At 36.2% G+C, this 136,318-nt stretch overlaps 6 protein-coding genes across 7 annotated transcripts; 3 read left to right on the top strand and 3 right to left on the bottom strand.

Annotated features, from left to right (window-relative positions):
• Window positions 1-19,152: 19,152 nt before the first annotated feature.
• LOC129261802 (pregnancy zone protein-like) lies at window positions 19,153-71,234 on the bottom strand. Of its 2 annotated transcripts, XM_064099800.1 has the most exons (35): window positions 71,184-71,234; window positions 66,370-66,556; window positions 65,818-65,902; window positions 59,948-60,053; window positions 59,307-59,433; window positions 58,190-58,299; window positions 57,380-57,550; window positions 56,099-56,329; window positions 55,385-55,619; window positions 51,385-51,608; window positions 50,802-50,951; window positions 48,710-48,889; window positions 47,881-47,962; window positions 46,891-47,071; window positions 45,876-46,107; window positions 45,571-45,715; window positions 44,681-44,784; window positions 42,520-42,574; window positions 36,889-36,978; window positions 36,041-36,200; window positions 35,065-35,323; window positions 33,708-33,782; window positions 32,850-33,009; window positions 32,016-32,236; window positions 31,005-31,235; window positions 30,048-30,181; window positions 29,163-29,325; window positions 28,524-28,626; window positions 27,368-27,700; window positions 26,325-26,381; window positions 25,222-25,344; window positions 22,456-22,527; window positions 21,455-21,583; window positions 20,554-20,673; window positions 19,153-19,857 (listed from the first exon to the last, which is right to left on the bottom strand). In XM_064099800.1, exons 2-35 carry the CDS (start codon window positions 66,515-66,517, stop codon window positions 19,688-19,690), a joined length of 5,166 nt encoding a protein of 1,721 aa, XP_063955870.1. In that variant the 5' UTR covers window positions 66,518-66,556; window positions 71,184-71,234; the 3' UTR covers window positions 19,153-19,687. The 2 variants fall into 2 exon arrangements, with proteins under 2 accessions (XP_063955870.1, XP_063955871.1); XM_064099801.1 differs by lacking the exons at window positions 57,380-57,550; window positions 58,190-58,299; window positions 59,307-59,433; ... (2 more) ...; window positions 66,370-66,556; window positions 71,184-71,234 and adding an exon at window positions 56,981-57,013.
• Window positions 71,235-81,982: 10,748 nt separating this feature from the next.
• On the bottom strand, window positions 81,983-84,385 carry LOC129260523 (uncharacterized). Its single transcript, XM_054898490.2, has 2 exons — window positions 84,201-84,385; window positions 81,983-83,735 (listed from the first exon to the last, which is right to left on the bottom strand). The coding sequence occupies exons 1-2, from the start codon at window positions 84,306-84,308 to the stop codon at window positions 83,499-83,501; spliced, it is 345 nt and encodes a 114-aa protein (XP_054754465.1). The 5' UTR covers window positions 84,309-84,385; the 3' UTR covers window positions 81,983-83,498.
• Window positions 84,386-112,824: 28,439 nt separating this feature from the next.
• Window positions 112,825-116,006, top strand: LOC129260524 (uncharacterized). The gene is made up of 2 exons (XM_054898491.2): window positions 112,825-113,140; window positions 114,097-116,006. The coding sequence occupies exons 1-2, from the start codon at window positions 113,098-113,100 to the stop codon at window positions 114,621-114,623; spliced, it is 570 nt and encodes a 189-aa protein (XP_054754466.2). The 5' UTR covers window positions 112,825-113,097; the 3' UTR covers window positions 114,624-116,006.
• Window positions 116,007-116,581: 575 nt separating this feature from the next.
• LOC129261807 (uncharacterized) lies at window positions 116,582-119,114 on the top strand. The gene is made up of 2 exons (XM_054899843.2): window positions 116,582-116,726; window positions 117,441-119,114. The coding sequence occupies exons 1-2, from the start codon at window positions 116,681-116,683 to the stop codon at window positions 117,911-117,913; spliced, it is 519 nt and encodes a 172-aa protein (XP_054755818.2). The 5' UTR covers window positions 116,582-116,680; the 3' UTR covers window positions 117,914-119,114.
• Window positions 119,115-120,083: 969 nt separating this feature from the next.
• On the bottom strand, window positions 120,084-121,642 carry LOC129261808 (uncharacterized). The gene is made up of 2 exons (XM_054899844.2): window positions 121,538-121,642; window positions 120,084-120,719 (listed from the first exon to the last, which is right to left on the bottom strand). The coding sequence occupies exons 1-2, from the start codon at window positions 121,581-121,583 to the stop codon at window positions 120,271-120,273; spliced, it is 495 nt and encodes a 164-aa protein (XP_054755819.1). The 5' UTR covers window positions 121,584-121,642; the 3' UTR covers window positions 120,084-120,270.
• Window positions 121,643-126,470: 4,828 nt separating this feature from the next.
• On the top strand, window positions 126,471-127,902 carry LOC129260525 (autotransporter adhesin BpaC-like). Its single transcript, XM_054898492.2, has 2 exons — window positions 126,471-126,598; window positions 127,003-127,902. Exons 1-2 carry the CDS (start codon window positions 126,553-126,555, stop codon window positions 127,476-127,478), a joined length of 522 nt encoding a protein of 173 aa, XP_054754467.1. The 5' UTR covers window positions 126,471-126,552; the 3' UTR covers window positions 127,479-127,902.
• The last annotated feature ends 8,416 nt before the right edge of the window (window positions 127,903-136,318 follow it).

Raw genomic sequence — 136,318 nt, 5'->3', positions numbered from 1 at the left:
CTTCACACCGTGAAAATGCACTAATAACCAATCCACACCTCAATCAAATGAACATATAAACCAACAATAAATTACCAATATGAACTATCAGCCTTGAACATGTACAGCACCACCTCAATTTCACAACTAACTATTTGAGACCGTTCCTAACCCACATAACATTCTGAGCAGTGTAGTCTCGTCATATACAGGCCAACTTAAATGATAACACACTACCTCACTTCTTAATACATTCTCAACGCAATAATTACTGTACAAAGAAGTACTTAGCAAAATGAGTACTTTCCCCCTGAAAACATTTCTGTTTCTCCAGAAGTATAAAAACATGGATAAATTTATTCTCTGTAATATCATATTGTTTATTACACACAGCCACAGAGAGACAACATAGGGGCTCAGTGGTATTGCGCCTGCCTCATGAACAAAAGGTCGTAGGTTCAATTCCAAGCAGAGTCATACAGAAGACTTTAGAAACGTAACCTTCTGCCTTTTTGTCAGGTGCTCAACGTATTTGAATGAAAGTGTAAAACTAACATTATGTTATGCAAGCTATAATGGGAGAACATTCAAATAAAGAATGAAACACTAACTTTAAAACATACATGTAAGGATGACAAGCAATCTCTTGCAAGTATCAAATATATAAAACAGGTGCGTTAAATGGGTCAATGATACTGTGTAATTACTTCATGTGATAAATGTTCCTAGTATGGATGACCCCAAGTGAGAGTGAGAGTGTCCTAATCTTATTTATCAACTCAAAACGAAAGTGATTTGTCACTTGCCCCCATATCGAATATCATGAACATCTGGTATTAAAGACTGCAACACCAGGGGAGTGATTCATGAAAGGTTCTTTCGGAAGGTTCTATCAGAAGTTTTATCTGACATGTACTGTTTACTGTCACATGAAAAATGTTGATGAAATGCTCCTCGATTTTACAAGCATGGAAACTCTGCTCAGTCTGACTTGTTGTGTTGATCTTAGATTTTACCATCAGAGAAAAGGGCCATATCTAATAATCCACAAGGACCAAACAAAGTAATTCAATGACTATACCAAGTAATCCACAAGGACCATACCAAGTAATTAACAAGTACCATACCAAGTAATCAACAAGGACCATACCAAGTAATCTACATGGACCATACCAAGTAATCTACAAGGACCACCTGTACCAAGAAGTCTACAAGTACCATACCAAGTATTCTTCAAGTAAGGACCATACCAAGTAATCTATAAGGACCATACCAAGTAATCAACAAGTAAGGACCATACCAAGTAATCTACAACTAAGGACCATACCAAGTAATCTACAACTAAGGACCATACCAAGTAATCTATAAGGACCATACCAAGTAATCAACAAGTAGGCCTACCATACCAAGTAATCTACAAGCACCGTACCAAGTAATCAACAAGGACCATACCAAGTAATCAACAAGGACCATACCAAGTAATCTACAAGGACCATACCAAGTAATCAACAAGTAGGCCTACAATACCAAGTAATCTACAAGCACCATACCAAGTAATCAACAAGGACCATACCAAGTAATCAATAAGGACCATACCAAGTAATCTACAAGCACCGTACCAAGTAATCAACAAGGACCATACCAAGTAATCTACAAGCACCGTACCAAGTAATCAACAAGGACAATAACAAGTAATCAACAAGGACCCTACCAAGTAATCTACAAGGACCATACCAAGTAATCAACAAGGACCATACCAAGTAATCTACAAGCACCGTACCAAGTAATCAACAAGGACCATACCAAGTAATCTACAAGCACCGTACCAAGTAATCAACAAGGACAATAACAAGTAATCAACAAGGACCCTACCAAGTAATCTACAAGGACCATACCAAGTAATCAACAAGGACCATACCAAGTAATCAACAAGTAGTCCTACCATACCAAGTAATCAACAAGGACCATACCAAGTAATTAACAAGTACCATTGCAAGTAATCAACAAGGGCCATACCAAGGAATTAACAAGGACCATACCAAGTATTAATCCACAAGGACCATACCAAGTAATCCACAAGGACTGTACCAAGGAATTAACAAGTACCATACCAAGTAATCAGCAAGGACTATACCAAGTAATAACAAATACCATACCAAGTAATCAACAATAAGGACCATACTAAGTAATCAACAAGGACCATACCAAGTAATCAACAAGGACCATACCACGGAATTAACAAGTACCTTAATTGGCAAGTAATCTACAAGGGCTATACCAAGTAATTAACAAGTACCACGCCAAGTAATTAACAAGTACCATAAAGTAATCCATAGTGTAATCAACAAGGACCATAGGCCTACCAAGTAATCAACAAGGACCATACCAAGTAATCCACAAGGATCATACCGAGTACATGTATTCAACAAGGACCATACCAAGTAATCAACAAGGACCATACTAAGTAATCAACAAGGACTATACAGTGCGTATCAAAAAAAAGTTTACACTTAGAAAAAGTCATGTAAAATTATACATTTGTAATATCCTGAAGATTTTTCGACATTTTAACATTGGTACAGATCCATTTAAGCAAATGACGATATAACTGTTGAAAAATATTTCGGCTTGAGTGAGCACTACTTACTTTTGAAAAGTTAGAGAAAAATGATTTGCGCAGAACTTTGAAATAGTCATGCGAATAAAAGTAGAACTTAATCATGAGGAACACATGGAATTTAGCTAGTGAAATTGATTTGAATATATCTTTTACCTTTTTTAACTTGTTTCCTTGACTGTAACATTTCGAAGAGTGTCATTGCGCCCCACCCCACTCCCCCACACATCGAGGCCATCGTGACGATATTTGCTTTACACTGAGCTGTGATTTTCATGAAATGGTTTAGGCATGATTTTCATTTTGTTAATCATTGTCAAGCTTGGGAAAAGTGTGGAGAAACAAGTATTAAATGAACAATGAAACGTAAACCCACTTTAAATGATAAAAACTTAGTGAAAAATGTTGGAGATGTCTGATATAAGCTTTTGTTTTGGATTTAGTTATGTCCTCAGATCCAGCTGGCACAAAAAGGGTAAAGGTTGTGCTTACTAAGTGTTAACATTTTTATTTTGGTGGCAAAATGCTAGCATGTATCCGTTTTACTTAAATTGACTCAAAGTGCAAGAAAAATGTATGAGAAATGTTTCGCAGGGTAAGTTTAATTTCGCCTTTTCCCCTTGACACAGCGTGAAAACAAGCATTTCTGCGCAAACAGATTTCTGATGGACAGTGCTTGTTCAAGTGTAACATTCTGTCAACATTTTTACTTTCATTGGATAGATGAGACCCAAACCCAAGATTACATGTGAAAAAATTACCCACATGTTGTCTATATTTTTTAATTCCCAGGGCTTTTTCAAAGTGTAATTTTTTTTTTGATATGCACTGTAGATACCATGGGTGTAAATACATGACATTATATTGTTCAAGTATTTCATGTGTGTAAAGGGGATGATCTACACTTCATCCACACATGTACAATATGTTCACTGCTTGAATTTAAGCCAGTGGACCATACCATCAAGTAATTAACAAGGACCATACCAAGCAATCAACAAGTACCAATAACACTCTCAAATCCCTTACAAGTATCAATTAAGTTTTTTTCAAGAATAGGTTCATCGAACATCATCCCCACTTGAACAATTGAATTTACGGCAGCGGACCATACCAAGTAATTAACAAGGATCATACCAAGTATTACATTGACAAATACATGGACCAATATTCTCAAATCCCTAACAAGTATCAATTAAAGTTGTTTTTTGTTCATGAATAGGTATGGACAAGACAAGAGGTCAAAACATCTTCTACATGTAGGTAAATGATGCTTTGTATGCAAATTCTTCTCCCATAACAGTCACTTTGTAGCGTGTTACAAACATCAAATGGCTGAACACATAATTCCTGGTCTTTCAATGTCTGACCAGATAAATCCTTGGGCTGATCAAACACCAAAGCAACTGATCAAATACCAAAATGACTGATCAAACATCAAACCACCAAATCCCATAATCAAACAGGAAATAAAGATAAAACATGGTCTATAAAATTTGGGATTCTTTCAGAAGATGATGTATGGGGCCCAAATACCCAACATGTCAGCCTATCTATAGAGTATTCACTTGGCATCATGTGAGTGCTAATCCTCAAATACAATGCATGGTTGAACCTTGTTGAATTACCTTTGACTGTCTTGTTCCTTTATTGCAATGAACCTTCTGTTACACATATTAGTCACAGTTGTTATCAAGGCATGTGTAGAATACAAAAACAAAAAGTGTAAAACAAGCTAAACAAATCGGTAATCACATTTTACAATGAATATAATACATCGACTGACATGAGTCATTACTAAATGCTGCAGAGGTGACTCTTTCGGTGCAAGGTGACAAAAAACCTCAGACCAATCGTATCGAATTAAATAAAATTTTAGTCACAGTTGTTATCCAGGCATGAGTTGAATACAAAAACAAAAAATGTTAAACAAGCTCAACAAATCGGTAACCACATTTTACAATGAATGAATACAATACATCGACTAACATGAGTCATTACTAAATGCTGCAGAGGTGCTCTTTTGGTGCAAGGAGATAAAAAACCTCAGACCAATCGTATTGAATTAAAGTATTGGCGCATAATAATCAGTCAAGAGATACATAAACGAACTTATGACATTTTTTCAACACTGAAGTAATGAACATTCATTGAACAATGAATACTGAATTTGATGAATAACTAACTAAATACATGATAAATTCTACAGAAGATAAAACTATAAGGAAAACCACATGATTAATGGCAAAAGTATGAAGCTCAATAGAGCAAAGTTCAACATCACCACGTCAAAATATAGGCCTGTATTGTAAATAAATAGGCCTACTTGTAGCCTGAATGTGATAAAGTTACACTTGCTATCTGGCTTTTTTTCAAAGATGTATGTGTTCGTGGGTTGTTTACTTTACATTGAAACATAATTTCAGTGAACTGAATAATATCCAATGCTCAAATGTACATGTATTTATATCATGGGATAGGAATACAATTGTTTTCATTGTGATATTCCAAGGAACTGACCCTCTCTAAAAACAACTTAGTACCTGTACATGTAAGCCTTGTAACTTCAATAGAACAAAGACATAATTACTTTACACAGAAATGAAACCTTATATGTCAAGGGGAATTAATGAATACTTTACAGAGAAGTGGTGAAAAGAATTAAGGTGAGTAAAGGAAAGATAAATATCACCAAAAAGAAATCACAATAAACTGAGAAAATTCAATTAGTGAGGGGGGGACTGTTATGCCACAGAGGAGGGATAAAACAGAAACATTGGAACAACCAAACCCCTCATTCCTCCTCTTAATACATGTATGCATGTCGGTTTTGACCTTCTGATGGGCTGAAGAGCCCTCAATATTAGAAGATTACAACAAAACAAGAAAAAAATCCAAGTAAATAAATAACAATTTTCCCATTTAAAGGGATTAATGAGCATTAATAAATGCTCAAGTTCAGTTTTCTAAATGACATTGCAAAGGAACAAAAGTTGGTAATTGGGGTTCCATGGAGGTTTGATTGTGCTAAAATATATATATAAAAAACCTTTGTACAGTTTTCAGATGAAACAGGTAGATGAAAAATAATGAAGATAGGAGTAGAAAGGGTCATAAAAAATTCATATTTTTAACTTGAAGAGAGGAAGGGGACATGAAAGTGGGAAAAAATTTATTCAAAAAACTAATTGATTACAAATACAATGGTTCGTAAATTTGGAATTCACTATCGAGAAAATCAAGAGGAATCATAAATACAAAATCATCACTACTTCAAACATTTTCAATTATTTTGATATTTGTATGGCTTCTTAGATTTTTTTTCTTTCTGCAGTAAAGTTTGTTAAATACTATCTCTATTTCATTTGGGTCGGCCATAGATTAAAGGTTGACTCCTTTTTTGCTGCTACCCTCTCAGTAGGCCTATATAGTTTTATTTCTGTTATTGCATTGCTATGGGTCATGTTTTTTATGCTGAGAAAAAGAAATTGAATTGAAAATTGAATGTATTTTTTGCTCACCAGTCCCCATCCCTTGAAAGCCAGGCGGACCAGGTGGACCGTGGTGGCCATGATGGTCGCCAGAGACGATAACCACCAATCCAAACAGCGCAATGGCTGCCCTCATCATCGACATCCCGACTCCTCTCCCAGTTCCAATGTCAGTTTAAAACAATCGAGCAAGCTACACTGAACACTTGAACTTTGAAGATAGAAGCTTGTTAGTACTAAGAATCACTCCTTATGGTTTCGGTTCACAGACGCATGACACCAAGGACAGACAATGAATAAAGCAGGTAAACGTGCCAGGTATTTATACCAGCCTCCACAGTATTGGCTCCGCCCACTTTTCTGGGTAACCCCAAAACAACGATTTCGATCTTTTGTTAATCAACAACAGCCCACCAGAGGAAGGTCGATGGAGAGGGGTGAAGACTGATGGCTTGTGGAGCGAGGGGTGCATGAATGGGGGCTAATTGGAAGGATGTGGTACAAACATTTCTTTATTGTTCCCTATATACCCTTCCAACTACAATGTCAAGTGGAGTGGATGATAGGTCCATTGTTAACTGGAACCAGGCAAGCTCCCCATGAGCTGGCCATGTGTACTGGATGAATACAGAAACACAACAGACAATAGCTAACTAACAACAAACCTGTTAAGGTTTCTGGGTGTATTTTGGTTTCCTGGGTAGTCTGCAGGCACAGGCCTTTGCTTTTCACAATTTGCATAAGGCCTTTGATTTTCACAATTTGCATAATGCAATTGCAGTGCTGTAAGTGCTCAATGCAGAGTCTGAAGTAGTGAGACTAGACTCATCATGTACTGTGGCTGGCTCAGTCAGAGACTTTGGGATCTAGTCTAGTCTCTAGATAAGGTGTAATTTGTTAAAGTGTCAAATATGAGTCTGTGCTTGCAGACTATTTCCTGGGGGTCACATATTAGGACAGTCAGTCTTTCTCTCAGACAGTCATTAACGTGAAGTGTGCTGCATAACAGGCGTCTTTGGTTATAATTTGAATCTCCATTGGAATATAAAGCCCTTTTTATTACATGACTCTTAATTCTGCTTCAAAAGAATGCACTGTACTAGACATAATTTACTTAAACCTCTGAGTAGAAGTCCTTTATCACAAAACTATATGTAAACCAACTGAAAATTAATTCGCTTTCATTTCCCATCCAAAATGATATCATCTGACAAGCGCTATTAAGAACACAGGATATTCTAATAGGGATGAAACCATGATGGAAACAATCAGTCGCTAAAAATCATGACCACTGATGTTGCATCATTTGGACACCAACTTCTTTCAAAAGAATTCATGTTAAATTAAGTTTTTTTAAAGGTCTGTAGTGTATAAAGACTAGTAACACCTACGCTGACAGATAGCCAACATGATTGGACAATAGAGAGGCCGATTGTCTCCAATCCCAACTATATTGACAGCAAACTTCCTATGACCCTTGTGTTCTGACACAGTTTTCAGTGCCCCTGCTATGGAAGGCGATGTGTTCCAAAATACCACAAAACCCCTCATTTTTTGTTTATAAATTCCTGATCAGGATTTTTTTTTACTCTGCATGAGCATCATAAGTGCCAACGATCAGGGGTTTTACTTTCCGCGTGGAGTAGTTCTTCACTGCAAGAACTGCAAGAAATCACTGATCACAGGTTAAAATTTACTATTGCACGGACAGTATTTTTCGGGGGGGGGGGGGGCACTTACATTGACGAGTGGATACCATGCGCGACCAAAAAAAAACATAAAAAGGATGTCTTTTTCAAGATAGGGTACGTTACATATGTAACGTAAAAAGGGTGTAAAAAACACTAAAATAATGAAAAAAGGGTATCTATTTCGCTAGGAAATTTCAGCTACGTGTTTAGGGTCAAATTTATGAGGGTACATGTATAAAAAAAGACTAAAATGTTTTATTAAGGATGAAGTTTTTGCCCAAACAGTCAACACTACGTGTTTAGAGTCCGATTTGCGCGAGGTACTTGCCAAGGGTATCGTTTTGTTTCCAATACTTGTTAAAGGTAGGTTTTCACGCGCCTATACTTGTTAAGGGGTGCATTTTCAGAATATGGAAAGTACTTGTTTAGGGTGCTTTTCGAGACCCCATGGTCCCCCATGGTATCCACTCGTAAATGGAAGTGCCTTTCGGGAGTATTTTCTCACTGTGTGAGCAACGAGAAATGACCAACTGATACGGGGTTTTACTATTGCGCGTGAGGAAGTTTGAGGGTATTTTGGAACACATCGCCTGCCATACCCAGCTGGTGGGGTGATCCAACTGATGACGTCAAGATCTTGTTCCAAGGAATCTCAACTTTCAAGGCTTCCTCATTTCTCGGAACAGAACCATCCCAGTACAAGGAGATGGGATGAGAGAAACTGGTGAAGTATTCTGAGGAAAGATGTGGTGTCACACAATGATGCTTTTCAACAAGCCATTTTGAATGACCCCTTTGGTTTTATCGTTTACAATTTCACAATACAAAATCTATTGCATTTAAAGATAAATTCCAGTTGTGGGGACGATCTCAAAATGACTTTTTACAGAATTTAATATAATGATCACCAAAGTGTCTGTTTGTATGAATAAAAAATATGTGCCAAAGGATTCTGGAAGAAATTCTGTAATTGCTGAGAAATAAGCAAAATAAGCACGGATTCTGTCACTTCCGTCGGGTCTTTATTCCAGCAATAATAATACACTGTCCCACGTGTGCCTATCTGTGTTGGCGATCTTCAGTGTGGTCGTTTTTTAGCTTAGATATTATGATTTCACAAAGTTCAGTTTATGTAACTGTACCAAATCTAGATCCACGATGATATAGTAATACTTAACCTTGGTTTTACAGACTTTCTCACGAAATCAGTATTTTACTGCAACTACTGTCATTTAGCTTCAAAATCTATGAAATGAAAAATGCCAATGAAACAGAATTCTGTGTCTAGATTAATGCCTATTGGAAATGTTATTTCACTAAAAGGAATAATAAAAATTCTGAGAATTTCCCCCCTTTATTCACAAACCCCTATCCTTTTTTTTTGGGGGGGGAGGTCAAAAGAGAAGTTCACCCTGACAATAATTTGGTTTTAATAAATAGAAAAGTCAAAAAATATTGGTAAAGGTTTGATGAATATCCATTCAGGAATAAAAGAGTTATGAACATTATAGTTTTTACAGTGTGATGCCATATGTAAGCAGCTCCCTCATATATCATGTAAATTCCATAAATTTCAACTTTTTGATGGAAAATGATGAATAAAACTATTTTTTCTAATGAAAGGGGGTAGGAATTGCTATTTCTGATGAAACATGTACATCTATAACACAAATAAAACTACTCTAATTTTTCTTTCAATTTATATCACCCAACAAATGGGGGAGCTACTCATCTATGATGTCACAAATAAAACACTTAAAGGGGAATGAAACCTTTGGAACAAGTAGGCTTGTGTCGAAACAGAAAAATCAAAGAATAAGAACAAAGAAAGTTTGAGAAAAATCAGTCAAATAATGAGAAAGTTATGAGCATATAAATATTGCAATCACTAATGCTATAAAGATCCTCCTATTGGCAATACGACAAGGATGTGTGATGTCACATGTAAACAACTTTCCCTTTGATGGACCATAAAATACCCCCAAAATGTCTCTTTTTGCTTTTTCTTATGGTGATACAAACTCTTTATCCATGATGTATTCTTTAAAGATCTGTATTACATGCCGTCCTATAGGAAGAACACATGATCTACTGATAGATGTGATAAAAGAGGCAGTTTAAGTGAAATATATACTAAAGTAATGAGGAAAGTTGTTCACAAGTGACATCGCACATCTTTGTCGCATTGCCATTGTGAGGATCTCCACAGCATTAGTGATTGCAATATTCAAATGCTCATAACTTTCTCATTTTTTGTCTGATATTTGTTAAACTTTTGTTGATTTGTTTCTTTGATTTTTCTTTTTTCACACAAGCTATCTTGTTCCAAAGGTTCCATTCTCCTTTAAAATTAAAACCCCCTATAACTCACTTATTCTTTGATGTCTTTTCATCAATCATTCACAAATGTTATTTCTCTATTATTTATGATTTTACTAAATCCAACTTATCATTAGGGTGAACTTCTTGTTTAAGACTTCCTCTTTTCTACGAACAAAACCATCCCAGAGCAAGGAGATGGGTTGAAAGAACAACAAATTTGTATTCAGAGGAAAGTTGCAGTATCACACAGTGATATCTTTTTCAACAGGCCATTTGAAATGACCCATAAGTCATAAATCATTACACACAGCAAATTTCCTTGCATATAAAATCAATGAAATATAGTCCGCCCAATAAAACAGGAGACTATAGTCTGACTTTGGGGGTATTGGAAATTTTGTTGTCTCACCAAGAGGAATAATGAAAAATGTTAGAATATTTCCCCCCTAATTTATTTTTTATTTAAATTGTATTGTTTTATTTTTTGGGGGGGGTTATAAAAAAAAAAAAGAATTATGGATGCTTGATATCTACTTTAAAATCAACCCTATTCTGAAAGACTGGAACTTGAATCTGTTACACATACACTGTAAAAACGCTATTTAAAGTTTTAAGCACGGTGTTTAAGTCCATCACTAAACAACTATTGTTTAAACTTTTAAACACCTGTTTGCACTTTTCTAAACAATTAGTTTAAAAAGTCTAAACAATTACAAAAAAGTTTAAACAACTTTTCATCAGAGTGACAGGCTTAAACAATGTGCTAATTTGTTTTTTACTGTGTACCGATTTTTATTCGTCTAAAATTGGCTCGGGAGTTGGGTTCACTTCCCTCTGGATCTAGACCATAGTTTAATTCACTTCAGTCCCTTCAAAATTAAATTCTTGATACAAGATTTGATTGAGGAAGAGATAGGGCCTATAAATGTATAATGGATAAAAAAGTCATACTAAGATTGTAATGAGTGCATATTACTATATTCAGCGCATACAATGAATATCTAGAATGTTTCATTTGAATTTGAAAAATATCATAGTCCTTTTAATTCAATATAAACACGGAAGATTGGTTTTATGACTAAATGTAAGGAAGAGATAATTTTGTATCAAAACAAAACAAAGAAAATTATACCGAAAGCGTTTCATGGAAGCTGATAATGAAACACAAGTCATCACAGTAAACTTCCGGTTGTGTTTTCTTCAGAATGTTGTTTGGAAATACAAATAGCAATTTGAATCACCTCATAAATTCATTGGCCTTATCAAAGTAAACCAATTATTCATATTGCTATTTGGGTGACAGTGATTTAGCATTGTACTGTTTACCTCATAACCTTTGGAACCACCTTGATTCATAAATAGATAATATTCAGAGTGGATACTGATAAATAAACGTTTTGGCACTTGAGCTCTCCACATCCGACTACGTGCCACATTGTAGAAGTTTCAGGAAAGAAGTAAGGTGGGGGCCATTGGAGGGGGAGGGGGGGTGGGGAAGGGGGGAGGGGGGACTTGAAAACAGATTCAGCCATCATGTTTGATTAGTGCATTGGTGGACATTAAAACGTTGTAACTTTGTATTTCTTTATCTGAATATGTACATGACCAATGATATATTAAAGGTCAAAACCATCCCAGGAAAAAGTTGATTTGAAAAATAGAGAAAAATCAAACAAGAATAATTCTGAAACCTTCATCAAAATCAGATGGAAAATAATAAAGTGATGACATTTTAAAGTGTACATGTAGCTTATTTTTCACAAAATAGGTCTATGCTCAACTCAGTGATGTGCAAATGAGAGTCAATGATGTCCCTCACTCACTATTTCTTTTGTTTTTTATTGTTTTAATTACACAATATTTTTACGGATTTGGCAATTTATGACCATCTTGTTTGAACCTCAGAATGTTAAAACAATTGAATTCCACTTGTTAAGGGAGGAATGAAACTTTGTTCAAATGACAATGAGAAAATTCAAATATTTCATACAATAAAATACAAAAGAAATAGTGAGTGGGTGATGTAATCTGTCCCCTCATTTGCATACTGACCAGGATGTGTATATAACACTTTTGTGAAATGAAGCAAAACTTCCAAATGTAATTTAACTTTCTTATTTCAGATCCGATTTTGATGAAATTTTCAGTGTTACTTTTGTTTGATTTTTCTTTTTCTATTCAAATCATCTTTTTGTTGGGGTGGACTTGTCCTTTAATAAGATATGAAATTTGGAATGCCTGAAAATTCAAACAGACACAATGGTTATTCATCCACAATATACTAATAAAGTCAGTGAAATGTCCCTTAAAGGGGACGTTCACCCTGACAATTGGTTGGTTTTTATCATAGCAGAAAAATCAAAAGATCAGTGAAGGGTTTGTTGAAAATCCATCAGAAAATAAGACAGTTTTGTGATTTTTTAAAGTTTTTAATTTGTGACATTCTATGCAGGCACATCCTCCATTAGGCATGTGCAATACAAATTCCAAAAATTTCATTTTTTTTAATGGAATACGATTTCAAATGTTTTGAATGTGTTCCTAGGATTGTTCTATGCATATATTGTTTGTATGTGCAGGGCCTGGTAGAGACATATATTTCAATCACTAAACAGGCTACCCTGGGGAAAGAAGACAAATAAAGATGATTAACAATATCTATGCCATAGAAACTAGTTTGAAATGGAGAGTCATGTCTGAAAATATATCCCCCCCCCCCATAAATAATATAAATTTCCTTTTTTTTTTCAGAAAATGACAATTTGAAGAATTTATATCACTCGACATACGGAGGAGCTGTTCGTCTGTGACGTCATCAAACTCTAGAGGCTAAAGGACAAGTCCACCCCAACAAAAAAAATGATTTTTGCTAAAAAGAGAAAAATCCAACTATCATGACACTGAAAATTTCACTAAAATCAGATGTAAAATGAAAAACTTATGACTTTTCAAAGTTTTGTTTAACTTAACAAAACAGTTATATGCACATTCGGTCGGTATGACAATGAGGGGACTGATGACGTCACCCACTCGATATTTCTTTTGTATTTTATCATATGAAATATGAAAAATTCTCATTTTGTCCTTTTTATCATATGAAAAAATTTTTTATTCCTCCCTGAACATGTGGAATTACCATTGTTTTAACATTTTATGGTTCGGTCAAGTCGGTCTTAAATGTCAAATCTGTAAAAATTGAAATTTTCTATAATTAATTCAAATGATAAAAACAAAAGAAAAAGTGAGTAAAGAAAGAACATATTCGACTCTCTCATTTGCATGTCAGAGTTGTGCATATAACTTATAATTTATAAGTGAAACTCTGAAACATAACTTTGTGATTTTGCATCTGATTTGATGAAATTTTCAGCATTACGATCATTTGATTTTTCTCTATTAAATTCAAATCAACAACTTTCTGGGGTGGACTTGATTTTAAAAATTCATAATTGTTATTCTTTGAAAGAATTTCATTAAACCTTCACCATCATTTTCTCTAAGTTTTCTAATTTTCCTAAAACCAACTTCCTGTCAGGGTAATGTTTCCCTTCAAATGCAATTGAAATGGCCAAACTCCAAAACTCTGTAAAAAAATGTCATGATTGATAGATATTGCGCTCAAAGGGAAAGTTCATCCTGACAAAAATTTTGTTATAAAAATACCAGAAATAATAATTAAAATAATAAGATGTGAAGAAAATCCATCAAAGATTATTAAGAAAACTTGTTAGAGTTTTAAGTTTATTTATATGAGCAGCTACCCCATGTGTTATGTAATATACAATGCACAAATCTCGAGGCTCAACAGAGCTTTATACACTCTCCATTTTCAAATTAACAAAATGACCTTTTTTCCATCACATGGGTGATACAATGAAGTAAAATTTGTTTTCCAAGATCTTGTTCAAATCAAGTTTTCAATTACAGTACAAAAGAGCATTTGTGAGCTTTCATGTCATTGTTATGTAACATGTCGCTATCATGTGTCTACTTACATAACAACACAGATAAAGCAGTAGGTCTAAGGATAAAGTAACTGATTTCAGGCAAGAACTATCATGAATACCCAGAAACAGCAAATAGATAAATCTAGTCAAAGGATTTTATGAAGCAAAGATCAAGGTCACCTCACTATCAAGACTTTTGAAAAGTTAGAGAGTCCAGAAACCATTAATACAATAGATAATTCCTAAGAATTTCAGCTTGCAATCACCTACAAGGAAAAACTATACACTTCTCTACAAAAACAACCCTACAGTGTATATAAAATAGAAGTATTTTTCACAGCCCTGATGGGATTATTAGCTTAAGCATTCAGCCCATGACTCAAAAAGCTTACACACCAACTCAATTACAAAAACTTTGTTTAGACCATCATGATAACCATTTATTTAATATTCCTACCCACCCAAATCTAGCCTACAATCTACATGTAGGTAGAAGGCTGCAGCTTTTGCAGGGTTCCCACAGAAATTTGAAGAAAACAAAATTCCATGACTTTTCTATGACTAAATTGCTGCTTTCCATGACCCTGTGACATCCCAGGAGTAACGTAGAATTGGGATGTCACAAAACTGGGAAAAATGAAGATCATGAACACCAATTATAATAACAGAGTATGATCACAGAGTATGAGAGCTGCGAGACACGACAAACTGGAAAGCTGCCATAGCCATAAGGCAAATGAATTCCATGACTTTCCCATGACTTTTCACAAATTTTCCATGACCACAAATTTTTCAAGGATTTTCCATGACTGTTGGCGAACCCTGTTTTGCCTTTGCCTTTACGAGTCTGATGCTGTCACGCGATAACGTTGGCAATACAAACCGTGGCAAAGCAGCCACTGCCCATACACTCCGTTCTTCTGATGTTTGTTGTTCTCTTTTCATCGAAGAATGTCCAGTGGCAGTTTCTTAGATTGAAACCCATACCGAATCTTGGTTGATAAAAAGAAAACAACAAACACGAGACCTACATGTAAGTGTACTATAGGAGGTGGCTGCCCCCTTTCAGACATACTGCTAAAAACGTACAGCATAAAAAACTAAATGACACAGAGCTCCCCCATGTATTTTCACCTGCTTATTAGCAGGTTTTTTTTTTGAGACATTGCAAAAAGATATTTGTTTTTACATTTAACCCATACATTGCCGGAGACAGGTCGAAAGGCCAAGATCGTGGATATTGAGAAACTTGCCTTTTGCCCCTTTTTTGCTTACTCTGCTATCATGCATTTGTGATGCAAATGATAAAGCTTCTATTTGTATCAATCACAGAGCTGAAAACAGACTAAATATCATAGTAGAAGCAATTAACCCGCCTCTGATTGGCTGAAGAACATCCAAAAGTGTCTGAAGTTACTTTCCTTCAGATGGCATGTTAAAATTTTTACTTCCGGTTTTTAAATTTATGTTAACATAGTTTGGCCTCATAAGTCAGATCAAATCATCTTCATATCTTCAGGTTCAATTCCAATAATAGTGGCAGAACAATATATTTCATGAAATATACATGTAGATAAAGAAATTAGCATATATAACAATCAGTTTATGACTATCAACATACATGACAAGATAAATTCTTCCATGTCTTGCCTTTCAGGATATTAATTTTGTCTTTAGAAGTTTCAATTTCATACCTAGTTATACATGACAAAGATAAATTCTTCTATTTCTTGTCTTTCAAAAAATTAATTTTGTTGAGGTCTCAATTTCATATTCATACCTTGCTAAAACAACCTATACGCCATCCAAGACATTCATGACCTTTCACTCATGAAATATATCATTTATGGTAAGTTTGCAATCCAATAGTATACTCTCAGCGGAATCCGTGCTATTGTACAACGCCTACTTAGCTTGTTGTACGCGAGTAAATGGGTGGTTGAATGTTGCACATGCGATGTACCATCCAAAATGTACCATTGCACGGCTTTAGGAGGTGACGTCACAATACGATTGAATTCATTGCGCTCAGTAAAAATAAAGGTGCAATACGTGTATAGCCTGCTGGCTAAATGCGCAATGCTGCCCAAGGTCATGTGCGCTTGTGGGATTTTGCTTTTCGCTTTCAATATTTTTGCTCCCTTTTCATAGATTACTGCAGGGAAAAACTCTTGTTTTGTTCATATTTTCGCTAGATTCCGAGGCGTTGAACAACACAAATAGCGAATATTCTTATTCGTGCAATGGTGCAAGATTTCGCATTCTGGGAAAGAAAGAGACGCACTATTCAACTCGGCTAACACCTCGTTGAATAGAGCTTCTTTCTTTCACCTCAAGCGAAATCTCGCACTATCGCACTCATGCCTATTTGCTATTTGTATATTGTTTGGCTGTTCAGCACTGTTACCATGGTAACAACTAGTGGATGGCAAACCTACTATAACACTGACTTTTATGCAACTAGGCCCGGCCTTGTTATGCCACTCCAGACATAAACACAATGACCGGAATCCAAGTCTGGAAATCCTGTCACAATTGACATCACATCCTGGGAATGGTGTAACATTAAACCAATGCTCATACTTACAGGACATAATTCAGTTGCGTAGATATATGGGCATTTCCTGTTCCCAAATTTTAGATTTCATTTTCAACTTGGACTAATTATATACTAATGACTGGCCTTAAGGGGAACATCTAATATACTGCCTGCAACAGAATAATATCATTTGAGAACCATATCAATATTTATATTGATGTTTCTCCAAACAAGAGCCAGTCAATATTTTTTACTATGATCCAAATCAGATATCTAGAGCAAAAACAATGGAGATTTCTAAATAGTTTCACTGTGTCATGTTCAGATCAGGGGACATTACCTTTACCATTGTGACATAATTACAAGGTTGTTTCCCTCCGAAAGCTCATCAAGCATTGTTTTATCTTGATTAACAATTATAAAGTGGCTGCGTGGATCAATATAATGTGTATCACCTTCTACGCAACCTCAGATGACCGAATGTGAGACCGTTTAAATTATAAAGGTATATTTTGCATCGTCTCTGCATACAAATCATTGTGTGTAGAAAGACAGAGAAAATACAAATAATATACCCATTCCTTCCTGATATTCATGATATCTATGACAATATAGTTTAGTAAATGACCAGCTCAGATGTCTGATATGGGTAATAATCATATTATTGATTTGGGGGGGGGGGGTGGGCTAAGCTGTGCACTTCGTTTTTTGGTGACCACAGATGAGACAATTTGAATATATGGACAACTTGTTTAACTTTAAAATTAGTGGTAAAGATAGTAAAGATTATTATATAGATATGAAAAAAATGTATCTTTCTCTTTTCTTTGAAAAATGGAAAGTCCACCCCAGCACGGAGCAAGGGGGGGGGGAGGATGCACTCTGTTTTAGAATAATCAAAGAATGACAATTTGAATACATGGTAAACTTGTTAAACTTATATTCGAAGATCAAGAAATTTTCTTTTTTGCACTTAGAGACACTTTAAAAGAGATCTATATATAAATATTGTGAATTATCAGCACTATAATCACTCAAAAGAAGAAGACGATATCTTGGGAAACCATTTTACTGCTACACAAGAATTCACCTGAAATATGGATTGATGTTATTGTCACATTTCCTTGTGGTCTCTTCAGTTTCTATGACGACCATCTCCAAAGCAGGTCGCAGTAACCTCACAGAGGGGGCCCTCTATCAGACAAATACACCTGTTCTCATATAACTTCTTGAACTGATTACCATAAAACCAGCTTAGTAAACTAGTTTAGAAGATTACTTCCCTAGCGTTCTCATCACCATCTCATGCAATGTTTTTTAAGAACCACTTCACGCAAACTGGTCTTGTTGCTATGGGAACGCTCTCAGTGAGGTTACATGTTTCGTACAAAACTTGAAACCACAGCATCGGCATAATCATCAGTATTGTGCAGAGTAGCACACCCAACCGGGTGACGATTGCTTCTCGAAAACAGGTACCATCCTCATCTCTGCTTAAACTAATTTAACAAGGCAAAGTGGTCTAGAAAACCAAATCACCAAGTGGTTTACCTGGTTTGAAAGACTACTAAAGATTGCTTCCAAGATCGCTTTGAGTAATCCCATTCAATTCACTTTTAACTGGTTTCCACTAATTAACCACTTGACTGCTGCATGCATGGTGCAAATTGAACAGTACGGGTAAGACCAGAAGTTGTGCAAGACTTGAACGTAAAAAAGTAAGCGAGCGGCCCCGTAAAAAATTTTGCGCTGTGAATATATTGCGCGAATCGTTGAGGGGGGCCTCCGAGGCCCCCCGGCCTTGATAGGGTTAACACATGAGTAAATGAGGTACTAGCATACAGAGAGTAACCCCTGGTTTGTTCAGTTGTCTGAATTATCAGACTACCAATGCATTGAAAAAGTATCAATTTTGACCCAACTTATTCCCTAGATATGTAATTTGATAGGGCAGACTGACAAAAATGTAAACATGTATTAACACTGATTCTACTTAGGTCAGTTATTGTGCTTCCTATGCACAAGTGGGGAAGAAGTATCTCTCTAACTAAGCTTGGAAAAGATTGGGGTCATTTCACCATTTCAGGTGATGAATGCTGGAATCTTGTCACAAGATGGCGCCATACATGTTGATTTATTTCTGAAAGGAGCCAGTTAGCTAGCACAGCCCCTTTGAAAACCGGAAATGAAAAGTATTTCCTGTCTACTGCCAATGAATGAGTCCCCCCTAATTCAATCCTTATATATGATTTTTATATGAATCTTTGCTTACTACTTTGTTAACACGCAGGTGTATGGGGGAAATAGTGAGACCTACCAATTAGCAAAACAACACTACAAATCAGTACTGTAATCAATGCCATAATATATCATTATCATCATCATCATAGATGTCTTCCTCCTTCTTGTACAGGTCCTCCTCCACATTATCATTATCAATTCAATTATCATGACGACGATCATCATCATCATCATCATCACGATCCTCATCATCATCACCATTATCATCATCATCAGCTGCCGCACCAGCAATATCTCCATCATCATCACCACCATTATCACCATTATCATCATCAGCTGCATCATCATTATCATCATCATCATCATCATCATCATCACCACCACCACCATCATCATCACTATCATCATCATCATAAATGTCTTCCTCCCCCTCCTCCCTATCAAACGCATCAACTTGACTACCAGAAATAAAACCATCAACCACACAGAGTATCACCATCCATCTTGATTGCAGAACATTCGCATACATGTATATATATCATCATGAAAGCATGAAGATGGTGCATAAAATTTTTCTTTTAGGAAAGCCCAGGTACAAGAGTATTCACAATCACAATTGCAAATAGTCAAAACAAAAATAAAAAAACTTAAACAAATATGAAAACGAATTAAAATTTTTTCACACAAAAAATAGTTTTGATTAAGCTATTGTTCTACAAGTAATCATCATCACCACCCATCATCACCTTCATTCACCGTCATCATCGTCATCATCATCATCATCATCTCATCATCATCACCTTCATTCACCATCATCGTCATCCTCCTCCTCCTCATCATCACCATCATCACCATCATATTCATGAAGATAAATTCATTAAATTAAATTCAGTCTTACCTTCAACACAGTAGCCCTCCTGGTCCATAACATACCCTTCAACACAGAAGCACTGATAAGAGCCTTTATCATTCATGCAGATATACTCTGGTCCACCGCAAGGCTCGATCTCTCTTTCGCATTCATTGATATCTAGGATCAAATGAGATATATTATACATCTATGTTAACCACTGATAATTCTTAACACCATTCATGCATTAATACTCTCAGGCTAAAGGCATGAAAGGGTCTTTGCAAGTGTTATGTGATGATTAGACATTTTAATAATATATCAATATTTATAAATACTAATAAATAACACGAAGAATAACAAGAAACTACAATATGTTTGCAAACCCCAACTTTCTTCAGAAAGTATTACTCATTCTTCTTCTGGCTAAACTTCTGACAAACAATCATTTTATTGATTTCTTATTTATACATATCGTCTTCTCGCTAGAAGGCCCACTCCCCCAATTGAGATGAAATTATGGCATACAGATTGTTTTGGTCAAGTACTCAAGGTCTAAATAAGGTCTTGACCGACCATTATAAAAAGGGTTCACTTCTGAACCACAATCAGATTGGTATTTGAGTATAGTCACCCGATGCAATCTAGTACTTAAAAATATTAAGCCATTGTTAACAATTATTACAGTTTTATTTATTTATTTATTACAATTATGATCAAGATAGATTCAGTTTCATTTTGTTTTTCTGGGATGCATTGTAAACTAAAGCAATATAAAACAGAATTTCTAAGAAAAATGTATCCATTTTTTCCCAGTATTTTTACAGAACAGTATTATGGAGAACATACATTTCCATGTGAAAAGATAGCACTTACCAACACAAGTGTTATTACTGTTCCTTTCATATCCCTCAGCACAGATACAGTCATAGCCCAAGATTCTATTGATGCACACCTCACCAACGTCACAAGGATCTTGAAGACATTCATCAATATCTGCATATGAAAAACACAAGTAGAATAAAATGATTATCGTTTTTGTGGCATCACCTGTGCCAAGGAGGCGAAAAGGTAACTGAATCATTGTGATCTGCAGTTCTCTCTCTCTCCCCAATACAGTAACTGCTAATATAACATTAGGGGTGAGCAGATGGACCACTACACCATGGTATCACCCTATAGTGCTGTGGGTTCTTAATGTGCAAAGGTGGTAAACCTCCTCTAACGGATGCTTCCATTGAACACCCTATCCAAGGGATGGAATGATTTCTATCGTAACATACATGTATTCAATGCCCTTATGAAACAGGGGCAGGGCACATTAGAACACAACGCAGGATTCTTTGGGTTCAAAAGTAATCAACCTACCAACACACTGGAGATCATCAGTCAGCCTTCTTCCTGGAGGGCATATCACAGGTTCGCAGGTGTGGCCAAAGACAGTACTCCTGCGCCAGGCTCCGATAAGACAGGGTTTATGCAGTGGTCAATGGTAAATAATCCAGCCCCTCCCCATTCCCAACCACATCATGAAAATCCCATTAGTGGGAAGATTCAAGTTATCAACCTACCGACACACTAGAGATCATCAGTCAGTCTCCTTCCTGGAGGGCAGATCACAGGTTCGCAGGTGTGGCCAAAGGCAGTACTCCTGCACCTTGCATCCATAGGACGGGGGTTATCAGCACACTGATCAATGGTAAATGATCCAGGCCTCCCCCTCCCCACTCCCTTCATAAGAATCCCATTAGTGGGAAGATTCAAGTTATCCACCTACCAACACACTGGAGATCCTCAGTCAGTCTTCTTCCTGGAGGGCAGATCACAGGTTCGCAGGTGTGGCCAAAGACAGTGCTCCTGCACCTTGCATCAAAAGGACAGGGGTTATCAACACATTGGTCAATCGCTGCATGAATAAAAAGAAACAGACAACATTTCTGAGACAATTCTCCTCACAATGTATATTTTTTTAGCATTAAAAGATTGAAATCCTGCACATAGGGGCCAATATATAAAGATCTGTTACTTTAAACATGAAAGTATCAAATTTTCTGTCGAAAACAACTTTTACACAGGAGCCAAGATACAACTAGGTATTTTTCTTCGAACATCATCCCATCAGAGACAGAGATTTTGCGACATGTTTTCCATTGTCTACAGAACGCATTTATGCAGACTCGGTCTCAACGAAAAACCTGAAATTTAAAATGTGAATACAAAAATACTTTTTTTTTTCTTGCTGCATGATGGCAAAAGGTATGACTGATAACTTTCTTTTACCATTTTCCAGTTACCATTTTCAATCAAAAGAAAATTTATACATTGTATATTATCCATCATTTAAAAATGCGATTGAGCATAAAAAATTGAGTACATGTATGGCCCTGACAATTTTAACTGGATTGAGGGAATATATTGCCAGTATTTTGATATTATATCATTATTATTTACATGACCATCATACAATCATACATAATACAAATATTAAATGCCTTCAATATTGCATAGACAAACAAAAATAAAAATGAGCATTGCTAAATATTGTTCGAGTGTGGTAAATAACTGGAAGCACATCACCCCTACATAATTATATCAAACCAAAATGCTCATCAAAATTATATAAATATTATCTGATGCAAAACATTTGGTGGTGCAGAGTTGTTGAATATTCAATCCATGATAAATAAATAAGTGAAAAAGGGAAGATGAACAATTTAATTCTGATTTGTCTCTGTAAAAAGAAAGTGAAAGATAGGATCAAGCTGTGAATGTACTCACTGATGCAACCTCCGTTGACATATTCCTGTCCAGGTCCGCAGAGGATTTGATTTAAACCTGGATCAGGTATACCTGCATGTAGGCAAAGACAAAAAGAGCAAAATAGAACAAGTGGAATGAATGCCTCTGGTAGTCTCACCTGCATTACGCGATTCAATATCGCATCAGTGCTGTCTTTGAAAACAACTATGAAGAATAATTATTCACAAAAATAACATTCATATGATAATTAAAAAACTACGTTTATAGACCATAAATGACTTTTGACCTTGATCATGTGACCATTCCCATGTAATATTGGGTTAAGACCAAGGTGATAACTTATCAGGTGTGGCTGTTACTTGTAGGCTTTTTTCAGAATTCCTTGTATCATTCACTTTGTTCTTAAATGATAGCCTGTCCTTTTGTCCACAAGCCGTTTAGAAGTTACAATTTTGTATGCAACTATTGAAAAAATATCATAGATTCCTTTCTTGAATTCTCAAATAGAATATCACATTCATACATTCCATAAATAATTATCAATATTAAAGACAATTATCTGGTGCAATGTGATGTAATAATATCATGCAAATCACACCATCTACTTACCGTAAGTAACGGTGTATTAACCGCACCCCCAACTTTGGACTAAAAAAAAAAAAAAAAAAAAAAATCCTTCTCACATTTACATGCATATTTGAGGTACGAAGAAACAAAAACTAAGTTAAAGATTTCAAAGTATTCAAAGAGATTACCGGTATGCGGAAATCTGCTGTTCTTGATCAATTCATCTACAAAATAAAGAAATTGGCATTTTTTTCCAGTTGTTTTACGGCTTCGTGCCGTCTCTCTCATACGTGGTGCACGATGTACATGGTATCTTATGAAAAGCAAACAGGAAAGAAAAAATAATCTGGCGCGAAACGGGACTTTGAGGGGTTAAAATGAATAGTGCCAGCTTAAGTCGCACTAAAACCACAATACAACGCAAGCTAGCTCTCGGCTCTTGCTCAGCTGTGACAAATTATTACCGAGAATGCTTGGCGTCTCTTTGAACTTAGCCAGGGAACTTCGCTGCTTTGAATCGAGAATAAAGTCGAAATTAGTGTCATGAAGGTGGGTGCATTTATTATGGACACTATTTGATTAAGATCGTAATAATCGCTTCCCATTACCCGCGGCTCATACCCCTCTAAACGACATTGCCCTGGGCGGCTACGCCCGGCCACTCGATGTGTTGTGAACTGGCAGACTTCTTACATGTTCGGGAGGGTTTACGCGGGTGGGCTCAGACCCGTCACCGTGGATAAACAGCACCCCCGACTTTTGCTTATATCCCGCCGAGAAAAAGGTGCGGTTAATACACCGTTACTTACGGTATTCTTTCATTAGAATTCAAGAATACAATAAATTCCTCACCAAATGAAAATAGGAATTGATACAGAGGTCAAATGTCACAAGCCTACTCAAATCCAGCAATTGCTTAGGTGCCAATACACAGAGCGTATCAATAAAAAGTTTACACTTTGAAAAAGTTCTGGGAATTGAAAAATATACGACATGGGGATAATTTTTTTACATATATTATTGGATTTAGGTCTCATCTATCAAATTAAAGTAAACATTTTGACAGAATGTTACACTTGAGTGAGCACTGTCCATTTTTGTAAAGCTCGCAGAAATCGGTTTGCGCAGAAATGTTCATTTCACGCTGTGTCAAGGAAAAAAGGCGAAAACAAACCGACAGTGTGGTACATTTCTCATACATTTCTTTTGCATTTTAAGTGAGTTGAAATAAGACAGATACATTAAAACATTTTGTAACAACTTTGGCACCCAAATTAACATTTTAACCCCAGGTAAACACAACCTTTAACCTTTTTTGTGCCATCTGGATCTGAGAACATAACCTATTGTATCAGAAATCTTCAGCATTCTTTCACTTAAGTTTGTAACATTAAAAGTGCGACCATATTTCATGTAATATGTTTCTCCACACTTTTCCCAAGTTTGACAATGATTAACAAAACGAAAATCAAGCCAAAGTCATTTCATGTGAATCACAGCTCCGTGTTAAGCAGATATCATCACGATGGCCTCAGTGTGTGGGGAGGGTGCAATGGCGCAATAGGAAGTTTTTGGGGCATAGAAATAAGTTACAAATTTAAAAGGTATCTTCAAACCAATCTTCCTAGCTAAAGTCCATGTGTTCTTCATAATTTACGCCTACTTTTATTCATATAACTATTTTTAAGTTCTGCACAAATAACTTTTCACGAACGTTTCAAAAGTAAGTGGTGCTCACTCAAGCGGAAAGATTTTTCGACAGTTATATCATTATTTGCTTAAAAAGACCTGTACCAATGTTTAAATGTGGAAAAAATTTCAAGATATGACAAATATATAATTTTACAGGATTGTTTCTTAGTGTAAACTTTTTTTTGATACACACTGTATTGTGATAGATTGGTCTACACCCACTACATGTATGTTTATTTCGTTGGTCTCATCCCACATAGTCTAATCCTCGTTCATCTAAAACCAGTTCATCAACGAATCATTTGGTGTGACTTCCATTTCACTCATTTCCCAATTTGTCTGATCAGGGTCGCCGTGCTAGAGCCTTGATAGTATGCAGCACTCTATTCTATTTAGTACTATACAAATGTTGTATATTATTATTGTTAATATCCTCCCCCCTCCTCCTCCTCCTCTTCCTCCCCCCTCCTCCTCATCCTGATATCATCATCATCATTACTATTTTGGCTGGTTCTATCAACTTACGGACACACTGATTTGCCGATCCCTTCCTAAAGCCTGGTTTGCAGCCCACACAGAGGTAACCTGCATCAGTATCTATACAGTTCTGGCCTTCTAAACAAGGGCTACTTTCACAGCCATTGATTGCTGAAATAGATATAGATAATAAAAAATATAATGATTATTGATTAGTACCATCCATGAAAGGTCAATATCAGTACGATTGAGTTAACTATTGATTAACGATTGAGTTAACAGCCATGGCGTAATTTCCTTCGGCAAGAAATTTATCCACATTGTGCTGCACTCAACCCAGGTGAGGTGAATGGGTACCTGGCAGGAATTTATTCCTTGAAATGCATGTGCGCTGTAATCTTAGTAATTACGGCTGCCAAGCTACAGCTGGGTTAATAATATCCAAGTCCTTTGGAAGCGCATAGAGGCATTATTCATAATTGTGATATGCGCTATACAAGAACTGTTTATTATTATCATTATTAACTAAAATACAAATATTATACCTCATGTACTGTAAGGAAAAACTATAGGAAATGAGCATGATAACTAAATATTTTTTGTGGCTTTTTAAAATCTTATAACAGTACACCTTACTCAATCATCAATCTTGTATGTTGAAAAGAAAGCAAGTGGAACGGCCTTTGCAGTCTCGCTTGCATCATATGATAATAGCGGCAGAGCTGACTTTGAAAACAATTATTAAAGATGAATAAATATTTATTAAAAAAACAATTTCATATGATAATAAAATACTTAGTTCCTTGACCCTAAATGACCTTTGATCTTGATCATGTGACCTGAAACTCTTGCAAAATGATCAGTGATACCTGACTATCCTTATGTCCAATTTTCAGGAACTATGTCCATATACTATATACATGTAAGTTATGATGACATTTCAAACACTTAACCTTGATTAAGATCTATCGTCTCACTCTGCTATGCAGGCATGAAAACATTGGTACTAAATACATACATTTCTATCTATCTTTCTACATTTCCATTTCCTCCCTCTCTCCCTCTTTCTTTCCCTCCTCCCTCCTTCCTTTCTTTCTTTCCATACATGTACCTCCACTTAACCAAAATATTGAAAGATTCTATCAACTTACGAATGCATCTCATCAGTCCGTCTACAAACTTTTGACCGGAAGGGCACAGGATAAACACTGAAAATAAAGGAAAGAATAAGCAACTAAAGATTTATTCACTACAGACACCAATAACTCAAAAAGCATTCTGAATATCACTCAAAAATATAAAGATAGTCAAGAGAAATTTCATACTGCTTCTTCGTTAAAAAAAATGTTTCACTTTTTTTGGCCATTATCTAATTATAATAAATTGTTATCATCATTGCAATTTAGCAACATCATCACATAAACTTATTTTCAGCATCTACCTTCAAATAATTGTAATCTAGACTTGTGATTTATTGAAATTAAGCTAGAGATACTAGGTGGTGACTAACTGGAGTACAGAAAGAAGACATCATAGCTGAAATCGCCTGACTCTTCAATTCTTTCATTATTAACCAAAATTCCAATCACTTAGGAATTACTGAGACTTAGAAATGAGTAATCTTTGAATGAATAATTTGTGATTTCTTTTTTTAATTTCAGAGTTTTCTATACATTTCAAAAGAGCATTAAAAAAATCTACAATTTAGCTATGAGGGCCCTGGATGTAGCATACGATTATCTACTTAGCCCCAATGATGTCAGAGAAATTGGCCTGGTTCCAAACAAGCAAACACCAGGTTTTTTCGATTGATTTTATTGATGCCTATCACAAATATTAATTTGGCCATCCATACCTTGGGCCACAATGAACCGCTTCATATCAAATTTGCTGTGTGCAAGTTTTTCATCATTTCATCTCTACTAAAATATGGCTTTGAAAATGCTGAAATGAACAAAAAGAAATTTAGATGATGCTTGAAGATTTGCATGGCAGTATGGACAATCGCAGAGGTGGATAAAGGTACACCATGTTCTGCAGTGAGCACTAGAAGGACTAAGAAAGGTAGACAGAAATAGATGTAAAATGGAGAGGCGAGAAAGTGGAAGGTAAGAAAGTAGAATATCTTTCGGAAATGAGTTGTCCTAGAAAGGAAAATTTCGTTACTCTATAAAATGAAAGGGCATGTATTTACCATCAGGAGGTCCCAGCTCACGAGCCACATCCATGGGATCAATCACGTTATCAGGCTCATTGACCACTCCAGGATCGACATCACTACCATCACTACCACCAGCACCACCGCCCCCACCTATGCCCTCTGACACCACCTCTGGCTCCTCAACGAACACCAGTCCATCCATCCTCCTCAGGGCCGCCAGGACAAAGGGTAAGGGTCGCATGTCACCGTCGTTTCCGTTGGACTCGCCATCGGACGGCTTGACGGGGATGGTGTAGAGGAGAGACGGGTCCCAAGAAGGTGGAGCTTCCTCGCAGGTGATGTCATAGAGCTGCTTGACATTGATCTCTGTGTAAAGGTGTGATCAATCAGAAATACAGCTTAATTTTCCAGTAAATGTACATCTAGCACTTTTATCCTTCTTCATTATATTCTCATTTCTTGCTTTCAGCCTTTTCCTCATCATGCATACTAACAATTACAAATGCTCATATCATCATTATTATTAGCTGGTGTGTTTCATATACGATATACATGTACTACCTATTAATTTTGTCAAACTTTTCTTTATTTTTCCTTATTTACATGTACAGTATAAAACCAAATTTTGGTATACAGTATCCTCAAATCAGCAATGTTCATTTCATGAAATTTCATGCAATGTGCAATGTCTATTATAGACATATGTCATGCAAAATTTTTCGAGGTCATCAAGTCATGATGAACGTTATCCGGGAGCTATTTTGTAAAATGCTATCATCGATCATATCATTGTAACTGATCATCAAATATTTATATTTACATCAAATTAATTTCTAGTTATAATGATAACAATAATTATACTTGCTTATACATCGCTTAACACTTACTTTGTCATAAGTAAAGCACTATACCATAATGCAGCATAATTACCCTGGCATTACCATAATTGCGTTTCAAAAAATAAATTCCAACCCATTCACTTCTCCTGGGTTGAGTGCAGCACAATGAAGGGTAAATTTCTTGCTGAAAGAAAACATGCCATGGCTTGGAATCGAACCCACGTCCCTCAGATTGAAAGACGAGAGTCATAACCACTAGACCATGATGCCCTCATCATTATGGTATGAGTAAGACTTTTTTTCCATCGAGGGGGGGGGGTGTCGCTTGCCCAAGGCTGTCATTAACTCACCCTTGTCGTAGTAATCAAAGACTTGTACTACCCCTGGTTTGGCATCTTCAACATCTATCTCCTTGATGATGGAGAATACTAAACACGTATCCTCATTAGTCAGCTATTGACAGTAAATATAGAAGAATGGCGATTAATGAACGTAAGAATCGAATTTAATAATCATTTTGTTCTTTTATAGTAAATGTAATGCTATGTAAATATTTTTTAGAAGAATCCATGAAATTTTACACATCAAGCAAAAAGAAAAAAGCCAGAAACTAATTTTATTTGCTTTGTAGAGCTGGCATGTTTAAAACATGGATGACAAATGTTATTTCAAAATTCATTTGTGAAAAGGCCTTGACATTAAAATGATAACATACAGAAATACATGTACATGTAATATGAATGATGGAAAACAGATTGGAAATATATTACATAATTAAGAACAAAATCTCTTTAAAAAAATAAAACATAAATTTAACAGCCTTTTGCAAATACCCCAATCTCATTCATCTCTTCCATGTGCGCATCCTGAGCAAGAAAGTGAGACAAAGTATGTGTGACTTAGAGACACAGAGAGAAGACAAAGAGAGAGAAAGACAGACAGACAAACAGAAAGACAGAACAAACAAAGTAGAAAGAGTTGATTCTCACCTCATTGAAGTAGAAATAAATATTTTTGTTATCGATATCATATCGTTGAAGAGGCTTGTGCTGCTTTTGGAGCAATCTCAGTGAATCTTTGTCAGGATAAAATCCAGAAATCATTTTGACTTCAATAATGGCCATGTTAGATTCCTCATCACTGCCTGTATACCTGTGAAGAAGTGAAGAAAAATGATAATAATACTGGATTTAAATAGTGCCACAAAGCATTTTTAACAACATATAAAATGAGTTAAGGTTTATAATTTGTATACAGGTGTGTTTTAAGATGCTTTTTGAATAGGTCAACTGATACTTGAGTTCGAGGGCTTTTGTTCCAAAGACGTGGGGCAAGAGATTGAAAAGAAGTGAAGCCAGCTCGTTTTCTGGATTTAGAAATGACATACGAAGATAAACCAGATGTAGCGCAAAGAGAGTATGAAGTTCTTTGTTGCTGAAACAAAGGAAACATATGAGAGGGAGGTTTGGTTGACAGATTAAAACATTACAGGTCTGGAAAGCTTTTTTGCAAAAATGCAAGCAATAATTTCGTGACACTTTTCAGTTTAAATAAAGGACAAATTTTAATCTTCAATGAAGTTTTATACACAAAATTATTACCTGATTCAACAAAAAAAGACCACAATTTTATTCTGGATTATACACACAAAGAATGGAAAACAATCGTTTTCACATGTAAATGCATTAACAGTGATTATTTTTTCAGTTCTAGACCGATGCCATCTTAAAAGAAATGTGATTGATTATATTTACCTGCATAAATGAGAAATAAATTGACATCAAGTTTTAAATAAAACATATTTTCATTGACTGAAAATCTGTAAAAGCGATGACTCATATATTAATTAATAGAATTGAAAAATTAATGTTTACCTTGCACAAACTTTCATGTAGTAGTCAGTACATCTTTTGTTCTTGGTGGATTCATACGATTCCAGTAGCAGAACATCTAACTCAAAGCCAGCATCTTCAGGACTTTCTGGTATCTCATTGTGAGTTGTGGAAATCTGAGAACAAGGTAAGAAGATCATTATGAGAGATTTCATTCAGTATAGGGCCTACTACAGAAAATAAATTCCGTATAATATAAATACTAAGAGAAAATTTAGAATATACCTGCAAGAGCTACTGAACATATGAACAAATGAAAATACATGTACATACAAGTCAAAAGCTTTGTCATATATCCAAGACCAATGCAAAGCATATACATCAAACTCTTTGCAAAGTATTTGTAAATTCCTAGTTAAATTTGAAAATGTTTCATGAATGTCTCTGATATGTTGCAAAATTGCACATCAAATATTTAGCATGTGTTATTTGAAATATTTACATTATTCGCAAGTTTTATGTGTATGCTGCCTGGCTGTAGTTTCCCAATGGCACACGCAATATTCCCAAACTCTTCAAAAGAACTTCACATGAACTATGCAGGAATATGTTAGAATATAAGAGTTACGAACGATAATGAGAAATACTCCATATTTAGACCTTGCTATTTTTTTGACATCCTCACATCCTTCGCAAAATTTTCACATCTTACATGAAAAGTTCACTTTTTTATGAAAATAACTATTTCTAAAAGCTTATGAACATACTTGCATAGGAGCTTATAAACATATTGATGAGGGCTTCTGAAAATACCTCCATAAGAGCTTATGGATACTTATGGATATACTTCCATAAGAGCTTAATATATGAACATAGTTGTATCTGCATAAATCTTTATGAATTTATCTGCACAGAGCTTATGAACATATCTCAGAGCTTACACATATACCTCTATAAAAGCTGATGAACCTACATGTAAATAAGAGCTTATGAACATACCTGCATAAGTGCACAGCCAGCACCTGAAGCAAACAGCGTAAGCTGGGCAGGGAGAACTGGAAGTACCTCTTCTTCTAGAACCAGCCTGTTGAAGGTTGTAATGGTGAAGGGGAACACCTCTCCGGCTTCCCCATCTAATGGCATGATTTCTACAAAGGCTTTGATACTGGTGCCTTCGCTGTAGGCAACCTTGGCAAACTCTGATAAGGCCTGGAGGGCTACAACTGTATCCTGTGGACATTCAACAGTGACATGGACAAAAAAAGTATGTTAGATGGAGAGCCATGGTGACATGGATTAAGCTTAACTTTAGTTAATAATAGTAATACACAGTTATCGTATTGCGCATAACACATTTTGATAAAATGTCCCTTTGCTCTCCCAAGCACTTGGATATTATCACCAATGCTTTAGTCCGCCTTTGACAGCGCAAAAATATTTAAAGGAATGAATCCTGCCAGGTCTCCATTTATCTCATGTGTGCAAAGTGCAGTGCAGCACAGGGCGGAAAAACCCCATGCTTAAAAAATCAATGCAAATGCATTTAAAGCATTTAAAAATTATTCTTTTGGCATTTTTGTGAAACCCCTCCCTAGAAGCTAAATGTAAATCTCAAGGGACAATGGGACCATATTACCAGAGTTGAAGAGAAACCTCCATTGCTGTTCCTTTGGAGGATAATCCACCTTGCGATGGGGTTCCCCCCGCTGAGATCCTTGGTGACATCGACAGTCCAAATTGAAGATACAATGTCTACTTATCTTGTGAAACCCCTCCCGAGCAACTCAATCTCAAACTCAAGAGATAGGAATAGACCAACTCTCCTGAGTTGAGGAGAAACCGCCGTTGCTGTTCCTTTGGAGGATAATCCACCTTGCGATGGGGTTCCCCTTGCTGAGATCCTGGGTGACATCGACGGTCCAAATTGAAGATACAATGTCTACTTATCTTGTGAAACCCCTCCCTAGCAGCATAATTTCAGTCTCAAGGGATATGAATAGACCAACTTACCTGAGTTGAGGAGAAACCGCCGTTACTGTTCCTCTGGAGGATAATCCACCTTGCGATAGGGTTTCCCTCCCTAAGAGCCTGGGTGATGTCAACAGTCCTACCAATCAGAGCAAGGAGAATATACGATGTCATCTCAATATCTGTACTAGGAGCTTGGTAAGCGTAGGGGTCGAGGGTCCTGTTGGGCTTGGCACGGTTCGTCTGCCAGTACTTTAGACCATCTGATAATGAAAGATTTTAAAGAAAGTATAAATGAGCATGTAAGTTGTCATCACAATACTTATCTGTACTTTGTTTGGCAGTATTCGAAACTATCTCTTAAGGGCAGATTTTATGAGAAAAATAAATTTATATGGATAAGAATATCGAAATGATGACCTGTGTGGTGTTTGAACTTTGACTTTGTGACCCCAAAATGCAATAAGATTAACCTCACTCACAAATGCATACATAGGCAATGTTTGCAATTAATCTCTCAAGCGGTTCCTCCATAACAATGAGTCCGAATGAGAAAGACTGACAATCCCAATCCTTACACCTCCATTACATACCTAAGATCAGTACTTCGTAAGATTGGCGTCAGAATATGCTGGTGGTGGTGATTTTTTACCTGATTGCTAAGAAAGCATGGATGCTTGTAAACAAGCAACCAGAAAGCCGGAAGCTTAAGGTCCTCTCCAGGAAATGAGGATAAATGCCAAACATGAACTAAAGGACACTAGCGCACTGGACCCAGGTTACCAGATTGGGAGGCGACTGCTCTATCAACTGATCTATCACGCCTTCTCTAAATGAATATTTAGCAGATGAAAAGATGTTCCATTCTTCACTCACCTTCATCAACTGCTTTAGTTTCCAGTTTATCCATTACATCTTGAGCCAGAGGATTTTCTGCTAGTGTCAAGGCATAGGCGAGCTGAGCTAAGGTGTAGGTGTCCTCAACCTCTGCTAGATCCTTGGTCACACACTTCAGAGCAGCACTTATAACCTGACTCTGGAATTGTCAGAAAAACAAAGGAAATTAAAACAACTGAAGTGAAACCTGTCTAGATATATAAAGACAGCCTCAACCTCAAGATCCTTCTACTCTTACTCAGTAGTATCATCATCATCATCATCTTCATGATCATGATCATGATCACATCATCATCATCATCTCAATCACCATCCCTATTACAATTACCATCACTATCCTCCTCGTCCTTCTTCTTATCATCATCAATATTGACATCACCATACACAAGATCATCTCCACCATCATAAAGCACAAAATCAGATCCACCATAACCATTTCATCTGCATGTTCGACCTCAACAACCACCAGCAACATTATCCTCCCCACCACAATCATCATCATGTCGGTTATTCTCTCACTCTTCATCATTTAAAGAAAATAAAGATACCATCTCGTTCTTCAACCTCCTCCTCTTCCAAGTCAGTATCATCATCATCACCATCATCATCACCACCATCTCTATCACCATCTCTATCACCATCACTATTACAATTATCATCAATGTCCTCCTCATCATCAATATTGACATCACCATACACAAGATCATCTCCACCATCATAAAGCACAACATCAGATCCACCACAACCACTCCATCTGCATATTCAACCTCCTCAACCACCACCACCTCCTCCACCACTACAACCATCGGAAGTGCAGAATGACGTAACTATGTGTACCTGTATGTTGAGACCAGCCTCTAGGAGAGTGATGAGGACATAGGAAGTCAGGGTTCTCTCAGTGTTTACACCACCCTGTCAACAAGAAAGGAAAAAAAAATCATCACATAGATATTATTGTCTTGTCCAGAGTAAAATGCTTTTAAAGGTGAAGTCCACTCTGATGAAAAGTTTGTTTTAAAAATACCAAAATAAAATGATAAAATATATTGGTGAAAGTTTGAGGGAAATTCATCAAAGATTAAAAAAGATTAAAATTTTTGAGTTTTTGACTTATTGACATTATATACGAGCAGCTGCCCTCTAATGTTATGTAATATAAAATGCGGAACTTTCAAATTTTTGATGGTTTATAATGATTCACACTTTTTCTTTCAGGAGCTGGTGCAAAATAACTTTTTTCAGAACCTTCACCAATGATTTTCAAACTTTTTTTCTATTATTTTACAATAAAGTTTTTGTCAGGGTGAACTTTCTCTTTAAAGTCACAATCATGATGGAAAACAAGAAGCATGAATCAAAGGATTTCATGACACTGCCCATTTTTCAACTCACTGCCATTTTTGTACATGATTCACAGAACTCTCTCTCTCTAATGGGGGTGCCCTTGATACCTGATTTTCAACGACAATTGATATAAGCTACTGAAATCCTTGGCTCGAACAAATTAGTCAGTGAAAATCACTTTTCGCTTTATGACACACTCATCGGATGTCTGTAACACAATGTCCATCAAAGTTGAGAACCTTCAGTGATACATGTGGGTCAAGGTATTTTTTTAAGAACTTGTAAAGTGGGATAGCTACCCCAGATGAAAAGTCCCCTAGAGCGGGGGGGGGGGGGGGGCCTTTCATAAAGCTGTTTGTATACAGTGTTAAGAGTGACTTTAAGAACGACTGGTGATCCATTCTTGTGGTAAATGATATTCACTCTTAAATGTTCATTGGTGATTATTTAGCGCTTAAGAAAGGTTCGCCAGTCTTTCCTACCTTACGAACAGCTTTATGAAACACCCACCAGAGCTCCCCACAAGAAAGACTTTTGAGATAGTAATCTCCCCAAAAGACACATTAACCACAGGATAATACTCTAAGGATACCTAACCAGTCAAAGGGGGGGTTGTCCTTGCCTTGGAAAACTTCTAGGATACAGAAGATGGAAGAGATTACCTACTTGAGATGATTCCTGAGTGTGTCATCAAGCAGCTTGTTAGTGGTTTTCACCGACAAATTTGCTCTATATCAATCTGATCAAGGATTTCACTTGTTTATAACAATATTCGGTGAAAATCACTGACTACATATTTTAAAGAAATGCTCCCTGGCATATGTTCATACTATATAGAATCATGTCTAACCTTCATGTCTTTATGGCACAGTTTCCCGAGTGACTCAAAGCACCCCGTCTCACGGTTCTGTAAACTCTTCAACCAGGAGATGCTGACTTTCAGATCGTCGTTATCAATGAAGATATAGTCAGAGGCCTGGGCAAAGGAACGAACGACAAACGCAGTCAGCCACGTGCTTCCTTCAGGGTCATTTTCACCGAACGCTGAATACGAGCCATCGCGATGGCGGTAGTTCAGCTCACGTTGATATCCACGCTTCATATTAAATCTAGAGAAATGTACATGTGGATAAGTTTGAGATTATCGGACAGGGATGAGAACATCCTGCACATAATATCATTTCATTTAATTTGATTTGAATATCTTACATACCGAATATAATAACAGCTAGGGTAACAATTTGTATCATAAGTACACATTTGAACCAACTATTAGTGTAGGTCAGTCTAAGTTATAACAAAGGATGATGGTCAAATAGGAAAGAACTAAAATATCTCCTAAGATTTTAAAGAGTTGTATCTTAATTTGCTTATTTTCTGCAGAATGCATCTGCTGGCCTGTCATTGCCAGTTGACTCAAGGCAAAAATTTGTTGTGTCGGTGCAATTGCCCTAAACGCCACACTATCATGCATCGCATGTGTGCAAAAATGCCCATAAAAGCGTGCATAAGGGCATTGCATGAGGGCATTTACACACCAATGGGGTGCGCGGAAATGTTTTGCAAAGGGCGTTCTTGCACCGACATGATGAATTGCATGTTGTGTGTAATTCATGTATTCCACGTTTCAAGTTTTTCGTACATGGATGAGATCACCTCTTATATCTGGGGGGAGCATTTAATGAAAAGTTTTGTCGGTGGTTTTCAACGACGGATGTTATAAGCTACTGAAAATCCTAGCATCTGATTGGCTGAGAGCAAATTGGTCATGGAAAATCAGTGACAAAAACTTTCCATGAATTGCTCCCCTGATGTTTGTTCCTTACTTTGCTTTATTTTCGACAGAGGGCGTCAGTTGATCCGTTGTTGTGAGGTAGCTTAAGGCAACGATGTTCGGTACAAATCCCAGCATGTTCTGTTCTCCGCAGCCAGTAGGAAGACGAATCAGATGGTCAAGGTTTGAAAGACTCGGACCCATCAGATCACCTCATAAGAGAGATAAAAATTTATAATAATAATAACTCTTCAAACTATAAAGTCACCAACACTGCATACTTTTTTATCTAAAAACAAGAACAGATTTAAAGAATGAACTCATAGCCTTATCACATTAAATGATTGGATTTTTGAAGAAAAGCTCAAGTCAGCTGTATACATGTACATAGACAATATTTTTTTTAATGAAATAAATAAAATAAAACGCTCCCCATAAAAAAGAAAAGAAAAGACAACACACAAAAAAATCCAAATCATGTCATGAAATAATGAATATACCAATATATAAATACAAAAAGGGTTTAATAGCTGCAGTAAATAATGACTAACTGTATTAAATATTGACTAATGACTGTAAAATAATTGCTAATGAAAGTCGTTAAATTGAAAGAAAAAAATAGTTTAAAAAATTAGTGAATACAATAAGGACTAGGGACTAGTGTTAATAATTACTAATAACTGTAGTTGATAATGAATGAATGGCTCATCAACAATGACTAATGACTGTATTCAATGATAATTCCTGAATGTATTCAATAATAACTGTAATGGCTAGTCAATAATGACTGATAAAAGTAGTCAGTAATGATAAATAGCCATGGTCAATAACTGACTAAATGACTGTAGTCAACAATGACTAATGAATGTAGTCAATAATGTCTAGCTGACCCAAACTCACCTGTGATGGAGACCTTGCCACGTGCTGATCCTTCTACAATGCTTTCAGGTAGGGTTACATTAAACACCTTCTCATATTCCCCTTCAGATACTACGAGAGGAAAATACACAAAATTGAGCAAAAATCATATGTCCTTGAATCGATCCCTACAATTTCGCAAATGTTTCTCATGCTTTTAATGTGTTATGAAATTGAATACCGATTCAATATATCATGCATGTCCATTGCAGTAAACTGTATATTACAAAAAATTGTCAGTATGTTATATACATACATGTACATAATATAGGTAAATAAAGGATGGTATATGAGAATAGTCATATCTTCTGTATGCCTCATGAAATTACCAAACTTTGGAACACCTGCGTTGTACTGTCTCGGTAAGCATTTCTTACTCTCTTTCTCTCTCATTCTCTCTCTATAATAAATCAAAATTCTATGTGGGGGCAACTTACATTTCATCTATTAAAAGGGAGCCCACCGTGAAAAAATTAAATTACTAATTTCTATTGCCTTAACACAGAAACTATATATATATGTAAATGTATACACTCTTAAAATGTTGGGCAACATACTGACCACACAACAGTTGGTTAAAAAATTTATCCAACTCTGGGTAGTTCTCAACCAATACTGTGTAGTTTTCACCCAATGCACACATTATTGGTTTAAAACTACCCAGAATTGGATAAAGTTTTAACCAATTGTTGTGTGGACAGTATGTTGCCAAACATTTTTAAGAGTGTAGGTATTTACTGATAAAAGGGCTAATCATATGGCGAGGGCTTATTTAACTTTTTTCCATGAAAATAATAAGAAAATACAAGTAATGATCTGCAACAAATTTAAATGAATCACAATTCTCTATCAATCAAACTTCAGACAAGAAAAGAAATAATAACACATGTAATTGCCCTCCATTTGGTGTTTACATCAAGAAATAATTAAGATCTACATGTATATAACAAAACATAACTGTAATAAGAGATAAGTAATTTGCCTGACTTTATTGTCCATAAATTCATCCCGAAACATAAAGCTACGCCTGTATGTACCCGTCTTGTCAGTTAATCTGCAATAGAAAAAGAAAAAAAGAGGGAACTTTAAAGAGTGGAGATCGTTTGTAATAATTCCAATATCATGAAAAAAATGTTCTTCATGTAACACTCACTAGTACTGTGCTCGGAATAATACTTTTTAAATAATAAAATGTGATTAATCTAGAGCAGCTCTCCTTCATAAGACCCCGCCCCCCCCCCCCTTGAGACGACCATTTATCAACAATATTTCCCAGGGAGCATTTCATGAAACAAATAGTAAGTGATTTTCAATGACTATTTGTTATAAGCTATTGAAATCCATTAATCTGATTGGCTCAGAGCTTAATTGATAGTAAAATATTTGTTTCATGAAACGTTCCCAGTTGACAATCCAATATGGACATTTTTAGGGGATCAGCCAAGTTACAAATTTGAAATGAATGTATGGATTTTATTCTAACTAATATTTATCATATTTATCAAACAGACATCTTAATCTGATAAAAATAATATTTTCAAATAAATATTTCAGGGTCAATTTCAAACTTTCAAGTGACGTTATATTCTTACACTTCATATTACTTGTAGACATTGAATGAACATCATGATATTCAAATACACAGGTAAAATAAAAGGTAATATATATTTTCTATTCCAGAATGAAATGATATTAGTCAGTACACGATGATGGGCATGCTACATCTATCAATGTTCGAGTCTGAATGTAGATGCATCGATTTGTGTAAAACTGCAGAGTGGCACTCCCGGTGCTTGGATATATACAAATACAGCAGTCATGTACCTTGTGTCAAATAAATAATAGAGTGAGCACTGAATGCTTTATTGTTTTACACCATAGCAAATACATGTATGAAATTATCAAACGCATCATTTACCATTTAATGGAATAATCTTAAAGTCTAAACAAGGAATAACTGGCCAATTAGATTGTAACAGGTTTCATAATAACTAATTTTCAACGCCAAAAAAAAAAAAATCAACTTACTTTTATTTTATTATACATGTATTCCTCAGATATGCTCCAAAATTCTGAGGGGATTGTTTTCTTTCAGTAAGAAATTTCCATTTGAAAATCAAATTGGTGTCATCTACACAATGTTAATAACTTTACACTTAACAATCAATGCATCTACATCTCAGCCTCATCTGGTTAAGGTACATACAGCCTGTGTCATCTCTTGCAATGGGGTAAACAAACCACATCTAGATGCATGGATTTTTCATCTTCACAGTTAACAAAAATAATAAGAACAGGTTAATTGATGACAATACCAATCCACATTCCCGTAAATACAGCTACAAGTGAGAGAAGAAGTTCATAGGGTGATAGGTCAGGAAATAGAAGACATATCCATGCAACATTTCAAAATGCATACATACAAAATGCATGCATACATGTACATACAAGACACGTCCATCCCACTAATACACATAATTTGCCATGAATGTGTATATGCAAAGAAGAATTGTTGTACACACTATTAAGGATAAAGCAGACATTTCATTCAAATAAAAATATACTCCTCGAAACTGGTAGTACATTTATTGGGTAGACTGCATTTCTGAGAGAAAGAATTTTCAATCATTTCCAACGATATTTTGCCCCAGACTGTTATTGAAATCAAGTCTTATAATATCAAATCAGGAGCAAGTCTTGCAATAAGTGATTGATATTTTTTTAATCATCAAATCAATGAAAATTCCCAAATTAGAAAGAATAAAACAAAAAGATAAAATAAATAGGTTACACCACATAATTCCATTTGGAATTTGAAATTTGTTTTAAATTTCATATTAGTCATCCATACCCTTCCCTGCTGTTAATACCAATCATCTCACTATACATGTTGATCATGCTAATGTCATTCAAATGAAATGGAAAAAAGAAAAGAAAATGACATGTAAGATACAAAAATAACTTTCATGTTCACATTCAAGCCAAGTACTGAAATCCAAAGGGGAGAAACTTATATTCAAACAAAAGTACACAATCATTGTCAAGGTCTTTTGCTTTTTAACTCAATTTCTGTAAATCCATAATATTTTCTCTTTCTGTTTTACTGCACAAACAGAATTTCATTTGCTTTTCATTTTATCCTCTGAATTATTCAATATATCTTCAAAGTTTATACCATATTTGGAATTATATTTTTCTTTGACTCTAATGCAATAAATCAATTCAATAGTTTTAAAAGAACCAATTAATAATTGAAAGATTTTTTTAAGGTACAAAAGGTTTACTTTTTCATGAGAAACATGATTAGAAAGAAAACTTTTTTGTATATTACTCAATCTACTTCAGTAAATGTCACAAAGTTTCTTCAGCATATTGGATAACAGTACAATGGTGGGTAAGCCTTGCTTCCAGGAGATATCAATTAATTTCCTCTCAATGATAGAGAGTTAACAGTGACTGAAATTGTAGACTATCACTCATAACCCACCTATCTGATGCATCAGAAGTTAGCTGAAAGGTAAGAATCTGTTTAACAATTCTTTTCCTGGAAAGAACGATCTCTATCTGCCTGGAATCAAGGCTACATGTATCACTCAGATGAATTACACAAAAATATATATGGAAAACATGACTCACCTAAAATGTATAATTTATCCATGGTCTAGCAAGCGAGGGCTCCCCTCCTATTCTAGTGAGTAAAATGACCTACCAAACTAACTTATTAGTCAAATCCTATGATATGCAGTGGTAAGCTACCATGATTATCCCTGTATATAAATTTGTACTTTAGATAGCAGATAGACTAGACTAGTTTACATATACATGTATCTTTCTCCTGAAAGATAAGTCTACTCTAGGAATAACATATTCATATCTACTGCAGATATATGTGTAGATTATGACATAAACTAATTAATAAAAGCTAATTGGTAATATTCAAAAGTGTTTCTCATTGGTTATTATTAGAACCATAACAAGGTAGCCGGGTATATAACTACATGTAAGAAACCTAATACCTCTGGTAACTAGCTATGGTGGGTGTAGCAATAAAAATTAATGTACTATGATTATGATAAATTCAAAGTAATGAAAAGGATAAATGATAAGGAAACTTAAGAAAACAAGACCTGCTACGGAATAAAGGGGCCATATGAAGGGCTAACTGGACATATAGGGGAATAAAAGGGACAAAATGAGGAATGAAGAGAACATATTGATCAATAAAAGGAACATGTTGAGGAATAAAGGACTACACTGATGAATAAAGGAATATAATAATGGAATAAAAGAGCATATCGAGGAATAAATTAACATATTGAGGAATAGAGGGAACATATTGAAAGATAATGGGAAATATTTGGGAATAAACGGTGCAAGTTTAGGAATAAAGGGAACATGATGAGGGATAAAAGGATATTGAGGAAAGGAACATCTTGAGGAATACAGGAAACATATTGATGAATAAAGGAATATAATTACGGAATAAAGGAACATATTGAGGATAAGGAATAAAGGACTACATACATATATTGAGTAATAAAGGAAAATTTGAGGAATAGAGAGAACATATCGAGGAATAAAGGAACATATAGACGAATAGAGGAAACGTATTGAGGAATAAAGGGGATATATTGAGGAAAAAAGGGAATACATTGAGGAATAAAGGGAACATATTGAAAAAGAAAGGAACAGGTTACAACTTGAGTTTTAATAGGGTTCATATTGAGTAATAGAGAGGACTAATTGGGATTTATTTTGGGCATGCGACGAATAGCAGGAAAATCAGGAAGACAAGGAGATGGATACATCAATCAGTCTCCCATGGTTGTCATCATCACCATCATCATCATCATCATCATCTTCATCACCATCATCATCACCATCATCACCATCATCATCATCATCATCATCATCTTCATCACCATCATCATCATCATCATCGTCATCATCTTCATCACAGTCATCATCACCATCATCATCACCATCATCATCATCATCATCTTCATCACCATCATCACCATCATCATCACCATCATCATCATCACCCTTATAATCATCACCATCATCATCATCATCATCATCCTCCTCCTCCTCATCATCTTATACCACACAGGCACAGATGTGAGCATTTTCTACTCCTGATCAAGTATCTTAAGACAAACATCCATTCATCACAACTCAGTTTAATCCATCTTAACCGGACACCATACCACAGGCATTCCATACGCACAAAATGGTAAAACAAATCAATTTCAATGCAAATATCAATAATCAAAATACTTCTAATATACATATATTCATATACACATGTGAAATATAAAATCATAACATTACACAAAATTTATTAAAATAGTAACTTTCATAGAAGACCTTATTGTCATAAGGCTCTTAGAGATTCAATATTCATATGCAATTTTCCTTTTAAAAAGGTATGATAGTATCACTACAAACTTCTCATAAAGTTTAGATAATTGGCAACAATATTCATATGCATCAATTGTCAAAGAAATAATATAAAATGAAATAAACACTGAATTGATTTATCAAATGAAATTTGTAATGCAGCTGTCATTTCTCTTTCAATTGAAACTATAATAATAATAAAAATCTTACCTTCTTCTGGGCAAAAGTAACAGTTCTGAGTAGTATCTACCTCTGTCCCTTCTGCCTGGTTTCAATGAAATAATATACATATATATGTTATCAAACTATCAGTATTGAGTTAATAATATTGCTGTATATATTCTTTGTAGAATGCCAACAATTGTTCCTTATTAAAAAGAATTGGTATCTCTTAACCATTCTGGTTTTTCAGCTGAAGTTGACAACGCTGCTGAGGGCCCAATTGCAGTTCCACTGCTGAACAAAGACAATGCTGTCTTTGATGATGGTGATACCTTGGAAACACCAGAGTTACCTAATGATGTCCTTGAGACAGCTCCAAGGATCAGGTCATACTTTCCAGAAACATGGTTGTGGGACCTTAGGAGAACCGAGTAAGTAATATATGTGGGCAAAATTTCTTATGTATTCAATTATTTTTTTTTTCTTTTAATTACTACATATTTCTTTGAATGTTGACCTTTTGCTCATCTCTTTTTGTTTTGCCAAATTTGTTGTAAACCTTTTTGAAGCAAATTGTAATGAACTAGATTAATTTCAGTCAATGAAGGTGAAAATAATCACATCTTTAAGAATAATTTGTGAAATTGACTTTGTGCACAAAACCACATTTTGAGCAGTTTTCTTTTTATGTCTAAATACATGTATGTTTCCCTTATCATTTCAAAGCTACTGCTGCAGTATCAAGGCTTGGGATGTTTTTTTAATTTATGATATGAGCTTGATTGAGCATACCCATACCATCCTGAAACATTGTAAAGCACCATCTATAGTCCTCAACTGCTCAAATCTGACCTCGCTCCTAACCATAATGCAACATTCTGAACAGGGTAAGTCTTGTAGTACATGCCTACTTGAATAATAACATAATAAATCACCACTAAATATATTCATAATGCAATAATTCTATTACGAAGTAGCAAAAAACATTTTTTTCTCTCAAAAATTTTTAATTTTCCTACAGAAAATATAATTGGCTATTTCTTCTCTGTATTGTAGAGGGTTATCTCAAAATGTATATTTCAAGACAAAGGGTGGTATTCTGTTTGCCATGATTTAGTTAAACGTGTTTTAACTTTTATGGAATGCCAGTTGTCAACTCATTTACTAATTAAATATTATTCTCATCCTGCTCAAAAAGTTGTCAATAAATTAATTGAGTCGTGAAATGGAAAGAATACAAAATACAACATATAAATATAGAGTGAATTTTAAATAATTGATAAATTATAGTTGTCACACATATGGAACAACTATTAACAAGCCCATAGAAGAATTTGTAAGAAGTGCGGTTTAAGATTCTAATTTAGAATAGGGTTAACCCTTATTAAACTAGGTGGCCTCGATAAATTTCGCCGCTACGCGAAGTTTTTTTGACCGCGCCGCTCACTGACTTTTAACTTTCAAGTCTTGCGCATCTTTTGAGACCAAATTTGCAACGCCTGGGTATGCGGTTCCGAAATTACGCAATATTTTGTCGGTCCCAAATTTGTCAAAAACGTGATTACATGTACAAAGTCAATGCAAATTGTGTTTTTCAACCCAAAATCATAAATGTTTGATTATTTTTACTTTTGTTGGTTTAGATGGATTTATTTTATGTTATTTATGATCGCCAAAGTTCATCGAAAAAAAAAAAAAAGTTTGAAAAAAAAAACAAAATAATTCATAAGAATTAAAAAAACAATAAGATACAGAGGAAATTAATTATTTTTCAGCAATTATTTTGTAGATTTTTGTTAGAAATGTAAAAATCTATAGGTTCACCAAACATTAGCATTCTACTAGCTATATAAATTGAGTTAAAGGCAAAAACAAACACAAAAAAAAAAAAATTAGGGAAAATTTCATACGATTATATAAGCAATTAATTTTTTGAAAATTTTACTATACAGTCTTGGAGTTTACACATGGCTCTACGCACGAGAAAATATTTGCGGCGATTGCACAATCAAAGGCCGAGATCTGGGGGTGGGTCAAATTGACCCCCCCCCCCCTGTATATGTTGGTCTGAAATAGCCCAGTTAAGATAGGGTTAAACCTAGGTTTAATTATCCAAATACCACCCTAGGTCTTTATAACGCAAAGTCAACAAGAGACCGAACACAGTGTTTGTCTGTTCACTCTCGCATTGAGAAGGGTGTTGAGTTACCTCCACAAGAAGTTCTTTGTAGATGCTGTCTCTGGCTCCTACACTGCTGCTGACCAGCTCGTTACCACATAGTGCATCCTGGTCATTGATTGAGAGTCCAAGAGCTGCAAAAATAATCAAGAAATGTTATGATTTGAGGAGTGATCAAGAAAGGAGACATCTCGCCAGCGCGTCCAAGAGATTGCATGATCTGTGGTGTCAACGACGGAATAGTGCATTATTCTATCATAGACGTCACGGAATAGCTTTTTCTTAAGTGGGCGTTGTGTTTTTCAACAGCATAGCTGGAATAAATTTAGTCATGTGATGCTATTTGAACCAATCACTATGAAGGATTTATTTTTTGTAGGATATAAGCCCAGGTCATTATTATCAATATAGGGAAGTAATATAAATGCACAGTACTAATGGAAGTGACAGGTACGTGACATATACATAAAACACTTATAAAGTAGTAAGTGATATGATAAAACAAGCCATTAGCCCTTTCAGGTTTTTTTTCCACGTTACAATCAATTCTAATTGTAATCCATGAAAAGCAATATACAAGTTACAATCAATTGAAAATATTGATTGTAACCCATTCGCCCGTATTCTGAAGTTGGGTTTCAATTAGACCATGGTCTAACTCTGTGCTAAAATCATGGGAAGCCAAATGTCAAAATTTTGTTTAAATTTCATGTTTCTCATGTGCTGTGCTCTTTCCTGATTATCTAATGCTATAAGGACAACTGTCTTATCCTTCCCAGGCAATTAAGAATGATTAGAGAGTCAAATAAGCTGTTACACTGAATCTCTACTGATAAGAGATTGGCTATCAATAGTTAAACCAAAATTTTAAACCATTCAACTCGACTTCAGAATAAATGCCATTGTGCCTCAGGTCTTACCTTGTAGAGCAATGTTTCCTAGTTTCCTTGGTTGAATACGGAACTCAACCGACTGGGATTGCGAACCACCAACACACACCTTCTTTCTTGGGCGACTCTTCCTTGCCATCCGGAACCCTTCGTTCAGTTCTAAGGAAACCTCAACCTGTTTGTATACACACATACACATGGATCAAAAGATTAATTGATAGTACATGGCTGCCAATTCTCACACAATCTGTATGACATTCAAGTTGGTACTGTCTACCCAGCCGCAAATTTCTCAAAAGATTGATTAACAGATTTGATTAAAACCAAAATCTTACCACAAGACTCTCTGTAAGGTAGTTGAAGACAGTGACCGTGACAGGAACAACCTCTCCCCTCACAACAGAGTAAGGTAGGGTATAGGAGAGGAAGAAAGGCTGGAATGCTCGAAGCTTGGTGGGGGGCGACACGCCCACTCCGTACTCCACAGAGGTGCAGAAGCCGCTACCGATCCACTCAGTGACGGTATCTGGTACCTCCATAGATATTGAAGTTTCACCAGTGACAGTGCTGTATTTGAGGGAAAATAAACAAATAAGATTTTTGGGCAACAGACCTCCAATTACAGGTTTGTTTTCTGGCTGTTAAAAAACAAAAAATATCAGGACCCTCCATCAATGAGTAAGTGGGCACATAATTCACCATTTACTTGGATGCCTGAGGGAATAAACAGGTAAATTCTGACCATGGTGGGAGCAGTGGGATATCAAGAATATTTAGCCTGTAACATATTGCTTATTCGGTTCCTCCCAAGTCTTTCACCCATGTTTCTGGAAACTGTTCCTTAGAGCTTTCTAATGACTCTGTTCTTCCCATCTTCGGGTGGCAGCTGTGGGATATCAAGGATATTTAGCCTGTACATTTGGCTTGTTTGACTGTTCTAACATCCCTAAACACATTTCTGGAAACTGTTCCTTAGAGCTCTCTAATGACTCAGTTCTTCCAGTCTTCGACTGATGGCAGCTGTGGGATATAAAGGATATTTAGCCTGTACATATCGCTTATTCGGTTCCTCTCAAGTCTTTCAACCATGTTTCTGGAGAGAATGCCCAGGGTCCCGTAACATAAAGCCTAGCGATTGATTGCAAAGCTGATTTTTTACGATTGATCATTCACAATGCTCAATTAAATAAATCATAGTTATTAGGTCACAATCATTCTCTAAGCTTTATCTTTAAAGCCTCTGAACCTTGGAGCTGTCCCAATGACCTAGTCTGTGACTTGGTTCTTTATGTCCTGGCCTGGTGACAGCAATGGGGTATTAAGGCTATTTTGCCCACATATATTACTTACTCGGTTCTCCTAAGGTCCCACAACCATGTTTCTGGAAAGTATGACCTGATCCTTGGAGCTGTCTCAAGGACATCATTAGGTAACTCTGGTGTTTCCAAGGTATCACCATCATCAAAGACAGCATTGTCTTTGTTCAGCAGTGGAACTGCAATTGGGCCCTCAGCAGCGTTGTCAACTTCAGCTGAAAAACCAGAATGGTTAAGAGAATTACTCATATTAAAAGGAATTGGTATGAAAGGTACAAGCTGGCCACAATCCATATAACTGATCAGGGGGTCTGAAATCACCTAGAATAAACTGCTTGTACCTTGCAAAAAAAATCCTGGCCTCAAAACTATATTCCTACAGCAAAATTTCTAAGAACCGGTAATCTATGGTCTCAGATTCAACTGTAGAATTTGTGTGTGCTTCCACATATGGTAATCTTATGTCTACTCTAATCGGGGTCAGATATAAGTAAACCACTTTGAAGTGAATTACAGCTTGCATTTGGTATACATGTATATTGCATAATAATGGTGAGACGAGACATTTTTGTCTGGGATTTCATCAACAATTTGCTCTCAGCTACAGTCAGATGCAAGGATTTTCAGAACTTCATAATAAATTTGCTGGTGAAATTCAATGACTAAACTCTTCACGAAATGTCCCCCTGGTGAAATATAAAAAATTGTTAAACAGACATTACTCAATTTTTAATGATTTTAGGAATTTGGTATCAAAATAAAAAGAAAAAATACAGATAACAAAAGAATTAACACACGCTGGCTGAAACTCGGCCCCTTTACATAAGTGGGGCCTGTTTTAGGGGGCTATAAAGAGTTGCAATGATAACTATGGTATTTTTGCCATAATGGCAACAACCATGGTAACAGGGCTCAGCAGCCAATCACAAGCAAGGTTTCAATGGTAGTTACCATGTGTTACATTGTGCTGTAAGGTTTTGGTAGAAGTGACTAGATGATCCGAGAATAAAGACAATATTCTTACCTGACCCTCTGGCGACTGAACCTACACCGACGCAAGGACTGGTCTCCACATCCATATTGGTGATGAACAATAATCCCATGTCCTAAAAAGAACATGACGACAGTGAATAATAATAATTGTGATATAAAGCGCTGCTATTATTACCCCGCCTTTAGCTCGAGCTACCAGTCCTTAAACGGTGCTCGGTGCATTCAAGGGATTCATGCTGCAAGATACCCATTCATCACTCCTAGGTTGAGTGCAGAAGAGTTTGGATAATTTTCATGCTGAAGATAACCACACTATGCCTAGGATCGAACCCACGACCTCCTGTTTGAAAGGCGAGAGTCAGAACCACTAGACCATGACAACTGACAAGCACCATCCTTTATTATATGGCAATTCCATAAAACATTTTTGTCTGATCCCTTGCATGATATTCTTGAAATGATTCATCTGATTTTGTGTTCATATAAAAGGTTGTAACACTCTTAAATCATCATGAATTGAGCAGTTCATAGAGTGAATTAGGAATGTAACATACAAAAGGTTGTATATTTTGTGCAATTGCCCTACTCAAAACAACTCACAAAAAAATCAGTACACCATATCACATTAACTGGAAATTTTGTATGAAGGGCAAGTGAGGGGTTGTCCGTAAGGTTGGCCATTTTGTGGCATTTGCCAAATTGAGGATCCCCACAGAAATTACAACAAAACTTTTCAAAGTTTAATAACTCAATCATTTCATAACCAATTAAAAAAAACATTTATTGATCCTCTCAATCTTTTTTATCATTAATAATTGAAAAAAAAAATTTAGTGACTGTTTAAAATATGACAAGCTTACCTTGAATGCCCTTGAGGAGTCCTGATACTTGGAGCCGTATCCTGGTAGGAAGATGCCACGTTTCTTCCGACCCAGAGGGAAGAACTGAGGGTACTCGTCTTCCTCTGGCACACAGTGGGTGCTGGCATCGATGTAACCACCAGAAGAAGTGAGCTGGTACTTATTCAGTGATGCAAAGATCTATATCAGTAGAGATCAGAGGGGTTAATAATCACTTGGTCTACAATAAGTTGTTCTACTTCTCAAAAAGTCTAAAACCCCATGAGCTGAACCCCATTATTTAGTCTTATGCCAAGAGGGTCTAAGGGTTGTTTTTCAATCAGGGTATACTTTAAACACAAATGCCTTTTGTGCATTATAAAATGAAATGTGTATACTGTAATCTGGCAATCAAAAATCATGATAGCAAGTTATTGGGCACTGTTAGAGCAAACTGCAAGAGAAAAACAAGATTACTGAAATAAATGTTACTTTTCAAAGTTGACCACATCTGGTATTTTAGGGCCAAAATTACTAACTCATTTGTTTTGTTGGGATTTTTTTCAAAAAATGGGCTAAATAACAAGGCAAATAATTATAACATGTACGAGTAGTAGACAAACCAGGTGTAGACCAGTTAAAAATTTACCATGAGAGAATTTCAGGAAAGTATTCTATCAATAATCAATTTATCATGCAACTGAAATCTATTGTCATTTTCTTTGGCAGAATTGAGGTAAAGGTATTCACAATATGACAGTTCACTTCAGTTCTCTTTTAAAGTGGAAGTTGGTATCATGTACAAAAAGTAAAAAAACATAGGGAACTCTTCTATCTCTCTATTTTCTGGCGAATCTAATGGACAGGATATTTCAGGGCTTCAGAACGTTATAGTGAATCGATCTTTTCCCCTTTGTCTGCCTTGAGCTGATTATCACCACCCAGAATATGGACAAACCAACCACTTTCCCCTTCTATGGCCAATCTAATGATCAGGATATACAAGGTCCTCAGATCATCATAGTGACTGGACTTCTTTGCCTTGAACTGTTATCCCCACCCAGAATATGAACAAACCAACCACTTTCCCCTTCTCCGGCCAATCTAATGATCAGGATATATCAGGGCTTCAGATCATCATAGTGACTGGACTTCTTTACCTTGAGCTGTTATCACCACCCAGAATATGGACAAACCAACCACTTTCTCCTTCTCCGGCCAATCTAATGATCAGGATATATCAGGGCTCCAGATCATCATAGTTACTGGAATTTTTTACCTTGAGCTGTTATCACCACCCAGAATATGAACAAACCAACCACTTTCTCCTTCTCCGGCCAATCTAATGATCAGGATATATCAGGGCTTCAGATCATCATAGTGACTGGACTTCTTTACCTTGAACTGTTATCCCCACCCAGAATATGGACAAACCAACCACTTTCTCCTTCTCCGGCCAATCTAATGATCAGGATATATCAGGGCTTCAGATCATCATAGTGACTGGACTTCTTTACCTTGAACTGTTATCCCCACCCAGAATATAAACAAACCAACCACTTTTCCCTTCTCCCGCCAATCTAATGATCAGGATATATCAGGGCTTCAGATCATCATAGTGACTGGAATTTTTTACCGTGAGCTGTTATCACCACCCAGAATATGAACAAACCAACCACTTTCCCCTTCTCTGGCCAATCTAATGATCAGGATATATCAGGGCTTCAGATCATCATAGTGACTGGACTTCTTTACCTTGAACTGTTATCCCCACCCAGAATATGAACAAACCAACCACTTTCCCCTTCTCTGGCCAATCTAATGATCAGGATATACAAGGGCCTCAGATCATCATAGTGACTGGACTTCTTTACCTTGAACTGTTATCCCCACCCAGAATATGAACAAACCAACCACTTTTCCCTTCTCCGGCCAATCTAATGATCAGGATATATCAGGGCTCCAGATCATCATAGTTACTGGAATTTTTTACCTTGAGCTGTTATCACCACCCAGAATATGAACAAACCAACCACTTTCCCCTTCTCCGGCCAATCTAATGATCAGGATATATCAGGGCTTCAGAACGTTATAGTGAATGGGTCTTTTTTACCTTGTCTGCCTTGAGCTGATTATCACCACCCAGAATATGGACACTCCTATCGACCACACCCACTGCACAGAGCGAGCCTGGTTTGGCGTGGATCATAATCTGCGTCTCGGCCCCGGGCATCATTTCTTCGTCACTGAATGCTATATCCACCTACAGGCAGGGAGTAAGAAAAAAAAACAAGTAGAAATAATATTACCACTCATGATACCAATTTGAAGAAGAAAATAAACAGTAAAGCAAAAGTAAAAACTGGATGATGGCAGCATTGTGAGTATAGAATATATATAGGATAATTCCTGGGATTTAATACAGTAAATTAAACAAAGTGCAAATACAAATGAACCCCAAATTCATTATATCTATCTAAACAACGATATGATTTAAAAAAAAACATTGAAGATGAACTATGAACTTATGGTGGCAGCGGTGGGATACATAATTTTTTTCAAAGAATAAAAAATATATTACTTTCAGCTGATAAACGCTTCATTTTAACCATAACAAATGGAAGAATCCTGATTGTATGATTTACTTCAATTCAATCTTAATGGTCATGTTATTATTGACCAAAAGGATATCTTACCTCATTTTCAAATTTCTTCTGTACTCTAAACGCAACGCTGTCGGCCACCACCTCGCCATCGGTTCGGATGTAGTAGGCCAGGATCCTGGTCTCTGGGACCATGTCAGTGGTCACCCTGAAGAAGAGTTCCCTGGAGTAGACCTCCCCTGGTTGTACAATGATGACTGGAGCATCCGTTGGAGGCACGAAGCTGAAGTCCGATGAGAAGGATGATCCTCCAAGTACTGAGTGACAAAGATAAAAAGGAAAATTATTTCAAGAGGTGTCCTTGATGTGTTGAGAGTACGATTGAATTAAATTGAATTAATCATAATAAATCAACATCAAAGCATTTTATACAAGAAGTCACAAAAATGTACAAAATGAGCCAGGACCTAAAAAAACACAACCTACGCTTGTGGGTTGGGCTCTTCAGCAACCTACTAAAATGTAATATTACAGATTACAGGTGAATTGTCCCCTAAGGAGTTTCACAGGCCCCTGTGCTGGAGAATTCATCTTGATATACAGACCTTTTGATAGGACAACAGAAAATAAAGAGTGCGTTTTGATAGGATGATGATCATAGCCTACTGATATACTGGAAAACAGGAATGTTTAGAAATGAATGCCATAGACCTCTTGTTCCAAGGCAAGATTTTTTAAAGATGTGAATATAGTAAAGAGGATCCTATATATACGTTATCATTTTCATGGGCATACATTACAAGAATACATGTACATTTCAGTGGTGCATTCTGGGAAGTGAGGAATACCCGATGACTTGATTGGAACAGGTTAGAGCTGATGCTAAGAAATGTGGCTACTGCAGATTACTCTTAAATATCAATGAGATGGGAGTCGACCCCAAAACTCCTCATCTATTTTATCTCAGTAACGCCATTTTATAATAACCATTTATAAAATATGTGATTTGATGATGGCCTTTCTTTCCTCTTTGGGGTTCTCACAGGATATTCTGACAGAACCATCCAAATGGATGCTAAGAAAACTACCGGGTACTTTATCTTTTTTTATATAGATTTATGACACACATTATTGAAATGTATAAGCAAGATTGAACTAAAACTGCTTTGTACAACATGTTAAATACATTCACACATTTGATAAGCTTTGTAAGAAATACAGATGATATGTAGTGCTTCGAAACACATTTCAAACTAATTTCACAGGAACACATAACAACTTAAACCTTTCACACATGTACACGTCTAAAATAGTTGTGGGAAGTATATATATTAATGATATAAGAATTATTTGCATGTCTAGCTACTTTGAAAAAATTAATACTCGGATAATTATTTTTTTTGTTAATGTAAAACAAAAATCAATGCAAATATATACTTATGTAAAGTAAGATTGCTAATAAATCATATGTTTATTCACCCACTTCTATTGTAAATCTATCCATTTATTTTACCATATCGGTGTTGTGTTTATTAATGATGCATCAATGTATAAAATAAAAAAAAGAAAGAAAAAATTTACATAATGTACAAAACTTTTTACTAGTTTTGCTTGTTACAAAGCAGTAAATGGTTGAGCTCTTACAAATTTTCTCAACTTATCTTTCAAATTTTCTTAACTTTTCCTTTCAACTTTCAATAATGATTTTTAAATACAAAATTATTTTATAGATCCCTCATTTAAAAAAACTCTCAAAATTACAGGTTGGCCACTAACAAATTAAGTGCGTTCTACATGTATATCTTTCTGTTTTCAAAGTGTTGTTGGAGATGTACTTGTTTGTGTATTATGTTTGGTCTATAATTTGCACTGCTTTGTTTCTAGAAAAATACAGTAGAAAATAAATCTAGTAGATGTCATATAGTACTATAAAAATTTTTTTAGCTGATACAAATTATACACATAGATCGATATTTAGCTGCATATATGATCTAATGATTAAAAAAAAAATAACATAAACAAAGAACAAGACAAGAATACAAATATGTGACCTACCACCTCCAAACCAACAATTTTTCATTTTTTTTCTTCATTTTTTGAGATTTTCATTGAGCTTTTAAAAACACACTCTAAGTCTTAAAACGATATGTAACTTGTCAAAATTGATCTCAACAAGTACTTGCTTGAATATACATGAAATTCGATGAGAGCTTCAGAGAATACGGAGAAAACAAGGTTCGAAATTTGTAGTTTACTGAAGCATGAGATTTGCACACTGTACAGTATCAATGTGAAATCTACAAGCAGTCCAGAAAACCGGGTGTCAGACTCTTCTCACTCATCATTTATTTAACGTTACAACTCACCATTTTGACAGTACGAAAAAGAAGAATAACTCTTTCAGATTTATAAGCTTATTTTCCCATTTTACATTTTAAAGGCCAAATTAATATTTTGGTCATTTACAGAGAACCTTCCCGGTGGCAGGTCACATATTAAAGGAACAATACAAAATGGCAATGATACATTTGCAATCATACAACCTAATAATAGGAATAAATAAAGTCAATATATTAATGACATTTTCTATTAATCATTTGATACAAAACATATTCAACAAATATTTGAAGGGAAAATAATATTTCTAATACGTTCATATCTTTAACTCCTTTTGGACACATGTTCCAGTTTGAAAGTTCTTCAACAATGTTTGCACAGACAATCAGGGAATATTCTGTCCGGTTATTTGCCCCCCTCAAAAAAAAAAAGTTAAAAAGGCAAGCATACTGCTATTACATATTATCACACACAGTTACATGTATAATATGCAGCATTTTTCATGGTTTTGAGCTAAGCTGAGAAAACATAAAATTATCATAACATATTCAATTTGGAAGCAGCATACTGATGAACAGAATTAAAGCAAAATATATGTGAGTAAATAAACACAAAGCTTACTGATTGCATCATACCAAGTATCTAGAACTATCTCATGAGCTTGAGATTAAGCGCAATCTAAATTTACATATTTATGTCAATTTTTATCAGTTTTATTTAATCAGGGTAGTCATATATAAGTTTTACAAAACTGATTTTGAGGGCCTTGTGATTGTAAACAATGTTTACAAACAAAACATTGATTAAAGCGGTAAACAGGTATTTAAAAAAACAGATTGTTATAATAGATATAAAAATGCACCCAAATAAGCAGATAATTGTTTGCAGTGGTATATATTTCATAGTGATCCTTTGGGCAATAATATTACATATGCTCTCAAGCTGGATATGTATGAGAAGCACACATCTAGAATGTTCTCATCAATTTACCAAGACTCAAGGGAACGGAAATAAATAGCAGACTTTCAAGGCTTGTATCAGGAGCAAATTCAGAACCTAGGTAATGAAATATGATTATGATGAATAAAAAAAGGCTGAGAAATGGGTGAAACAAAGGAATACATAATAGATACACAACAACTGTGATAAAATATTAATTATGACGACAGAAATGGATAAGAAAGTGAACAGAAAAATAATGAAAATATTAGAAAAAGAAAGAAACTAGTTGATGAAAAGGTTGAGACAATGAAATGGTGAAAAAGAGATGAGTGAACGGATAAACAACAATGTGGCAAAGATATGAGTGGAAAAAAAATGACAAAATGAAATAAGAAAGATTTTTAGTGAATAGGGAATCGACATCTATGTAATTAGACCCATTGAAGACAATTTATATATTATTGGCCTGCTTCTTAAGTTTTTCATTATGCTTCTCTAACATATGGAAAAAATGATGATATGCAGAAGATATTGTGAAATCATCACATTGGTAGTCTACTGCCCCTGAGGAAAACAATGATGATGATAATGATATTAGTACTGTACTATTACTATTACTGCTACTGCTACTGCTACTACTACTACTACTTCTACTATTACTACTACTACTTCTACTACTACTACTACTACTACTAATAATAATAATAATATTAATAACAATGATAATCTCAATAATTACGAGAACGATATAATCAATATCTTAAAATCAATAATGTTCATAGGATGTTGATAAGAGATGCACTATAAAACATACCTGATGGAATGAAGGATGGTATATCCAGAGAGCCCACATCAGAAGGCATTTCACCCACTGACGGCATGACAGAGGGGATACCGTCAACGGAACCATCTTCGGAACCATCGACGGAACCATCCGGTACACTCATAGACGGTACATCGGAGCCGGCGCTACCCCCCTCCGCCTGACGCTTGGGTCTCTTGTGGGCCCGATAGAACCTGGTGGCGATGATGTTACCTCTAGACATTACCTAACAAACCAAAGATACATAAAAATAATAATGTCATATTTACACGGGGTAATCACTTCAGTTCCGAAATCTGTTCCCAGTGGATCGTGCTTAACTCGATAGTGTTATTATTACTCCTGCTTTAGCTGGGCTGCCTACACGTAGGTACTCAAGCATTCATTTACTGTAGCTGTGTGGAAGGCGTTTCGTGAAAGTTGTTCACACTGACGAGTTGCCATTATCCGACTGGTACCATAGTGACAGTCAGGACACCTGGCTATCCATAGTTAAACCACAACTTTAAACCAGAATTTAATTTAAACCCGACTTCAGAATACGGGCCTAAAGGTCTACTCCGTAAATCTTTGATGGATTTTCGCCAAATTTTCACGAATCTGTTTCTTTGTTTTTTTTGCTTTTAAATCAAAACCAATTTAACACCAAGTGAGCCTCCCTTTGATAATACTTTGAAAGAATGTAAGAGGATCAAGCGTACTTACCACAAACTTGAAGCGTGGGTTTTCCTCTGGATCGTTGGCAGTGAAGTCGATCCTGAGGGTCTGTTCCGACCCGACAGCAGCCACGCCCCTGATGGGGGCTATCTGGAGGAAGCTACCACTGGGGGAGAACTGTGGCCGAGCATAGTGGGAGGTGGCCGGGTCGTGTAGGGTGTAGACGTGCTGCCTGCCGTAGGTCTCCGGAGGAGGGATGTTGAAGCCCGGAGCATGGGCCTGATAAAAAGAAACAAAGCAAACTACATTAATGCAACAGTTACACTTGCGAGATTGACTCCAGACAGACTTAAAAGTTATTATGATATTAGCAATGATAGACCATCTGTCGATTTAAAATCGGCTTTGTTGATGTGACAGTTATGAGATGAATAGTCAGATTTCATGAAATTGGCCAGTTTGTGTTGCCTACCCAAGACGGTCTGCACTCGTTAATTCTCAACAGCATTTCCATTACTGAAAATATATATCTTCGTGTTAGGGGAAAGGGGTGTCAAGTATTTCATAACCATAGTTTATTTTCAACCATGACACTAAAATGCATTTCAAAATAGTACTTTATACTGAAGCAAGCATCTCAAACATGTACACGTAGCACGGATGCCTCTTGGAATGGCCAGTGATCATAGTGCAGTACAAACTCAAAAGTTAAAAGTAGTGGGAATATGTGCTAAAATAACATAACAATGACAATGTCCACATGTCTTATCAGAGTAAAAAAAAGGTGATATAACAAAGCTGAGAAATTCAAAGGACATTTGCATCAAAGTTATTAAAAATGCAATGGTTGCATGTTAGTTGATACCTATTAGAATTGATTCTGTGGCTTTATTCTCAATTGATGTCAGAAACTTCTTTAGATGTACTTACATAAAGATTGAGACTGGTTGATGTGATGTTGATATCTGTGAGAATGAACTCTCCCATTGAGGGATTTACATAAAGATTGAGGCTGGTTGATGTGATGTTGATATCTGTGAGAGTGAACTCTTACATTGAGGTACTTACATAAAGATTGAGACTGGTTGATGTGATGTTGATATCTGTGACAGTGAACTCTACCATTGAGGGACTTACCAGGGGTGTGAGTGGTCACAAATAAAAAGATCTGAAAAAAGCTGAAGAGTGTTGAAAAAGTCTGAAATAGAAAGAGCTCCCATACTTTTTGTACAGAGGAAGGCCAAAAATAAGCTGAAATTAATCTGAAAATCAAAACAAAAAAATCTGAAATCAGATAAAAATCTGAACTCTCACACCCCTGGGACTTACATAAAGATTGAGACTGGTTGATGTGATGTTGATATCAGTAACAGTGAACTCTATGGCTCCATTCTCTGGTGATGTTAGATTCTTATCAAAGATCTGCCCTTGGTCCGTGTTACAGCTCAGACTGATCAGCTTCCCAGCAGCAGGGCTTCCATCAGGGTGTGTTACAAATATCTTTGAAAACAAGAGAAAACAATCATTACAGAATGGGTGTCGACATTCGTGCAATATGATTGTTCAATCCTTGTGCATTTAAGTTTACTGGGGAGACTATCAGTATCATATCTGTTTATGATAGTCATTGTAAACAAGCTATTGTGCAAGTAGGACATTGTGATGTCATGGCACACGTTAAAATGATGCACAAGATTTTCAATGAACTCTGTGGAACCTCAAATTTGTCAGAACCCACAGTTTGTAGAACCTTGTAAAAACATATTTTTTCTTACTACCGCTGTCCTTTTTATGAGTAAGCACTTTTATATTAATGTATTGTAAGCATTTATACAGGCTTTGCATTCATATGATATAGCTAGCCAGCCAAGTTCCCACTTCCTTCACTTATTATTTCACTCTTTGAAATGAAAACTTGGTTTAAAAAATTTCATCTAATCATCTAATTATATAGACTAAGTAGTGTTAGACCCAGCGATAACACAAAATGGTCATAGCTAATAGCCAGACATTCAACAAATTGATAAATGGCATAAATAGCAATTAGAACAAACGATTAATAGACAAAGTGGTTGGACCGTGTTGGGTAAAACCAAATGGTAAATAGACAAAGTGGCAATTTATTTTCTTAATAACTACCTTTCCATAGTAAGGCACACCAGGCTTGAAGATGTTTGGCGAGTCAAACTGGAGCTTGAGGGCGTCTCTGGTGATCTGAGCGCTCTCGCTGTTTGCTTGAAGCACCACACCTTGTCATGAGAAAGATCAAACCAAGAGTGAATTATACTGGCTTTAACTTTAATAACTTTGACCACAAAGTAAAGATTACTCTACCTTTCACTTACATGACATTTTGCTTGTATTCCGTCCTTAGGTTGTGGACAGCCCACAGGTTCATTTCAAGAACTGAGACTGGCAGTAGTCCTATTGTGAAATCTTGCCGGACAATATGTCTTTCAGATTACACTACTTATGCAATTGCTACTATTGGGAGGATTTCATGAAAGGTATTGTCTGAGGTTTTCTCAGCCAAAGACTCTTTTATCCTACGGTTTCCATAGCTACACTCATATCCCTGTGCCAGACCTGCCAACCTCTAGGAATGAAAAACTGTATTCTGTGATTAAAAAAACTGTATTTTTCCCCCAAAAAGTGTATTTCATAATAAAATGCTTGGCGCACTCGCTCATCGCGGCGCTCAAGCTGCATGCAAGCTAAAATGCGCACTGCTCTTGCAGATGAAAAAAAAAAAAACATTAAAATATGTGTATATCTTCACACTGGTTTTAACAAAATGATTGAAAAAAAAAGTTACCTGAAATTACATTGATTAACTATATTTGTGTACGTTTTATGAAATAGAGACATATAGAGATTATTTTTCTCAATAAATTACGATTTAGTAAAAAAAAAACAATAAAAAAAAACGTACTGCCGTATTTTGGTTGCAAAAACGTACTACATGTAAATACGGCTAAAACGTACTGGTTGACAGGTCTGCTGTGCCTCTCAGCCAATGAAAACCAAGGAAAGATATCAGATCTGACAACTTGTTTGATGACAAATGTTGATAAAACACTCCCCTGGTTAACTGGTACAACACCCCCCCCCCCACCAGAAAACCATAGCATAAATGTTTCTTTTAAGGACACTGCCCTATCCAATGGTAACTTGTTTTTACCATGGTAGTTACCATTGGACGGCAAAAGTTACAATATAGCAACTTTTATGCAACAGAGTAATGGTACCTATTTACCTGTTGATGTTTCTGTGTAGTCCACATCCACACTGAGCCTCGCATTCCACAGTGAGAAGTCGGTTGAGTTGAGTTCCAGTCTTCCTAAATCTATTGGGAATTCGCTGCATCCAGAAGGCCCGGTGTCCTGGAAAGATTTAAAACATACAAATTAATGATTTTCAATGACAAATGTTAAAAATTACCTTGCATCTGATTGGCTCAGAGCAAAGTAGTCCATGAAAATCACTGACAAGTCCTGATGACCTTGAAAGACGAGTGATTATCAACAATTCTTTGCCTCATATCTGAACGTGAATGTAAATACTGTAATACGATCACAGTGGCCAATGATAGTTCGACAATAAAATTTTAATCACTGTTCTTAATCTTATAGTAAAGACTTCATCTTTCTTGATTTTCATGCTTTGCAACAAATCCGAGTGATAATAATTGCAGTATGTAATAGTATATTTAGCATCACGAAGGGATATGACAGTGTAATATTAATGGTATTCAGGGCCCGGTATAATAAAACTCTACTGATTATGGGGTTAATTCCTCTAATTGACTGTACTGATTATTGTGTATGATTGATTGTAAAAATCAACCCTATGACCAAACGCTATTAAGCTGTATATTACTGGGGCCTTATGTCTTACATCTTCTCGCCTTGTGATGGTCCTCCTTTCTCTAAAGTTCCATCCAGTGCTCTTGACGGTAATCCTTGCTTCAAATGATCCTCTCACAGGCTGACCATATGTGTATCTAATAGTAATAATAATAATAATAATAGGCAACATTAAGATATCGTTAAATTCAATGTTTCTTAGCGCTATCTCCTATGACCCCAGCCGTAGCATGGCACCCCCTATCAGGCGCTAGAACAGTCAAGGAATTTCCCCATCTCCCAGCTACTAGTACTACTACTAATACTAATAATAATAACTAATAGGCATTTTAATATCAGTTATTATTTTCTAAGAATTATTTTAAGCTGGCTCCCCCAAGATTTATTAATTAATATCTGTAGACTTTGGGGTAGTGGAATGTTAGCCTGGTGTGGAGAGGGGGGGGGTGTTTGGGTCTGGAAGTCAACACCTGCTCCTGTTAAGCCCTGAGATTACACAGATTCTGACCAGGTATGACTATCCAGCAAACCAACACTGTGAATCACCACGTTGCCCAACTCACACAGTCCACCTGTTAAGTTTGGACAGAGTGCTGTCAAACTCCAGCCCCTAGATTGGGATCGCGAAATTGCAGAATGACAATTAATTAGAAGAAACCCCCAAACAAAATCAGGTCGGTCTTCAAAGACCACAGCTGAAGCGGATCTGTCATTTCCTAATCATGATGATGACTCTATGAAGACAATTCAGAAGGGGTTGAATGTTTAAAGGATTGATCTCGAAAGGAAACTGCTCCAGACAATACCTAACTAGAGATATACCAGGCCCAAAACAAGTGTGCCGGGCATTTGGTCTGACCTCCAGCTGACCCGTGACCAAACGTCTGCTCAGAAAACTGAACGACAGGAAACCGCAAATATATATCATCTCACTGTGGCCTGCAGCACCAAAACACCATCATCCCATCATCACGGTAATCTAAAGCATTAAAATCACCTAAAAAAAATTAAAATAGCAGGTAGCTAGACTGATTCAATTAGCCATACAAGTGGTTTTTACTCCATATTCATAAAGCTTTTAAATTATACTGGAAAATTGATTACAGATCGAGGGAGAATTTCATGAAACCAATAGCCAATGATTTTCATTGTAAATCTAACACATTCTTGCATCTGATTGGCTCAGAGCAAATTTGTCAGTGAAAATCACTCAAGGCGGTGCTGCACCAGCCTGAGTTTGCTCAATCTCGAGATTCAACAAACCCGTCTCTACCATCGCAAGAGCGATTCCTGCTCGAGCAAGACATCGATGCATTATGGTGTAACGCCGTGAATAAATAATCCCGAATGCGTCTGCACCTGCGAATTAGTGGAATAATTTGTTAAATAGGAAATAGCAAATAATCCCAAGTTGACTTGGGATTGCAATCTCGAGATTAATCCTACGAACTAGCGCAATAATTGCACCTCCATTACAAATAATCTCGAGATTGTTCAGATCGGGATAATTTGCCGGATCAGAAATAGCATGCTAATTTGAAAACTCGGGCAGGTGCAGACGGCCCGATTGTAAATCTAACTAATTCTTGCATCTGATTGGCTCAGAGGAAATTTGTCAGTGAAAATCACTAAGCCTGTTTTTTTTTCATGAAACACTCCCAAGCTATATCCCTTTTTAACTTTAGGTAACCCCCTTGGAATGCAATACCAAATCCATTATTTAGCATGGGTACTACAAAGCAGGGGGCCCAATTCATAAAGAGTTACAACTATTGTAGCTTTGCCCATTATGGCAACTAACATGGAAACAAGATGGCATTACTTCATCACAGATTGATACAGGATGAGGGGGTGTCGTGGTCTAGTGGCTACGACTCTCATCTCTCAATCAGAGCGACATGGGTTCGAATCCAAGCCCTTGCGTGCTTTCCTTCAGCAAGAAATTTACCCACATTTTGCTGCACTCAACCCAGGTGAGGTGAATGGGTACCCAGCAGGGTTAATTCCTTTATATGCTCTGAGTGCTGGAAGGCTGCTTAAGTTAAAGCTGGGGTAATATTAATAATAACACAAAGTGCCAGGGAAAAGATTATTTTTAGATAGATGGCACCATATGAATGCCTATTAATATTATTATCATTATTATGATCTTCAGCTATTATTATTTTCAGCTACAGATCTGCTACGTATCTGAAACAGAGCAGGAACTGCAAAAGCTTTAAAGTGAATTAATCCTTACTCAAGCCACACATATGTACATCTCTAAAAGTCATTAAGAGCTTTCTATGAATAGATGACGTTAGGCTTGCTGAAGTCAAATCACTTGGATGGGCTATGAGAGGCATTGTGGCAAACCACAGGAAGCTGTGGTCAACACCATTAAGGCTCTCCCTATGGGCGCAAGGTATTCAGGGAAATGTGGTTGGCATCATTAATTCACAAGTTGGTCTTCCTGTATCTCTATCACAGAGTTGGGGTCTAATTATCAGGACATTCTCCTTATCACCGCACCGATAGTATGATACCAGATATATTAGGGGAATAGTCTGCTCAAGTAATTACTCTATAACACAGGATGATGTCATCAAAAATAAGAATAATTCCACAGGGATTTCAAATAATGCCTCTATTCAGAATGTTCGAAGAGATTGGTTGGCTAACAAGAACAGCCATGTCTTTGTAACAGATGACTTTTAATTTGAATTAATTTGATTAATTTGAAGTTATCAGAGAATGCACCAAAAAAGATGGCCTGGGAAATCCCACTTTCCTTTATTCTGGGACGCACTGTTTAATGTCAAGAGAGAAAGTCTTGATGTTCACTGGGTCCATTGTCAGCCGGTCTATTTCTCAGAGTGTCTACTACCACATGGACTAAACCCACGCGATAGTCTATTAATTTGGGCTGATTGTCATTTGGTATATTTATCACTTGGTCTAATAATCACCTGTTCTATCTATCATTATGTCTAATGCCCAAATGGTTCAGGTTCCATTTCATCTACTTACTTTTATGCACTTTTTCAAATGAAATTTTAGCTCCCGATCTATTCCTCTGATCCTATAGAATAGGTGGTGTTACATAATGGGTTTTGACGAAATGGGTATAGCTTAAATAGGGATTAGACCAAAGGATAAAAGGGCTAAACTGCAATTAGACCAAACGGTTAGTAGCCCAAGTGGTTGTACACCAAATCGGATGAGGCCATGTAGGATTAGACCAAATGGATATTAGACAAAGTGGGTGTAGACCAAGTGGCAATTAACGGGAACAAGTGGAATGCCTCTGGCCGTCTCACCTGCATCACGCGATTCAATATAGCAGCAGTGCTGATTTTGAAAACTACTATAACTCGCACAAGATGTTCAGTGATACTTGGTTACTCTTATTTCCACGTTTTATAAACTAGACCAATACACTTATAGAGATATGATGGCAATTCAACAAATACCCCCAACGTGGCCACAGTTCTTTGACCTTACATGACCTTTGACCTTGATCATGTGACCTGAAACTCGCACAGGATGTTCAGTGATACTTGATTACTATTATGTCCAAGTTTTATGAACTAGACCAACACACTTTCAAATTTATGGCTGTAATTCAACAAATACCCCAATTTGGCCAAAGTTCATTGACCCTAAATGACCTTTGACCTTGATCATGTGACCTGAAACTTGCACAGGATGTTCAGTAATACTTGATTACTATTATGTCCAAGTTTCATGAATCAGATCCATAAACTTTCAAAGTTATGATGGTAATTCAACAGATACCCCCAATTCGGCCAAAGTTCATTGACCCTAAATGACCTTTGACCTTGGTCATGTGACGTGAAACTCATGCAGGATGTTCAGTGATACTTGATTAACCTTATGTATAAGTTTCATGAACTAGGTCCATATATTTTCTAAGTTATGATGACATTTCAAAAACTTAACCTTAGGTTAAGATTTTGATGTTGATTCCCCCAACATGGTCTAAGTTCATTGACCCTAAATGACCTTTGACCTTGGTCATGTGACATGAAACTCAGGCAGGATGTTCAGTAATACTTTATTAACCTTATGGCCAAGTTTCATGAACTAGGTCCATATACTTTCTAAGTTATGCTGTCATTTCAAAAACTTAACCTCAGGTTAAGATTTGGTGTTGACGCCGCCGTCGCCGTCGGAAAAGCGGCGCCTATAGTCTCACTCTGCTATGCAGGTGAGACAAAAAACTGACCCAAACAGCATCAGAAACCATAAGGTGTAACCACTAACCCCTCTCACCCATATTAACGGTAGGGAACCAGGTTATAAATAAGGTATCTCTGCAGGATTTTTGCTTCCTAATTACTATGTAACTCTGGGTGTGTAGGGATGTGATTGGTAGGTTTCTAAGGGAACTAGTTTACCATTTTCCTGGGATGTTTTCCTTAATGAATAGGGCACGTCTCATTTCTTTGTAAGTAGAGATGTAAACAATGTTTTTTATAAACTTAATCACACAGGCCTAGAACAAGTAGTTACAATTACAGTTAGATAATCACGTTAAGGCATAGGCGGCGGAAGCGGGGGGACGTGCCCCCCCCAAAAAAATTTTTGTTGATAACCTTTTTTTTTGGCTTGTCAACAATTTTTGGTGGTCCCCCTAAAATTGTTGGCTTCCGCCGCCAATGCGTTAAGGCCCACTGGGAAAACAGTTTTTGGAACTGAAGTGGCTTTCCTGGGTAAAAAATGACAATGTTGTTATTTTCATTGTCGCCGTCGTCGTCATCATCATCATTACAATTTGTGCATTTCATACCACATTTCTACAAGTTGTGACATCGCTGATGCGTTAATCGCGGGGGATACAGGTTGACCAAAGTGTGCACAGCACAATGTATTAATCACAGCGTTTCTCTTTCAAAGTGATTACAAATCTCAAATTAAACATGACAGTTTTCATAGGATCTCACTTATAGTATTACTGATAAATCATATATTCTTCCCTGTCCATGGGATTCATCAATCAGTTAAAAAAATTTTCTAATTTTGTTTTAATTCTTTCTTGTTATCCATGATATATATCTCCATGTCTTAGGAAAAAGTGGTCAACCCACAGGCCTCCCATGATAACGGACATTGGTGGTGCAAGCATTATGAAACAAATGAAACATTTATTCTCCAACTTTTTTCTTGACTCAAGCAATATCTTCACCTACTAAGTCTAACTTCAACAGAGGTCAGGAGAAGTCTTCATCACCAGTGCAGCTAATCTCAGCTGAATGTCTTTACATATATCGAATCAAAGCCCATCAAGATCTTCTTACACAAGTGTTGTATTGTACTTTATTGTCCAGTTCTGTTGCAAGACATCATCCAACATACTTCAGTGCCCAAGAAGTGTAAGGCTAGTCTTTCTGGGAGTCTTATTTAATACAATCACAACTCTACCCAAGAGGGAGGGGGGCATAATTTTGATGGCTTATCTTACTTTTATTTGCTTGTCAGAAATGTTTTGATGGAAGGGGCAGGGTGCATCTGCAATGTGATGGCCTTCTTCATATTAATATTTGGAAGGCGGAAATTTGTTTACATCTCCTCAAGAGGTTTGCCATGTATGCTACTGTATATAATCACCAATGAAATTTTTCAAGTGTAACAATTACCGACAGTAGTTAAATCTGTTATTCGATAACAATAGTAATATTTTCACTGGAAGGGGATGTTCACTGCTGAGATTTTTAGTTAGCCATGCAAAAAAGAGCCACATGTATATGGAGGATGTCTGTTCAACCATATCAAGTTTGTTTTTAATGACATTATGATTTCAAAAGTTTTATCCGAGCCCTCCCCTCCCCGGCCCAAAACTGAACATTATTGCGGTTTATTCTGAAGACTGATAATGTAATAACAAAAATTCAATCTTACCTTCCACAAACCTTGACCCTCGTGGATGTAGCATTGATCATCACATAGGTGGGAGGAGTAATTATCACCTCAAACTTGGGAAGCACTACAAGGTATTAGATAAACAGAAAAAAAAATGTTATTCCGCTTTTAGCACTTGATACATCACAATAACGTGTCTAACACCTTCCGATTGCTATATGTAGTTATGTATCGTATTTTTGCATGTGGTCTAATTGCCATTTAGTTCACACTCCCTCAATCTAATACCAAAGCAAAGGCATAATCATTAGTATTCTATATACCATGTGTACTGGGTAGCGAACCCTACATGCACACATTATTGGACTTTCGGACGAAGATCGCTTCCAAAAGAACCGATGTGTACCAGTTTAACAAAGCAAAGCCATCTCGAATACCACATTGCAAAATGGATTTCAATACTGGTTTGGAAGGCCACTAAGATCGCTTCCAATACCACTTTGAGCATTCCTATAACAATTTTAATTGGTTTCCACTGAACTGGTTTGACAAAGTAGATGAAAACGGGGTCTACCATAGCCTGGTCATTACCATATTCATCAACTTCAAAGGTCCTTGTTGTCTTCCTTCCCTTGTGTATAGCGACGATAGACCAGGTACCAGGTACAGGGTCGGTCGTCATTGGCATCTCAAGGTCAATCAGACCATCGGTACTCTCCTGTTTCCGCCATTGCTGCATCCGGACGCCACTAGGAGACTCAATCCAAATCTTACTCACCTGAAACAGAAATAGATCAATACATTGAAATAAAATTAATTTTAATTTCAATTGTCCTGGGCACATTAAAACTTATGTGTTCATGCCATACTGCAAATCACCAGTCACTTCTTCTCTTCATACAGTAGCTGTACACATGTATTAAAAATCAATGTTACAGTGTATCTTTTGCAATTAAAGGTAAATTCCAGTTCTAGTAACGATCTCAAAATGACTTTTTACAGAATCTAATATAATGACCATCCAAGTGTCTGTTTGTATGAATAAAAAATATGTGCCAAAGGATTCTGGAAGAAATTGTGTAAATGTTGAGAAATAATCAAAATAAGCACGGATTCGGTCACTTCCGTCGGGTCTTTATTCCAGCAATAATAATACACTGTTCCACATGTGCCTATCTGTGTTGGCCATCTTCAGTGTGATCGTATTTCAGCTTAGATTTTATGATTTCACAAAGTTCAGTTTATGTAACTGTACCAGATCTAGATCCACGATGATATAGTCATACTTAACCTTGGTTTTACAGACTTTCTCACGAAATTAGTGTTTTACTGCAACTACTGTCATTTAGCTTTAAACCCATGTCAGTTTGACCTATAATTCCTCGGTCAAACTGGGCACTTGGATGTGAGGTGAGGGAGAAACGATGTTGGAGAGAGGGTCGATTAACCTCTGGTTCTGCAGTTACCATGATATATATGTTTTTGTTTTGAAACATGGTTCATGTTTGATTCTCGCTTGTGAGGTCAGGTAAACACAGCCTTGGTGTGTGCAATATTCACATCAAACCATAAAGCAAGAAGACCTTTGCAGCCACTGCTGGCAGCCAGGACGACTAGCACTTCTGTTCTAGATGCTCTCTGATGCTATCTCAGTCAGGCTTTTATTTCAAAATATGATAGCACTAAATAATAAATAATTCAATTAATAAATTATAAATTTTGACTTAAAAATAGATTTCACAGGGAACCAGCCGCCCTTAAACCACAAAATGAATTTTAAGACTGTTACTGAGCTTATGACAAAGCACATCTTGAGCTTTGATATGATACCTGGTATATAACTTGTCACAATTGATCAACAATAACCCAAAACAAGTACTAATTGAATTTGCAGAAGAAATTCAGCAAGAGCCTCAAAATAAGAATAAAAAGGTTTGAAGTTTAGGGTTTACTCGAGCTTGCATTAGATGTGAACACTCTGCTATCTCAATCGAACTTCCAAGCAGTCTGGAAAATATGTGACATAAAAACTCTTGTATATTTTCTTTCAATTTCAACTTCAAATTTTAACAGTATGAAGGAGAATTACTCTTTCAGATAGGCTTATTTTTATTTTTATGATTTTTAAATACGAAATTACTATTTTGGCTACTTACAAATTACCCTCCCTGGTGACTTATTGTTGGTTATGTGATGCTTATATTCATGAATACATATAAAATTGATTGGCGTCTGAAAATCATACATATTTTCCTGATGCCTTTGTTTTGTATTAACCAGGTAAACACATAAAATGCTACATGTACATCACCCACAATATGATCTTCAACTCATAGTCAAAGAAAATGCTTCAGACAGGAAATATATTGACAAAAAGTTCGATCATTTTTTTCAAAGATAGGTATTTATGACATCCTGTCCTCTTCTTGCTTGGGTAGAGTCAGGTCTTAAAGGTACCATGCCATCACATAAAAAAGTTTGGAAATAAATCATTTTGTTACTTTAAACAGTCGTAAAAACAAAAGACAACCATTTCAAGCCAAGTGAAATTTGTATAGCTCTAGAGATGATGTGCCACTCAAGTACTTCAAAAGGGTCAAATCCAGATGCATGATTTATTTTTCTTTCCCTTTCATCAATATTTAATGGCAGTGACCTTTGGCCTTGTGTAATGTGACATTTGACATTGTATGGTGTACCAAAACAAGCAAAACTCCAGTCCAAAAGAGATTCCTTTTCCATCTCCTGCCCATATATCATATCTGACATTATGAATGACTCACTCACTCCATCACACTACTCGTTGACCCCTACTAACCCCACACAATTTATGATATGCAGGTCAGTGACTAAGGTCATGCCAAGTTCATTCTTCGGCCCTTGGGGGGGGGGGGGAAGTCGGGTGGTGTCGGTGGCAAAGAGGAAATGGACAAGTGGAAGAAATTGAACTAATTGTCCCCTAGAGCTGCTTTCAACAGTGTCTGTGATACAGGAAGAAATCCAAGGGCAGTTTTGGTTTGGAGTTTTTGGAGGAGGGTTTAATGGTTTCCAGAAAGCTAGGACTGGGTGATCATGTACCAAAAATGTTTAGTTCTCCACATGTTTCCCTCAAATTGCAATGGCCAATACAATCTGTGTTATGGTACAACCAAACTGATGAAAATGGAAAATAGTGCACTTTAACATGGTTTTTAAATGAAAAATGAATGTAAGAAACAATACTTTGTACATCAATTTTATGTCCTTCTTTCATAAATGTGATTGTGCTTAAAGGACAAGTCCACACAAACAAAAAGTTGATTTGAATAAAAAGATAAAAATCTAACAAGCATAACACTGAAAATATCATCAAAATCGGATGAAAAATAAGTTATGACAGTTTAAAGTTTCGCCTAATTTCACAAAACAGTTATATACACATCCTGGTCAGTATGCAAATGAGGAGACTGATAATATCGTCTACTCACTATTTCTTTTGTATTTTATCATCTAAAATATGAAATATTCTAATATTCCCCTCATTGTCAAGTGATACAAGGATTAATTCCTCCCTGAGCATGTGGAATTAGTATTGTTTAATACTATATGGTTCAGCCAAGTTGGTCCTTATTGTCAAATCTGTAAAAAGTGAAATATTATATAATTCAAACAATTGAAAATTAAAGAAATAGTGAGTGATGGACACCATCGACTGTCCATTTGCATGTCACTGAGTTGTGCATATCACTGTTTTGTGAAAAATATTAAGTGAAACTTTAAAATGTCATAACTTTCTTATTTTACATCCGATTTTGATGAAATTTACAGTGTTATGCTAATTTGATTTTCCTCAATTTACTCAAATCAACATTTTTCTAGGGTGGACTTCACCTTTAATAAGTCTCTTTGTCAGGAGTTTTTTTATTTTTTATTTATACCCCAAAACCGGGGTGGATAAAGAAACTTTTTAATAATAAGTATTTATTTAAAACTAATAGAAACCATGAACACCGAGAAAAGTACAGGTTGCGAGACATTTCACAAAATGTTTAATCATGGTTATAATTCAAGTATTTTTATGAATTTCGAACTTTACATTACTAAATTAAAGCATTTATCTTTAGCCTTTAGCAGGCCTATTCCTCTGAATTTTCTTCCGCAGCATTGGTTATTTGTCATGTTTAGCGTTTTATTTTGCCTGGTCGCTAAGCCACCAAGAATACAATATGAAGAAAAATAAGAATAGCTTGAATTCAAATGATATATAACAAATGGAAAGTGTGTAATAAAATTCACCTTAGAAAGATACATGGCCTAAAGTCACTCTTATTCTATTCATCATCGCATTCCTTAAAGGTCAAGTCCAGCCAAAAAAAATGTTGATTAGAATAAATAGGGAACAATCAAATTAGCACAACACTGAAAATTTCATCAAAATTTGATGTAAAATAAGAAAGTAGTGACATTTTAAAGTTTCGCTTATTTTTTTACAAACAGTGATATGCACAACTCAGTGACATGCAAATGAGACAAACGATGATGTCCCTCACTCACTATTTCTTTTGTTTTTATTGTTTGAAAACAATATTTAATTTTTTGCAGATTTTACAATAAGGACCAACTTGACTGAACCATATAGTATTAAGCAATGCTTATTCCACATGTTCGGGGATGAATTAATTGTTTTTTCACTTGACAATGAGAAGAGAATTAGAATATTTCATATTTCACATAATAAAATACAAAAGAAATAGTGAGTGGATGATGTCATCAGTCTCCTCATTTGCATACTGATCAGGATGTGCCTATAACTGTTTTGCGAAATGAAGCGAAACTTTAAAATGTGATAGTTTTCTCATTTTACATCCAATTTTGATGAATTTTCAGTGCTATACTTGTTAGATTTTTCTCTTTTTATTAAAAACGATGTTTTCTTGGGGTGGACTTGCCCTTGATGATGATGATGCACAGCATTTGTATAGCGCCATATATCTGTCAAAGACTTTCAAAGGCGCATTTGGGAGAAGCCAGCCAATCTGGGTCGCCTAGAAGGGCGCGCACACAGAACTGTGACCCGTTGGTCTCTCCTCCTGATATAACTGATTGGGGGAATGCAGGTGGACCACTACACCGGGGTTTCCCCCTACTCTTATTCGAATAGTGCAGTGGGTTCTTAACGTGCAAAGGTGGTAACTCTCCTCTACACTGGCCTCCATTTAACATCCTATCCGAGGGACTGAGTGTTTTCCACTGCAACATAGCTTGCATCTATGAAACAGGGGAGAGACAATTACACACAACGCACTGGCTTCAGTCATCCGCCCGGGGTAGACTCAAACCCACGATCTTTGGTTCGACAGGCAGACACTTTACCGACTGAGCCAACTTCGCTCTCTCCTTTAAATAATAATGAATGAAATACTTACCGGAGTAATGTCTGGTTTCAGATCTTGGTTGATATTAAGAATCCTGAATTTCACTGAAGAGGTAAAGCAAGAAAAATATATATTTAACAAAACAGAAGTGTAGGGTACATGGTTTAATTCATCTTATTTCATAGCAATGTCAAATCCTCATTCAACATTTAACCATTTGGAAACTTATCATGAGAGTAACTGAAAAACAAAATCATAACCCTAAACTTTGGTTAATGTTCATTCAAGAAGTTTCCACCAATACTAAGCTTCAAGAAATGCAGATCAATTGTTTGGCTGGTAATACACATGGACAAAGGACGGCTCAGAGGCAGCTATCCTTATGTGTAACACCCCTCTTATTTTAAAGATGGACTGACACCGGCTCGGACCGAGTCCAAGCCGGCATCACGGCGGCTTCAGTCCTGCAATTGCTATGTGTATCCCTCCCAAGTGGACTCAGGCCGGCTTGACCACTGAACTCGAAATAGCGAACAATATTTATAGCTATTAATGAACTGTGCAAGAACAATAAAAATGTTTACAGAAAAAGTCAGGCGACTAGTTTCACGTAAATAGGCAATGTGAAGCCAGCTTAAGTGCAGGAACATGTGTATCAGGGGGTATAATGATCTCAAGGTGGCTTCAAATTGCAGAGGTGAAGGCGGCTCAAAAGCCGGCATCAGAACTCGCTTCAAACCCGACACATGTGTATCAGGAGCCTAAGACTGTGTGGATTGCGGGTACGAATTGGCCTGAGATCCAACCCACAACTTCCCAGTTCATGGGGCAAGCACTCTACCACCAAGTCAATGTGTCTGATTGATGTCCTAATATCCATAAATTTTGTCTGTTTTTCTCTTTGGAAAAATATCCTTCCATGAAGTGTCCCTTTAAAAAATATCTGTGCACATATATACAGACAATTACAACCCAATCAGCAACTTTCCTCAAGCGATGGCTTTGCATAGTAAACAAGATTATGAGGGCAGATATTATAAAAAAAAATCATACCACTCAGCCAATTTGACAAAAAAGCAAGCTTATTATTAAAGGACAAGTCCACGCCAACAAAAAGTTGATTTGAATAAATAGAGAACAATCCAATATACATAACACAAAAAATTTCATCAAAATCGGATGTAAAATAAGAAAGTTATGACATTTTTTAAATTTCGCTTAATTTCACAAAACAGTTATATGCACATCCCGGTCGGTATGCAAATGAGGGAACTGATGACATCACTCACTCACTATTTCTTTTGTATTTTATTATATGAAATATGAAATATTCAAATTTTCTCCTCATTGTCCTGTGAAACAAAGTTTTATTTCTCCCTGAACTTGTGGAATTACCATTGTTTAACATTTTATGGTCCAGTCAAGTTGGTCCTTATTGTCAAATCTGTAAAAATCGAAATATTGTATAATTCAAACAATAAAAAACAAGAGAAATAGTGAGTGAGGGACATCATCGATTCTCTCATTTGCAAGTGACTGAATTGTGCATATAATTATTTTGTGAAATATAAGTGAAACATTAAAATGTCATAACTTTCTTATTTTACATCTGAGTTTGATGAAATTTTCAACATTATGCTTGTTTAATCTTTCTCCATGGATTCAAATCAACATTTGCTGAGGAAGACTTGAACTTCAAGTTAAAAAGAGGCTTATAATTTAATAACAAACTAAACAATACAGGCCTCTATCAATACTAATTCCCCGCATTGATAAGCATTTTCTAAATGTTGAAATTTGCAAATTTAGGCTAATGAAGACAGCGCATAAGGACATGAATACGGGTTAAGTAATCACACCTGTAGCTAGTTTTCCTTCCAAAGGAAGCATTAGCCTATCATCATCTACTTATCTACGATTTCCTGAATACCCCTAATACAATACAGTCCTGACTGAACCGAGTCTATGACCTGTCAAGAGGGAGGATGTAAAGGGGCTTGAGGAACCCCACTTTAAGCCTTCACACCTACATGTATGAAAAGAACCTTAGGCCACTGGCCTTTTCGATGGGGACTTGGGGAGTAATGTCCCCCCCTCCCCCATCATGAAAAGTGCCATGTCCAAAGGAGGGGGGGGGGAGAAAGAAGAAGAGTGAGAGAAAAAAATGTATTTTTTATTATGTTGTAATATTATTTAAAACCTAAAACTAATTTGATTTTCATTCTAAAAAGGGGAACATTTTCACTCCCTCATTTCGCTCGCTCGATTCGCTCCAAACTTTTCAGAAATGTTTGTCCCATGTGTATAAATATGGGACTTTAATGAAGTGCACACTTGGACTTAATTATTGGGAGGGGGGCTTTAAGAACAGGTTCTTTACTTTTTAAAAAAGGAAGTAGAAATGTGCAGACTTTATGAACAGGTGGGTATTCAAATCAGTTTGAATGTACACCAAGAAATAAATGCCAACAGAGACATGCAGATGAGACGTTCTTGCCAAACCATTCCCATAAAACTGTTATTTGATTTGCAAGAGTCAAGGTCTAAGACGTGTAAATAGGTCTGTAAGTCTAGAACCTAGAAATCAATAGGGTTTCCATGACAACATCAAATAAGGCTTTTCACACTTTTCTTGTTGTCAATAAGATTAAAAGACGGAGATGTCATGTCGGGGAAGGGTGCCATGCTGGGAGAATTTTAGGGAAGGTCAGGTTTGAGTGTGGAGAGGTTTAACAGCAGGGCGTGACACACATATCTGGGCAATCAAACACAAGACCAAGAATTGGATTTCATTCTAGGATCATCATCATTCCTCGCTCATACCCTATTCGTAACATGAGATTGAGAAGATGATCCTTGCCCCTCTAAACAGTGAATAAGTTTCAAAGCAGGTGAGAAAGGGAGATCTGTTCCCTTTCTGTTATTTTTTTAATTAAGAAAACACTCAATTTGGAAACACACTTCATAAATCTTCATGAAACGTTTTGCAATGTTTAAAGAGAAAAATAATTTTGTGTGCTTTAACAAGTTTCTGACTTTCTGCCGGTGATTGAATCATGAATCCTGATATAAGAGTCTCATTTCATATATCCTGTTATAACAAATTCATGATGATGTGCATATAACTGTTTTCACAATATATTGATAAACTTTAAAATTAAATAACTTTGCTATTTCTTATCTGATTGTCACGAAATTTTCAGCATTTTGCTCTGTGGATTTTACTCTATTTATTTAGATATAAATATTTTCAGCCCAGACCATCCCTTTAAGTTGTCACTTTTATTAACTCTTCCCATTGATCAGGTGTTTTTTTTTTCATGTATGGCCATGTGAAAGAGGTTTAATGAAATATATCATGGACAAATAGTTGTTTTGAGGGTATATATTTGGGGTGTATTTCTAGTGCACAACGTGGCAAGTTCTTCATCTGTGATATCACAAATCTTGGTCGCACTGACAATTAGAGAATCTCTGTAGATTATGCGATTCTTTTTTCAAATGCTCATAATAATGCTTTTTAATTGTCACTCTCTTCAAATTTTGATTGATCCTATTGTTTGTTCGACGGTTCTCAAACTTTCATTGATTTTATTCTTGGAGTTTTCTGCTTTCACACAAGCTCACATTGGCAGTTACATGTGACTTTTAGGCAGACCTATCTGAGAAACACCCATCCCCCCAAAAAAATCTATTACAGATACATGTAAACATTAAGCAAAAACCTCTTCAAATACCATTGTATTTTGTTTTGGAACATCATAAGGCATGGATAAAACATGTTGAGACTGTTTGGGTTTTTTTGGCAGCTTCCAGAGAATAGATAAACCATGTGTTGTTACCTTGACTTGGAAGAATTTTTTTTTGTCCAAATGAATAAGGCCAAAGAATATTACATTAACCTTGTGCCACTGTGAGAGCTGCTCAGAAACAGTAGGGCATAGGAAGATATACCCTACCAGCATAGCGCAATGTCTGGAAAGGTACACACTGAAGAAACATTGGAATTTCAAGAAATAATGCCCAAGACTAAAATAGAGCTGTCACAATATGCTTATACACATTTGAACATCTGTAAACGCTGATCCATCTAAACATGGTCAAAGCATTTTACAACAAAGAAAACATCTCTCAGTGCTTACAATCTAGAGAGGTTATAGAGAAAATAAATAAGTTTTCAGTTTGAATAATTGAGCTACATGTAAGGGGTATGAAATGATGTTGCTGGGGAGACTATTCCAAACACCCACATGTACATGTATGACATACAACCAGAGTGATTTATGCATTGTTGACCTTTCTTGGACAGCTGTCTAAAAGTAGTACAAAATTACAGAACACCTCTTGCCAAGAGGTGAAAGGTGTCTAAAATTTTTGAGTTATGAAATAAAAAGTTCTTTTACTTCGTAACTTTGAAAGAAAGTTATGTTTTGCTGTGACAGCTTGCCTAACATCTAGAGGATTTCCATAAAACATCGCACCATGCAATCTAACAAAAGTCTGAGCTTTCATCAAAACCACAGCTTAAAGCCAAATTATGGAATTATCAGCCAAGCATGAAATAATCAATGCAGTATACAGATTTTTTTAGGAATAATACAAGGAATGCACTATGTAGATCTAAATAAAGAAGCCAAATAAATTGGACTTATATCATGCCACACTACAATTTTTCCACAGAACATAATTTCTTAATAATGGCTTGTGGCTATGATTTCACGTGGGACATAAAGATATTTATAAAAATAGGCAATTGGTCCTTAACATGTGTGTAACACATGGTTTCATAAACATATTTCCTCTGATATATATGGATACTGACTATGCATACACTACAACTTCTACAAGTATATAGATGTACACGTTCATAGCATTAATATTTTAATTTTCAAGAAACACAAAATAACCATCTTAGTGCCTCCAAAACCCAAGGACATGTCAAACTTTTAATTTTACAAAATACATTCATTTTTCTTTACCAATAGTATCATGGTCCAATTATTCGCAAACTAGTAAAAACTCCAGAAAATGGGCTCAACAAGAACATGAAAAATAGTGGATAAGAGACAAGTAGGAATACACTAAGAAAGTTTGCTTATATTATTGGATTTGAATAACATGTGTTCATAGATGTACAGTATTCTTTTAATATTAAAAAGGAAAGGAAAAATATCATTTCAAGTGCAAGACATGCTTTAACCTTGAACAGCATAGTGGGAATCCTCGATATACATGAAGGTGTGTAAATAGAAAGTATCTTCATGAGTGAAAAACGGTTAACAAATAAGAAAAAAGTGAAATAACCAAATAGGTTACATAATTTTGTGGAAATTCATTAAAGGACAAGTCCACCCCAACAAAAAGTTGATTCGAATAAGAAGAGAAAAATCCAGCAAGTATAACACTGAAAATATCATCAAAATCGGATGTAAAATAAGAAAGTTATGACATTTTAAACTTTCGCTTAATTTCACAAAACAGTTAATTTCACAAAACAGTTCGCTTAATTTCACAAAACATCCTAGCTGGTATGCAAATGAGGAGACTATGACGTCATCCACTCACTATTTCTTTTGTATTTTATTATATGAAATATGAAATATTCTAATTTTCTCCTCATTGTCAAGTGATACGATTAATTCCTCCCTAAACATGTGAAATTAGCATTGTTTAATACTATATGGTTCAGTCAAGTTGGTCCTTATTTTCAAATCTATAAGAAATGAAATATTGTGTATTTCAAACAATAAAATACAAAAGAAATAGTGAGTGATGGACATCATCGACTGACTAACCTAGTTGTGCATATCATTGTTTTGTGAAACATAAGCGAAACTTTAAAATGTCATAACTTTCTTATTTTACATCCGATTTTGATGAAATTTTCAGCACTATGCTAGTTTGATTTTTCTCTATTTATTCAAGTCAGCATTTCCTGGGGTGGACTTGACCTTTAAGAAGACATGAAACCCCTTCTTTTTCAGTGTGAATGAGCTTTGAATCCTTCTCAAAGATTTGAGGTATATATTTAAATGTAAGCCTAGGGTACACAAACACATTTGAAGAAATGTAACCTTTATATTTTTTAAGCACTTTCATTTGTTACAAGGAATGTAAATGTACATTTTAGAAAGTAGGCCCAATTTCTTGTAACCTCATATTGTGTAACAGGCAACTTTTATAACACTGGCCTTGACATTTCTTTATCTCTACCTGTTACATGTATGTATACTATTCATGCACAAGAATGGACGTAGGATAATGGAACAAATGCTTGACCATAAATAGAACTGTCCATGTGTATGCCCCCTTCTGTGGTTATTTGTAATGAGGTAATTTGCTGGTCTTAACAAGTAGTTGAAGAGTGTATTGATCTTTTAACAATATCTGACCCAACACTTGAAAAGCCTGAGATTTCATTCATGCCTTAGGCCCCTTTCACAATTGGTGATGTGACTGCTTACAACCATACGGATTGAGTGCAACATATCCTATATAACACCGCAAACGATCTAGCACAGCAATTGTGAAAGCTCCATTAGGCTTTAGGCATATTCAGACTGACTCAAAGTTTCAGAATAGTCAGGTATTCCCTGATCAGGAAATTTCCCCTGAACTAACCCGATCAGATGATGTTAGGTATTTTTGCCAATGTGAAAGGAAAAATACTTGTCAAAGTCAAAAAAGAAAATTGATAAATAGTAGGTACTTCGCAAAATTAGAAGAACATTTTCAGGTATTATCGCAGGGTGAAAGCAAATTACAGGAGATTCCGCCACCCATCGAGAAGTTGGGCGCAGGCGCTGTGGACCGTGTTGCTGATCTGAGCCAGCTACATGGTATTTTGAATCGTGAACCTCTCCTGATAACTTCAAGAACTTTTCATCACCTGTGAAAGTACAGTCCACCAGGTTGGTGTATCATCGAATTGTGCAGGAGTATGTACAGTGCTGTGGAAGATCTATTCTACGTGCGGTTAAAAAGAATTAGCGCAGTATTTGCGCAGTTGGATTTTCTGCAACTCAGCCTTGAAGCTGGCTACTGAAGTGCAGTTAACTGTAGGTTGGTGCGAATGTGGAAATTAATATTCAGGTACTTTCATACCTGAAAAGTTCTTGTTTATTCACAGGTATTCTGGTGATTGAGTCGGTCCAAATACGCCTGGTGATATAACTTTGTTTCGAGAGGGGAAAGGGATTGTGATCAATTCATTTTCCCATTCATCTTCAATCATCCATAGATCCTTCTGTGTGGCTTCCTAATCCTGGCATTCACACTATCCCCACTTACCCACTTACCATGGGAAGGAAGGAGAGATTTACAACCAGCGTCCACACGTCCCCGTCCCCCTCCCCATCTCCGGGGGGGGGGGGGGGAAGAGGTGTGGCTGACATCCATGTTTGATGAAGAAGTTTACTGTCTTATTTGTGCATGCGCAATAATGAATAAACAGCTGCGCCCAGGGTACTACATAACTTTTTAGAAGCACTTGCCCAATCGGGCAGGTAAATTTTTAAATAGTTATAATATACATGTACTTGCCCAAAAATCTATTTGACCTTTTTCTCTCTTTTGACATGAACTGAACTACCTTGTTATTGCATTCTTTTTCCAAAATGATTTTATCTTGCCTGCCATGACCAAAATTAGGGTCAATATCATATCGACCCTAATTTTGGTCATTCTACTGTGATAATTTTGCTTGCCCAGTTCGGGCAAGTAGTTTTGGTCTTTACTTCAAAACACTCCTTTTACTTGCCCCGGGCAATCGGGCAAGTGCTTATGTAGCACCCTGCTGCGCCCCATCACATTATAAGCCTAGGTTGCCTATATCCTTCCTAAAACCAGGGGAGGGGGGAAAAGAAAACAGGAGAAAGGGAATTTTTCCATGAGCATTCAGACTATGAGTTTGCCAGGGGATATCCCGGTAAGTGGGACATCTGCCAGGGGATGTCCAGGCAAGCGGGAGATGGTCTGAACACAGTGAATCTGTCACTGATGCAGAACTCAGACCTATTGATGATGGCTGAATCCATATAATTGACCTATCAAATAGAATTAGTCATAGCATCTCACAATGACTTGGGGAACTCTTCAATCCCTGTGATCCACCTACAATGGAGGTACATTTACAATGGGTTCATACAAGAGATCAACAGGTACAACTACAAGACACATGTCGGCCTAAATGGATGCTTTGAGGGGCAGATATAAGAAAGCACTGCCAATGGCTGCTTCTTTCGAGTCATGCGGTCAGAATATGTACGGTGTAGCCTAAATCCCTGATTGAGCCCTGTGCACAGGAGGTCCCTTTCAGAACAAAAGTTGAAGTTGTGCTACCAACTTGTCGGCAACTTGTTGATCAAAGTTCCAATCAGGGTATAAATAATGGGGAGTGAAATCAACTAATCTCACAACATTTTCTTGACCCCGTACTATTGCTAGCCCTGTACTATCCTTAAGCATGTACTATATTTTTTCCTTTGTAACAGGCCAAATTACCTGCCTATCACAAGTTTTTCTCATACAGAATTCAGTAATCCAGGACTAGTGCTAGCCATTCATTGGCATTTATCTCTTATTGGATAACAGTGCTGGCATGCATCGAGCACTGTCTTTGGCTTGGCAAGATTTCTTTTCTCACAGCAACTCTTAACCCTGGACTTTTACGCTTAACACCGCAATTGCCTAATAGCTAACCCTGCTACATGTATTTGCTGGCCCCAATAGGTCAGGTTAGCTATCTGTGGAAAAATGCTTTGAAGCAAAGAAAGTGGGCTAAGTTCAACGCCATGATACAGGTGGGACTAATTTACCATGTAGCACCACTTATAGTATGGGGTTAAGGAAAATTTTGCCTGGGTGAGAAAAGCATTTAACCTCTTTAATGATTTTTTTTCTTCATAATTTGAAAAGTCATGAAGAAGACAATCATCCCCTGTTCCCCAATCCTTCGGATAACAAGCGGAGCAGTCGACGCTATCAGAAAAGCGGCGCCTAGTCTCGCTCTGCTATGCAGATGAGACGAAAAGAGGGAAAATGAAAATCTTGCGATTGCTGTTCCTTTCACATGAATTGAAAAACAAGGCAAAAGCGATTTTGTGCCCCCTTATGAAAATAACCAGAAATATCGTGATTTGCGAAGGCACGCAACAGAATTGTATCAAAACTTCATTGTGAAATGACTGGGATGGAATAACACTTGTCATAAGAGTCTTGCATAAAAACTTTAATGTTGGCCTCATAATAAACTTTGACCATACCATGTGACCTCCCAATACAATAGCATGCAGGTCTCCTAGGTACATTTACCAACCAAGTTTGGTTGAATAGTGATTTACGGTTGCAGAGTTATGTGTCATAAGAGAGTTGCACGGAAACTTTAACGTTGACCCGAAAATGACCTTTGACCTTATCATGTGACCTCCGACTGCAGCATGACATGCAGGTCTCATAACTACATCGACAATCCAAATTTTGGTGAAAAGTGACTTGCGGTTGCGGAGTTAGGCGTCATAAGAGTCTTCCATGTAAACTTAAACGTTGGCCTGAAAATGACCTTTGACCTTACCATGTGACCTCAGACTGCAGCATAACATGCAGGTCGCCTAAGTACATCTACCATACAAGTTTGTATGAAAAGTGATTTACGGTTGCGGAGTTAGGTCTCATAAGAGTCTTGCATGTAAACTTTAACTTTGGCCTAAAAATGACCTTTGACCTTACCATGTGACCTCTGACTGCAGCATAACATGCAGGTCCCTCAAGTCCATCTACCATCCAAGTTTGGTTGAAAAGTGACTTACGGTTGCGGAAATGTGACCTCCAACTGCAGCATAACATGCAGGTCCCCCAGTCAATCTACCATCCAAGTTTGGTTGAAAAGTGACTTACAGTTGCCGAGTTAGGTGTCATAAGAGTCTTGCATGTAAACTTTAACGTTGACCTGAAAATGAATTTTGACCTTACCATGTCACCTCTGACTGCAGCATAACATGCAGGTCCCCCCAGTCCATCTACCATCCAAGATTGGTTGAAAAGTGACTTACGGTTGTGGAGCTATAAGTCATAAGGTTTGTGACGGACGGACGACGGACGACATTTGGATCCCTAAGTCTCGCCTTCACCTCTGGTGGGCGAGACAAAAACACTTGTAAAATAATATTTTTACTTTGACTAAGATCATTTCTGACAGTCATGGGAGGTCTGAATTCCAGGAAATGCTAGGAAAACATTCTAATGAAGAGAATTACTAAAAGGAAGACCCTATCTTGAAATCTTCACAAAATATAATGTGATTCAAAATTTGGAGTTCAGCTTGCAACTGCCACAGACATGTTTTTTGGCAAGTGACTGCCACCAGGGAATTCCACAAACTGTCCCGGGGAAAAGAGACAAGATATCTGTCTCATCGGATCATGTAATATAAATGTCACTGTCACTTTCACTCCGAAAGATCTATCTCCATTGGAAACAGAGCAAATACAGTACAAAGTGCTAAACACGAATGAACAGAGCTAGCTTTAGGAATTGTTATTCTCTTTTTGAAGCAACATCTTTCTGTTATATTCCTCATCTCTTCTCTGAGACACTGACAGGCTTACCAACAATGCAGTATATTCAATATGTTATGTCATCACAGGTGGAACACTTGTATAACCAGGACATTATGACACAACTTGTATGCTACAAGAAGGGCTAGTGTACAAAGAAAAGGAGATTCGGTTTGTAGGATATCCTCCCTTATAAATATAGATAATTTATGACATTTTGAGGAGTGACAACTTTCTGGGAATTAAAAAATGTCTAATGTTTATCAAGTGATAACCCTATTTTTTTTTTTTTTTTTTGGGGGGGGTATGGGTCATTCAGGAAGAAGTTCGGGAAACCCATATAAAATTGGGAATGTACAAGAGACTGCAAACATCAAAACAGTATTTCTATACTACATGTGTTACAATTATTTTCTCTAGCAGAGAAAAGTTATTAAGTCAAAGATATCTTTAGTGTCAGCCAGTCAGGATGATTTTTAATGTTATTAATATTAACTCACAAGAGGCGTATTCATACCAACTTGATCAACAGAATAAATGTATTATTGAATTACGAGAACTTGTTCACACTCAAACTTGCCCAGTTATTCTTTTCTGCATTCCCACCGGCCTGAAACAGACATTATTCGGGATAAGTTTTCAGAGTTAAGAGCATGCACAGTGTGGTCTGATTAGCAGGAGAGGCGCACAATTCAAAATCACATACTCGGCAGCCCACGTTGCTCATGAGCCCAACTACTCACTGGGTTGAAAAAGTTTTCATAATTTTTGCTTGAATACTGCAAGAGTGCCTGCAACCTTGGAAAAATACTTATGAAAGTTCTTGTTAATTTTCTATTTAGGGGGTATTCTCTTTTGGGAATATTACAAGTTATTTGCTTTCACACTGCCAAAAATACCTTGTATCTTGTGATAAGGGTAAATCAGGGTAGATTTCCCAAGCAGAGAATACCTGGGATGCATTTCATCAACATTTTTATCTGACGAGTTGTCAAATCTGACAACTTTCCTTGATTTTGATTGGCTTAGAAGCACAATTCTTATGGTATCTGTCAGATAAAATGGGACTTATCAGAAAAAAGGTCTGACAAGTCATTTCATGAAACGCTCCTGTGGTGTTCTCGAAATTTGAGGTGGTCTGAATACGCCTATGAGAAACACAGACATACTAGGGAGCATGATCTGTGAAGCACAACAGGTTATTGAACTGAATCCTTTCCAAACTTATCTGAGTTTACTGAAGACACTTAAAAGGGGATCTGACAACTGATTTGACACCTGAATAACCATCTAATCTCTGCTCTTCCAGAGGGCTTCAATCAATATAACACTTCATTATCACAATGGGCTCTTAATAGCAGTCTTGAAATGCAGACCCATTCATTAAGTTCATAAAAGAAGAACAGCAAATAAAGTGTTCAAACTTGGTTGAAGAAATATACTGTGAACTTTCTTCATTACTCAAGAAAAGTTAATGAGAATAAATATATCCACATCAAGCACCCGTTGCATAAAAAACTTTGCCATGAAATAACTCTGGCAAACAAAATTATGCAATTGAAAATTACACATTAAAATACTCTGGAAAAAATTTGCCAGAGTTTTTTATGGCAAAAGTTTTATGCAATGGGTCCCAGGGTCCTGTAACACAAAGGTTAACAATTAATTGTGCGCCTGATTTTCATGATTAATTATACATTCCAGTTAATGCAATCCTTGATCTAAGGGGCAACAAAAAACAAAGGAAGAGAGAAAGAGAAGGAATTTATAGGAAAGAGGGGAAAAGGGAAAGAAAGAAAGAACAACAAATGTTCTAGTAAAGGTCAAAGTTGAAAGGCCAATGAAGGATTGACCCGATTTCTTTCCTTGACTGACCTGTTTGCCCAGGTTTGTAGACTGGCTTGTCCGTCTCGATGAACATCTCAGTATTGACACCATTGATAGTAACAGTTCTCCTCTCGATCACCTCAAAACCACTCTGGGTAACCAAGGTCCTCCTTAACTTGACAACCAAAGTGGCATGCATCATCTCATATTCTATGGAAGGCACCTACAAGAATGCAAAGATGATAAAAAGATAAGATAAGATGATCACAATGATGTAAAATGATAACGAGATAAAATAAGGATGTAAAATTGATAAGAAGTTAAGATGAAAAGATGATAACAAAATAAAAGAAGATGCAAAGATGATAAGATAAAATGCAAAGATGAAACAGATAAGATAAGATAAAATGAAATGTGAAGAGATATGATAAGTTAAGATAAGATGCAAAGATGAAACATATGAGATAAGAAAAGATGAGATAAAATAAGATGAGATAAGATAAGACAAGCTAAGATAAGATAAGCTAAGATAAGAGGAGGTAATACAAAATAAGATGAGATAAACATAGATAAGATATTTAAAGATGGGATGTTCAAAACCTTAAAACAAGGCATTCAAATCTTTATATTAATGTTTAAAATCCATTTATTTCTATGGTGAAAAAACCCAAACAAATCTCCACTATACCTCAAGATTATAGCAAGCCATTTTGAACTCCATGAACTGTATTGGTAACTTGGCCATTGCAGTGAAGTTATCCATGAGCCTAATGGCCACCTCCAGAGGGCCAGTCATGTTCTGTAAGCTGATGCATATCGTCTCGACACTCTCGGCCACAAAGACTTTGGGAGCTATAATCAGGTACCCAGTGTCAAAGCTTTAAAAAAAATATGAAAAGAAAATACAAAAATAAAATTTACAGATACTACCGTGATTATCAAATTATATCAAAGATTTCTACTCCATTTTTTTGTATTACTTACAGCTCAATGTTTTGCAAGTTCTGTATTCCAAAATAATGTACAAAAAACTTAGTGTTCCAAAGGTTGGTTTGTTATCCCAAAAATGTAATATGGTTCGTTCTTCTGCTTTGTTAATAAAAAACATTGATAAGGATTGTTATCTGAGGAAGCGTTAATAAAAAATGTAATAAGGTATATGTTACTCAAAAAGTTTAAAAAAGTTTAAGTCTAAAAATGAAGAAATATTTGTATAGTTCCTTTAGTTATTTTGGTACTAGCCATGGCATGTTTTCCTTCAGCAAGAAATTTATCCACATTGTGCAGCACTTGACCCGGGTGAGGTGAATGGGTACCTGGCAGGATCAATTCTTTGAATGCATGGAGTGCTGAAATTGTAGCCCCAAGCTACATGTACAACAAGCATAATGAAAATTGCATTTTGTAACCTCAGGCAAAAAGTGCAAAAAAATCTAGGTTTATCGCTAGTAATGTTGTTATTATTATATCACCATTTTTAATTAATCTAATTTCATTTTCAGACTATCAAACCTTAACAATAACAATTCTTATTTCATTGTTGGATGAAATTAACCTTCTAAATAAAAGCCCCCATCTTTTGGTTCTGATTTTAAAGGAACCTTCAAAAATTAGAACATTTGAAATAATGCTACAAATGTTTGGAATGAAATTTTTTTATTCATTTATAGGACTAAAACAACATCTTATTTTTTTTTATTTGCATGTTTGGCAATAATTTGCATATATTCTTAAATCATCTAGCAGTAGGCCCCTAATACACATGCACAAACTTTCAAAGCCAGCCCAGAAGCCAAATATACATTGACTTTAATCAACAAACTGTGATTTGCTAACAACAAAGTTTTCACAACATGCCAGTGAATTTAAGGAAAATTTTGATACCTAGGAGACAAACATTATATGCTGGTAAAATCTGCAATCATCTTGATTCTTGTATAGTATAGAACCGAAAAATTCACAAATGACTGAAGCTTAAAAAACAAGGACAAGGGAATATACATGTACCTCAGTGAATCAACCAACATACCACAGAAATCTGCTTGACTTTGTCAAAATTTGACCCACAAGATGTACATGTAAATAATATGTTTGCATTCTGATCTGAAAAAAAAAACCTACTTTATACTTAGGAAAGGTCGATTTAAGCAGTGATTTAAGCAGTATCTATACAAGTTTGGAAAGCTTGATCCTGTATAACTAGTACTTTTCACATGAAACCCCACAACTCTCTACACTTATTCTCTTTATCTTGCTTCATCCATTGGTTTATTACATAACTGAATGAATCATCCCTTCTTTCTTAAATTTGTGATTTTTAGGTAGGATTTTCAGGGTACCCTACCCTTTTCTTTGCAAACCAAACTTTAGCCACAAAGAACAAGGGTTCCCTACCAAGTTGGGAATCTTTATCTCTTTTGTATCATAACAGATTTGTATCTACTCCCTTGTCTCTTCTTTTAAAAAAGCTTCAAGAAGAGAATACAGTCCTGAGCTTTAAAAAATGCAAGTGCATTGCAAAATGATGTTGACAGTCTGGTGGTGGATTTCAATATATGTGTAGAAATTTAAAAAAAATGTTTTGGAATAGATAGGCCTAGTATTTGACCTAATTATGAGAGGGAAGTAAGAATGAACTCTATTCAATTCAATTATTTCCATCATATCAAATAGAATTGTGGTAAATATTCAATAAATTCATCATTAAAATCATTCGTAGCAGGGAGATATAATTCCTTTTCAAACTTGGAACTTCACGTTCACAGTTGGAAAATATATCATGGGTTATTTTACAATCAGTTTATACATGTATACAGCTGTCTCATTTGACTAACTAAATTATTTGATTTAGCAACATTGGAATGTGAACTGTGTAAAAAATAAGTAGATATGGGCGAAGCTAACATTTTGAGTTTGTTGCATATAAAATTCAATCAAGTCATATGTCCAACTATGTATACAAATACAGAATTCAGAGCAGACATTCTTTGACAAAACTGTCATAGTCACAAAAAAATATCATAACAAATAGGTAGCTTTGGGTTTTTCAGTTTTTAAACAATTGTCTTTCAATAATCAATTCTGATTTGTAACGAAAATGCCTAATGATTACTAAGAATAAAGGCTAGAAAAATGTTTTTTAAAAGTGGAAAAGAAAAATTCTGGCCCTAAAATTAAAGATATGGTCATTTTTGGAAGTTGCAAGTTGCTCTTGCCACTGCAGATTTGAGAGGCCTACATACCACACATATGTTTCTTTTTATCATGCACAGACAGCCATTTTCTGAAAGTATACCGATTGTAAAATAACCCATATAGAATAGCTTTGTATTTAAAGGTAAATTCCAGTTATGGTAACGATCTCAAAATGACTTTTTACAGAATCGAATAAAATGACCACCCAAGTGTCTGTTTGTATGAATAAAAAATATGTGCCAAAGGATTCTGGAAGAAATTGTGTCATTGCTGAGAAATAAGCAAAATAAGCGCGGATTCGGTCACTTCCGTCTGTCTTTATTCCAGCAATAATAATACACTGTCCCACGTGTGCCTATCTGTGTTGGCGATCTTCAGTGTAATCGTATTTCAGCTTAGATTTATGATTTCACAAAGTTCAGTTTATGTAACTGTACCAGATCTAGATCCACGATGATATAGTCATACTTAACCTTGGTTTTACATACTTTCTCACGAAATTAGTGTTTTACTGCAACTACTGTCATTTAGCTTTAATAAGAGGGCATTCCTTGTATTATATCTATAAAGCAAAAGCTTTAAAAATATATGTAGATACCATACCTTTCTTAGTCAGTCCTGACTTTGATTTTCAATGAGTTATGGCTTATCTATAATGCAATAAATATGTAATTTGATAATCAAAACTCCAGGGAAAAATAATAGAGGATGACTCATACAGGAATCTCAGTCATAAAACCTAGCTTGTGAATATTTGAGGGGTAAATGCATAAAGCTGGCTCCATCAGGACAAGTTTCGGACTTCAGGGGGTAACAAAGAGATCAGCTCTTCAAAACCTTTCTCTGGTGAACATACTATATCTCTATTCTCTATTACAGCAACTGAATTCAAACTCACAAAGATCTAGCCTTTGACAAGGCCTCGCGACTTGGCTTCATTCCTCGTCATGCAGTGGCTGAGACGAGACGACGAAAATTGGCGATACCCGAGTGAGCGCGAGAGCGAGCGAAGTTGGTCGCGAGGCCTTTGGGATTCTGGTGAAGACGTGAATATATAAATTATTTATGAGCATGCCAATTCGCCAATCTGCACCATCGGTGTCTATGACGTTATGGGACCGGGTTCGTTCGCTTCTGCGGCACAGGGTCATACAGGGTTCACTGATGCGAGCAATACGCTTGCTGATTGGCCGCTACCTGAGAGGTAGCAATTCGGATTCAGAAACAATGGTTAACATAGGAAATCCAAATCAGATTTCTAAAGGGCCTGTGACTGAACTTGAGATCCTCGCACTCACTCGGCTTTTTGCGAATAGTCTTTTTTGCAGTCGGCAGGTATGTGATATCACAACAGACACAGGGCCATGTATAAAAGCTAACTCACAAGCAGTGTTGTTCTCCACATAGACATAGCCTTGACCTTGAGGACAATAAAGTAGACTTAGTCTTGAATATCTTTGCCTTGTCCTTGTCCTTAGCCTTAGGGCTAGGTCCTTAGCCTCAGGGCAAGGTCCCCAGACTGTTGTTACCATGAGGATAATCCAATACTATTTCTTCATCGGACTTGTAAAAAATAGCGCTGACTATTTTTTAATTAATAAATGCAATTTTTATTGCCAGGTCCGGCACACTAGCTGCATAATTCTGATCCAGACTGTTAAAGGATGAAATCATAAAAGAGATATATGTAGACCTACGTGTAGGCTATACGTTCTAATTACCATCTTAATGAAACAGATAGCCAACTGGCCAATTATTTTGGTCCAATTATTTGAGAGTAGACCAAATTACACATACCACAGGTGCAACAACTTTTAAAACCCCTTTGGCTTTGCAACCAGTACTGTTCTTCACTTGGAGTTCAACTACATGTTAATGAAATGCATGAATGAGGTCAAAACAGAGCTGAAAACCCACATGCTTTCAAGAAATTTGAGAATTATTTCTTCTTCTCACAGATTTTCTTTGGATGAGTCATCCATCTACCTATATCAGGAAGCAGACGACACAGGGATCTGAACGACACCACCTGGCAGAAATTAGACTTTCAGGCCGGCCCATTCATCTATTTCAGGACACAAAATGTGTTGTCATCAGACGGTCCAGACCAACTGCAAAACTGAGAATACAATCGCCTTTGTCTTCGACACCATTCTCATTACACTTTCTAAAACTAGTTTACTGGAAATTGGTTCAGGGAACCTGTTTGGAAGATCACTTTGCTCCCGTTCCCATTCGATCAGCAGAAAGAGGTTTCCAAACCACTTCACGTAAAGTGGTCTTAAATCCATGCAAACGTTCTCATAATTTCAGAAAGTACCTACTACAGTATATAGCCTATTTTTTCAGGAATATTATACGAGTATTTTACTTTCACATTGGCGAAAATGTTATTTTCTTATCATAGATTTGAAGATTTCCCAATCAGAAAATATACCCTGTAATCATCATGAACTTCAAGGTGGTCTGAAATCTGAATACACCTCAAGATAAGTGATAGATTCATTTAATCAATCTTACAATGTGAATAATCCAAAATATATACAGTAGTTCAGGGAATTTTTTTTAGATCTTTAATCGCAATTTGAAATTTATTTAGATACATCTGATCACAACTCTTTGTACGACCATTGAGCTATTAATTAATAGCTCCATGGGACGACAATGGGGCATTCTCTAATCTATTAAGAACTTTACCCTGATCACCCAGGGTGAATGCAAATATAGGCTACATGTGTATTCCACAAAGAAAATACCTTCCAAATTGTTGGTAGGCTTAATAATGGTGAAACTACAATAACTTTTCAAGGACTTTTGCAAGGTCGAAGTGAAAAACAATATACCAGAACATTACTATCCTAGGGGCCTCGGGTTGCAACCTCCCTGAGCTATAAATTTTTAATCATGTTCATCAGCTATGGAGACCATAGTGGAAATATTATGGGGGGGACTAATGCGCGAAATACTCAAAAGAGCCCTTGAAAATAAAACAGAACCCCAGAAAATCCCCATTCATTCCAACATTAAATCTTATCCAATGTTGCAGATTAAGGCAGTTTTTTGTGTGGATGCCAAAAGTTTTGAGACCTATTTGCTTTGCTGCCCCACTTTGGAACAATGTAGTCAGAAACCAAAGTGGGTTAAGGAAATTATATGTCTTCTGTGAAGGATATTGGGAATCCATCCTATAGAGGTCAAAAACAATTTGAGAAAGGACAGTGACCTATGGCTGGATTTGGAGCCTGCTGGGTGACACCTGATGAGTAAAGATATCTCCTGATCTCGCAGGTGAACTTGCCCAGTGAACAGTCGACTTTACAAGGCCACGACTGTTATGACATATGCCACTTGCTAATGAGTATTGCTCAGTCTGATTGAGAGAGTACATACATGTACATACTCATACACTCATTTGCTATTACTTTTTTTATTAGCCTCACTAACAAGTTAAGAACTGTTCTAAAGGGGAAGTTCACCCTTAAGAAAAGTTTGTTGTAAAAATAGCAGAAAAAATGATAAAAATATTGGTGAAGGTTTGAGGAAAATCCATACTAAAAATTAAGAAAGTTATTAGAATTTCAAGTTTTGGTTTGTGATGTCATAAATTGAGCAGCTGCCCCATATGTTATGTAATAAATGCATTAATTTCAATTTTCAATGGTTTGTGATGACTTATTTTTGTTTACTTCTTAGGAACGGGTATGAAATGATTTGTCTATTTATATACATACAGTAAAAACCATTAACAGTTTACTGAGAAAATTACATTTCATTGATTGTTTTACCATGCAATATGTAGGAAAGTTGCTTGCATACAAATATAGAGTCATCAATCAAATAATTAAATTTTTTATAACTTTTTTATTTTGCGATGGCTTTCTCTGAAACCTTCAGCAATATTTTTTTATCTTTTCTGCTATTTTTACAATAATTTTTTTGTCAGGGTGAACTCCCACTTTAAGTGCCTAAACTAAAAGGGCCAAACTTAACAAGCATTCATACTATTTTCTGGTTTCTATATTGCCCTTGCTTTTCTAAGTATTTGTAGCTTTTTGCCTATTCGTAAGTCTTATCAGGGAAAACAATTCCCAATTCTAACAGTGGTTTGGTCTACACATCATTTGGTCTCATAAAAGAAGCATTACCTTTTATCTCCTATAATTAGCAGCTAGAAATCTTTTATCATATATTGCTATTTACATGTATAATATGCAGTTTTAAACAAATAACTTTTATCTAATAAAAGAAAATTAAAGCTTAGTTCAAACCACACTGATAAGTAAGCAACAATATCTGAGATTTTACAAAATATCATGTTACTAGATTTTGAAAGTAGACATAACAACAAAAGTCTTTTCACACAGCTGGTAGGAATTACATGGAAAACTAAAATAAAGCTTTCTTCAGACCACACTGATAAGTACATGTACATGTAAGCAACAATAAGATTTTACAAATATCATGTTAGTTTTTGAAAAAAGACATGACAATGAAAGTCTTTCAACACAGCTGGTAGGAAAATATTGACATGAATAGCCCACCCCCCCCCCCTCCCCCATGGCAGCAACAAAAATGCAAATGTAAAGAGTTAACATAGAAGTACGCACTGGCTAATTTCAGTTGCTACTTTACAGGGGATAGAATCAATTTTGTGAAAGTAATATGTCATACACTTTACACGCAGCAGTAACAAAATATGATTGCAATATGCAGATTTAAAAAAAATGATTATCACTGTAAGAGAAAGACTCTTTACACATTTCAGAACATTTTTCAAAACAGATGACAATGTAGACCGGAAAAACAAGTTGGCATGAAACCAATGTATTTAAACCCCAAAGAAAAAGATATGCTGTTTTCTGTATTTGTCAAATTCAAGTTTAAAGTGAGAGAAACATGAGGTCAAAAGTCTCACTTCCCTGGGGTAGTATTTTTATTGTGCGATGATCCCCTAATTCACCTTATTTGCGTTAGTAGCTCATGTCTCTCTCAGCGGGGCTGTCAAACTGTACCAAGATATCTGAATATTTACAAAATACATCCTATCAATAGACTTCCTATTTGAAGTAAATTTGTCTGTTGGGGAAAAAAGGGGAAATTATCAATTATGGACTTGTAACTTTTGTGACATTGACAAATAACATGTTTTCTGTTACAAATCACAATTTAACCATTACTCAAAAACTTCATGATGAATTCAATTCCCTACATTTCATGATAAATACAATTCCCAACAATATCAATGCACTGATTGAATACGGATGAATACAGAAAGCGCTTTTAGGTACAAGCCTAAAACTGAATGCATGTGAAGTATCTAATTAATATGACAAGATAAGACCTACTGAATATGATTTTTTTTAATGGAGAATACAACCATTGTACAAGGAAAGTCACTCCTTTTTTATTAAATGCAGTAATGAATGAAATAAATTAGACTCAAAAATTGATGTTTCTTCAATTTTTTGTAAAAACCATTTAAATATTATCAATGAATCAAAAGTGTGGAATTTTTGTTAAAATATATTTTTACCAAATACAAAAATGTAGCTTTGGCTTATGGTAGTAAAAATGCAACAAAGATCTGAAGAAAAAAAACTCACTTCGTGTCTAGTATGCATCTCTTTTTCATAATTAGAATCACAGCCAAACATAAGGTTCTGGAATTGAGAACAACAATGAAGTTTGTGTACCCTTGACCAGACGATCTTTCAATGAATCTGGTTCCGAAGTGGAGGATCTAACAACGTCATGACAACGCATCTGCCATGTTGCTGTCTCTATTTAGCTAATGGCTGTTAGAAATTAGATTATGGACAATCTTGAAATTGTGGGTTGGAGGTTAAGTCCTATTACATACTAAGTACAGAGACGCAGCATGGGACACAGCCGAGAATGCCTTGGAGGAAGAAACAAGGATGGCCTTTCTTATGATGTCATTCTGGCTTTAACATCAAAGTCCCTAAATATGTGGGCCGCAAGTTACAACATGTAAGGGATCTATTCAATAGCTTTTCCGTATGTCGTCGTCACTGATTTTTATTTCTTTTGTGTTCATGTCTCCACATACCCTGAGAGAGAACCTTGCAGTGACAGTAAATATGTGGTATTATTATGCATCCCTCAAAAATTTCTATTTAATTCTTCCGTAATCCTGAAAACAAATCCATGTATGTATCTCTTAGTATTGGCAAAAAGGGTATACTCCTCATATGCTCATGAATGTACACAGAACAAAATTAATATTTCAAGTTGCAATTTAGGTACGGGCAATGGCAATTCCATGGGGGGGGGCAACTGCCCTCTCTGTGATTTTTCAAGAAGAGAAAAGGGGATAAAAGAGAAAGAGAGAGCAAAACATAGAGGAAGTAGAGAACATAAAAAGGAAAGGTTTGGGCCGTGTAACTCTAAGAAAATAAGAATACCCATATTCTGTTTTTTTTTCAATAAAATGTTTTGCTGTCCCTTTTTAGGTCATCCCCCCACATCAGAATATCCTTGTGCTGAAGGGTGCAGCATTATCAATTTGAATCAAGTGGGAATAATGAGAAAGACCAATACTAATAGGAGCAAGAGTATACAATCAAAAAGTGACCTCTCAGTATCATACAATGAAAAGAATACTATTTTAAAATACAAAAAAATACACCCATACATCAGAATAAGGCTAAATGGAAATGGAAATTTACTGTATCTGAACACCGGTAGAGAAAATGATAAGTCTGGTTCTGCTTTTAAATGCAGGACACACAATTATTAATATCTGATTTCAGATATACATACTCCCAATTTTGGAGAAAAAAAGATGATCCATTTACTACATAGCTGTTCAACAAGACAAGAAAATAAATCATTTTAGAACTGTTTGACACTTCTATGACACACATGTGTTGAGAGCTAGTGAAGTTCAAAACCTTAGCAATCAATCAACAAGATGATAAAGAGGATCTATAATTTTAATTTGAATAAGGAGTAACTTCTTGATGTGAGCAACCAAATACCCCAAAAATTATTTCCCTTTCTCATAAATAATCTCGGAGGAAAATTAATCCGCAATATGGCTCAACTCTATCATTGAGAGTGAAAGTACAGTTTGTCATCTTTGATTTGATTGGTTTATACATCATTTACTCTTTTTAAACATCTGGAATCAAGAAGGGGGAGGATTGCTTGACCTCCATTTGCCCTACACATAACTGTACCTCTGTAACTGTAGCCTAAGATTATATCATGGAGAAGTTAAAGGGAAAGTTCACCCTGATAAGTTGGGTTTAAAAGCAGAAAATTTTAAAAGCAAAATATTGGTGAAAGTTATGAATTCTTAAATTTCTCTTATATAAAAAAAAATGCAATTTCCTCACAAAATTATAAGTGACTTTATTTGTGCGGTGAATATACTTTCAGAAATATCATTTCATACCCCCTTGGCCTATTCTATATATATATTAAAAAAATTACGATCATGAATCATTAAATAAATGGAATTTCTTATTATGCCAGTGAGGAAGCTCACATATAATGTCACAGATTTAAAATTTCAAAAATTCACAACTCTCTTATAAATTTATTGGTGGATTTTCATTAGATCTTCACCAACATTTACCTTTAGTTTTTCTGCTCTTTTCAAAACCAATGTATTGTCAGGGTGAACTTTCCCTTTAAGACATATATAAAGATGAATCAGATTTAGAGTTATAACAAATTTGAAAAATATGATAACATTTTCACTGTCACTCCCCCCCCCCCCCCCAGATCATCATTTAATTAAATTCAATGACATATTCATTTGATTCAGTTCTTTCATGAATACAGTAGCAGAGGCTTAATGAGCCAAAATTTTGAGGGGGCTAGATATGGCGTATCACATAAACTTTATGAGAAGTTGCGAGTGAGTGAGGAAAAATGTCCATATTTTCATTACAAAAAAATCAAATTTCGTGATAGATTCTTGAAAAATATTCAGAGGATATTTTACCCTTATCTTTGTTTTTTCTTGCTCATGAAATTTTTTTGGGAGGGGCAAGAGCCCCTCTAACCCCCCCCCCCCCCCCCCCCCCATCTGTATGCCAGTGTAGTACAGCAGCATAGTATGCCTAAGACGAGATTTGTCAAGGACAAGACCTGGTAAGTTTAATACATAAAATATGCATGCCTAAAAACTTGTGTGATAGTTGAACTATTTTAGTTCAAAAGTTTTGGTACAGGAACATGACAGTTAAAATAAGTATGTGAAAAGAAATATAAACTAGTTAAACAAACAAAAATACAAAAAACACTCTCAGAGAATTCAGCAAAAACAGATTAAAACTCTTTTTTTTCAGTAAATCAAGAGCACTAAAAAATGAGCGTGCCGACCGATCTTCCACAAACCAAAAACAAAACCCAGACAGGCCGAAGGTTACAAAACTTACTCGATAGCCGACGAGGATGACTCATCCTCTACCGGGATGCTGGCGGCTTGGGACTCCAAGAGGAGAAACGCTGGAAGCAGCATCAACAAGCACATTCCCCAGAATCGCGCCATGGCGATTAGGTTTCTCAGCGATAACTCTTCCTTGTCGTTGCAATTTATCACACTTGGTAAGTCTCAATGAAGAAAATAAAGAGTGAATAAGTCAATTTAAAAACATAACGATGCAGCAGTGGTCTCGTTCCGACTTTCACTTGACGAATTGACTAAACTGACTCTAACGCAGGTAACTTGCACACGTTGTCCGTACCCCTATACCAGCAGTGAGCTAGTTTGGTAACGTAATCGACCATGCATATATGAATAAAGAGAATGATAAGCTCGAATTTGATTGGACCAATTTTCTTCCACCTGTCGCGCAAACTTCTTTTAGCTCAATGAGGGGGTAATTGGAGTTTCAATATTAGGCATACAAACAAATTATTTACTATCTGCTCAGAACTTTAAAAGTCTTTATGTTTGGATTTTTTCATCATACAATACAATATTATTATACAGTATATACAAGTAAAATCAACTGTTTGTTTATTTGTATTATGGGTTATGCTAATCTTTGTTCAAAAATTGTACATCACAATGTATAATACTTTATTTGTTATATTGCTGTATACATGTACTTCATTTTATTGTGTATATTTTTATTTATTACCCTTGTTATGTATGTATGAAAATGTGATATTATCTGAATAAAGGCTAAAAAGCATAAAAAAAACCATATCGGAATATTCACTCGTCTAGTCGTATTCACCCCCTTTTCTCTTATGTTTATTCATGTTTTCTTTCCTTTTTGCTTCTTTTCCTTCTTTCACTCTTATTTTATATTGCCTCTTTAACTGTTTAAGGTTGTCATCCTTTGATTATTAATGATCAGTTCTGCAACCAAGAATTTGCCCCTTTAGGTATAACGACTCGTTTGGTCTAATATTTTGTCTACGACTAATTTTTATAATGGCCCTTTTATTTGGTCTATTCATGATTTCATCTCAAGATCATATTTAGGCTTTAACAATTTATTTCATCCATAACCCACTTTGTCAAACACGGTTTAGCCTATTTAGTCTACAATTGTTAACAATGATGATTTTATTTGATCTGAATTTATTTTTTTCCACTCTTGTTTTCATTTACAATTCATAATAATATATGCATGATAGACGAAGAATGATTATAGTTATAATTCATAATAATACAAACATACATGAAAAACATAGAATAATTGGATTAAAATATAAATTTGAAAAGGTGAACATGGTGTATAGAAAATCAACAAAGTCTTCAACTATACAGTGCGTCCCACAAAAAACGAAACCGAGATTTAGCGATGATTTATCATAACTTAATCATAAAAACAATAGACAAATGACCTACCAATGTAAAGCTTAGAATTTCCTCTTTCATCTACAATTACTTAGATTATTCCTCATTCACGCACGAGTGAGCAAAAACAATTTGAAGAAAGGATACCAAAAACTCATTTGGCGGGGGGTATCGGAATTTCAAACAGAAAATCACATGCCTAAAAAGTTCAATATCTACTCTTTTATTTGATACCTAATCACAGAAAATGGTCAAGAAGTAAAACAGTTCTGTTCCCTCGAAACAATGCTTGTATTTCCATAATTTCATTAAATAAACGTTTCCCACAGAAGCTATCGCATGGTTAACAAAAGACTGAATGCATGGCTGATCGTCAACAAAACAGAGTGTCGAGTGAGTCTGAACGCTAGCCTGTAAAACCTCTTCATTTTATAAAATTATTGAAATTCAAGCCTTATTTCAAATAACCATGCAGAACTTTGTTATTTCTTGACCATTTTCTGTAATTGAGGTATCAAATTAAAGAGCAGATATTGAATTTATTAAAAATGTGGTTTCCTTTTTAAAACCCGGATACAACCCGCCAAGTGACTTTTGGTATCCTTCTTCGAATTGTTTTTGCTAACTCATGCCTGAATGAATATTGTAAGTAATTTCAGATGAAAGAGGAGATTCTAAGCTTTACAATGGTAGGTCATTTGTCTATTGTATTTGTGATAAAGTTTTGACAAATCATCGATAAATCTCGGTTTCGTTTTTTGTGGGACGCACTGAATAAGTACAATAAGTTTGAAAAGTTTTCTACGAAAAAAAACACAGAAGTGGTGGAACCAAAATAAAAAGGCATGCTTGTATTTCTTAGGTCCCTAAAAATACGAACAGTTTAATGATGATTGCAATGTTTTTCATATTATAGGTAAAACACAGAATTAGCTCAACACTGTTTGGAGTAACTACATAAATTCAACAATTACACAGTGGACAATAAAATGAAAAGCTGATATAATTAAAGAGTAAAAGAAAGAAAGAAAGAGGGGGAGACAAAAACAACATGATGATGAAGATGAACATATTTTTTTTGCAGGAGTTTCTGCATTTTATTCATAAATCAATAACAAATAATAAAAAAAACTTGATACAATCACAATGACATAAATGAGTACATTTTTGTGTGACAATCGACAACATAAATAATGTATAAGACTGAAAACTACATAAATGAAGCATGTAAAATAGTAAAGTGGGTAAAAATGCAGGGGCCAACTATAATAAGCAGGTAACTGCTTGAAACAATAGCAGCCATGAGGGAGGGCTACTTCCATAACTTCCATAAATTTATAACTATTTTATTGGTTGTCCTGCATCTGTAATTCTGTATACTTTTTTTGGATTTTATCCAATCAACTCTCCATTGGATTCTTTCCAATATTTGTATAAGATCATGACAGCCTGCTCATTACATAGTAGCTGCCGCACTACCAAATAGTATGAAGTGAACTATTGGCCTACTGATCGACTAATGAAGTTGAATTCGTTATATTGCCTTAATATATCTTAATTTGTTTTTGTAATGATTTCATTTTAACATTTTAACTGTTCCATCAGTGACAATTTTAGTAGGTGGTGCGTAGCTTTATAATACATAAAATGATTTATGATATATGAAATGCAATGTTCACACTGCCGGGAAGGGAGTTCTTTTGTGAATCCATGGTCAAATACGTTCTGTCGACAGATCGAACAGCTGTTATGTGACAAGCAGGTAGGGAAAAGGGAGATTTTTAAAAGATGAAAAGAGGAAGAAAAGACAAGCCCCTGGGGTCGCCAGCCCCCCCCCGCCCATATGAAAATATCATGTCCGCCCCTAGTGACAAGCCCCTCCTGTCACTGAGTTTTTTTAAATAAAAAAAAACAATCTCGGCGGTCATTCTGACTTATTCGCAAATTGAACAAGCGCCATCTGTCGATAAAATTGGCAATCGACCTGGTACATTTTTTAAATTCCTTTTTAGTGAGCTAGTAATTTAAGCAGAAGAAGAAGAGTTGAGGCGAAGGAGGGAGAAGAAGAGGAAGAGGAAAAGGAATAGGAAGAAGAAGACGAAGAAGAAGAATACAACCGGATAGCCAGACGGTGATGGGGTGATCGTACCTCCCCTCACAAAAAGGAGGGTAAAGAGGAGAATGGAAAAGGTGAGAAGCTTTGTTGCCCCCCCCCTTCAAGTAAAAAAATAAAATGTATACTTCATCGAATATTATTGCTATAATTTTTGCTTCTCCGCTACGCGCGGGAATTAACAATAACATCCCGCACCTTTTCGAACCCGTTTTTTTCTCGGTCTGCTGTTGACTTGAGCTATGAATTATAATTATTTGGGCATGTAATTAGAGTATAATTGAATACGAAAAGTTACCTTTCCCCCATATCAATTGAGATGAAACAACATTACCACGATCCTGGATTCAGCAAGTCAGTTATTCCTGCCGCTTTTCCGCTCATTTCTCGAAAACAATTTCTTGACAAGCAAGTTTCCTATTTAAGCAGATGCAGGCTTTAAATCGGTGCTGATTATAAAAAAGAAGCACAAGTTCTTATTAAAATGGAGGAAAATTCAATTCTTTGGTGCTATAAACACAGGAGGGGACGGAAAGAGATGGAATATTGACAAAATAAAATTCCACCTCTTTCCGTCCCCATCTTCTCCACTTGTTTTGTGTCTTTAATTTGAATTTTGAACGTCAATTAATTTTTTAATCATACAAAATAAATGTCTTTTCATGACACTGTTTCCTAGATGCGATAAATCACGCACAAAATTCAAAGCATCATTTATCTTCAATTTTTGCGCATTCCGCAGAATGGTTAATTTCTCTAATCTTAGAAAAGTCAATTGAATAGTGATGGTATATACAAGCATTCTGTTCAAATATTGAAGAAAAAAAATAATGAAACGTCCCCGGCTTTGAAACTTGATAGTTTGGACAAGGAGGTCTTTACGTGTTTACCACTATAATTCTATACCCTCTAATTGTTTTTTTTTAACTAACCCTAAGTTTTGTTAAAAACTATGAATCTGCCAACTGCCAGACTGTTGGTTACTAAAATCCCAATTCATTTTGCATGCAATTTCGTTAAAAGCCAACGTTTGATAGGTCTATATTTCAACCAACTTATTGGTTGCTTAAAATATTTCCGAGGGTGCACCATCGGTCGGTTTAGTCTAGTTCTAGACGATATTAAACGAATTTATTTGCACCGATATATACGTTCTATTCCGTGCGTACGCCCAGCCGAGTGTGCGCGCAAAACCGAGAACCTGTACTCCGAGGAAATATCGTCTAGATCAGTTGCTCAGCGGTGACGTCACTCCCTCAGATTTTTGAGGGAAAGTCGTTAAAAGTGGACACGCCTCCCGTTCAGCTGTTAGTCTTTGTTAACAGCAAGGAAGATTACTGGGTTGAGAAATATGGTGTGATCTACCGATAAAATGAATATTAATTACCTAAGAAAGGACTTTTCGTTGTAAATAATTATAAAAGAAATCAAATTAAACACACAAAAACATCATAAATGAATCGCATCGTGTATGTTTCCCCTGATACCTACAATAAGGTTTTTGAGCGTAGACTATTGTATATGGATTACATAATCAATCGGATCGCACAAAGCAGCACAACATAAGCCATAGACTTGTGTACTGTACCGTCTGCCGTGCTGTTGTATTAGGGAGACTCCCAACTCCCTGGTTGTATTGTGTAGGCCTATACATAATTATACAGCGCGCGGTTTCCAAATTCAGTTTCTTGCGTGTTTACCAAATCAGACAAGTCTTGATCACTTATCTTCGTTTTTTTTCATATATGGTGTGATGGCGACGGGAAATTAACGTCATTCTATCAGAGATTCCATCCTGCATATTTCCAAACAGTTGGGAACAACGACTTTGAAGATCCTACAGAACAAAGCTAGCTCTCGAAAGTTTCCTCCGAGGCCACGATGTCTTCTTGAATATATCTACTGGGTATATATGGAAAGAGGGTAGCGACTTTATATCCTTCAAAATTGACACTCCCCTTGATTTGGGTTAATTATGTAATTTCTTCATGATGCCAGTTTAATTGAAGTCACGTGGCCCCAAGTTTCATAAATGGAGTCACTTAAAAAGCAAGAAATTCTATATTTCCACATGTAAAATGACAATGACAATTTTACACATTTCCTCATAAACTTGTTCCACAGAGTTGCTTCTTTTGTTCGCATGACAGTAATATATAGCAGGAAAATAATGGCAAAGTCATTAAAGGTCAAGTCCACCCCAGAAAAAAAATGATTTGAATAAATAGAGACAAATCAAACATGAATAATGGTGAAAATTTCATCAAAATCGGATGTAAAATAAGAAAGTTATGACATTTTAAAATTTGGCTTATTTTTCACAAAACAGTTCTATACTCAACTCGGTGATATGCAAATGAGAGAGACGATGATGTCACTCACTCACTATTTCTTTTGTTTTTGTTTGAATAATACACTATTTCAATTTTTACGAATTCGACAATATTAGTACCCCTTTGCTCGAACCACAAAATGTTAGAATAATGGAATTACATGTGTTCAGGGAGGAATGAAACTTTGTTAACAGACAATGACGAGAAAATCAAAATATTTCATATTTCATAAAATAAAATACAAAAGAAATAGTAAGTGAATGATGTCATCGGTCCCCACATTTGCATGCTGACTAAGATGTGCATATAACTGTTTTGAAAAATTAAGCGAAACTTGAAATTGTTATAACTTTCTTATTTTACATCCAATTTTGATGAAATTTTCAGAGTTATGTTTGTTTGATTTTTCTTTATCTATTCAAGTCAGCTTATTGTTGGGGTGGACTTGTCCTTTAACTGGCAAGTTTGGTCTGAAATGTACTGTTCTTTCATAATATGGCTGACCAAACAATAATTGGAATTTGCAGTAGAACAAGAATACAGTAATTGTCTCCCTTTTGCATATATTGAAGTGGACTGAGTAAACTCTCTCTGGAACAAAAAAAATCCTAAAGAACCATGACCAAAACAAAACTCACAAGTCGGTCATATTTGTACGTACAGTATAGCACTTTAAACAGTGGCGTACCTACAATTTTCCACAGGGGGGGGGCAAAACCGTCCGCCAAAAAAATTGACAAGCAAGAAAAAAGTCTTCAATCACAAATAAAGGACTTCGTACCTGGAAAAAAAATTGACAAGCAAAACAAAAAAAGGTCTTCAAGCTCGTCAGGGGGGGGGGGCAATAAAGGTCTTCAAGCTCGTCAGGGGGCAAAAAAGGCTATTTTTCAAGCTCGTCAGGGGGCCAAGATAGTCCTTCGCCCCACCAATAGAAATGATTGGGGGGCAAACATATCGTTTTGCCCCCCCCCCCTCCTCCAATAATTCCGCATGTACAAAAATAAAATAAGATAGTAATGTTACACAGAAATCAGCAAGCGATGTTGAGCTACACAACTCGTTCTTTGTTTAAAATCGTGCTCAAATTGTCCGCTTTTCAGATTGGAATACAAAAATTTTCAGCTCGCGCTTCGCGCTCGCACCATTTCAGTAGCAAAACCCCACACTTTTCATCATTAAATAGGTGAATAGAATGTCCCGTTCTCAGTTCTAAGCCTCAAAAGAAGTCCCGCTTCGATTTGCAATAATCTTTTGTCGGATATAATCTTGTTCTTTATTAAAAACGTCCATTAAACTGTCATTTTTTTCAGATCGAAATATCAAAATTTTAAGCTCGCGCTTTGCGCTCGCATGTTTTGTCTTTTTTAGATACCCATCTTAATCATAGGTACCAAAATGCAGAGGATATCAAGCTTTCTGGTCAGAATATAAAGAAATTTCAGCTCGCCCTCGGCACTCGCATTATCTGTGTAGTGAGATATGTATTCTCCTCATGAGTTACTACAAACAGTCTTTAAAAGGCACCTTTTTCCTATTTTCAGGTCAGTTTACTAAAAAATTTCAGTTATATATATATATATATATATATATATATATATATATATATATATATATATATGAGTGTGTGTGAGTTTGTTTGTTTTGTGTGATCGAGCGCCGTTGGAAAGTTGATTCATGATTCCCCCCCCCCCCCAATGTGAAAAAAAGATTGACGCCCCTGTGTATATATAGTAAAAAAATTGCATCTCAATTAATATACACAAGTATCGGCCTCATCGCAATAAAAGGGTTAGTACACGAGATTTTGTGTTACTTTTTGCTTGTTTCTTTCTTTAATAAGTTTTTCAATCTCTCTCTATATATGTCTAAGAAAGATTATATGTCTAAATTCATGTATATTTTATGTTGTAATGATATATGTTTAAGTGGACTTCAGGGAATGGTCGTACGCAGCAAGGGGGAAGGGGGGGGGGGGCAAATTCCCGATCAGTTGTTGTGAAAACACATTTTTTCCCTTAACATTTCATGAAAACTATGAAAAATGTGCAAATGTGAGATGTGTACCAAATACTTTTATTACACTTTATAAAAAAATAATAATCGCCACATGAGCAGCTCGGTCCGTTTTTATTTTTCAAAAATATGTTCGAGATTTGCCCCCCCCCGGAAATATTATCTGCGTGTGGTCATGCAAAATGGCATGACTGGAAATCCTACATTTTGAAAAGAGCATTTGACAGGGTCAGACTTCTGTCAAGTCATCATTATTACTTTAAACTACAATTAAAACATAAAATAATTATTATCCTTTGTTTCTTAAAAAAAAAAAAAAAACTGACACAAGTCCTTCTCAGATGTGCTCATTATTGTGTCTATCCTCTCCTCTTTCTCCTCTCCGCTTATCCGCCTTCCTACGTACAGCAGCACCCATCCATCTTCTCAGGGCATTCTCCCCCTTTTTTTCTTCTCTTTTTCTGGGGGGGGGGGGGGTGGGAAGGGTAGATATTTTTAGGACGGGTTGTTTTGTCCTTCACCAAACTGTATATTTTTTATTACTTTGTATTTATTTTGTGAGTATTTCCCTCTCCTTTATTCATTCTTTTCTCATTTGATTATCTGTATTTATACTTTGTTATTTTGTTATTTGTTGTGTTATCTATTTCTTGAGGGGCCCACATTGTACCAGCATTGCTTTTTAGTGGGTTCCTCCATTTCCATCTTAATTTAATTTCTATTGAAAAATAGTATATATATTTAAAACCTACAATGTGTTGCCCAAATCGTCTAAGTGTTTTTTTTCACAACATATGTATTATTAATTTTGTTTGCAACGGATACAAATATTTATGTTTATATATGGTATACAATTTGTTTTTGTTTGATGGAAGTGAAATAAATGAATTTGAATTTGAATTGAATTTGACTTTTCCCCTTTTCATTTTCATTTATAGTGCAAAAATATGTGCGCCGCTCGGCGGTCCCCCCCCCCCTTTCGCCAAAAGCTGGATCCGCCTATGCAAACTACATGTAAAAGTTACACTGCAATGGAATAGTTACTAGCAATTTAATTAACTGGCAAGGTACATGTAGATCTGAACATAATGCTCTTTCATAATGGCTGCAAAAAATATATTTCATAAATACTGTACTTCAAAGGTAATGAGAAAAGATGCCTTTATTTATAGATCCAGACCGGACCCGAAAATGAAATTCATAAATTATATACCAATCGAAAGCTTATAAGCTACTAAATACAGCAAGGTATGCTATATTAATTTTCACCGCTTCCCAGCTGAGTATTTTGCTTAAGAATATTCCAATTATCGGGCTTCGAACCCCGCTTAGAAAATAGGCTTTATTGTGCTTTTCACTTGCCTCGAGACCCTAACGTCACGTTGTGTAAGAAGCGTCGTGATTCCATAGGTTTGTACACAGAAACACTGGGTGATTTTTTTTGCTTTCCAGATAACGCATTTCATTCTCTTCACTTCTATCACAGAGGGATATCACATATATTTTTACCCACAAGCTTGAATTTATGAAATCTACAGTTTTGAACTAGTTTTTGCCATATTTATTTCCTGCTTACTTGGCGCAAATTTCAATTCTATCTGCATTTAGATTATGTATAATAACTTTTCCTGACATAGCAATTTAGGCCCAATAAGAGCCAAACAAAGAAATCACAAAAAAGTAGTGAATAGTTGTAGGTTTACAACAATTTGAACAGTGAATAATTTTGAGTGCCATTTTCATCTGAAAACGAAAAAAAAATGGATTCATAACATGGAAATGGAAGAAAATACCCAATGCTTTTGTACACAAACCTATGGAACCACAACCCTCCTGACACAACGTGACGTCATCATTTCCAGGCGACATGGGGGTGCTCAATCGAAGCGTACTTTGGAGGAGTAGTTTCTTTGATTTTTATTTAATAATTTTAACTATTGGAAGAATCATTACCTTTATTTTAATATATGATTGTTTTTACACCGGTCAGGGTCTTTATCGAAGAGGCTTCATGTACATCATTGGCAATATCATTTCCTGGCTACCTGTAGCTAGATAATAATGTAGCTGAACAACAAAAATAATTGTACGCATTATCTACATGTTCATGTAAAGTAAATAAATAAACTAAAAGTTCCAAGGACAATCGTAAAGATTTTCTTCCAAAATCTAATGCACGCATCAAAATCCACATTTGTGAGATTAATCTACTTTTAAAAATCAATAATGATTTTTATTCTGTTTTCCTTATCCCTTTCACAGCTCTGTACTAATCTTTTTGTCATACTCTCTGACCATGGGTGTCGATCGGTATGCTTGGTTGGGGGGGGGGGTGATTGACACAAATGTTCTTGTGGATGGGGATCTTTCAACATTACCCCCACTAAAATTACAAGTTAGGACATTTGAGAGTGGTTGATATGCATGGTGTTCTTGGAAATTGCTTAATGCAAAAAGCATGAACTAGCGTTTCTTCACTGGACGTAGGGGAAAAGTAGGGGATTGTTGCAGTGTACTTTACTTATATAATTTTTTTTTAAATTCAATTTGTGTTACAAGTAAGCTTATTATAAACCCATACGAAAGAAAAATGACAAAAATTGTCTGGACCATGTACAAAGTGATATGTTTATTGAGCATGATGTATACAACTTCTCTCTTAAATCTAACCCGACTGGCAATATCTTTTTTCTTCTTAATGCATGATCATGATAAAATGCACATTCGGACAAAAAATATAAGACTAGCACAAATTACAAACTGTGTGGCTTCTCGTGTGCCATCGGGCTTACCGTCATTCCTTAGACGATTAGTTTTAACATGTTTTAAATACTTTATAAGTGCATGAAACAAAAACAAACATTAAAACAATCAAAACTCAACTGTCATGTTATGATATTTCTCCAACATTTTCTTGAACCATCAGTGTGTAATATCAGCTAATATACATTATGTGTTAAAATGAAATTTACGTACCGCATGAGTGTGCTCATATAGAATGTAAAACTGCCATCCCTTTCCAAACTCAAAAGATATTTCTTTTTGCCAAAATAAGAAAAAAATAATCAAGTTTAGTTATTCAAGTCCATAACAATAACAAGAATAACATGAAAAAAACATCCGATGTTCATATCCTCATATCCGCTTTAGAGAGAATGAATGATTATTCTTTCTGAAACCATCAATTGATTTCACTTATTATAAAAATTGTAAAAATATGATCATATTATATTGAGCTCACTGAACCTCAATATTTTCATGAGAGGTATCTGATGGGGTCACATGATAAAATGTTTTAATATCAATTACATCCAACCGCATACAACAAAGGCACCATATATGAGCTACTGATCACCAAACGACCATTATGACTTTTTTTAAAGTGAAATTTTTGCATTTGATGTGGGCTCACTCTTTCATGACTATAGGCACCTCATTTCCACATAGATAGATAATGAGGACATCGATGCTCTCCTGCAAAATATTATTGACCAAAAGTTATCGTTCAAGTCAAGGTATTTGGATATACAAGTAGGGGTGACTTTCGTTTTGTGCACATCTTGCTTTTGGTATATTTTCTTGTTCAAGTTACTGAATGCCGAACTTAATATATAACTACCATGACATACATCGGTAAAGTGTGTATAACCAGGCAAATAAATGAAGTGATAAGCCTATACTCTATAGAAACGCAAAGGTATTTTTCTTTTTCTCTGAATTTTCTGGGAATGAATAAGAAAAAGGTGAAATAGAACAACATCTATTTCAGGTAGTCTCAATAATGTCCGAAAATCTTTCGCCTCATGTCAGACCTCATTGCAAATAACTTTTTATGACAGCGATCCCTGGCGATTTACTTATTTTACATAACTTCAAAAATGAAATGATATTCAAAAGGGTTGTAGATTAAATGGAACAAACATCATGCACTTGGATGTGGGGAGGGGTAAATCTGAGAAAAGTTATTTGTACTTTTTCAAAATTGCGGCCCTCTGGGATTTACGTCCATGGGGTTTTCCCTGTTTACTCCAGTTTATTTTTCCACCCGTTTATTTTCCCACCCTTTTGAATTAATTGATTTATTAAAATGTATTTATTCACCAATGCCTGGTGGGATAGAACACCCTATCAACAAAAGTTGTTTTTAGTTCATCGGGGTCCTTTTATGTCATGTGTTAAAAAATATCATATACATAAACATTTAAATTTTTGTCATCTTGAACCTCCACCCATCTGTTTTAAAGTCCTGGAAAAGAATGTTCTTATTTAATAACAATATACACACATTGCGACGGAAACAAACTGATTGATGGCATACTATAATCATCACTATAATTATCATGATCATACTTTTTCATTTTTGATCATCATTATTTAATTTTTCTACCCTAAATTATTGGGGGGATGATAATACAGGCCATCCCCCCACTTGAAATATTAGGGGGGATATATCCCCCCATCCCCCCCCCCCCCGGTGATCGACACCCATGCATGTCTTTGACAGTGAAATATGTGAAGAAGACTTTGAAAATGATATATTTACAAGTGCCCACAGTAAAATGTACCGTGATGTGATCCATTCACAAGAATGAGACTTTAATTACATTGTATGAGTCTAAATTTTCAATACCCATACTAAGACAAAATGCCTTTATGTAATTACATGTGTAGATGAAGAAGAATATAAAATATATCATTCAAACATGTACATTAATTATTCCATCTGAGTAAAGTGGAAAAACTAGTCTGTATTGTTTTGAAGTTTGAAATTTGGTACATTAGCACCTTCTTTCATATATCATGATGGTAACATCATACCCACAGATTTAACCAAGATATGCACATAGAGTGAAATAACTATTATGCATGTAACAGTAATTTCCCAACAATGAAATGTCTATTTGTAGCCTTAAAAGTAATGAACTATCTTAAACTGTCGTATGATACATGTACATGTATTCACATCACATAGATCACGGACGCTCACGTCCCTGCGCTGCATAGATCTACTACATCAATCCCACGTGCACAATGTATGCACACAGCTGATAACGAGTGTGCAAAACGTAAACAACGTTGCACTGTTCGGCGCAGCGAGATTGACAAGTAACTCATGCATATTCATGAGCACTCGTCCGTTGACCTTTGACCTCTGACGTCACCGCTGAGCAACTGATCTAGACGATATTTCCTCGGAGTACAGGTTCTCGGTTTTGCGCGCACACTCGGCTGGGCGTACGCACGGAATAGAACGTATATATCGGTGCAAATAAATTCGTTTAATATCGTCTAGAACTAGACTACGGTCGGTTTGGAGACAGCTTCGTCGGTATACACTGCAGTTATGGTTGTAACACCACATTTCATAATGTAAAAAAGTAAGGTAAAAACTGTATTCATTCGCGCTTATATAGCGCAAATCGGCTAAGCCACTGCTTTTGTCACCAGGAAAGGGTTCACGAAAGAATCAACTGAAACCATGCCAAGGACTTGACGTTTCTCATAATGCTTGACATTAATCCAAAGTTAATTAACTTACATAGTATTCTTGTATTCAGCCTTTGGCATGGCACCAAACGTTGGCCATGTAGTTACATGAATACGCGGTTTGTTCTTTGAAGAATACAAACTTTGGAAATTGGAGCGCTTTCAAAATTTCGTTGCGAGACAAATCTTAAAGAATATACATTTCTCTAACGTTTATATACATACCAATATATCCACTTTCTTATACATAGCCCAAATTAAAATTGAGGGTACTAGCTTAAATGAAAAAAGGAAAATATTTATTTTGATATAATAAATACTTAATGCTTGCGGGAAAAATTTAAGATGATATAAAGCAACTTTATTTTAGGCAAATATCTCAATCTGCTCCCGTTACATAAATTATATTCCATCAACTTTAATTGCCATGGTAACCTGTATTTCAATGGTTATTAAATTGGACAGAAAGAAAGATAGAAAAGGATAGGCAAGAGGAGAAATAGAGAGAGGGAGAGAGCGAGAGAGAGAGAGAGAGAGAGAGAGGGGGGGGGGGGGAGGGTGTGAAAGGCGGTTGTGTGTCTTGGACTTTCAAAGATCCGCCCTTTCATTTTGGAAAAACAAAACACTTGTCATCGAGCTCAAAGGCGGTCCAAATATACGTAAAATGAGAACAAAGAAATACATGAAATGGCTTGGAAAACATATTAATCTACCCCTATAAACTTAGTAAACGTTAACAAATATGTTGATTCATTCAAAATATTCTAACAAGCAAGCCCCCCCCCCCCATAAAATAATGAAAATATCACTCTAAACAGGCAGGCAACTATCGAAAAATAATCTTTCAAGACTTAAAAAGGTGCACACTAAAAATGGAATATCTTAGAAAAAAATATATATCTGACAAGCATGATAAATTGGGAAAACCCGAAAATGAGGTCATGCACCCCTTGACCACCCCCCCCTACTCAGTCCACCATGGGACCGTGACCAATATATTAGATCGATACTACTGTCATTCATAATGAAATGAAAATGTATGAATTGCTTTAGCGGCTGTATAGTCAATGAACAATATAATTGATCGGTAGTACCATGAAGTACTTCCTTACTATTTAATGTGATTTCCGATTTACATCAATCACTGCTCTGCGGGCACCTCTTTCGTACAGATATCGTTTTTCGACTGTCTTTAACGATTCGAGTTGATATCGCTAATTTTAATAAATTTTGATAATTCTTAATCTGCTTTTATTTAATGTTGTATTCATGTGCACCAGTGTATCTAACAACTAGGTTTTTTTCCTTTATAGATCTATAGGTTTTCGATCCTGTAAACAAACCTGGTGTATTCATTTCCTTTATGAAAATTTTAAATGAATTTATTTCAGAAAGTTGAATTTTGTGAGAATGAAAGGAACTAAATGTTTATATGAATAAAAAGAATTATGGTATTGGAGGGGTAAAAGTAATTGCCTAAGTGATAAAAGGCGGAAAAGCCGGGGGGGGGGGCATCACTGGCGTACAACAGAGGGGGGGGGGGGGCTTGGCTGGCCACAGACATCCCCCAAACAAAAAAACACGACCAATGAAAAAAGGAGAAAAAAAAGGAAAGGGTGAAATATAATACTATTTTCTGAATATTATATTAAAATTAATCACAAAATTAGATTTTTTTTGTGCAAAAAGGTCAATTTGTGCTCGCTTGCTTTGCTCGCTCGCGGCATTTTTAAAACGTTGTCCAATGCGCTGTCGCCTGGCTCCCTCATACGACACTAGGGGCATTTTTAAGAAATAGAATACAGAAAGAACAACAACTTACCATAGAAAAATAAAATAAAAATAAAAAAGCAAAGTAAGCTATATAGGAAGAAAGGTCTTCACTTAAAAGTTGTCGTATTGTGGCGATTCTGTTATGAAAGTGGGGGGGGGGGGGGGGGGGGGCTATGCATAAAGTAATTTTTACATTTTTGTACACGGTTTTGAAAAAAGGGGCACTTAACCCCAGACCCCCCTTCCCGGTTCCGCGGCCCCTGTTATTATGCACATTTTCTTAGCATTGGTCATGTCGAATCGATTCCGAAGTATCACTTTCAGAAAGTTATTTTTTTAACTCTTAATAGATAAGCGGAGGCCCAACTCTCCTTCCACGGACCCACAACTTCATACTAAATAATGAACTCGACGTAGCCATGATATATATAATTTCCCGTTTCAAGATTTATTATTTTTTTACTGACAGAAACACTAACTAAAAACATACAATAGCGGTCGTGGATGTTTAACTATTCTCGGAATAGTTTGTCTTTCAAATGAACAATGATAAAAAAAAATCAACGAGAGATCTTTAATGTCAGGTTTTTTTTTTTAAAGAGAAACTATATCTGTCTTGTCAAGCAATACCACCGCGCTGCTAGAAAACGGGACCCACTTGTCCATTTCCCCTTTTTAAGTATAAAAACCATTAAAAATAGTTTTCATCCATGAACCATATTTCACCCCTGTATTGCTTCTGAGGGCATTCACTTGCCAAAACACTGAGCAGTAGACAGATGCATTGGCACCGAATCATTCATTGTCGCATACAAGTCTACCAAGGCTTGGCGCAATGATAGGGATTGTTTTGACATGGAAGGGAGGGGTAGGACCTAACAGGTGACGTCGCACAGATGGGAGGAGTGCAGATTGTCTGACGTCACAGTGGGAACCTACAGGTTGAGTAAACTATTAAATGATCATGAAATATCAAAAGCAGGTGGTAGATAATATCCAAGCTAGGATATCGGAGATTGAAAATATGTTTAAAGTGATCATTACGATTACATCAGATGGTAATTCTATAATATAAAAGGGAAACGTCGAAATGTAAATAATCATGATTTGAACAGATAGAGTCAAATCAGACAAACAAATCACTGAACCTTTCTTCAAATTGGAATAAAAATATTGGCATTGTAAAGTTTTGCATTATTTTTATCCATCTAACACGAGGGAGGAGAGTGGCAGAGTATGGATTTACACCTTGCCAAAGGATGCTAGACCAAGGTGGGATTCAAACACACGACCCTCTGATTACAAGTCAAGAGTCCAAACCGCTACACCACATAAACAGTTTGTCGACGTAGATAGTCTGATGTGAACACACTATATTAATTAGAATCTCTGTTTCTGTTCCCATATATACCTCTCTATTACCACTACTTTAACGACTGCTAGTATTAGTACTACTGCTACTACTACTACTACTTCTACTACTACTACTACTACTACTACTACTATTACTACTACTACTACTACTACCACCACCACCACCACCACCACCACCACCACCACCACCACTACTACTACTACTACTACTACTACTACTACTACTACTACTACTACTACTACTACTACTACTACTACTGCTGCTACTACTGCTCCTACTACTACTATTACTACTACTACTACTACTACTACTACTACTACTACTACTACTACTACTACTACTACTACTACTACTACTTCTGCTACTACTACTACTATTCAAATGCCTATTCTTGTTCTTTCTATTTTATTTCAATTTTTGTTCATGTATATTTTCTTGAAGCGCCATTATCACTGAAAAGTGGACCTGTGCGTTACAAGTAGCCACTATCATTATTATTGTTATTTTGCTAATGCTATTTCTTTGAATGATAATAATATCAACGATGATAAGAATTGCCTGAACGCTCGAACTCCTGATCGGGGCAGCCGTGCTAAAATTGGTGTAGTAGTATGAGGCGCCTAGGAACATTGTATTAAGCGCTATATATTTTTTTTGCATATTAATAATGATAATGATGATGATGATAATGATAATTGCTTATTATTATCATTATGATTATTAGCATTATCATTATTATTATTCATTATTAAGCATCATCATCATCATCATCATCATAATCACATTTTCAAAATAGAGGTACAGTTACAGTATATAAACGACCAATATACATGTATGAGTATTACGTAACCTGGTTTGATGCGGGAGACGAATCAGGTGTGTGTATCTGTGTTTCCGCCAATTAGATCATTGCAACGATAGCCTCGCATCGTTGGACAACCTTCCATATGATGATAAACATGAATGTGAGATGACAATGAATCCAACATGTGCCATATTTCTTGACCGTTACGTAACGCAACAACATTTTAAGAATACATTGTCAATTAGAATGTGCCATTTGACATCGTTTGAACTTCGAAGCATTTACTGCCAAAGCAACAACACCTTATGAAAGTCGTCTCATTTACGTTGACTTAAAGTAAAACTTGGGATCACTTTGACTTCGAGTTGCCAAATGTATTTCCGGTTTCACCTGTGGTTTCTGTTTAAGATCATATGTTTAATGTAAAAAAAAGGAATTGGGATGTATAAAAGGCAAAGAGCGAGGTGATGAACATCCAAACGTTTCGAAGACTTATCGAGAGATCCTCAGAAGCTCACCCGCTCTTGGAGCGCACTGGGTCGGTCCGTTGGCAGAGGATGACATTTCTAGAAGCTCAAATATCGCCATCATCTCAGCTTCTTCAGGATACCACATCTTCTTGAACATCCTCAACAATCGATTGTTTACATCTAAAAGTCGGTTGTGAACTCGTTTGGTGAAAACGACTCCAGGAATCCTCCATCATGCCATCACGTACAAGTCTGCCCGCTCTTTTCATGGTTTTAAGTAAGTTGGGACCAATACAAATTCAATATTCATTTTTTTAAATGTATGTTACCGAAGGGTTGCAGTTGGGCAATTTTTCGTTGGTTTAATGTTTAATCATGGATTTCAACAGGTCCATGGGTTTAAGCAATGAATGGCTAACGCTGAAATACAACATTATTACATGTTAGTGTCGAAATGGTTATAGTCATTATGGTTTAAATGAAATTGAATTCCGAAATGTAAGAATTTCGCACATTTTTTTTTCTGTTTTTTTTTTTTTTTTTTTTTGGGGGGGGGGATGAGGGATTATTTTGGTGAATCAAAAATCAAAAATGTATAAACAATTTAAAGAGACAGCGCATCAAGATTTAGTTCTTCAGTATGAACTTTTAATTTTTAATTTGAGCATATCGGAGAAAAGATTTTCTTATCTTTGTTATGAATAATGATACTAAAATCACATAATTGAAAATTAGAATAAAAGTATGCACTCTGATTTCGTGTTATTGTCACACCGGCGATCGAGACCGACTGTTTACCGATAAAAGCTATTATACCAATGACATACCCCTGCTGGAGCGAACACAGTGTGATCACAGTGTGTTCACAAAGCGGACTATGTGACAATATTATTCACACTGTGAACACTTCGAGAGTGTGACTGTACACAGCGTGTTCACATGGTCGACTATGTGAATATGTTTTTCACACTCAGTTGAAATGCTCAAATATAACAGTGTGAAGGTGATTACACATTGTGTACCACACTATGACACACAATGTGGCACACACTGTGAACACACTGTGGATACTGTGCTCTTTCCAGCGGGACGATCGGTAGGTTTGGAGTCGATTTCGTTGGCGCCAATGAGTATAACCCTCACTTCACATTAGCCAGCAAGTACCAACATTAAAAAAAGAGAGAGCTGAAAACAAATTTCTTAACATTATTTCGGAATATCTATTTTTTCAAGCCTGCAGTATGGTCAGCAACCTCGCAGGAGCGAGGGTGGTTTTAAAAGATACCATAATGGAAGTAAAGCAGCAGCAGCCAGCTGAGCTACGGATAGAACCCTTCTATGGTGCTCCCGCCAATCAGGAGGTAGAACCAACGGGTATGACTGAGGTGACTGAAAGCGGCAGTCTCTCTGAGGAATCGTCCGAGGAAGATGATATGGATGTTGATACCGATACCGACACCGACAACGACGTCGACACGGCAAACGGTAGCACCGCGGCCTCCATCAACATCGGGGCACTGCCGAACACCAACGTCGAGCTGGTCAATGACGCGGGGGTCGTGTCTGGAAACCAACTCCCGATAAAGGGTAGGCCGGATCACATGCCTAGCAACCAAGATGTCAGGATGACGTCATCGTCATCGAACGCGACGTTCGGCATCGCCATCGCAGCCATGATCATGGTAGGCCTTGGCATGGGATCGATCGTCTTCGTGGTCAAGAAATACAGGCACCACTTCCCTGTTGTTGTGCGGGTATAACTTATTGGCGCTGTACAATAGCACAAGAGTTTTCGCAATCACTACGCTGACGCTTTCTGGAACGTAGAGAATCTATTGTCAAAAGACCTTCATGACAATGCAGCCTTTGTCGAAAATCGGGGAATAAAAACAGCAGCCGTCGTCCTGGACTCTGGACAAACGACAAATTGCAATTTTTCGTCAACTCCGAATCTTAAGACGATCTTCCGTCCCGATTCTCAAATTTTCAACAAAGACCTCTGAGCTGTCCATTGTGATTTGACGGGCATTTTCAATAGATTTACTATGTTGTAGAATCCGTCTCCGTTGTAATTGCGAAAAACTCGCTATTGATTTGATTTGATTTATTGTTTTCTTCTGCATTCATAACATTTGTATACAATACAATTTTCATTACGTAACAAACATAATATATCGGTAATTGATTAAGGTATGAATCATAAAGAAAAAAAAAACTAAATAAAAGAGTCATTCTAAAGAAATATGATCTACTATAGCCTCAGCCACACCTACGAATCCGATTCCAGACCGACCTAAGCTATTACGTTATTTCCAATGACATGTCAACGGTCGGCTTGGAGTCGGTTTCCTTGGTGTGTGACTGTAGCATAAGCATTTGATGGTACCGAAGAGTGCCGTGGCCGAGTGGTCTAAGGCGCCTGACAAGACACATGAAAGTCCGAGGTTCGATCCCCGGCCACGGTCCCTATTCCTGTGAACAATGCATTTAATCAACATTGCTCTTTATATCACATTCAAATAAATGGAAATGCTATAAGAATTCTTGGTAACAATGTGTCAACTTGTTTTAAAAGTAGATGAATACTTCATTAGAAACTGTGAGGCTTATTATCAATATCCCATCCGAGGGAATATTGACGGATGTTCTATACCATATCAAAGTTCAGTATCGTACAAACCATTATTGAAGCACAGACTGGCCACCAGAAAGCTTCCCGCGTAAGATAAGATCTTTCTGTAGTTTTATGTGTATGTTTTTCATGTATATATATTGTATAAGTGTACTTTTATTTTTTTTAATGGGTGATTAAAGTGATTAATCACTTCGGATTTGATGTAGACCGTATATAGGTGCAATTTTTCTAAAAATTTACATAGCTAATTTCATAAACATTTTGGGTTTTTCTGGGGGGGGGTATGAAAGGGATATTAATTACGACTAGACATTCCATATCTTTTGGAGAAACGAAGAAAAAATAGGTACATGTATAATTATGTTCGGGACAGTAATGAAAATAAAAAAATAATTTGATTGTTGCATAATCAAGTATGTATCTTTTTCATGGTCTCGTCTCCAGAAACGTTGATGATCTTCTGAAATTCGGAGTGAAAAATTAATAAAAACAGTTATTTAGAAATGAATTCGAATTTGAGTGTACTTTACAGGGAGTATGGTATTCACTGTGTAGAAGTAGGGGATGGGAGAGTGCGAGTGAGAGATTTAAATACAAATATTGAAAGAGAGAGGGGGAGCCTGAGAGGAGGAGGGGGATGAGGAGAAGAAGCAAGGAGAAAAGGAAAGATTGATGGAGGGAGAGAGAGGGGGAGCAATTGAGAGAGAGTAGGAGAAAGAGGGAGAGAGAGAAAGAGAGAGATGGAAAGGGAGACAGATAGATAGAGGGAAGAGAGGGGGAAGGGGTAAGAGGGGAAGAGAAGGATAACAAAATAAATAATTAAATCAATACTTCAATGCCTTTGTTTAGAGCTTTTAAGCTGTCATTTTAATGATAAATCAAAATGTAGCGAGAGTATATGATTATATCATGATAATGTACAAAGACGTATAACATCAATTACCATGTCGGCGGTCAATTAATGGACCAAAAGTTGGATTGCAGATGATATCCTGTTGCGTTTCGTGCTGGGAGAGCATCCCGTTTGGTAAACAAAATGAAATGAAAAATGTATAAAAAGGCGAGAGAAAGTCCAGAGATATCAACTTATTCTGAAACCTATTCATGGTCACTGCAGAACAGCTTGATTTTATATTATCTTTATCATCGTAGCTCAGAATCCGGCATCTTCAAACTCCGAACATGGCATCAGTTCGAATCTTCGGCACCTTCCTCGTCATCGTTCTAGGTATAATTTGCATCACTTTTTTTCCTTTTAAATATTTTCTATAAATCAATTGTTATGTATGCTAGTGATGTTTATTATTTGGTATATAATATTTATGATTTTTTTTAAAATAGGAGGCTGCAGTCTATAAGATTCGCTTTTTAGCAGCCTCCCCAGTTACCAGTCTATCTGAATCATGATCTTGTCGATTGTACGTAAAATTCTGCAAAATATCTCATGTTTATTTCTTCATTAAGATGTAAGAAATTAAGCGACCAATCGTTTACTTTGGAAATAAACGAAATAAGAATGAAAAAAAGGTTACTTTAGAAATTGAAAGTGTCAGTCACTCGACGTTCTTGCACCAGTTTTTCTTCAAATTCTATAAATATAAGATAGCTTCATTTGAGGAGATTTTTAAATTTCATATTTAGTCACATTTTAGAATATGATTTACATTATAATGCTGATCTGTGTAATCATCGTTCTTTTTATATGTAGCTGTTTTCTCACGGCATCTATTCTTCCAAGTACTGTGCTTCTGATAGCTGGCCTCTGCTTTCTAATCATTCATAGTCCTACTAGTTAGTTGATATTAATTATGTAGTCTATTGTTATTTTTATCTAAATGTCACATTTATAACAATTGTGTATGTTTTTGTAACTTTATATCGCTTTAACATTAAATACTGAAACTCGTGCAAATAATCAAAACATTTGTTTCTACTATGACAGCCTGTTCAGTTGGTATCTTGGCCCAGACACAACCCAATCAACCTACAACTGTAGCTCCACCGAATCAACCTACAACTGTAGCTCCACCGAATCAACCGACACCTGCTCCTTCTCCCGCCGCCAAACCTACACCGACTGCAATCACCTCAGGGAGCAAGAGTGCTTCTTCCACGTCAGACTCTTCAGAAGAGGCTCCCGGTCCCGCTTCCTCTCCAAACCCAGCTCCAGCCCCGAATCCAGCTCCGGCTCCAGGCCCCAACCCGGCTCCAGGTCCCAATCCAGCCGCAGCAGTAGCAGCCGGTCCTGCTCGGATAGCTCCAGCTCCCCTCGGCTCACACCTGAGAAGGAACACCTCATCAAGTGCAGCTGGCGTCGCTGTTGCCGTATTAGCAGCCGTCGGATTCATTGCAGGAGCAGTCATCTTCGTCGTCAAGAAGTACAGACACATTTCTCCCGCCTTATTGGAAGCCTAGATAATGCCACATATATATTCAGGAATTTTTTAAGATAAGAAAATGCTAATACTATATGTATCTCATAATTTTTTTAATTCAATATTAGACGAAATGAAATAATTCTGAATTAATATAAGCATGAGTTAAAGCTATGCTCTCATTATCTTATATACGAAATTTTCATTTTAAAAAACATACAAGGCCTATATAAAGTAAATGGATGGAATGATAACTTTAAAATCATAATCTTTTATTAACTTGAGTAGAAACTTAAGCTGTTACCTAATTTTCGAGTGGTCCCTGCAATACAATCCTTAAAACTTGCGTAGATGTCGTTTGGTAACAGAGTTTGGGTTAGAATTTGCCAAAACTGGGCCGAAGCATGGTCAAGAATAATTGACCAATTTGTGTACAGAAAATGCTGCTCAACATTCGGTCATATTCATACCGATATATGTGGTCACATTGGTCATGTTGGTCATGATGTTGGGCTCACTTAACCAAAAAGATGAATGTTAATTATTATATTGAGAAACAAAACATATTGTTAACCGGATAAGCATACGAACCAAAGTTTGTTAAGCATTGGTTAAACATTGACCAACAAGTTTAATAGTGGGTTCTATTTCTGTCAGATTTGACACTCAACACTCCAAGATAATGTGATTTAAATTAAGATATATTGGGTGTTGTTGACGTCCGTTTTACATTTTCAATATAATAAGCAATATAACGAAGTCAAATATATTAGGTATATAGTAACATACATCGTAGCATAATATGAATCAGTGCAAAATTACCTCCGTTGATTTCAATATTAAAGTAAAATACAATTTCGCACACTGTAGAATCAATTTGCACCGAATGAATAATGAAATTATTATATCGGTTGATTCACCCGAAACGGTGTGAAGAAGACATTTACTTAACAAATAACATGCTGTTGAAATTTTCGTCTTTCAGCTGCTTACTGATTTTTATCGTATTAGTTCCAAATATCACTTTTCTTCTCATTATCTTGTAATCTTATGATATTATAATCTTCATATACGCTCACATACTTTGGAAACAAACTTTGATTAATATTCACTTTTAAAGTAAGTTGCATCATCGTGTTCTTGATTATATTATATTGATGAATAAATACAGTATTGTTGCGACAAAATGTCAATCACTTTATGATAAAGATATTTAAGGAAATAAATATTTGACCGCATGTATATAAGTGTATGTGTAAAATATGTATTATTTCATAAAAGAAGAAAAAATGAGGAAAAGAACCAGACATATAAAAGAAAGAAGCAAAGAGGATAGAAGTGGACTGGTGAAGGTGCAATGATGAATAAGGGAAAATAAAAAAGAAAAAGAAGAGGAAGGAGAATATATGGAATAATAATAATAAGAAGAAGAAGAAGAAGAAGAGGAAGAAGAAGAAAATAAGAAGAAAGAGAAGACGAAGAAGAGGATGAGAAGAAGAGGAGGAAGAAGAAGAAAAGTAGGAAAAAGTGATTAAGGAGAAGGAAAGGGAAAATTTAGAGGCGTAGAGTGCAGAGGAAGGGGAGAGGAAGGATGGATAGAAAGAGGGAGAAAGGAGAGCGAGAGGAATAGAGAAAGAAAGACTAAACGAAGGGTGTCACAATGTGAAAACCATATTACAAAAATTAACAGATCACAAATTTTCTTCAGCACAACTATGCGTATGGGATCGGATTGGTATCTTGACCCCTCTCCACAATTTTATTTTCCCCCCAAAACATCAAAGGTTAATTTAAGATCAATCAATTTCAATAAGATAATTTTAAAAAGAAAATGCTCTCAGAGTCAGCTCGTTCGCTTGCCCCCCTCAAACACTTTTTTAATGTATTAATTCCCCGCGCGAAAAAAGTTCTGCATGTGTTAATGTCGGCCTACTCTAGCTCTGCCCCCGCGTTCTTGTTTAAACTTCACCACCATTCTCTCTCCCTCTCTGTCTTTGCTGGTTTCCCTATTTCCCAATTTCCCAATTTCCCTCTTTCATTTCCATCAGTCATTATCGTGGAACGATTAAAGATGAAAAGTTGCAACGTTCTTTTCTCTCTCTTTTTCAACAAAGATTTTTTATTAGATCATTTTTCTAAAGAAAAAAAAGTTTCAATATAACGACAAAGGTAATATGGTTATAACAAGATGACTTTATTGAGTGGACAATACATGATGTTAAAAGGAAGGAAAAAATATTAAAACTCGATGTTACGCTCACATATCACAGCAAATATACAATAAACATGACAAAGGCAGTTAAATAGATGATAAAATTTGGACATTTTCTTCATAATACATGATACAAATCCCTTAAGATAATGTTCGGTCAAGCAAAACAGAAAAGTTTTGATTTTTCATTCGTCCTCTGATGTGAAATGTGAAACGAGATGTGGTCTGTATTTCCGGACTCCAAAGTATGCTCCTGCTACCACCACGGCAATCAGCGCAAGAACGGCGAAAGCAACCCCGACGCTCTTTCCCGAACTTCCAGATCCCCTACCGAACATCTGATTCGGGTCCCGAGCTCCGGTGTTCGGCAACTGTCGTCCGTTCGCAGCCAACATCGGGAGGTTGCCGCCGATTGGTGCTGGTGCTGCAGCGGCTGGAGCGGCGGCGGCGGCGGTGTTAGCAGCGGCGTCGTCATCGTCTGTTTCCGATGACATTGATTCTGATGAAGCAGAGGCCGATGCGTCGGTCTGGGCCATTGGGGCTTGAGGGTTGATCTGTGTTTGCTTCTGAGGTGATCCGATATGCTTTGCCACACCTGGAAATTTGGCTCTTGCTTCTGCCACCAGGCAAAGTGCTAAAAGATAAAGAAATGTTGCGAAGAAATTGAAATTATACTATGATCTTAACCATGGTTGTGGTTTCCCTACTAAAAAGAACACAGTGTCTCACAGTGTGTTCACAGTGAGGAACACAATATGATATCACTTTCACACTGTCAAATTTGTGCATTTCAACAGTATGAATCACATATTCATATAATCGACCATGTGAACACATGTGAACAGTCACACATTCGTGTTGTCCACAGTGTGGAAATATCTTCACACTGTTAACAGTGTGAATAATATTTTCACATTGTCTATTCTGCTGTCAATGGATCAAAACCAAATTGAAAACTCTCGCCCAAGATAATAATGCTCGTAATATAATTTTTATTTCATCATTTCACAGAATTCTAAAACCCCGGATTGTTTTATGGATTATCCAAAAAAATCCTAAAATGGTTATAGATTATAGGTGACTAAAAGTAATTAAAAGCCACAACGCTGATTTTTTATTACAAAGTATACGCATACAAACGAGGGAGCAAAGTGACCAAGTCGATTTATTTTTTTAGTATTATAACTTAAGATTGAAGGTCTCAAACCTTTTTGGATAGAATATGAAAAAAAAAGGTTAATTGATAAGCAGGTTATTTTTTTCAGGGGGCAGCAGCCTCCTCCCCATTCGCTTCCTATATTGCTACAGTCACACCAAGACATTGAAACCAAACCGATCGATGATATGCTATTGGTAATAACGTAATAGATTTGTACGGTCCGGGGTCGGATTCACCGGTGCGACATGCCATGTCGGTATAACAAAATTAAGAAAGCAATATTGACATCTTACCACTCAGAAAAGCCACAAGGCAGATTATCTTTGCTGATGAAACCATGGTTCTATGATGATAGCAAACCTACGTTCTTCAAATCAGTACTGCTACTTGAAGTTGTACCTATCAAGCCGAGGGGCAATCTGACGAGTATGCCCCTCACGTCTCCCTTTTATACAATTTCTCCCTCCAAAATTTAACATTTGTATATTTTACACCTGTGTAATTTTTGTTAATAGCGAAGGTAAATTATTAAGAAAAGAAATGAAGTTCAATTAATTTGGCGCTGAGATACGTTGATTTAACCTCGACTGGAAAATTATTTCTTTTCATATTTTCCTTGATATATGAAATGGACTCTATGGCGATTAGACCTTCGCGAATTATGGTCACTTCAATCATTTATCGTTATAAACCCTGAATACTTATCTCAGTCCTTCTGTCGTAGATATAAGTCATACTGTTTAGATATGCTTAACAGGTGATATAGTCATATGAATCATAATGGCGCGCGAATGAATGCCAAGAATTCACTAGCTAATTGTACTTGAACATTTATTTTTTGTCATTCCCGCCTTTAAGTTAGCGCGGGTTAATTGTATGTATGAGTATTCTCACCATAATGCCAAAGTGCGAACCAAAATATTAATTAGTCCGGAGGACATTATATTGCTGCGATCTCTATGTTAAAATGTATCGATCTCTAAATCTTGAATGCCGCTGGGAGGTTATGTGTATTCTTTTAATTATTTTTCTGACTTTGATAATTCTTAGTAAAGCACACATATTTTCTTGGTTGAAAAGAATAACGTTATAATGTAATGTATATTCTTCCAATTATTATTGTGGCTTTAGTCATTTTTCGTAAAATACACAACTTAATGATGACTTGATTCGAATGTATCTTAACGTAAATATTGAATGCCGGTGGATTAATCCGCCTGATAATCTTTGAGACTTTAGTAATTGTTTTTAAATTTTGGTTAAATTATGGATCCGGTATCCAAAAAAAAAAATCTTAGAACGAAAAATACGAAAGAGAATAAAGTAGGGTGAAAGAGAGATGGCTAATTTATGACAAGGAAAAATAAATATTCTTGGTAGTAAAGGGACGAATAACTGAATAATTTTATAACTTGTTTCCTTTCTACATAAATATATAAAGGCATTTATCTGATCGTGCTCTATGACACTATAGATACGCCTAATTTGGTCATCAAAATTGAACTTCAGGACCGTTGGTTTTAAGTTCACTAGAGTACTCTCCAAAAATGGGGAGTAAGAAAGGGAAGCCTAGTTAAAGTTGAAATTGAAGTAAAATCCTAATTTTAATCTCGTTTTTAAAATTTGATCCTTGAAGTAACTCCGATATAAACAATTAAGTCACACATTATAGATCGCGAGATCATAACCTAGTGCTTCTTATCGCACTCCTTGTTTCTATCACCCCCTCCCACAATCCACCCCCTCTCTTTCTCTTCTCTTTCGTTTGTTCTCTCTGCACGATATCATTTTTGAATTATTTTATTATCATATATAACATATATCTAATATGCATTGAAATAGATCAGGGGGTTAAATTGCATGAGTAAGTACTGTTAAAAAAAGTCACTTTTGATTTCTTGATTTCTAGATTTCTTGACAGACATATCCACTCAGATCTGTCACTTCTTTACATGAACGCGAATATCCTAAAACTGTTACCATGATTACTCTGTGGAAATAAACATGTCGTTTTGTGGACATACTTTGCGATTTAACATGAGAACTTTCTTTGGCGGTGATCAAAAAATTTGAATTATTACGTCTTTTTTTTCCTTCTTTTTTTACGTTTTAAAGATACGATATTACAACTTTTTGTCAAGCACATTATATGAAATAAGTTAAAACTATAAAGATATATAGTTTTGTTTGTTGCTTTCTGATATCCGATTCTTTAATTGGAAGTCAAGAAGTAAAATATTATCAGAGATATTTTCAAGAAACATTTATTTTGTGAGAATATAACAGAAAAATATCATATCGCCAGTTATCACGTTAACGAATCAATGTCCATATAAAATGTTCAAAATATTAAAAAAAAATAATATAGTAGCTGTATTTTACAAAAGTTTTGAAAATTCTACCATCATGGACATCAAAAATAAATGAGAAAGTGTAAAAATTGGAGCTGACTACGTAATTTTTCACAGCAAAAAGACGGGTGCGGGTGTTAAGTTTAACACAAGCCCGGTATAACACAAGAGAAGTGTCGCGACAACACCTGTTCAGAATAAAATCAATGTTTTAACACTGACTGGTGCTGTTTAAATGCCTATCTGGTGTTAGCCCAAAGCCAATCTGGTGCTGTATAAACACCTCTGCAGATCACTCATACATGTAACTGTCAGAGGAATGATTACTGAATTAGTTTTCTTCCCCATTATAACGTGATGAAAGGGCACAGTGCACACATTAATGAAACATCGAATGTTAACAAAATTTTGACATATTCGGCCTCCCCTAATTTGAGCACAGAGTAAGACCATGGCCTAAGGTAACGGACCATGGTGTCTAATATCGCAGTCATCTGCTCCGCTGTGAACTTTTTAGCCAATAACAACGAACCGAGAACTATAGCCGTGCCATTACCATATGAGAATCGGGCGAAACATTGGCGGGAAACAAAATAAACAACCCTTCACTTGCAGGATGACGTCAGTATTCGCTCTCATGTGATTGGTGGAGAGTTATCGAGAGTGATTGGAAATTTCCTCGTATCTGTCAGGCTTACTGTGTGAGCGGTGTGTTATACATTGGGGCCTGTTGTGACTAATCTTGAGTTCTCTCACCCCCTCATAATCTGTCAATATCGTTGACAGCGTCTGTCTCATCTGTTCTTTCAATTATGATCAATATACATTATCTCCTTATTCCCCGCCTGCCAAACTTTGTATTCTGTCTCCCCCTCTCTATATCCTATTCGAACTGTTTCCTGAGACACTTCTACACTGAAAAAAAAAAACCCACCGGTGCTCGTTTGACTTATTAATTTGTCTTACAATGTACTGGCCCCATGGAAGACCAGCAGCAATAATTATTGTTGCAGCTGTAAATGGGCTACCTGCCGTAATCTTTACCTTATCGATTTGTAATTTTATATGACTGTTTTATCTTACGGAAATCATGTTTCGAATCGATGCAGAGGTTCGAGCCCCGGTCAAGTCTTTCGGTTGGTGATGTTAAATCAGTCCCAAATATGATTGATAAAAAATAACGTCAATTACATATTCTCACGCACACACCCGTGGCGGAAATCATCGAATGGATATGGCCCCATCAACTTAACAAATCCAACACCAGATAAGTGCTGAAATAACACAAATTTGAAATAATACCGACCTTGTTTTAACACTGAATGATGTCGACTCTAATGTATTGTCGAAAGCCAAAGTGGTGTTAATACGCCATGGCCCGCACCTGTAGATACAGTCCTTTTTAGATATTTGCTTCTTCTGTCGCGACAGAGACTTTTTAAAAATCATTTCACTGTTTTGTCTCGATTTGTTTATTATTTTGTTCTTTTTTTTAACATGACAGAAAGATATTTCAACTACCTTAGCCGTGGAGGAGTTTTTAAAAATAAATTTTTATTTAATTTTGATTTGTTTTATTTCGTGTACTTATTATTTATTAACATATTGAATTGTGGCCTCTTTAATTTAACACAATATCAAAGCTTTAGGGTTGGCATTACTTTTGAAAATATTTATTTCATGGTTGAATGATCCTTAAGGGGCTGCCCTGCAGGAGGCGGAATGAGGCCCCCCTATCATTTTGCATACTTAGTAAACAATAAAAGAAAGAAGAAAAGGGGGAAGAAAAGGGAAATATAAGAACTAAAAAGAGTTTCAAAAATAACAATTTCTGGGTCGGCCGTAATACTATCTTACACCTATATTATTAATAACATCTGTTTAGAGAAAAACACTAGGTCCCCCGCCAACGGCTAGTCTGCAGGCACAGACCCTGATTGAAACTTAAAGTGGGTCCTCACAAAAGACTAGCGCATTTAAAACTTGTTTCCGAGAGAGAGAGAGAGATGGTTTCTGATAGGTTGTATTTTGGGCTCCGTAACACAAAGGTTTGAGATGAATTGCAAATATGAAAGAACCGCACTGATTGGTCCCTGGTCAGTATTTTAAACCTAATGCGCGTGTAACATTGGTATTGATTGGTCAGTTCATTTAGCGATTGATCGCTAATCTTTGTGTTACGGATTCCCGGTTGTAAATCAAGTTGCGATTGATGTTTCATTACTTTGGAATTGCGTTTAATCGCAACTATTCCTGCAACGGGACCCTGTTAATAATTGTGGTAGCTGACAGAAGGTAATTGGGAGGAGAAATAATCACTCCCACTTTTCACCTCTTAATTAAGCAGATTCCATGTTCGTTCGTCTCAGACAATATGAACCGCGCCAAATATAAGATTGATGATCAGTCTTGTGATCTCTCTTCACTGAGAATATTGAATCAATAAAGGCAAGGACACGTTTTCATAACCTGATAACTCTCCCTTCCCCTGCATAATATCACTTTCTCGGCCAATATTCTTCCACAATTTCACCTGTTCAATCGCTGCACCTTTCACTTACTCTTAATTTGCCGTGATGACAAGTATGGATATGAAATCATGCAAATAATTTTTTAGAGTTTCATAGTTCCGTTCTGGACATCATTTTGTCTTGGTCTTAAACAAATTTTAGCTATGCGATTAGATAATCTTACGTGCCAAGACACATGCGATTAACACTTAGGCGACGGGATAACAACACAGTGACAGGTGTGTGGTATTGTTCGTCAGTAATTCCATAATTATGAAATTATATCCTTTTGAATTTTCGATCCAGCGAAAATTTGTATAAAAGTGGGTTGATCTCAAAGATTTTCATCACATCTTGCTCAGGTCTCGTAGCAGCTTAGCAAAGGCAGACACTGGTCACACTTTCTTGCTCCTAAATTTTAGTACTGACAAATCGCTTAAAATCAAAATGGCTTCTACTGGAAAGATGTTTGGTCTTTTTTGTCTTCTGTTTGGTAAGTACATGCTTATTTTCTTACTCTTTATAAAACCTCATATCTGACTGCCGGTGGTAAATAAAATATTATGGGGGGGGGGGGTGATACGACATTATTATGGAAGAGCCCAACTTTAAAGGTTTTCACTTTTCTCGATTAAATCATCTTAAAGTTTGTTAGTTGTTTGCTTAATCAGTATGTCTACACCGTCACGAATAAGTTTATCTCATTATGAATTATTCAAAACAAATATCATTTTAATGTTATATGATATGATTTTTGTTTTGAATTTAGTCTGTCACATAAAGATCAGTTCTGGTAATTACCATGGATTATCTTTATGTGACTGACTAAAGACTGCCCCCATATTCTTTGAAGCTCAAGGAAAACGTCTAAACGGTATTTCAACGTCCTCTCCACAGTTTTCTGTATTATGGCCGAGGCAAGGCAAGGGTTAAACGTACCACAGAAGCAGACCATGGGTGACACGACCCCCACAACCCAGATGAACACAACCACTACAGATGACGACGACAGTGTGAGTTCCGAATCTACCGAATCATCCGAGGACGACATGGACAACGATGCGGACGAGGACATTGCCGCCGCGGCTACCGGTAACAACGCCGCAGCTACCGGTAACAACGCTGCGGCTACCGGTAATAACGCCGCGGCTGCTCCTGCTGGTGCACCGGTCTCGGTCGGTAGTGGAAACCAAGTAGCCGGGAATATGCTCCCCAACACCAGAGCTCGAGGGCACAATGGCGTATTCGGCAGGGAGTCAGCGGCTTCAGGACAGACCGTTGCAATCGCTCTTGCCGCGGTTGGAGTAGTCGCTGTCGTCATTGCTGGGGCTGTCTTTGCAATAAGGAAGCACAGAAGAGATAATTTTGCTTAATCGTATATTTCATTGCCTAATCTTATGCCACAGGCACAGTTACAGCGGCGAAACCGACCCCAGACAGACGAATGCAGTTACGTTATTTCCAATGCACAACATTTGTCGGATTTGGAGTCAGTTTCGTTGGTGTAACTGTAGCGTTGTCATACTCATGAAAAATCCTCGTGAAACAACTATCAGTAAAAAAATAAATAAAAAATAAAGTGAAGAACTTTTTTTAAAAATAATTCTAAGATTGCTTTACTTTGTCAAATTTGTCAAATACAAATGCCTATACGTGTAATTATTTCGAATGAAATGTCAGCTCTAATGTCAATCAATATAATATTTATATTGCGATGATGATTTTCCTATAACTTGTATGTGTAGCAGACACAAAATGGTGTTCTATGGTTTTACTATTTTGCTTTACATGCTCTAAGATATGACAATTATTAAAATGATCAAGAAATGCATACAGTTTTCAATTTGTCTTGATTAATGGTGGTAAAGTTGCCTGCAAGTGAGATCTGGGGCCCGTCTTACAAAGAGTTGCGATCGATCCAATCAATTGCAACTATGGAAAGCCAGCACCGTCAACATCTAAAATGCACGTTTGTTCAAAATGTTTTCCAGATTTGTTGTATATTCATAAATCCATTGTTTTCTTGGTAATTCAGTGTGTTCCTTTTTGTTTACAAAGGACATTTTGCAAATTTCCTGTAGAAAAAAATATGAAACTGATGGATTTCCATAGAGTTACGATTGATCGGATCAATCGTAACTCTTTGTAAGACGGGGCCCTGGGATCCGTTGCGTAAGACTTGTTGCAATAACGAATGTGCAACAACAGTTTTAAGCTACTGAAATAATTCGATTTGATTGGCTAATAGTGAACTTATATAAATTATGCATTGTAACAAGTCGTTATGAAACGGGAACCTGGCCCCTGGATGATCATGGATGTTACACAGTTACACCAACGCATTCGACTCCAAACCGACTGATGATCGGTCGTCCGAATGTGAGGTAATAGCTTTGAACGATCTGGAGCCGGTTTCGCTAGTGTGACTGTGGCAATATGACTGCTAATGTTTTTTATTAGATAATTAGATGAAGTTATTGATTAATCGAAGAGTGGATATGGATGGATTGATTGGTTGACTATATACTGACAAGGATTCGTTTTAACCGTGTTATTGATGAATGATTGACATATTGTTTAATCATAATATTTGTTGTGTGAAATGTCAGGCATATTCTATAAAGATAACCTATTTTCGAAAAATTATCCTCTGTAATATTTGCCAAAATGAATATTGATATGCAATATATCTATTGAAATCAGAATCAAACAACGATTGAGACAAAGAAAGACGAATAAAAAAAGAGAGAATGAGAGGGGAGCAGAGGGGGGCTGTGTTCGAAACAAGTTAAAGACTTTGTCATTATAAAGTGCTGTAAAAACTATATTATAACCTGTGTTAACTTTAAGCCAGACGAATCTTGGCTTAAGTTTTTGTTTGCGATTAATAAACTTGGAAGGAAGAGATGGCGTAGAGCCAAACTACATTGCTTCATCCAAGGCAAAATAAATCGCATATCACTTTCTTTGATTCTTCCTTTCAACCACCAATCTCTTTTATTCATCCATCAAGCCATCCATCTAATCATCCATCCATCCAAAAATCCTTCTAGCCATCCATCCAACGGATATTCCATCCATCGGTCCAACCATTCATCCATCCATCAATTCTTCCTTCATCGTTCCTAGTCTATTCATGCCACAAACCAGCTTCTTATACAGTCATCCGTTGGTCTCTTCATTTTCAATCCATTTATCCATCTATTCACCCATCCATCCATCCACCCATCCTCTATCAATTTCTATTCATTTCCAAATCTATCCATTCATCCTTCTACCCATCAACATCATTAATCGACCAACCACCAATCAGCCAGTTATCCAATCAATCAATCTCGATGTCTAATAACTATATAAATAACGTCCATGTGTTACGAATGTCCCATTGTTTGAATAAATACTCCATTTATTCAAATTTCATTAAGATCAAAATGCAAATATATACAGCATAATTAAGTTTTACAATAAGTAAGAAAAAAAAATGAATACAATGATTGAATATAATTTGCAAAATATATAAGAATTAAATACCGTAATGTAAATACATTGCACTTCGTTTGAAAAAAAGGAAAAATAATGCGTTAAAATCTTATCATATTTCAATAAAAGCCATTGGTACAAAAAATATAAGCATAGACATAATAACTGTACATGGAATATTTGCCACGGGTCTTTATATCTCAATATCTTCATGAACTAGAATTTTGACAGGTAAATTTTAAGGAATTATCAATTTCACGAAGGTTACACATTTTGAGTAGTTACAAAATACAATTACTTCTCCCCCATACTATCGAATGCTATGCAGTCATACCAGATCTAAAACGTCCGAATCTTTTACGTGATTTAGAATGACATACCATCGACCAGTTTGAAGTAGGCTTCGTCGTATGACTCTTTTCGCAACCAGTACGCAGACGCCTTCTAGAACACAGAAAATATATTGTCAAAGGACCTTCATGACAAAGGAGTCTCTGTGGAAAATCGGTGAATAACAGCAGTGTCGTCCTGGACTCTGGACAAACCACAAATTTGCAATTTTTCGTCAGGTCCAAATCTAAGGACGATCTGCTGTCCCGGTCGACCAACCATTGGCAAAGACCTCTAAGCTGTTCACAGTGTTATGACGAGCATTTTCAATTGATTTACCATATTGTAGAATCCGTCCCCATTGCAATTGCAATATCCCTATGGTTACATAATACAGAGCAGTTTAGTTGTTGTACTATATGCGTTCAACATCAAGAATACATTTTTTTTCATCCTCTGACTCCATTGTTAAGTTGAGATGACCAAGTGAAGAGCATAAATTACGATTTCTCCATCATCAGTTGCTGTTCTTCATATCTTGCTAAAACGTAAGAGCGCCTTTGTCTGCGAAGAACAAAGGAAGCTCCTACGACTACCACAGCAACCAGCCCCAAAACACCGAAAACAATAGCAAGATTCCCGCCAACTTTGCTCCCGCTCCGGACAGGAATCGGTACTGCTGGGTTCATGAGGCCAGCGTTATTGGCAGCAGCGTCCGTATTTGTTTCGACTCCCGTTTCGACTTCGGCCATTTCGGTTAATCCGTCTGTCTCGGATGATTCGGCTGATACTTCGGATGATTCGGATGTTTCGGATGATTCGGACGTTTCGGATGATTCGACTGTTTCGGATGATTCGTCAGCCATGACTTGATTCATTGGGACATTCATTAGGGTTTGCTCCTGAGGCACATTGGCTATGTGGATTGCTACAGCCCCACGACTGGCCTCAGTCATTACACAGAAAACTGAAAGTAAAATGAAAATGGGTTAGATTGAAATGAAAATGAAAGGCACAATCAGGCAATTAATAATAAAATCACACCACTGTCACCGCCACCATTTTCACAATGTCGCCCCCCATCGTCTTCATATTTCCTATCTTCTCCCCCCCCCCCAAAAAAAAAAAAATTATCCGCTTCTCCTTCTTTTTAAAGGAATAATCAACATGATCAAATGACTCACTAACGAATAATACCAAAAGTTGAAGAATATTTTTTTGGGTAGCCTGGATATATTATTTATAAAGAACTACATTATAACTTTAAGGATAATTGGATATGTTATCTAAAAAGAACTATAACTTTAAGATGAATTATTATTCTAATAATCAAACAGCCCACCTGAACTCCATGATATACTTTTAGATATTTATTATTAATATTTTAAATCAATATCTCACTAATCGAATTGATAGAACTCAATTTCGAGTTGACTCGTTTAAAAATTACATCAATTACCATTCTTTACACATAAAAAATCCTAAAAGGATAAAGCTGCAATATGCATAGAGATACATTTTTTAAAGGCAAAGACCACCAACTTAATATCAAATAAAGCAAGTGTACACTAAGCTAAGCAGGTGACATTATTAAAGAGTATCCGATCCAAGAATCTGCCGCTAATACATGTGGTTCTAGTGTTCTACCAAGTTTCAGCGTGGATGTTAATTCTATCTAAACTGTCCTAAGAATAATTTTACAATTCATATCATAGTTACGATGAAAATTAACTTACCAAGGAGAGGAGAGAGCAAACCAAAAAGTTTTCCAGAAGAACACATATTTATGGCGGGATGCTAAAATCCGAAGATTTCACGTAAAAAGAAAGGAGTTGGAGTATTCACCTGGCTGGTTTTCTAGTGAATCTGCAATGAACCGGATTAAGGTATGAAAAATATGGCTTTTCGCACCAATATTTATACATTTCCGATCAAACTAAAAATGACTAATAATGATTATAAAAAATATTCAGCTGGGACACATGTCAAAGTTGATATCTGTAACACAAGGGACTACTGACTATCAAAAGGTGAACTATACATTGGCACTGGTCTCCTTTAATTATTATTTTCAATTAAACATCGCTAAATTAACAAGGACATTATTAATAATGCTCGAATTCGGACGAAATTTTCCATCAAAGTTTTGTTGATTGCTTAAATAAACAAGCAATGATTATCAATATCAAATTTTAGCACAAATTTGACCTTAAATTGATGAATCATTTTCCCGTCCCGTATGTCGAATACTGGATTTCATTCTTCCACAGACAGGAATAGAACATCGAATACTATCAGTCACTTTGTTTCAATGTAGGTTCATCAAGCCATATCAATATGTCATAATTCATTAATTTGATTTTTTACCTATTGTTTTGATGTTGGCGAGTGTTTGATTAGCGGCGTAAGCTGTACTCTCAGCGACGCGGGCGAACGGCAAGCCCTTTTAAAATTTACTTTTATATTTCTTGATATCAAGAATTCAGAAATAGGAATAAATGTTAAAAAGGCTTACCATACTCCCTCGTCGCTTAAAGTCCCGTACGCCACTGAGCGAAAACTCGCTCTAATAAAGAAATAGGGAACGAAGGATATATGCATCCTCTCCGAAGGACTTTAAAACACATCGATTGGATGCCCTATTAGAAGAACATTTACTGATTTTTCTTTGCATTACATTTTTTTTGGATTTTTGGATTTTGTTTTATTATATGCAAACATAATCAACCGCTGGTATGGAAAATGTGCTGTCCCACCAAACCAGATTGAAAGTGCAAGGTAGGGTACTTATATCGTCGATGTCTAAAACTTTATATAAATAATGTTATTGGTTTTGCAATTTATTCATCTATGTATCATTATGATTTCGACCGTTTTGTTCTTTCTCTTTTTTCTTTCCTGTATATATACGCATATATGAATAAGTCGACTATATTTTCTTCATTTCCAAGGGTGATCCACACTTTACAAGCTTTGCTTTTTAGTGGACCCCCCGCATTTCCATCTATGCTCAATACTGTTTTTGTTTTAAGAAGTAAGAATGCTCGTCTGTAAAATTGTACTTGATTTGTATTACTTTATATTACTTTGTATTATGTTTTGAATGGAAATGGAATAAAGAATTGAATTGAATTGAAAAATTATTATTATTATTATCATATTTATTATAATCATTATTATTATTATTATTAGTATTATCATTATTATTATTATTATTATTATAGTTATCATAAACATTGTTACAAGTCATGTCTATCTATGCCAGTGACGCAAATAGTTTGTTTTGGTCATGATTTTTTTTTTGGTCCAGAGTTATGCAGTGCAGTTGGCTATTAGCATATTCTCAAAAAAAATTCAAGGTTTTTGTTATAAGCAGGTGAATGCAATATTTAAGTAGCTTGGGCTTAGATAGGAATTCTTATATGGGAGGAACCCTAGTTAGTAGTTGTCACTTGAAGCTTAGGAATCTGAGAGGCAAGACCTCCGAGTTCTCTGTAAGAGCAGCCGCAGCGGCTAGCCAGTTAGGGTTTGGTAGCATCAGCTAGCATGTTTAGGTTGTACATCTAGAAACAAGGCGTGGCAGTTTTTTTTATATTTTTCTAGCTATGTTGCACAAAATTTGTCTGTACTGGACATGGGCTGCCCCAGTCTTCCAAGCTTTGTCGCCAGTTAAACTATGGCGTTGACGTCGACAGTATTAAGGACGACGTTATGATGTCCATTGAGTGAAGGCGTTTCTCAAGCATAGAGGTGTAAACCCGATGTAAACTACAGTATGATGTTAAGTCTACACTAGTCAAGTTGAGTCAGTCAAGGCGAACGTCGAAGGACTTCGACCATGTTAGACGGTCAACGAGTTGATTTCAATATTCCCAAGAACTTCTCCAGATCAGGTTCCATATTTTAAAGAAATGAAGCTATAGAAATAAAAGAACTTTTGGACTTTAAAGCAGTAATACAGTAAACTGTTTGGTTATATTTGGATACATCGACAATTCTTTATAGTGAATTGATCAGGAATAATCAATGGTTGCAATACTGGATTGTATTGCTATGTAAGATTAATATATAAAATATTGAATATTGATCTCCATTGATTTCGATAATTGATTTATATTGAATACTTTTCCATACTTTATGTTTTGAAGTGATGTAATTGTTCCGAGGAACACTTGAATTTGAAGATTGAAATTGAATTAAATTTCCTTTAAATATTGTCTCAATTGTTACTTTGTCTGAGTTCTGTATTTAAGAAGTTGCCACTAGACCAACAAGTCATCACACCCTCCCCATGGCTATGACAATCATCATCATCATCATTATTATTGTAATTATAGGATACACCTATAATTCTTTACAGTGAATTGATCAGGAATAATTAAATGGTTGCATTACTGGATTGTATTGCAAGGTATGATTCATTTATAAAATATTGAATATTGATCTCCGTTGAATTCGATTTTAATTTGAATCAATACTTTTGGCATTTAAATCAGCGTAGATCGGTTTTTGCCGTGCAAATTGTCATGAAATATTTTTTTATTTCAATATAGGATGTTTATCGAAGGTTTGTGTGTTCTTTTCATTTAATTTAGAAACGAGCCAGTTAGCATTCAAAATAGTCATTGAATATCGAAGCATCATTTCCAGCTTTTAAATTAGCGATTGGAATTCTTTTTTTTTTTTTGAAGGGATCATTCAAGTTAAGAATTCAGGGGAATAAATGTTACAAGTTTTTACAAATCTATTTAAATGTGCCGAAAAATGCCTGTTTGACGTTGTGATCTACTCTGTTATTTCATCTATTCGTTTTCAAGAACAAAGTATATGGGTCTATTCAGAATTCTAGCTGAGAAGGGGAGTAATAAATGTACATTCTGCACATACATGACATTGTCTATAGCATATTGAGTATAAGGTCACCTCTGTTACCCTCACTCAACTGCCCCCTTCGCTGTACAGATTTGGAATGTAACAAGAATAATTAACATCGTAAGACCGAGATAGCCTACACAGTTTCAGAATTCACTTGTTACAACACCAGTTCATTTCGACATGGCAGGACACGTAAGATACCAGCGCATACCCAACGAAGATAGAGATATACTAATCGCTGCATTTGAAGGCCACCAAGCTGACTACCTTGAGTTAGCTGATGCACTGGGCATCAAACATTCAACAGCCACATCCAACGTAGCAACTTATCTCAGAACTGGCAGACGGCAAAAAGCTGGCGAGGGGAGGCGCCAAAAATCATAAGATCGATGAAGACATGAGAGCTCGCCGCCTTCAGGCCATAATTGATCTTAATCTGCTGGCCACTCTAGATCAGATGAAAAGAGACCTGGAAGCCAACAGTTTCCATTTCAACTATATCCAGGACTCTAGATGGAATGTTCATCACACTGAAGTTCGCTGAGGAGGTGCCGGATGGAAGGAATTCACCAGTAAACGCTAGATCGTCGAATGGAGTATGCGCAATGGTTTCTCGCCGAAGGAGTTGTCGCCCACATTGACGAGACCGGCTGCAACATTTGGACCCGTCGTTCTTTTGGAAGGGCACAACGAGGTCAGCCTGTTAGGAGAGTTGTCCATGGTGACATGGTCAACGAGGCAAAAGGTGCAACGTCACTTATGTCGTTTCAGGAAAGAAAGGCTTGTTGCACTGCATGGTCTCTACCGAGACGATCACCAGAGAGATTTTCGAGGAATTCCTTGCGGAGACGGCACGACAGTGCTCCATTCGATTCCCGCAAGGAGAACCAATCAATCGTCCTGATATACGACAACGGCAGGCCACATGTAAGATCACAACTTCCACCCAATTTCCAGCAAGATATTCAGCTGAAGCTTTTGCCGCCATACTCACCTTTCCTAAATTTCTGTGAGAATGCTCATTCTGATGTCTTCAATGCTTCTGTCAAGAGGGACTTGGCACGCCCTGAGATGTAACAGGCTATAGGAGAACGAGAGGCTGCTCAACAGGGAAGGCTGACTATGGAGGCGTGGCGTGTCGACATCGTTTGTCGTATGGCCAGGAGAAACGTCGACGCCAACACCCAGGAGAAGATTATGGGGTGGTATCGTACAATGCAGGCATACCTCCAACGATGTCTTGACCGACAGCAGATTGATGACTACAGACTCAATTTAAGAGACTCTCGTCCCAAGCCCCAGTTACATTATGTAACCCCTTCCTCCCCCATGACCCAAATGAATCACAAATATATATAAATCGAAGATAATTTTTGTTTCCTTTCATTTTGTATGCTGATGGAATAAATAAGATTAGATAAATTCTTAAGTTGAGCGTTATAATCTTGGCTGCTCATTGTCATGAAGGGCATTTGACAATATATTTTTTATGTTCTTAAAAGCGTTCTACGCCTCGGCGAGAAAACTC

The sequence above is a fragment of the Lytechinus pictus genome, chromosome 5, assembly GCF_037042905.1.
Source record: "Lytechinus pictus isolate F3 Inbred chromosome 5, Lp3.0, whole genome shotgun sequence".
Taxonomy (NCBI): Eukaryota; Metazoa; Echinodermata; class Echinoidea; order Temnopleuroida; family Toxopneustidae; genus Lytechinus; species Lytechinus pictus.
This window is presented reverse-complemented; position numbering and strand designations above follow the sequence as displayed.

Excerpts from the sequence above, each read along its gene's own strand:
- LOC129261802 (XM_064099800.1), bottom strand. The coding sequence starts at position 66,517 with ATGCAGCAATGGCGGAAACAGGAGAGTACCGATGGTCTGATTGACCTT. Across the intron at positions 56,330-57,379 it reads CAACCAGTCTCAATCTTTAT|GCCCATGCTCCGGGCTTCAA; the intron begins GTAAGTCCCAGG and ends TCTTTTTATCAG. Across the intron at positions 25,345-26,324 it reads CGGACTGATGAGATGCATTC|CAATCAATGGCTGTGAAAGT; the intron begins GTAAGTTGATAG and ends TATCTATTTCAG.
- LOC129260523 (XM_054898490.2), bottom strand. The coding sequence starts at position 84,308 with ATGACTGGCCCTCTGGAGGTGGCCATTAGGCTCATGGATAACTTCACT. Across the intron at positions 83,736-84,200 it reads TGGCTTGCTATAATCTTGAG|GTGCCTTCCATAGAATATGA; the intron begins GTATAGTGGAGA and ends GCATTCTTGTAG.
- LOC129260524 (XM_054898491.2), top strand. The coding sequence starts at position 113,098 with ATGCCATCACGTACAAGTCTGCCCGCTCTTTTCATGGTTTTAA. Across the intron at positions 113,141-114,096 it reads CGCTCTTTTCATGGTTTTAA|CCTGCAGTATGGTCAGCAAC; the intron begins GTAAGTTGGGAC and ends TATTTTTTCAAG.
- LOC129261807 (XM_054899843.2), top strand. The coding sequence starts at position 116,681 with ATGGCATCAGTTCGAATCTTCGGCACCTTCCTCGTCATCGTTCTAG. Across the intron at positions 116,727-117,440 it reads CTTCCTCGTCATCGTTCTAG|CCTGTTCAGTTGGTATCTTG; the intron begins GTATAATTTGCA and ends CTACTATGACAG.
- LOC129261808 (XM_054899844.2), bottom strand. The coding sequence starts at position 121,583 with ATGGTTTCATCAGCAAAGATAATCTGCCTTGTGGCTTTTCTGAGTG. Across the intron at positions 120,720-121,537 it reads CCTTGTGGCTTTTCTGAGTG|CACTTTGCCTGGTGGCAGAA; the intron begins GTAAGATGTCAA and ends TTTATCTTTTAG.
- LOC129260525 (XM_054898492.2), top strand. The coding sequence starts at position 126,553 with ATGGCTTCTACTGGAAAGATGTTTGGTCTTTTTTGTCTTCTGTTTG. Across the intron at positions 126,599-127,002 it reads TCTTTTTTGTCTTCTGTTTG|TTTTCTGTATTATGGCCGAG; the intron begins GTAAGTACATGC and ends TCCTCTCCACAG.